We start from the raw sequence: 144,179 nt of genomic DNA, 5'->3' as shown, positions 1-144,179 counted from the left end.
TGTGGGCCAGACCAGACGGCTGATTTCCTTCCCTAAACACAATGGGTTTTTCTGACAATTGATAAAGGTTTCATGATGATCAATATTTTAAATCCCAGGTTTTTATTGAGTTTGTCTTCCATCCTATGCCATGGTGGGATTTGACCCCAGGTCACCAGAGCATTGTTCTGGGTCTCTGGATTACTTGTCCAGTGACAATACCACTGTGCCACCGCCTCCCCCAGATATTGATAGGTTTGGGTGTGTCACCCCCATTGCCGGGACACTCAACGAAGCTCATTCCCGGCATTAATCCCTCCAACTAACATTTTTAACTGCTGCAACAATGGAATGTGTAAATTGAAAAGGCGATTACAGATGTTGGTGTTCAACGACATTGGTGGAACTTTGATCTGGACATTAAACCTCCTCAGGGATTACAATGATCTCACACGTCCTGATTGGGAATGAACTGGTCATTGTGGTTGGATTTGAGAGAGGGATGATCATTGCACGAAGAAATGGCCTTTCCCCACTGGGGGCACAATTGCTGTGGATTAGAGTAAATTTAGTGAGGGATCAATATATTGGTGATATATATATTACACCCCCATCCTGGGGAGGAGGAAGCTGGTCTCGATTTTAGATTTTATTTTAATCGGATTTTGTGTGCTTGTTTAACATGACCATTGATTTTGAAAGTTTTTACAAATAGGGATTGTGTTACAAACTACCAAGGTCAAGTCACCATTTTGCACGAACATCTGATCAAAAAAGAAGTCATGTTGCTAATCCTTACAACAGACTCACTGAACAGTTCTGGAACTCTGCACATGCGCAGTGGTCCCGATCTGTCAGTCTCCCTGTTTGCTGGCCAGATCGATCGCTGGCCAGCCCGGGACCCTCATAATGCTGCCCCTCCAACCCACCCCCGCACGTCTCGATCGCGGCCCCCATGACAATTCCCGGGCCAGCCCCAACCCCCCCATCCCGGAGCGCCCCAATGTTCGGCCCACCCCCGCAGCAGTGGCGATCCCCCAACACCCACAACCACAGCAGAACCCCCTCGCTAACCCTTCCGGCAGACCAACTCAACCCCCCCCCCCCGGAGGCAGACCCCCCAATGGGAGGTAGACCCCCTACCCCAGCAGAACACCCCTAGCCTGCCCCGATCGCTGGCCTCCCTCCAGCCCAGGCTGATCCCCATGCAGAGTAGCAGCAGGACCTCCCCACCCCCCCCCGCAATAATCCCCTGGGCCCTGCCCACAATAGGCCCTATCCCCTTGGCATTGCCCGATGCACGGTGGGCAGTGCCAAGGTGCCCTTTGGCATGGGCATTTTGCTCCTTGGGTGGTGCTGGGGGTACAGGCTGGCACTGCCAGGGTGCCCATGCCAGGGGGCACCACACCCCGGCTGCCTGATCCCCGGCGGGGGGGCCCTGAGTGCCCCCCCTTCACTCCGGCAGGGTGTCCCGCTAGTTCCCCAAATGTGGGGAGCTACTCTAAACCCTGCTGGAGTGAAGTACTCCTGATGGGGTGAGAGATGCTATCGGGCCCGGCAAGTTCCATGCCGGGCCCGATAATAGCATTTAAATTACATTTAAAATATATTCAAAACAGATTAAAATCACTTCCCTCTCTTCCTGCCGGTTTCCAGCACAGTCCCGACTGCGCCTGTTCCCTGGCTCTGGGAGACGCGCATGCATCGGGAACAGATGCGCGAATCCCACAAAATGGCCGACACGCGATTCTCTGGACCGGACCTGCTGGAAAACTTGTGGGTCGCAATGGGAGAATCACCCCCACTGTCTTTGTCACTGCTCCTTGTTTTTCTAACTGTGTGATAGTACATCTAACAGCTTGAACGTCTCCCTGAATCTTTTCTGGTGGGACATTTAAACTTCCACAATCTTATTTATTTCTCACCCAAATTCGAAGGTCTTGTGCAGCCATTTTTTTTCCAGATTGATCTCTTTTCCCGATCTGTTTGAAATGCTGTTATCCTAGAAATGCTGCAACATTCCCTTTTTTCCTATTTATTCTGTTTGAATGTGTGGTGCCATTTGATGTTTCCTGCTCTGACATCAATTGTCGTCCCTAACTAGACAGTAACTCTATTCCCAGAATGCTTCCTTCTTTATTTTGACACATTCAGATTTGAACCTGTTTTTTAAAATTGTTGGTATACTGAGCAGTAACTCCATGTTATTCTGTTGTTTGATCAATGGTTGGTAAATTCAAATCTGTTAGTGATATAGTTGTCCTCGTATCAATTAACGTGATACAGTTCTGTCCTTCTAGCATTGTCTCTACATACATCCAGAAATGATGTGGAGATGCCGGTGTTGGACTGGGGTGAACACAGTAAGAAGTCTCACAACACCAGGTTAAAGTCCAACAGGTTTATTTGGTAGCAAACGCCACTCGCTTATGGAGCGCTGCTCCTTCGTCAGGTGAGTGGGAGATCTGCTAACAAACAGGGCATATAAAGACACAAACTCAACTTACAGAATAATGAATAATGATTGGAATGCAAGTCTTTACAGCTAATCAAGTCTTAAAGGTACAGACAATGTGAGTGGAGAGAGCAATTAGCGCAGGTTAAAGAGATGTGTATTGTCTCCAGACAGGACAGCCAGTGAGATTTTGCAAGTCCAGGCAAGTTGTGGGGGTTACAGATAGTGTGACATGAACCCAAGATCCCGGTTTAGGCCGTCCTCATGTGTGCGGAACCTGGCTATCAGTCTCTGCTCAGCGACTCTGCGCTGTCGTGTGTTGTGAAGGCCGCTTTGGAGAACACTTACCCGAGGATCAGAGGCCGAATGCCTGTGACCGCTGAAGTGTTCCCCAACAGGAAGAGAACAGTCTTGCCTGGTGATTGTCGAGCGGTGTTCATTCATCCATTTCTAGGGTAACAGCATTTCAAACAGATCGGGAAAAGAGATCAATCTGGATGCTATGACAACGGATGAATGAACACCGCTCGACAATCACCAGGCAAGACTGTTCTCTTCCTGTTGGGGAACACTTCAGCGGTCACGGGCATTCGGCCTCTGATATTCGGGTAAGCGTTCTCCAAGGCGGCCTTCACGACACATGACAGCGTAGAGTCGCTGAGCAGAAACTGATAGCCAGGTTCCGCATACATGAGGACGGCCTAAACCGGGATCTTGGGTTCATGTCACACTATCTGTAACTCCCACAACTTGCCTGGACTTGCAAAATCTCACTGGCTGTCCTGTCTGGAGACAATATGGGGCAGGCTCGAGGGGCTAGATGGCCTACTCCTGCTCCTATTTCTTATGTTCCCATTTCTTATGTTCTAATACACATCTCTTTAACCTGTGCTAAATGCTCTCTCCACTCACATTTTCTGTACCTTTAAGACTTGATTAGCTGTAAAGACTTGCATTCCAATCATCATTCATTATTCTGTAAATTGAGTTTGTGTCTTTATATGCCCTGTTTGCTGTTTGTTAGCAGATCTCCCACTCACCTGACGAAGGAGCAGCGCTCCGAAAGTTAGTGGCGTTTGCTACCAAATAAACCTGTTGGACTTGAACCTGGTCTTGTGAGACTTCTTACTGTGTACATCCAGAAATCCATACCACCATCAGACTCTAGGGGCGCCAAATGTCATTTTACAGTTAACAATTTACAAAGTTTCTCTGCTGTGAAACTGACCTTTATAACATAATAAAATCTTTGAAACAGAAATCAAACCTTTCAATTTGAATCCAAGTAATAACTTATTTTGATTATTCATTCTTCATCTCAAATAACATTGTTGTATTAAAGCAGCTTGTTTTAACACATTCATCCTATGTTAGTGATATGGGGGTTTTCTAATGTCAATTAATCACCCTGTTTACTTCCTTCAATGTTTATTTATTCTGCTGAATTAATTCTCTTTTGAGCCCACCTTATATCTGTTGCAATTTTCAACTTCCCCATATTTAAAATTTATATCTAAATGTACTCTGCGTTCTGGACTACTTATCTCATTCTCACAATTACTTTGCTGATTTTAAACTTCCACTCCTCACAATCTAATCAGAATGCTGTGAGGTCACTGCCATTGTTGACGAGCCCTAATTTAGTTGGTGCTGTTATCACTGTGGTGAACCACTGTAATACTGTCTGTATATGGGATATGCCTGGACACGCCCCTGCTGCCTCAATCCGGGGCTCCGCCCTCCTCGGGGTATAAAGGTGCTGCTCTCCGCCCCTTTTGCCTCAGTTCGGGTTAGCCATCGGTTTGGGAGTGCTTCAGTTCTTGTTAATAAAAGCCTGTTGTTCCGCAACGTCTAGTCTTTGCGTGAATCAATGGTGCATCAATCACGAAATATCCAATCGGGGCAAATGTAAACTTCACACTTCCCCACCCACTCTATTTTGTGTAATTTCCACTAAACATTTTCCCCCCTTCCTATTATAATTTGATTTGAATTAACAATTCCTCCTAGATGCTGCAATTTTTTAAAACACAAAGATTCATCCTGTTTCAGTCTGAATGGGTTTAACTTTCTGCTTGTTTCAAACTTGGCTTCTTTACAGCAATCTTTGGCAATTTGCCCTTTTTACACAGAAAACATTTTTTGACCTTGGAGCTGTTTCCCTTTAAACCCATTTTTAAAAAAAAATGACTTATTTTTAGTTGCAATCTTTTCTACAACTTCTGCATTGTTAAAGTACTGTTTAACTCTTGTATTCTCTTTTTCTTTAAGTTGTATCTTCAATATTTTACAACTTCTCCGTCCTTTGACTACTGTTTAAATCTGCAGCATTTTACTCGGTCTGTTTAACCAATAAATGCACGGCACTGTGGCACTGATGTCTCAGCGAAACTAACTCCCCTTACCTTAGTTTCCTGTTTTACGCGCACTTCACTACTTCTATGTAATCAGTGCGCCCGCCCTGGGACCTGCTGCATGTGGCTAAAGCCTCTTTCCCGACCCCCACTTTTGCACCGATATACTTCATAACATTTTTAAAATTGTTTTGCCTTTGTGATCCACAAGGACATCTGACAGATCCGGCGATTCAGACTGCCTCCCCCTCTACTAAAAAAGGTGAGCAATGTATAATTAAAAGTACATCCTCACCCCCCCATTCAAGAGGAAGTATTCACTCGATCGTCGGCTCCAAGATAATCCCGTATCGTTACCAAACTGTTGTGGGAAATTCTTCTCAGTGGCCTGATTAATTTAAAGACTAAATCTTTTCATTAAACATTTAATTTCACAAAGGCAAAAAAAAGTGTATTCAGTTCAATGAAATTCTTCAATTAAACTAGTTTTATTAAAATATTGAAATGTTAGAATCAAAAACATTACAAATTAACAATATCCAGACATACATACAATTAAGACAAGACAAATCTCATTTTGGTCAAAATGGGAGATCTTTGGTTCGACCTTCACAGCTAATGCGCTAGCAGCTTTCACAAAGATCTCAGATTTCATGCCAAAAAGTAGAATGGTTATACATTTTGTTATCAGATTAATCAGCCCAGCACTTAATTAACAGCAATTTCATTGATTCACTGTTCTGTCAATCTCTGGCATGTCCTTCAATCAATTATATTTTGACACCTTCAAATATAAATCTGTCATTTGTCTGTTTGTTTTATGGAAGTTCTCTCCCAAAAATGGCTTCTTATGATTCAGCATTTCTCTAACCAGTTTAAAGCGGCTCTCATACCAAATGAAAGCACCTTTATCTTTTGGTATTATCACCCGACCTGGGTAATTTACTTTGTTGCATTATTTGTGCCCGGCTTGTGCTGGTATCATTCATGAATACATTTTTCATTTTACTGGCATGTTACAACTTAATTTCTTAGAAAACATTATTAATATATTACTTAAATATTTTGTATATTCTCATACCACATATTAAAACATTAGCTGCTAATTACCCTCAAGTTAGAACATAGAACATAGAAAAAATACAGCACAAACAGGCCCTTCGGCCCACAAGTTGCGCCGGTCATGTCCCTACCTACCTAGGCTTATATATAGGCTTACCTATAACCCTCAATCCTATTAAGTCCCATGTACTCATCCAGAAGTCTCTTAAAAGACCCTATCGAGTTTGCCTCCACCACCACTGACGGCAGCCGATTCCACTCACCCACCATCCTCTGAGTGAAAAACTTACCCCTGACATCTCCTCTGTACCTACTCCCCAGCATCTTAAACCTGTGTCCTCTCGTAGCAGCCATTTCAGCCCTGGGAAAAAGCCTCCGAGAATCCACCCAATCTATATCTCTCAACATCTTGTACACCTCTATCAGGTCACCTCTCATCCTTTGTCTCTCCAAGGAGAAAAGACCGAGCTCCCTCAACCTATCCTCATAAGGCATGCCAACCAATCCAGGCAACATCCTTGTAAATCTTCTCTGCACCCTTTCAATCATTTCCACATCCCTCCTGTAATGAGGTGACCAGAACTGAGCACAGTACTCCAAGTGGGGTCTGACGAGGGCCTTATAAAGCTGCATAATTATCTCCCGACTCCTAAACTCCATCCCTCGATTGATGAAGGCCAGCACACCATACGCCTTCTTAACCACCTCCTCTACCTGCGAGGCCGATTTAAGAGTCCTATGGACCCAGACCCCAAGGTCCTTCTGATCCTCTACACTGCTAAGAATCTTACCCTTGATATTATACTCCTTCATCCCATTTGACCTGCCAAAATGGACCACTACACATTTATCCGGGTTGAAGTCCATCTGCCACTTCTCCGCCCAGTCTTGCATCCTATCTATGTCACGCTGCAGCTTCTGACATCCCTCCAAACTATCCACAACATCACCAACCTTCGTGTCGTCGGCAAACTTACCAACCCATCCCTCCACTTCCTCATCCAGGTCATCGATGAAAATGACAAACATCAAGGGTCCCAGAACAGATCCCTGGGGCACTCCACTGGTGACCGACCTCCATTCAGAAAAAGACCCATCTACAACCACTCTCTGCCTTCTGCAGGCAAGCACAGTAAGAAGTCTCACAACACCAGGTTAAAGTCCAACAGGTTTATTTGGTAGCAAATACCATAAGCTTTCGGAGCACAGCTCCTTCGTCAGATGGAGTGGATATCTGTTCTCCAACAGTGCACAGACACAGAAATCAAGTTACAGAATACTAATTAGAATACAAATCTCTACAGCCAGCCAGGTCTCAAAGGTACAGACAATGTGGGTGGAGGGAGCATTCAACACCGGTTAAAGAGATGTGTATTGTCTCCAGACAGAACAGCTAGTGAGATTCTGCAAGATCAGGGGGAAACCTGTGGGGGTTACTGATAATGTGACATAAATCCAACATCCCGGTTTAGGCCGTCCTCATGTGTGCGGAATTTGGCTATCAGTTTCTGCTCAGCGACTCTGCGCTGTCGTGTGTCGTGAAGGCCGCCAGCAAGGCAGGCAAGCCAGTTCTCAATCCACAAGGCAACAGCCCCTTGGATCCCATGCCCTCTCACTTTCTCGAGAAGTCTTGCATGGGGGACTTTATCGAATGCCTTGCTGAAGTCCATGTAAACCACATCTACCGCTTTTCCTTCATCAGTGTATTTAGTCACATTTTCAGAGAACTCCACCAGGCTCGTAAGGCACGATTTGCCTTTGACAAAGCCGTGCTGGCTACTTTTGAGCATACTAAACTTCTCTAAATGTTCATAAATCCTGTCCCTCAGGATCTCCTCCATCAACTTACCAACCACTGAGGTTAGACTCACCGGTCGGTAATTTCCTGGGCTATCCCTATTCCCTTTCTTGAATATAGGAACCACATCCGCAATCCTCCAATCTTCCGGAACCTCTCCCGTCTCCATCGATGACGCAAAGATCATCGCCAGAGGCTCTGCAATCTCTTCCCTTGCCTCCCACAGTACCCTGGGGTACATCCCATCTGGTCCCAGTGACTTATCCATCTTGATGCTATTCAAAATTTCCAGCACATCCTCTTTCTTAATGTCCACATACTCAATCTTTTCAGTCCGCCTCAATCCTGTAGTATAACCATCCAGGTCTTTTTCCATCGTGAATACCGAGGTAAAGTATTCATTAAGCACCTCTGCTATTTCTTCCGGTTCTGTACAGACTTTCTCACCTTCACATTTTATAGGTCCTGGTGGGTATTTGGAATGAATCAGAATTCTCAACCACAAATTATAACGTGTTAGCAATTTTCCTAACTGATTTTCTTACATCTGATATTGACTTGATGTCTGACTTTTGTCCCAGAATATTACATACTTTATGTTTCAGTTTCTTTGTCAAAAAGTCCATTGTGTTTCTTAGCCTGTTTACTAATTTGCCATCTCTTTCATTTAAGTTTGAATTTATCTTGCACATTGGCCTTGAATGAATATTCAACATTAATGTTTTCAAATAAAGAAACCCTTTTTCTATATCTTATAGCATATTAAAAATGTTAATATAATTCAGGTACTTATATAAAACAGCTGTTTATCTGATGTTAAGTTGATTCCTATAACTAATTCCTAATCTACCTAGTCCCTTCTACTATTAAATCCCATCTACAGGTGTCATTACCTCTTCCTTGATATCAGGTTTTAAACAAAAGAAATTAGCTTTTCAAATGTTTATTGAAATTGCACAATTAATAAATACCACAAGCTGCACTGATTAGCATGGATAGAGGATTAGTTAGCTAACAGGAACCAGAGAGTAGGAATAAATGGGTCTCTTTGGGTTGGTAAGTTTTAACTAGTGGAATGTCAGAGGGATCAGTGATGAGCCTCAACTATTTACAATCTCATCAATGATTTGGATGAAGGGACCAGATGTATACTGACTAAATTTACTGATGACAGCAAAATAGAGGAGTTAGACTCTGCAAAGCAATTATAGATAGGTTAAATACGTGGGCAAAAATTTGGCAGACGGAATATAGAAACATACAAAACATAGAAAATAGGTGCAGTATAGACCATTCGGCCCTTTGAGACTGCACCACCATTCAACATGATCATGGCTGATCATGTACTTCCAGAATCCCATTCCCACTTTCTCTCCATACCCCTTGATTCCCTTCAGCCACAAGGGCCACGTCCAGCTCCCTCTTGAACATATATAACAAATTGGCCCCAACAGCTTTCTGTGGTAGAGAATTCCACAGCTTCACAACTCTCTGAGTGAAGAGGTTCTTCCTCATCTCAGTCCTGAATGGCTTACCCCTTATTCTTAGACTATAGCCCCTAACATGGGGCTTCCCCAACATTGGGAACATTCCCGCATCTAGCCTGTCCAGTCCCATCAGGATTTGATATGTTTTTATGAGATCCCCTCTCATTATCCTAAATTCCAGTGAGTACAAGCCCAGTCGATCCAGTCTCTTTTCATGTGTCAGTCCTGCCATTCCAGGAATCGGTCTGTGGCAAAATGTGAACTTGTCCAATTTGGCAGGAAGAATAGTATACTATTTAAATGGAGAGAGATTGTAGGACTTAGTGTTACAGAGGGATCTGGGTGATCCAGTCCATGAAAAAAGTTAGTGTGTTGGTACAGGAAGCGATAAGAAGGAAAATGGCCTAAGGGGAGGTGAAGGCCTAGTGGTATTATCACTAGACTATTAATCCAGAAACTCAGCTAATGTTCTGAGGGCTCAAGTTCAAATCCCACCATGGCAGTTGGTGGAATTTAAATTAAAAAAAGCAATCTGGAATTAAGAATCTACGAATGACCATGAAATCTTTGTCAATTGTCGGAAAAACCAGTCTGGTTCACTAATGTTCTTTTGGGAAGGAAATCTGCTGTCCTTACCCGGTCTGGCCTACATATGACTTGAAAGCCACAGCAATGTGGTTGACTCTCAACTACCCTCGGGCAACTAGGGATGGGCAATAAATGCTAGCCAGCCAGCGATGCTCATATCCCATGAAATAGTGAAAAAAAAGGAATTTGTGTGTTTATTGAAAGGGGAATGGAATATTAAAGTAGGGAAATTTTACTGTTGCTGTACAAGGACTTGGTGAGACCATATCTGGAGCACTGTGCACAGTTCTGGTTTCAATTGAAAAAGGATTCTAGCTGCAATAGCAGTTCAGAGGATGTTCACTCCAATCATTCCTGGGATGAAGGGCTTATCATATGAAGAAAGGTTGAACAGGTTGGGTCTATACCCATTAGAGTTTAGAAGAATGAAAGGTGATCTTATTGAAATATATAAGATCCTGAGGGGACTGGACGGGGTGGATACCAGGAGAATATTTCCTCTTGTGGGGGAGGCCTAAATGAGGGGATACTGTTTAAGACTGAGATGAAGAGAAATGTTTTCTCTGAGGATCATTCAGAATTCTCTTCCCAGAAAACATCAGTGGAGGCTGGGTTATTAATTGAATTGAAGACTGACATAAACAGATTTTAGATGGAGAAGGGATATTCGAGGTTTATGGGATGCAGAGAGGAATGTGAAGGTTAGACCACAAACAAATCAGCCATCATCTTATTGAATGCCAGAACAATGAGGAAAGGTTGAGGGAACTTGGGCTTTTCTCTTTGGAGCGGAGGAGGTTGAGAGGAGACTTGATAGAGGTTTATAAGATGATGAGGGGGATAGATAGAGTGAACGTTCAAAGACTATTTCCTCGGGTGAATGGAGCGGTAACTAGGGGGCATAACTATAGGGTTCATGGTGGGAGATATAGGAAGGATGTCCGAGGTAGGTTTTTTACTCAGAGAGTGGTTGGGGTGTGGAATGGACTGCCTGCAGTGATAGTGGAGTCAGAAACTTTAGGAACATTTATGAAGCTATTGGATAGGCACATGGAGTACTTCGGGATGATAGGGAGGAAATAGCTTGATCTGGGTTTCAGACAAAGCTCGGCACAACATCGTGGGCCGAAGGGCCTGTTCTGTGCTGCACTGTTCTATGTTCTATGTTCTATTAACAAGCTCGAATGGTCTACGCCTGTTCCAATATTCCGATGTCACAATGACTACCCCCCCGACCGCCTGAGTAACCCCTGACAACCACTGATTTCCCCCCCAACAACCACTCGACTGCCCCCTCATTCCCTGACCACCCCCCAAGCCCCAATCCCTCATTAACCCCTGGCCACCCAATGCCCACTCTGACTATCTGTCCCCACCTGGCCTCCCACTCCCTGAGCACCCCCGAACCCACCCCACCCCTCACCCACTTACTTTCCACACAGACAGGGTGATTTTGCGCCTGCATTCGCTGTCAGCGAGAATGGCGATGCAAGTGAAAAATCTCACGAGAGTGGGAAAATGGGATTCTAGCCGGCAAGATCTCATTTCCCAATTTCTTTCCCCGCCTGTCACGGTGACATAGTGAGGACCCCACCCACAAAGGCACGTGATTCACCCCTTCCAGAATATTCAAAGCTCAGCAATGTTGGCCAGGTTACAACAGCAGTTGAGGGGTTCCCGCCGGGATGCCAACTTCATTATAGCCCTTTGGGTGAGAGGGGCATGCCTGGACACTGGCCTTGGGCCCCAGGCACTGACCCACCACAGGTTGGCATTGCCAGCTTGGTACTGCAGCACTGAGGACTCTGAAGAAAGGACTTGGAAGTGACGGGGGAGTGGGCATTGAATGAGGCAGTGGGCATGGAGGGAGGCTGTGGGCAAGGAGGGAGGCAGTGGGCATGGAGGGAAGCAGTGGGCAAGGAGGGAGGCAGTGGGCATGGAGGGAGGCCGTGGGCAAGGAGGGAGGCAGTGGGCATTGTAGGCGGGCATAAATTTTGTGGGTATTAGGATTAGAATATTTCTTAAACTATAACTCGATAAATGAAGCAAAACAGGACAGCATTCAGCCAGAAAGGTGTGAGTAAGGCAAGCAGGCATCTTTTAAACACAGAAACCAGGTTGACAAAGACTCAGGAACTCGCATCAATATGCTATTCAGAAAATATCTTGAGACCTGGAAAACTTCCTGACATCCCATCAAACACCCATTGTCCAAAGGAATTCAGAGACATAAAGCAATTATCACACTCTTAAACCAAACTTTACATATTAAAACTCTAGACCAGAAAACCCATTAACGGGATAACTATAAAAGAAAACCATTTACACATCAAACTCCACACCCACAAACCTATTGAAACAGGATGATTATATCAGGAAACCACTCACAAACCATTTACATATCAAAACAGATCGTTACTATAACTATACTCCGTTTTGGCAGGCAGGCAGAGTACTTTGCGGGACTGTCTTGTCTGTGTCCTGATTGTACCTCCGTCGACGTAAAAAACTATAATAAACTGTGCTGTTATCGATCTTGGCTCTGGGTGCGAGTGGTGTGGTATCTGTTCACTCGCGCTAACAGCATGGAGGGAGGCCGTGGGCATGGAGGGAGGCTGTGGGCTTGGAGGATCAGATCAGGCTGCACTTTAAAGCTAGCCCCCAATCTCTGTAGAGTCAGCCTTTCTGGCTCTATCAGGCCCCGTCTGCCAAACTGATACCGCCTAAACCATACCCCCCCCCCCATTATTTCCTGTCAGAGTGATTCAAGATCTGTTCAGAAATCTCAGCAGTGCATCTGGAGAGATAGACGTTTTCAGTCAGAGCCTGACTGATAAGTTATGGGAAAATTCCACCCTTAACTTCTCTTCTTCGCTGGTCAAAGTGTCTGCTTCATTTAAACCTCCTGCCATACGACAGCTAATGCCATCAAAGGAGGACCTGGCCTTCTTTCCCCCAGTGACCCTGCACTAGACTGAAGGTCTCCAGGAGCATTGTGTGCACATTTCACAGCAGGTCACGTTCAGAAGTCCGGGCGAGAAATATGGAACTCCAGGTTAATGCTCCATTAGCAATCCGACAGTGATAGCCGCTCCATGAAGATTCAGCCCCGTGTTACTGCTTCTTACAACCCACCCTCAGGTGAGAGTGCACCCAAAAACGGGCAACGTGCACTTATCCTGAAGTATCTTCAACCTTGTCTTCTGTGGTTGCATAATCCATGTTTACTGAGTCTCAGACTCAGTCACCTGACATTTTTTTGAGTAAACTGGAACAATTTTATCTGGAAAAGGTGATTGAAGTTTGGAACTCCCACAAAAGGCAATTGATGCTTGATCAATTGTAAATTTTAAACCCAGAATTGATAGATTTTTTGGTAAACAAAGGGTTATGGGTCAAAGGTGAGTGTGTGGAGTTCGGTCACAGGTCACATGATCTCATTGGATGGCAGTAGAGACTCGGGGTGTTAAATGGTCGACTCTGCTCCTAACATCTCCAATAGTATCACGTGCTTCATTCAGATCAACATTGTAGCTGCTGGCGGGAGGAAATTGGAGAGTTAGTAATAATCTGCAAGGAGAAGCTGACATGGAACCTTACCCTATGATAAAGAATACTCCCATTAATGGAGCAACTTATCATGAGTCTCAGAAACAGCAAAAGACATTAATGTGCTGTGTACATTCTTTTCAACTGAATGTGAAATGAAAAATGTCTCAGAGTCAAATAATTTTGATGTCCACCATCCTGTGTATTATCACAATGCAGAAACAGTATTGAGGTGGAGTTCCTTTCGCACTCTGAATGCCAATCTTCCCTGTTCCACCTGAAATATTGCAGCTGTTGGAGTGGGACAATTTACAGGTTACTTGGGGCAGAATCTTCTGGTCTCAGGAAATAACCGTGGGTTGGCAATATTTCTGTGCCCTGACCACGCTCGCTGGAGGGTCTTACCAGAGGTGACCAATTAAGATGCCACCCCCCCGTGCTGGCCGTCCAATCAAGGACAGTGGGTGGGACGGTGACGTGGCAGGGTCAGTGACAGGCCCCAGAGCTGTCTGCCCAACCGCCTCACTGGAAGCGGTGCATGCAATGGAGGCAGATTCAGTGAGGGTGAGAGGCTCTCAAAATGGCGGCACTCTCAAATGGCTGCAGCGCATTTTGTAAAATAGCGCAGCTCAGTTCAGGCAATCGGGAAGTGGGGGGGATGGGGGGGGGGGGCGGGGGAGGAGGGGGGGTTCCTTCGCAGGAATTATTGTGGCCTTGTCTATTGCTGTTTGAGCTTGTCAATGTTATTTGAGAGGAGGTTTCAAATACCCTCTGACCTGTCACTGGGAGATTGCCTTCAAGTAGTTTTTGCACTCTGGACCAATGGGTGAGTCTGCCTGGCACTGGAACATTCCATCAATGCAGGCTATTTGGAATTATTGATGGGGCTTTAATTAGATCAATTAGCTGCCCTCCTCTGCAGTCGGTTGCTCATTGCCATAGCAACCCATCTTCGGACAGTCTTCCTGACACAGGACAGAATCAGGAAGCTATCCCAACAGGTTCTCCCAATGGTTCCTCAGCATTACCCTCTCCTCCAAGGGATCTGGAATATTCTAGCCTCTGGGAATAACTCCCACATTTCAATGACATCAATTTAGTTCAATTGTCCTCAATCCCAATCAGTCTTCAGCAGAATGAATTTAGCTCCTGAGAAAGTGGAGTGCTGACCCTCCAGTGCAGAGCAGATGTTGTCAGAGGTGTCTTAGTTAGAACATTAAACTAAGGGCTCGTCTCTCTCATTCAAGTAAATGGAACATTTCCCATGGCATTAATTCAAAGCAGAGAAGAACGTTCCCCAATGTTCTGGCCGATATTTATCACTGAATCAACACCACTAAAACAGATCATTGAGTCATCGTTACATCCATGTTTGTGGGATCTTGCTGTGCGCAGATTAGCTGCCACGTTTCCAATATTAAAACAGTGGTGACACTGCAAAAGGATTTTGGGTGTGAAATGCTTTTGTTATCCAGCTTTAATTTAAACACCTTCCAAGCATTCCAGTTTAATGAGACAAACAAGGACAGTAATTCAATTATTTCTTTATTTAACACTTCGAGTACCAACTCAAACATAAACAGTTGCAACTCATTTACTCTTTACTGAGTTTAAACTCTTAAACTAAACTTTAACTTTAACAGAACATCAACTTTAACTATTCAACTGAAAATAGATACTATCGAGTTTAGGAAAACCTTGGCCAAGAAATATTCTCGATGTGGAATCTACCTTCCTGTTCTCTCTGAAGCCTCCTTCAGGGTACAAGGTCTTGTTGCAATGGTTGTTCTCTTGGAGTTATCGCTGCCAAGCAAAGAACTCACATGTCTTTTATCCATAATTCTCCACTTGCTTCCGGAAGATTCTCTGTCATCCAGCCAATTGTGTAACCAGAAACCGATCACATGGCTCGGACATCCAGTGAAACTACTTTTGAACGAAGCCATGATGCTTAGTTCATTTGACATGTCCCATACCTAGCAGCCATAAATTGGAGCCACGCTGTCTCAGTTAATGCAAACAACTTCCCTGATCTGACCAACACAGGAAGCTTCAGGTCACAGCTCCCAGACCAGAGCCTCTTTATGACCTGCATCTAGTTTTAATCTATAAATTGACCAAAATTCCCAGCAGTCACTATGCTGGGGGTATACTACAGGCCTCCCAACAGCCCACGGGAAGTTGAGGAATGGATGTGTAAGGAGATTCTGGACAGGTGCAGAAAAAATAGGGTTGTTGTAGTGGGAGACTTTAATTTCCCTTATATAGACTGGAAATCCCTTCGGACTGGGGGTCCGGACGGGGAGGAATTTGTAAAATGTGTCCAGGAAGGTTCTTTGGAACAATATGTTGATAGTTCAACTAGAGAGGGGGCTATACTGGACCTAGTACTGGGGAATGAGCCCGGTCAGGTCGTCAAAGTTTCAGTGGGGGAACATGTGGCGAACAGTGACCACAAGTCTGTAAACTTTTGGATAGTCATGGAAAAGGATGAGTGTTGTCCTATAGGTAAGGTACTGAATTGGGGGAAGGCTAACTACAGCCGGATTAGGCAGGATTTGGTGGCTGTTGATTGGGAGAGGCTGTTCGAGGGTAAATCCACATCTGGCATGTGGGAGTCTTTTAAGGAGCGGTTGATAGGAGTGCAGGACAGGCATGTGCCTGTAAAAAGGAAGGACAGGAAAGGTAGGATTCAAGAACCGTGGATAACCAGAGAAATTGTGGGTCTAATCAAAAAGAAAAAAGAGGCATACATAAGGTCCAGGCAGCTAAAAACAGATGGAGCACTGGAGGAATACAGAGAAAGTAGAGAAGAACTCAAACAGGGAGTTAGAAGGGCAAAAAGGTATCACGAAATGTCCTTGGCAGACAGGATTAAGAAGAATCCTAAGGCATTTTATACATACGTTAGGAACAAGAGGATTGTCAGAGAAAGAGTCGGACCTCTCAAGAACAAAGGAGGGGAATTATGCTTAGAACTCAAGGAAGTAGGTGAGATACTGAATGAATACTTTGCATCAGTATTCACAAAGGAGAGGGACACGTTGATTGGTAGTGTCTCAGAGGGATGTGTAGACTCGTTAGAACAAATCGCAATTACAAGGGAGGAAGTGTTGGGTGTTTTAGGAAACATTAAGGTAGACAAATCTCCAGGGCCAGATGGCATCTATCCTAGATTACTGAGAGAGACAAGAGATGAAATCGCTGGGCCTCGAACAGAAATCTTTGTCTCTTCACTGGACACAGGTGAGGTCCCAGAGGATTGGAGGATAGCAAATGTGGTCCCGTTATTTAAGAAGGGTAGCAAGGATAACCCGGGTAATTATAGGCCAGTGAGCTTGACGTCCGTTGTAGGGAAATTGTTGGAGAAGATTCTTAGAGATAGGATCTATACACATTTAGAACGGAATAATCTCATTAGCGATAGACAGCATGGTTTTGTACGAGGGAGGTCATGCCTTTCAAATTTGGTTGAGTTTTTTGAGGAGGTGACAAAAATGATTGATGAGGGAAGGGCTGTGGATGTCGTCTACATGGATTTTAGTAAAGCATTTGACAAGGTCCCTCATGGCAGGCTGGTGTAAAAGGTTAAATCTCACAGGATCAAAGGTGAACTAGCTAGATGGGTACTGAACTGGCTTGGCCATAAAAGACAGAGGGTAGCAATGGAGGGGTCTTTTTCTGATTGGAGGTCTGAGACTAGTGGTGTTCCACAGGGCTCTGTACTGGGACCTCTGCTGTTTGTGATATATATAAATGATTTGGAAGAAGATGTAGCTGGTTTGATTAGTAAGTTTGCGGACGACACAAAGATTGCTGGAGTTGCGGATACTGATGAACATTGTCAGAGAATACAGCAGGATATAGATAGGCTGGAACATTGGGCAGAGAAATGGCAGATGGAATTTAATCCAGATAAATGCGAAGTGATGCATTTTGGTAGATCTAATGCAGGGGGTGTGGTGAACCATAGATGGTTACCACTATGGGTACTGAACCATAGATGGTTATCACTATGGGTACTTGTACATATGTTACTCTTGTTACTGTTGGGGTTAGGGTTGGGGTGTTCCACCTGTTAGCATTTTTCTGTGGTACACTCCGTTTGGCTCCGCCTTCCTATAGGAGTATAAAGGTCACTGCACTTACTAGTGACCCTCAGTCTGGGATAGTATTGTTAAGCAGTGTGCTCTATTCTTGTTGTGAATAAAAGCCTTTATTTCCCGAGTACGATCTAGCCTCTCGAGTGAATTAATCGCGCATCAATTTTATTCGCAACAAATTTTGTTCTAAAAAAAAATGGAGCAGATGCTGAAACCCGATCGGCTAACTTTAGATCCGCGTGCCGCTGGAGCGTCGAACACTTTCGACCATTGGTTGAAGTGTTTCCAGGATTATATCGACCCCTCAACAGCAGTCCAAAGCGACGCCAACAGATTGCGGGTCCTCCACGCAAGGGTAAGCGACACTGTGTATGCAACAATCCGTGATTCCCAAGATTACAAAGAGGCCATCGAATTACTCAAGAAGTTGTATCATAAACCGCCAAACGAAATCCATGCTCGTCACCTACTAGCCACTCGACGGCGGCAGCGCGGTGAAACGACGGGACAGTACCTGCGCAAACTTCAGCAGCGAGCCAGAGCCTGCAATTGCAAGCCGGTGTCGGCTACTCAGTACACTAACGATCTGATCCGAGATGCGTTTGTGGCGGGAATCGGCTCATCCTATATTCGCCTGCGGCTGCTAGAGCAAGGTAACTTAGACCTAGCTAAGACGGTAGAATTGGCTGATGCGATGGAAACGGCCTCCAGAAGTCTTGAAACTTACCCCACCGACCACGTGGGAACATCGTGGCAAGTACAGCCACCGACTCAGCTCTACCCGGCGGCTCCTAGGAACTGCGCGATAATGCTTTCAACCTCGGACCTGACGGCAGCGGCAGCTCCAGGAGGCCCACAGTGATATTTCTGCGGATTGGCAAAGCACCCTCGCCAGAGATGTCCGGCCAGGACGGTATTTTGCTCCGCTTGTGGGAAGAAAGGGCACTATGCAAAAGTGTGCCGAGCGAAGCCCCCTTCGAAGCCAAGCAGTGCTGCGTGTGACTCCCCAGGATCCGTCTCCTCGTCTCCAGCTTCGTCGAGGTCTTCGACCACGTGCGATTCACGGGCGCCGCCATTCCTGATGACGACGACGCAAGACACATGTGACCTGCGGGTGCCGCCACTTTCAACGCCATCGACCACGTGCGATCCATGGGCGCAGCCATTTTGGCCGGCACCGGCCGCAGACGACCAGCAGGGGTCCTCGTTGTCGAACATCTCAGCTGCCTGCAGTTGCACTCGGGATCCAACAGTGGCGTCAATCATCCTGGACCAGGCCAAGCCTCACAGACTCGACAGGTCCATGGTGGACATAGAGGTAAATGGATGCCTGACACATTGTCTGTTTGACAGCGGGAGCACGGAGAGTTTCATCCATCCGGATACCGTGAAACGGTGCGCTCTCCGTGTGCAAACTGTCAGGCAGACAATTTCTATGGCGTCGAGGTCCCGATCTGTTACCATTCTTGGGAGCTGCGTGGTAACTCTAAAGGTGCGGGGCACAGTTTATGAGAACTTCAGGCTCCTCGTGTTACCGCACCTTTGCGCTCCGGTACTCCTGGGGCTAGACTTTATGGTCCACCTGAAGAGTGTGATCCTGCAGTACGATGGGCCACTCCCTCCACTTTCAGTGGGAGAACAGCAGCCTCCAAATTGCCCAGCCCGCTCCACATGTAGTCTCTTGACACTCAAAATTACCCCGCCTTCTTTATTTGAAAATCTCGTGCCAGGCTGCAAGCCCATCGCAACTAAGAGCAGGCGCTACAGCGCTGAGGATCGGATCTTTATTCAATCTGAGGTTCAGCGGCTCCTCAGGGAAGGTATCATCCAACCTAGCACTAGCCCATGGAGACCACAAGTCGTGGTGATCAAGACTGGAGACAAGCCCTGGATGGTCATAGACTATAGTCAGACCATTAATAGGAACACACAGCTGGACGCGTACCCTCTCCCATGCATATCTGACATGGTCAACCAGATTGCGCAGTACCGGGTGTTCTCCACCATCGACTTGAAGTCAGCCTACCACCAGCTCCCCATTCGCCCAGAGGACTGAAAATACACGGCATTTGAGGTGGATGGCCGTCTTTACCACTTCTTAAGGGTCCATTTTGGCGTCACTAATGGGGTCTCGGTCTTCCAGCGTGAGATGGACCGAATGGTGGACCAAAACGGGCTACGGGCTACCTTCCCGTACCTGGACAACGTCACTATCTGTGGCCATGACCAGCAGGACCACGACGCCAACCTCCTGAAGTTTTTACGCACTGCGTCTCGCCTGAATCTGACCTATAACAGGGAGAAGTGTGTATTCAGCAAGCACCGCCTAGCAATCCTCGGATACGTGGTGGAAAACGGGGTCATTGGCCCCGATCCAGACCATATGCATCCCCTCCTTGAACTTCCCCTACCCACTAGCATCAATGCACTGAGAAGATGCTTAGGCTTCTTCTCGTATTATGCACAGTGGGTTCCCAATTATGCGGACAAAGCCCGTCCGCTCATAAAGTCTACCTCTTTTCCCCTGGCAGCAGAGGCTCGCTTAGCCTTTGAAGGGATAAAAGCTGACGTCGCGAAAGCCACGATGCACGCTGTCGATGAGTCCATCCCCTTCCAGGTGGAGAGTGATGCATCGGATTTCACCCTGGCCGCCACACTTAACCAGGCGGGCAGGCCCGTCGCCTTTTTCTCTCGCACCCTCCAAGGCCCTGAAATTCGGCACTCCTCTGTGGAAAAAGAGGCTCAGGCCATTGTGGAGGCCTTATGGCATTGGCGCCATTATTTGGCAGCAAACCGATTTAACCTGCTCACGGACCAGCGGTCCGTGGCATTCATGTTCAACAACACGTTACGGGGAAAAATTAAGAATGATAAAATCTTGAGGTGGAGAATCGAACTCTCCACCTACAACTATGATATCATGTATCGTCCGGGAAGCTCAATGAGCCCTCAGATGCCCTGTCGCGTGGAACATGTGCCAGTGTGCAGGAGGACCGGCTACAGGCCCTCCACAATGACCTCTGCCATCCGGGGATCACTCGGCTCTTCCATTTTGTAAAGGCCCAGAATTTGCCCTGCGCCGTAGAGGATGTCAGGTCGATAACTCGAAGCTGCCAGGTATGTGCTGAATGCAAACCGCACTTCTACCGGCCTGACAGGGCACACCTCATTAAGGCCACTCGCCCTTTTGAACGACTGAGTGTTGATTTCAAGGGCCCCCTTCCTTCGACAGATCGGAATGTGTATTTCCTCAACGTGGTTGACGAGTACTCCCGATTCCCTTTTGCCATTCCCTGTTCTGATATGTCCGCTGCCACGGTCATCAAAGCCCTGCGGGATCGCTTTACCCTGTTCGGCTACCCCAGTTATATCCACAGTGATAGGGGTTCGTCGTTTATGAGCGACGACTTGAGGCAATACCTGCTCTCTAAAGGAATTGTCTCAAGTAGGACTACGAGTTACAACCCCAGGGGTAACGGGCAGGTCGAAAGAGAAAACGCTACAGTCTGGAAGGCTGTCTTACTGGCAAAGACAAAGACAAAGAAGACAAAGAACAGTACAGCACAGGAAACAGGCCCTTCGGCCCTCCAAGCCTGTGCCGCTCCTTGGTCCAACTAGACCAATCGTTTGTATCCCTCCATTCCCAGGCTGCTCATGTGACGATCCAGGTAAGTCTTAAACGATGTCAGCGTGCCTGCCTCCACCACCCTACTCGGCAGCGCATTCCAGGCCCCCACCACCCTCTGTGTAAAAAACATCCCTCTAATATCTGAGTTATACTTCGCCCCTCTCACCTTGAGCCCGTGACCCCTCGTGAACGTCACTTCTGATCTGGGAAAAAGCTTCCCACCGTTCACCCTATCTATCCCCTTCATAATCTTGTACACCTCTATTAGATCTCCCCTCATTCTCTGTCTTTCCAGGGAGAACAACCCCAGTTTACCCAATCTCTCCTCATAGCTAAGACCCTCCATACCAGGCAACATCCTGGTAAACCTTCTCTGCACTCTCTCTAACGCCTCCACGTCCTTCTGGTAGTGCGGCGACCAGAACTGGACGCAGTACTCCAAATGTGGCCTAACCAGCGTTCTATACAACTGCATCATCAGACTCCAGCTTTTATACTCTATACCCCGTCCTATAAAGGCAAGCATACCATATGCCTCTTCACCACCTTCTCCACCTGTGTTGCCACCTTCAAGGATTTGTGGACTTGCACACCTAGGTCCCTCTGTGTTTCTATACTCCTGATGACTCTGCCATTTATTGTATAACTCCTCCCTAAATTATTTCTTCCAAAATGCATCACTTCGCATTTATCCGGATTAAACTCCATCTGCCACCTCTCCGCCCAATTTTCCAGCCTATTTATATCCTGCTGTATTGCCCGACAATGCTCTTCGCTATCCGCAAGTCCAGCCATCTTCGTGTCATCCGCAAACTTGCTGATTACACCAGTTACACCTTCTTCCAAATCATTTATATATATCACAAATAGCAGAGGTCCCAGTACAGAGCCCTGCGGAACACCACTGGTCACAGACCTCCAGCCGGAAAAAGACCCTTTGACCACTACCCTCTGTCTCCTATGGCCAAGCCAGTTCTCCACCCATCTAGCCACTTCTCCTTGTATCCCATGAGCCTTAACCTTCTTAACCAACCTGCCATGTGGGACTTTGTCAAATGCCTTACTGAAATCCATATAGACGACATCCACGGCCCTTCCTTCATCAACCGTTTTTGTCACTTCCTCAAAAAACTCCACCAAATTTGTAATGCACGACCACCCTCTTACAAAACCATGCTGTCTGTCACTAATGAGATTGTTCCGTTCTAAATGCACATACATCCTGTCTCTAAGAATCCTCTCCAACAACTTCCCTACCACGGACGTCAAGCTCACCGGCCTATAATTTCCTTTAAGGTTAAGGTCTAGGGGTCTTCCAGTCTCCCATTGGCAAGAGGTACTTTCTGATGCGCTCCATTCAATCCGGTCCCTCCTGTGTACGGCAACCAATGCTGCCCCACATGAGCGGATGTTTACCTTCCCTAGGAAGTCTTCCTCTGGGACCTCACTGCCGTCTTGGTTGACGTACTCAGGACCTGTCCTCCTGCGGCGGCATGTTAGGGCCCGCAAGTCTGACCCTTTGGTTGAACAGGTCCATCTCCTCCACGCCAACCCTCAATATGCCTATGTGGCATATCCTGACGGGCGAGAGGACACGGTCTCTATCCAAGATCTGGCGCCTGCAGGGGACCTGGAAACCCCCGTCGCTCCCGCACCCCTTGTTAGGGTTCCTTTGCCCATTCTCTCCCCTCCTGACACGGCGCGGGCAGTATCGGGACCTCCACTTAATCCTCTTCCTCCCGTGTACAGCTTGCCTGAGTCCAGGAGACTGTCGCCACCTCGAGGTCCACCCGTGCGTGAGGAACTGGAGGAGTCACTGGACACCACCTTGGAGAGAGGGACACCACGGTCACCAGAACCGGCACTACCGCCAGTGCTGCGGAGGTTGCAGAGACGGTGCGGACCTCCGATATGACTGAACTTGTGAATATATGGACAGTTCGTACTGTTTTTTTGCCCCACCGGCCTTTGTTTTTAGAGGGGTGAATGTGGTGAACCATAGATGGTTACCACTATGGGTACTGAACCATAGATGGTTACCACTATGGGTACTTGTACATATGTTACTCTTGTTACTGTTGGGGTTAGGGTTGGGGTGTTCCACCTGTTAGCATTGTTCTGTGGTACACTCCGTTTGGCTCCGCCTTCCTATAGGTGTATAAAGGTCACTGCACTTCTTAGTGACCCTCAGTCTGGGATAGTATTGTTAAGCAGTGTGCTCTATCCTTGTTGCGAATAAAAGCCTTTATTTCCTGAGTACGATCTAGCCTCTCGAGTGAATTAATCGCGCATCAGGGGGAGCTATACAATAAATGGCAGAACCATCAGGAGTATAGACACATAGAGGGATCTGGGTGTGGAAGTCCACGGATCCTTAAAGGTGGCAGCACAGGTGGAAAAGGTGGTGAAGAAGGCATATGGCATGCTTGCCTTTATTGGATGGGGCAGAGAGTATAAAAGTTGGCATATGATGTTGCAGTTATATAAAACGTTGGTTAGGCCACATCTGGAATACTGTGTCCAGTTCTGGTCACCACACTACCAGAAGGATGTGGAGGCTTTGGAGAGAGTACAGAAAAGGTTTACCAGGATGTTGCCTAGCTATGAGGAGAGATTGAGTAAACTCGGCTTGGAAAGACGGAGGTTGAGGGGCGGCCTAATAGAAGTTTATAAAATTATGAAGGGCATAGATAGGGTGAACAGTTGGAAGCTTTTTTCCCAGGTCAGAAATGACAAACACAAGGGGTCACAAGTTCAAGGTTAAACAAAGATATGCGGGGGACGTATTTTACACAGAGGGTGGTGGGGGCCTGGAATGCACTGCCAAGCAAGGTGGTTGAGGCAGACACGCTAAGATCATTTAAGACTTATCTAGATAGCCACATGAACAGACTGGGAATGGAGGGATACACCACGGATGGTCTAGTCATGGACACATGATCGGTGCAGGCTTGGAGGGCCGAAGGGCCTGTTCCTGTGCTGTATTGTTCTTTGTTCTTTGCTTGGCTCTCAGTCAAATAGTTATTTTAAAGCCACTATTGTCATTATTGTTGTTAAATCATTGTTGCAGTCGTTCTTTCTCCATCCACACTTTGTCTCATCCTAATGTGTGAGATTCTATGAAAATGCAACTTCTTTCTCACTCCCAAACTCCATGGAATGTTCCAGAGATTAATGATTGAGATAAGGAAGTGTAATAAGTCAGGAGGCCCGAGTGGAATGGTATTTATTGTTAAACACAAAATTAAGCCACTGCTCCATGGTGTACATACTGGGACATAGCTTCGCAAACCCTTCCCGGTGTCCACCTTATAAAGGGCTCAGCTGATAAACTCCACCTGGGCAGGCCAGTGTCTGTTACCATGGGAACCTGTATTCAACCAGCCAGAAGTTTAACAACATCAGGTTAAAGTCCAACAGGTTTATTTGGTAGCAAAAGCCACACAAGCTTTCGGAGCTCTAAGCCCCTTCTTCAGGTGAGTGGGAATTCTGTTCACAAACAGAGCTTATAAAGACACAGACTCAATTTACATGAATAATGGTTGGAATGCGAATACTTACAACTAATCAAGTCTTTAAGAAACAAAACAATGTGAGTGGAGAGAGCATCAAGACAGGCTAAAAAGATGTGTATTGTCTCCAGACAAGACAGCCAGTGAAACTCTGCAGGTCCACGCAACTGTGGGGATTACAAATAGTGTGACATGAACCCAATATCCCGGTTGAGGCCGTCCTCGTGTGTGCGGAACTTGGCTATCAGTTTCTGCTCAGCGACTCTGCGCTGTCGTGTGTCGAACCAGCCCCACAGGGAGATCAAATAGAGATTCCCCATGGAACCCATAGGGGTTATCACAGGAATCCTGTAGTTATTGTCATTGCAGACTCGATGGGCCGAAGGATTGTTTCTGGACAGTGTCACTCTATGACTATGAGACCCATGTCCTCCTCAGAGCTGATGTGGAGATGCCGGCGTTGGACTGGGATAAACACAGTAAGAAGTTTAACAACACCAGGTTAAAGTCCAACAGGTTTATTTGGTAGCAAAATGCAACTTCTTTCTCACTCCCAAACTCCATGGAATGTTCCAGAGATTAATGATTGAGATAAGGAAGTGTAATAAGTCAGGAGGCCCGAGTGGAATGGTATTTATTGTTACCAAATAAACCTGTTGGACTTTAACCTGGTGTTGTTAAACTTCTTACTCCTCAGAACTGCCAGCTACCGGCCAGTGTGAGCCTGGACAGAGCAGGATGTTTAACCATGGAAACTCCTTCAATCCTTCTCCATGTTCAGCACACATTCACCATCACTGAAACACGGGTCATCAGCAGAAACCCCGTCTGATTTTGGGAATGAAGCCACCAGCGCTGGAGTTTGATCAGCAGCTTCTGAACAGGCTGGGGATGGAAGGTGAGAATCTCCCGCTGTGTGTGAAAATCTCAGTGTCTCACTGGGCAGAGCACTTATTTCAATTGATATGGGAGAGCTGGAGTGTCCCGGGGTTTAACTAAGATTAGACACACACAGTAACCTTTCCTTTTTGATGCTCGTTTATTAAACTGATAAAGCAGCAACGTTACAGTTTGATTACAGTCTCCTTCCAGGCAAATCACAGTGTGTCAGCGTTACAAATCATGTAATATCAGCAATCAGAGAGAGAGAAACTGAGATAGACAGAGGGAGAGAGAGACACACAGGAAAAACAGAGAGAAGGAGAAACAGAGAGAGAGAAAGAGAGAGCGAGACAGAGACCAGTGACAAATCACCCGATCAGAACCCAGGACAGAATCCACTTTGAACTGAATTTCTCGCAGTCTGACTGCCCCTCAATCTCACTCACATTCAATTATTTTATACTCTGTGTTTGAGAGACAGAAAGAAACAAACTCCCTCTGTCACCTCGCTTGTAGCTGCGATACAGAACTAATCGCATTGGGATTTTAAAATGGACACCAGTGGCATAACAGAGCATTTTGTGGATAACTAGGTGGACGTATCAGTTCTGAGCAGTGTGTGAGATTCTCTGGGATCTAATGGAGGTTCAGTATCTGAGCAGTGTGCGAGATTCTCTGGGGTTTAATGGGGGTTCAGTGTGTACTCCAACACCTTTGGGATTGACACTGAGCTGTGTCCCGTGTCCATCAATCTTATTCCCTGCTCTCTATCTTTCTGTTAGAGAATGACAGTGGCTCTTTGAATCTGAAGCCACTACGCAGATACCAAGGAAGGTGAGAAATTATAAGATCCCAGTGAATAATCTCTGATCCAATCATAATCAAATTCCCCTTTATTCTAGATTAAACTTCATTACTTTTGTTTCCGGATTCGATCATGGTGGAAAAGATTTCAATGGAAGGCAATAACCTATTGATGCAATTTCTGCGCTTCAGCGTGTTCCTGCTCATCCTTTAGCCCACTGTTCCCAAAGGTGAGCAGTCATTATTGTCTTTAACATGCACGTTGCCGATGGCAGTATATGATACTGTTGTCCAGTCGATGATGTTCCCCTCAGCACTCTGACAATCCTGACTTATAGCCTTGATCTCATTGGCAGATAAAACATGGTCCCACATATTAACATCTGTTATCTCTCCCACAAAACTCTGATTGATGTCAAACCCTCCCCCAACGCTGTCCTGTTCCTGTCCCAGGATAACTGAACCCCCAGCACGCACAATTCCCCCCCTGCTACCAACTTTGTACAAACTTCGTTCCCCATTCACCCAGAATGTTATCAGTCCGTTCTCAGATTCCCAGGTCACACAGATGTGTCTCAGCAACGCATTCATTTTTGGGAGGGAGAATCTAACTACCGTACTGCCGAGCTCCAGGGAAATTTCTTCATTATTTTCTTGCCAGATCAACAGTTCGTTGTGATGATTTGACGTCGCGTAGGAGAACAAGCTGTAACCGTGGGATGCTTCAGAAGCAGCTTTCAGGCAGAGAGTAAAGGCTGACAGAGGGGGCCACCTGCTCGGGTACAGTCTGACGTAGCTGTTGCCCGTTTTTGTTGAAAATATCAGCGACTTCCCTGCAAAACCTGTAAAATATCAAGAGTTTAGATTTTGTTAAGAGATGTTTGAAATGGCGATGGTCATGAGAAAGAGATAGAAAGGAGATTTATCATTGAAGGAAAGAAAGTCTTGTATTGCGGGAGTGCCCTTCACAACTTCACCAATTCGCAGCCAGGAAAGTTCTTCTAAAGTCTCGACATTGTGAATTGAGAAATGTGGGAACCAATCAGTGCACACACACAGTAATAATAACCCCACCATCTGCTTTTGTGATACTAGATAAATATTGTCCAGAACACTGAATTCCTGCTTTCCTTCACATTAGAATCTTTCCATCCCTCTGAGTGGGCAGTTTAATGTCTCATCTAAAAGAGGGCACCTTCGACAGCGCAGCACTCCAGCAGTACTGGACTGAAGGGTCAAACCTGGAATTTGCCTTTAAGTTTGGGGAGTGGGATCTGAATCCTCAATGTTCTGACTCGGGGGCGGGGGGAGGGAGGAATTGGTGGCCGTGTTACCCACTGAGCCACCACCGACAGAGAAAGGAGAGACTGACCCAAAACGCATCTGGAAAATAATGCAGCTCAAGTGGCCCAGAGCCGCCTGTTTGTTAGAGTCAGAGAGGTTTACAGCATGGAAACAGGCCCTTCGGCCCAACTTGTCCATGCCACCCTTTTTTTGAAAACCCCTAAGCTAATCCCAATTGCCCGCATTTGGCCCATATCCCTCTATACCCATCATACCCATGTAACTGTCTAAATGCTTTTTAAAAGATAAAATTGTACCCGCCTCTACTACTACCTCTGGCAGCTTGTTCCAGACACTCACCACCTTCTGTGTGAAAAAATTGCCCCTCTGGACACTTTTGTATCTCTCCCCTCTCACCTTAAACCTATGCCCTCTAGTTTTAGACTCCCCTACCTTGGGAAAAGATATTGACTATCTACCTTGTCTATGCCCCTCATTATTTTATAGACCTCTATAAGGTTACCCCTCAGCCTCCTACGCTCCAGAGAAAAAAGTCCCAGTCTATTCAGCCTCTACTTATAACTCAATCCATCAAGTCCCGGTAGCATCCTAGTAAATCTTTTCTGCACTCTTTCTAGTTTAATAATATCCTTTCTATAATAGGGTGACCAGAATTGCACACAGTATTCCAAGTGTGGCCTTGCCAATGTCTTGTACAACTTTAATAAGACGTCCCAACTCCTGTATTCAATGTTCTGACCGATGAAACCAAGCATGCCGAATGCCTTCTTCACCACTCTGTCCACCTGTGACTCCACTTTCAAGGAGCTATGAACATGTACCCCTAGATCTATTTGTTCTGTCACTCTCCCCAATGCCATACCATTAACTGAGTAAGTCCTGCCCTGGTTCAATCTACCAAAATGCATCACCTTGCATTTGTCTAAATTAAACTCCATCTGCCATTCGTCAGCCCAGTGGCCCAATTGATCAAGATCCCGTTGCAATTGGGAGATAATTCTCTTCACTGTCCACTATGCCACCAATCTTGGTGTCATCTGCAAACTTACTAACCATGCCCCCTATATTCTCATCCAAATCATTAATATGACAAATAACAGTGGCCCAGCACTGATCCCTGAGGCACACCGCTGGTCACAGGCCTCCAGTTTGAAAAACAACTCTCTACAACCACCCTCTGGCTTCTGTCAAGAAGTCAATTTTGTATCCATTTAGATACCTCACCCTGGATCCCGTGAGATTTAACTTTGTGCAACAACCTACCATGCGGTACCTTGTCAAAGGCCTTGCAAAAGTCCATGTAGACAACATCAACTGCACTGCCCATGCTGTTGAAACATTTTGGCATTGTGAGTCAAATGGACAAAGGCTGGACATGGGTATCGCTGGAAAAGGGAAAATTCATTGCCCATTACTAATTACCCTTGAGCAGGTGATGCTGAGCTATCTTCTTGTCAATGGAATAGCTAATTAAGCCATTTCTGAAGATAGTTAAAAGTCAATCACTTCGCTACAGGTCTGGAGTCACATGTGGGCCAGTTCAGGTGGGACATGTTCATAAACACTGTTCTCCCTTAATAAACTTCACTCTCTCCACTGCTATTTATAAAATCATAGATTCAGACAGTGCACAAAGACTGTCATTCACATTAGTTCTGACTCTTTCAAGGAACAGTCTAATTTGTCCAACTCCTCTATTTCCTCACACTAAATCACTGCAATTTTCTCCTTCAGATATTTATTCATTTTTCTTTGAAAAGTTACTGTCTACTCCCACCTCACTATCAGGCAATGTATTCCAAATCCTAGTCACTCATTGCCTCTCCTTCTATTTCCAGTTACATTAAATGTCTTTCCTCACTGTTGACCCTTCAGCCATGAGGAATAGTTTCTCTTTATCTAAATGATTCATGATTTGAAAACAACTCTATCAAATCACCTCATCTCCTTCTTTGCAGGTGAACAAATTTGGATCTCTGGCCTATAGCTGTAACTGTAAACCTTCATTCTTCATTGAGTGAATCTCCTCTGAACCCTTTCCAAATACTTCCAGAAATGTGTTGCCCAGAGGTTGGACACAATGGGGGTGATCTTCCCAGAATTCGGCAATGTGTCAGTTCTGGCGAAAAAAATGGAGTGAATCCCACCAACAGCCCCAACGTTATTTCTGACTGAATCTTGAGCCTGATTAACCAAAGTTTTTATGGCCACGAGAATCACACTGTACTCACGATGACCTCCCCCTGATTCGCCTGCCCCAGCTCAACTTCATTGCTACAATCACTGAGGAGCTCCATATAAATGGCTCCCCTGCACTCCCCAGTACTTGTTCCACAACGACTGCAGGGGATGGCAGCCAGCAAACCCACACCTCATTTCTCGGAGGGAGCACTGACCAGATTTGCTGGATGGATTGCAACAGATGCAGGATGCACTCTATCCCTGGTCCAAAAGGTGTCTTTCCAGCAGGGTCACTAACCCTGCCTAGGATCTAGTGGCAGCTTTGTGACTGCCAACTCACTGCAATAGAGGATTGGACAGCGGTGCTGCAAGAAGATGAATGATCTTCTTCGCTCAGTCAAGTGACTCCAGACCCATGGCAAATTGATTGACTCTTAACTACCTTCAGAAATGGCCTGACAAGCCATGCCATTGACAGGAAAGTAGCTGAGAATCACCCCCTCAAGGGCAATTAGTGATGGGCAATGAATTTTGCCTTCTGCAGTTTTTTTCTGGACCCCCTCACCCACCCTTCCCACTTCATCTCTGACGCAGCCACTTGGGGCTTTGGAGGACAAACTCAACCACAAGTCAGCGTCAGCAAGCACACGCAGCTGGGTAACGCCCGAGCTCAGAAACCTCACCTCATTTAAGAAGAACGCTCTCGAGCTGGTCGGGGAGGATAAGAGGGTGCCTGCGCTGATGGAAAATGGGGCAGCAGACAAACGTGAGAATCCTCAAGACATGCTGTCTTGTGAGTAATCAATGTCCCCTCATCATTCCCACTCCCACTCCTTACCCCAGATACTGAAGCCAATTTTAACATCTCATCCCTATCGACATGTAGTCCAGTCTGGTCATTATCATGTGGCTGTTTGTTGTGAGTTTACTGTGAACAAATTGACTATCACATTTCCTACATTACAACAATGACAACATTTCTAAAATACCCCACTGGCTTTAAAGTGCTTTGGAAAGTGTTTTGTTTCAGAAAGGTCCTATAGAAATGCAATACTCTCTCTTTAACCACACTGGGGTGGCATGGTGGCACAGTGGTTAGCACTGCTGCCTCTCAGCTCCAGGGACCTAGACCCAGCTTGGGTCACTGTCTGTGTGGCGTTTGCATGTTCTCCCCGTGTCTGCGTGGGTTTCCTCCGGGTGCATATAGTTTCCTCCCACAGTCTGAAAGACATGCTGGTTAGTTGCATTGACCCAAACAGGTGCCGGAGTGTGGCGACTGGGAGAATTTCACAGTAACTTCACTGCAGTGTTAATTACTTACTTGCAGTCTTACTTACGACAAATAAATTAACTTTACTTTACTTTTTACTGGGTTAGATTAGCTGAATCAGTTAGACCAGGACTGGAATGTGGGATCTTGCTGCCCTCTGTGGGGCTCAGTGCCATGACACTACAGTATATTCTGAGTGCTGTTTGCACTCTGTAACCTGTGTATTACAGTACTATTACAGACATACCGTAACCTGCAGACACTGGCTGGTAAACACACATCACAAGCGCAAAGAAAATGAAGGTTTTCATCCTGTGTCCAAGCTGTAAAAAATGAAGAAAGTAAATTCATTTCATTTGGCACTGTTATAGATCCATTGAAAATTACAACCAGTGCCCAGTTTGAGGTGTCTTCCCCACACACAAATAGCCCCTCCCGGTACTCACTGCAATTCCTCAGTAAGCCAGTCTTGTCCTGAGCTGAAGCAATAACCTGTGTTCACAACCTGCTCCACTTTATACTCTGCTCAGCTCACTCAGCCCATTGGATTGAAGGACATAAGGAGGCGGAGCAAACACTGCTGTCTATCCAAACACTATCTGACATCACCACATTTTTACACAGATCACAAGATCATTAGGATGAGGGTGTCCATTCGACCCATCTTAATCCACCTGTCCAGAAAGGTGATAAGATTCACTCTCCCCACCCGATTGTTCCTGTAATGATTGGAGTTATTTCTCCACATTTACTCTCTCTCTGAGTCTGTCCCATGTCTTGGTGTCTTTTTCCCGATCTTAGTTGGAAATTTCCCTCTTCCTAGTTTGTTACTGCCTTCACATCAATACAATCTTGGAAGTTCGGAACTCTCGGTAACTGTTGTGGGGACAGACATTGATGGGTTGGATTGTGTGCAAGAAATTTGGAGTTTTAAACTAAATATTTCATTTGCAATTAGTCTGCAACGTTTAACTCCATGTTAATGAGGAGAGCGTTAATAATTCTGCACTAAAACAGAGATTCACAAAGAAAGACGTGCACTTATCCAGTGTATCCTGACCTCATGATGTCCCTACGTGCTTCTAAACTAACAAAGTATTTTTGCAATATGGGGAAGCTGCAATTGTATAGGGTGTTGGTGAGGCCACACCTGGAGTATTGTGTGCAGTTTTGGTGTCCTTGTCTGAGGAAGGATGTCCTTGCTATAGAGGGAGTAGAGTGAAGGTTTACCAGGCTGATTCCTGGGACGCCAGGTCTGTCATATGAGGAGAGATTAAATCGGTTAGGATTATATTCAGTGGAGTTTAGAAGAATGAGAAGGGATCTCATAGAAACTTATAAAATTCTAACAGGGTTAGACAGGGTAGATTCAGAAAGAATGTTCCTAATGGTGGGAGATTCCAGGACTAGGGGTCATAGTTTGAGGATAAGGGGAACCTTTTAGAACTGAGGTGAGGAGAGGGTGGTGAATGTGTAGAATTCACTACCACAGAATGCAGTTGAGGCCAAAACATTGTTGGATTTTCAGAAGAAATTAGATATAGCTCTCGGGGGAAGAGATCAAGAGATATGGGAGGAAGGGGGGGATCAGGGTATTGAATTCGATGGTCAGCCATGATCAGAATGAATGGTGGAGAAGGCTCGAAGGGCCGAATGGCCTACTCCTGCTTCTAGTCTCTATGTTTCTATGAAACTCAGCAAGCCAATTAGTGCACAGCAGGATCCCACAAACTGCAATTGTCTAATGACCAGATCGTCCATTTCATTGATGTTGTTTGTGGGGAAACTATTGCCCTCTTGAGCATCCTGGGAATGAGTCACTCAGCAGGTACAGTATAGCCCACATTACAAAATACTCTGCATACGGGACACAGTCCAGTACGGGGACACTGTCCAGTACGGGGACACTGTCCAGTACGGGGACACTGTCCAGTGCGGGGACACTGTCCAGTGCGGGGACACTGTCCAGTACGGGGACACTGTCCAGTACGGGGACACTGTCCGGTACGGGGACACTGTCCGGTACGGGGACACTGTCCGGTACGGGGACACTGTCCAGTACGGGGACACTGTCCAGTATGGGGACACTGTCCAGTGCGGGGACACTGTCCAGTGCGGGGACACTGTCCAGTACGGGGACACTGTCCAGTGCGGGGACACTGTCCAGTGCGGGGACACTGTCCAGTACGGGGACACTGTCCAGTATGGGGACACTGTCCAGTATGGGGTCACTGTCCAGTACGGGGACACTGTCCAGTATGGGGTCACTGTCCAGTACGGGGACACTGTCCAGTATGGGGACACTGTCCAGTATGGGGTCACTGTCCAGTATGGGGACACTGTCCAGTACGGGGACACTGTCCAGTACGGGGACACTGTCCAGTACGGGGACACTGTCCAGTATGGGACACTTGCAGAATGGGCACACTGTCCAGTATGGGGACACTGTCCGGTATGGGGACACTGTCCGGTACAGGGCACTGTCCGGTACGGGACACTATCCGGTACGGGACATTGTCCAGTATGGGGGACACTGTCCAGTACAGGGATGCTGTCCAGTACAGGGATACTGTCCAGTACAGGGATACTGTCCAGTATGGGGACACTGTCCAGTGTGGGGACACTGTCCAGTATGGGGGACACTGTCCAGTGTGGGGACACTGTCCAGTACGGGGGACACTGTCCAGTGTGGGGACACTGTCCAGTATGGGGGACACTGTCCAGTGTGGGGACACTGTCCAGTATGGGGGACACTGTCCAGTACGGGACAATTCCTGGTACAGGACTTGAGGACATGCAAGATTTGATCAGTCAACATTGATAGCACGTTGACAGAGAGGGAGTGGAAATGTATCTCTGATACCCTTAGCCATCTATGCAAATGAGATGATGAACTGATGTCACTTGTTCTTTGATCCAGGCAGTGATGCTGCTTCTTGATTTAGGAGGAATATGAGCCGAGAGTCTGGGAGAACTTGCTTCCTCTGAATAGTGTCAACAGTGGAAAACACCGGAATATGCAAATGAGACTGTGAAGGTTGGCATGTTGGTCAATGCACCGATGGAAAATGATATGTGTGGAATGTGGCCATGAAATAAAAGCAAAACCTCTCAGTGTTCAGGCTGTTCTGTAAAGAATGAATTCTAACCCAGCAACCACCTGGAGGGTATTTTGCATAGTAGTTGCAGTATTGCAGTGGGGGAGGTGGGGCGGGGGGGGGGGGGTGGTGGGGGGAGTGGGTGGTGGAGGACAGATCAGTAGTTGCGGTATTGCACTGGGGTGTGGGGGGGGGGGGGGGCAGATCAGTAGTTGCAGTATTCCGGGGGGAGCTTCTTTCTTGAGAATCCATATACTGGCACTGGAGGGGGTGCAGAGGAGATTCACTAGGTTGATTCCAGAGTTGAGAGGTTGGCTTATGAGGAGAGACTGAGTAGACTGGGGCTATACTCATTGGAATTCAGAAGAATGAGGGGAGCTCTTATAGAGACATATAAGATTATGAAGGGAATAGATAAGATAGAAGCAGGGAAGTTGTTTCCCCTGGCGGGTGAAACTAGAACTAGGGGACATAGCCTCAATCTAAGGGGAAGCAGATTTAGGACTGAGTTGAGGAGGAACTTCTTCACACAAATGTTTGTGAATCTGTGGAATTCCCTGTCTAGTGAAGCAGTTGAGGCTACCTCATTGAATGTTTTTAAGGCAAGGATAGATACATTTTTGAACAGTAAAGGAAAGGTGAGCGGGTGGGTAAGTGAAGCTGAGTCCACAAAAAGATCAGCCATGATCTTATTGAATGGCGGGGCAGGCTCGAGGGGTCAGATGGCCTACTCCTGCTCCTAGTTCTTATGTTCTTCCCCATCTCACTTTCTGATTGGCTGGGCCCTTGACTGTGAGTATCTAATTGGCTGCTCGCAATGTGATTGTGATTGGGCAGCCAACCCACCTTCGAGAGGCGGTCCCACACAATCTGTCCCTGTTATTGGGACTCTTGATGTGAGTGCACAATACCAGGCTGTCCTTTCTTGGGACGATGAAGCAGGAGGCGGGTGTGGGGGCGACGGGAGGGTCGGGGTAACAGAGTCCCTGCTCATGTGACCCTGTAAACCCTGAGTGAGAGGTGCTCGAGCTGCTGTGTGACCTATTTCTAGTCTGATGTGTGATTGGCTGCTTTGTGATGTCACCTGGAGACAGGTTCTTCCCCTAGTTACGCCTTGCGACCTTACTGGGGAAGGGTTAAAGTTGGCATTTCATATTATCAGCAAATTTAGTTATTTTACGTGGGAATAAGGAAGTAAAATAATCTTCTTTTATTCAGAGTTTGCTGGCTTGACCAACATTTATTGCACATCCCTAGTTGTTCTTGAGCCGCCCTCTTGAACCCCTGCAGTCTCTGAAGTGTTGCTTCGCTCACAGTGCTGTTAGAGAGGGAGTTCCAGGATTTTTACCCAGTGACAGTGAAGGAATGGCGACATATTTTTGAGTCAGGATGGTGAGTGACTTGGAGGGAAATCTGCAGGCGGTAGCGGTAAGAATTTCTAAAGATATTTAAGAAGGAAAAGTGGGTGTTGGTCCTGAAGGAAGTGAATCAAGGGAATTAATCATGGAAAATAAGGAGATGGCAGATGAATTGAACAGGTATTTTGCATGTATCTTCACTAAAGAGGATACAGTAACATCCCAGATATTAAACCAGGGATTTGAAGGGAGGGAGGATCTCAGGAAAATTGCAGGCACCAGGGATGTGATATGAGCAAATTGTCGGGGCTCACAAATCTCTGGGTCTTCATGGAATTTATCCCAGCATTATAAGCGAAGCAACTAGTGAGATCGTTGATCCATTGTTTTTAATTTTCCATAATTCCCAAGATTTGGAGAAGGTTCCATTCGATTGGAAGGTAACAAATGTAACTTTGTTCAAAAAAGGAGGAAGACAGAAGGCAGGAAACATCAGGCCAGTGAGCTCAAAATCTGTTACAGGGAAAGGATAGCGCCAGAACTCTACCACCTCACCCTCCACAAAATCAGAGCGGGCGAGGGTCCGACAGTGGAAATCTGCTTTGACCTCGGGCGTGAATTTCCAGTCTCGCTCGGAGCTATTAATGAAGAAATATTAGAAAAGTTCAAAGTAATTAGGCAGAGTCAAATGAGTTTGTGAAAGCAAAACCAATTTACTGGAGTCCTTTGAAGAATTAATCTGTGCTCTGGTTCAGGGCTATTGATGCCGACCACATCAAAAGTTATTGAGGGAAGTACCGGCTCCTATGTTGGGGGTAACATATTGGCATGGATAGAAAATTGGCTGGTAAACAGAAAACAGAGTTTGCATAAATAGTTTTTTGGTTGGCAAGATATAATGAGTGGTGTGTCACTGGGATCAGTGCTGGGGCCTGAACCTTTAATCATTTATATAAATGACTTGCAGGAAGGGACAGAAGTTACGGTTGCCAAACTTGTTGATGACACAAAGATAGGTAGAAAAGTAAGTTGTAAAGAGGGCATGAGATTGCAATGGGATTGAGTGAGTAGACAAAGATCTGGCAAATGGAGTATCATGGGGGAAAATGTGAAATCGGACATTTTGCTGGGAGTATAAATGGTGAAAGATTGCAGAACTCTGAGGAGCAGAGGGATCTGGGTGTCCTCGTGCATGAATCACAAAAGGGTAGTAAACAGGTACAGCATGTAATTAGGAAAGGTTATAGGATGTTATCATTTATTGTGAGGGGAATTGAATACTAGAGTAGAGAGGTTAAGCTTTAGTTACACAGGGAATTGATGAGACCAGGAATGGGATTTTACCACCTCACTGTACTCGGTGATCAGTGTGGCGAATTGGGAAAACAACGTGCAATGCAAAAAATCCAATTTTGTGGCGTCTGTACACCAGGTTTTGTTTCATGTGATAGGCTGCATTCCCTTTTTAGTTTTCTAAAAAAACCTTTTATTGATGGTCTGTTTGCACTTCAGTCCCATACTGCTGATCTACGGGCGCCCAGTGTAGAGGGGGGAGCAGGGAAGGCGGAGGCCCTCCTCGTGAACCTGCTTCTGGGGCTGGCCAAACTCACCATAAACAGGTCCTGGCAGCAGGTGACCGAGGGGGTCGCCTGACCCGACTGTCTGCCCCTCTCCCAGGGCTACATTCATGGCCGGGTGTCCCTGGGGCGTGAGCATGTGGAGTCCACAGGCAGCACCATAACCTTCCATGCCCTTTGGGCACCCTAAGGGCCAAGGTGTACTATTGACCCCTTAAATCACATTTTGATTTGACGTTTTAAATTTCCTTTACACTTTTGCCTTTTGATTTGGGCAGTTCCCTTGGAAGTACTTGATAAAACAGGCCTGAGTCAGCACGGCTTCGTCAAGGGGAGGTCATGTCTGACAAATCTGCTAGAGTTCTTTGAGGAGGTAACAAGGAAGTTAGGTAAAAGAGAACCAGTGGACATGATTTATTTAGACTTCCAGAAGGCCTTTGACAAGGTGCCGCATATTAAATGCCGCATGTTAAATAAGTTGAGAGCCCATGGTGTTAATGGTAAGATTCTGGCATGGATTGGTTGACTGGCAGAAGGCAGAGAGTAGGGATATAGGGATCTTTTTCAGGATGGCATCCGGTGATTAGAGGTGTGCCTCAGGGGTCAGTGCTGGGACCACAACTTTTCACAATACGCATCAACGATTTGGAAGAATGAACTGAAGGCACTGTTGCTAAGTTTGCAGATGGTACAAAGCTATGTAGAGGGACAGGTAGTATTGAGGAAGCAGGGGGAGTGCAGAAGGACTTGGACAGGTTAGGAGAGTGGGCAAAGAAGTGGCAGATGGAATATAATGTGGAAAAATGTGAGGTTCTGCACTTTGGAAGAAGGAATGGAGACATAGATTATTTTCTAAATGGGGAAATGTTTAGGAAATCAGAAGCACAAAGGGACTTGGGAGTCATTGTTCAAGATTCTCTTAAGGTTAACATGCAGGTTCAGTCGGCAGTTAGGAAGGCAAATGCAATGTTAGCATTCATGTCAAGAGGGCTAGAATACAAGAGCAGGGATGTACTTCTGAGGCTGTATAAGGCTTTGGTCAGACCCCATTTGGAGTATTGTGAACAGTGTTAGGCCCTGTATCTAAGGAAGGATATGCTGGCCTTGGAAAGGGTCCAGAGGAGATTCACAAGAATGATCCCTGGAATGAAGAGATTGTCGTCTGAGGAACAGTTGTGGACTCTGGTCTGTACTCGTTGGAGTTTAGAAGGATGAAGGGGGGATCTTATTGAAACTTACAGGATACTGCGTGGCCTGGATAGAGTGGAGGTGGAGAGGATGTTTCTGCTAATAGGGAAAACTAGAACCAGAGGGCACAACCTCAGGCTAAAGGGATGATCCTTTGAAACAGAAATGAGGAGGAATTTCTTCAGCCAGAGAGTGGTGAATCTGTGGAACTCTTTGCTGCAGAAGGCTGTGGAGGCCAGGTCATTGAGTATCTTTAAGACAGAGATAGATAGGTTCTTTAATAAAGGGGATCAGAGGTTATGAAGAAAAGGCAGGACCTTTTTACTTGCCTTCTGCCTTTCTCCCTTTTTGAACAAGGGCATCACATTGGCTGTTTTCCAATCTTCTGATACCCTCCTGGAATTTAGTGAGTTATGAAACATTTCCACCAATGGGTCCACTATCTCTGCAGCCGCTTCCATGAAAATCCTAGTGTGCAGTTTATCAGGTCCTGGCGACTTGTCCACCTTTAGTCCCTTGCGTTTCTCTAATACTTTATCCCTTGATTGGGATTTTTGTAAGTTCTACCGTGTTATTTGAAATTACTCCATCTGATGCCTTAGGGATATTTGCAATGTCTTCCACGGTGAAGACTGATAGAAGAACTTTATTTAGCATATCCGCCATTTCTTTGTTGCTGTTATCAATTTATCCGCCTCATTCAGTAGAGGCTCACTTCCTGTTTATATATCCATAGAAACTCTTACTGCTTGTTTTTATGCTACATGCAAGTTTTCTCTCAAAATTCATTTTCTCCCTTCTTATAAGCTTTTTAGTCTTTTGCTGCTGGATTCTAAAAACTTCCCAGTCCTCTGGTCTACCGCTGTCCCTTGCCATTTTGTATATCCTGCTTTTCAATTTAATATTATCCTTGACCTCCTTTGTTAACCATGGATTTTGCCTCTTTCTCGTGGAATCCCTCTTTTTGATCGGGATAAACTCCTGCTGAACATTTAGGACCAGCTGTTTGAACATCTGCCACTGCTCATCGACTGACCTGTATCTCAGCTTGTTTACCCAGTTCACCTGAGACAATTCCTCCCTCATACCATTATAATTACCTTTATTAGTTCAAAGACATTGGTTATGGACCAATGGTGTTCACTCTCAAACAGTATCTGGAATTCCATTATATGGTACAGTGGCACAGTGTTTAGAATTGCGCCAGGGACCGGGTTCAAATCCGGCCTCAGGTCACTGTCTGTGTGGAGTTTGCACATTCTCCCCATGTCTGTGTGGGTTTCCTGCAGGTGCTCTGGTTTCTTCCCACACGATGTGGAGATGCCGGCGTTGGACTGGGGTGAACACAGTAAGAAGTCTCACATCACCAGGTTAAAGTCCAACAGGTTTATTTGTAGCAAACGCCACTAGCTTTCGGAGCACTTGCTGCTCCTTCGTCAGGTGGGTGGGAGTTCTCCTTAGTCACCTGATCCCTTATTAATCCTTCTTCATTACACAAAACCAAATCTAAAGTAGCCCCTTCCCGCGTAGGTTCCACAATGTACTGCTCTAAAGAGCAATCCCTGATACACGTCACAAACTCTTCTTCTATGCTACCCTTGCTGGCTTGGTTTGTCCAAGCAATATGCAAATTAAAATCTCCCATGACAATTGCTATCCCCTTCAAACATGCCCTGATATTTCCCTATTTATGCTCTGGCTTCTTGAGAGGTCACATTTTGGTAGTCTACGGACTCTTACCCTTGTCTCCCTTCCCCTGCTATTCATAATTCCAACCCAAACCGATTCTACATCACTATCCACTGCCTGTATATCACGACTCAGCACTGCTCTGAAACCTTCCTTGATTAACAACACTACCCCACCTCCTTTCCCCTTTGTCCTGTTCTTTTGCAACATTGTGTACCCTGGAATATTGAACAGCCAATCCTGGTCAACCTGCAACCACGTTTCTGTTAGAGCGAATATATCATTCTCACATGTCGCAATCTGTGCTATCAACTCATCAATCTGGTCCCAAATGCTTTGTGCATTCAGATAAAGTACATTTAGCTTTGATTTTTTACAATTGTTTACTACTCTGGATTTACTCTGTGTTGCATATTTTTGCTCAGGTTTCCTGCCCTGGCCTGTCACACTATGGCAGGCAGGCTCCCTCTCACTATCCTGTGACACCACACCCTCATGTTCCCCTGGTTTTTAACCCCCCCCCCCCCCCCCCCCCCGCCAGTCAGGGCTCTTGTACGAGTTCTTGCTGTAATATAATGTTCATATGATCTGTCTGTACCTGTAGTTTTCTGTTGACACCCTGACTGATCATTAACCTGCACTCCCACCTTTAATTTTGACTTCCCAATTTTCTAAGCAACTGAACCCTCACTCCCTCACTTTAGTTTAAAGCCCTCAGCCCTGAAAATGCCTAATGCCCCAGCCTCTACAGCCCTCTGCGGTCAAGAATTCCACAGATTCACTCCCCTCTGGGAGAAGACGTTCCTCCTCATCTCTGTCTTAAATGGACACCCCCTTACTCTGAGATTAGGCCTCTGGCCCTAGACTCTCCCACAAGGGGAAACATCCTCTCAGCTTCTACCCTGTCAATCCCTCTGAGCATCCTTTATGTCTCAATAATGTATCATTCTTCTAATCTCCAATGAGTACAGGCCCAATCTACTCAATCTCTCCTCATAAGAAAATCCTTCCATACCCGGGATCAACCTAGTGAACCTTCCCTGGACTGTCTCCAATGCCAATATGGATAAGGGGACCAAAACTGTTCACAGTATTCCAGATGTGGTCCAACTGGTGCCTTGTATAGTTTTAGCAAGTATTTCCTATTTTTATACTCCATTCCCTTTGAAATAAAGGCCAACATTCCATGTGCCTTCCCTATTACCTGCTGAACTTGCTGCTAGCTTTTTGTGATTTATGCACGAGGACCCCCAATCCCTCTGTGCTGCAGCTTTCTGCAGTCCTTCTCCATTTAAATAATGTTCAGCTCCTTTATTCTTCCCACCAAAGTGCATAGCTTCACATTTTCCTACATTATATTCCATCTGCCAAGTTTTTGCCTGTTCACTTAACCTGTCTATATCCCTCTATAGTCTGTGTCATCCTCACCACTTGCCTTCCCACCTATTTTTGTGTCATCCACAAACTTGGCAATAGTATATTCACTTCCCTCATCCAAGTCATTAATATATATTGTCAATAATTGTGGCCCAGCACTGATCCCAGTGATACTCCACTAGTTACAGGTTAACTGAAAATGCTCCTCTTATCCTAACTCTCGGTCTTCTATCAGTTAGCCAACCCTCAATCCATGTGAATGTACTCCCCCCAACACCATGGGCTCTAATCCTCTTAAGTAGCCTTTTGTGCAGAACCTTATTGAATGCTTTTTTGGAAATCCAAAGATATTACATCTAAGGTTCCCATTTACCGTTCCTGTTTGTAACCATCTCAAAGAATTATAATAAATCTGTCAGACATAATTTACCCTTCATGAAGGCATGCTAACTCGTTTGATTATATTATTTATTTCTAAATGCTCTCTATTACGCCCTTTTAAATGGACTCTAAAAATTTCCCAATGACAGATCTTGGTGGAAGCCTTCTCCTGGAGCGAGGGTATAGAGAATCCCGCTCTGCTCCACTCCATCGGGGAGTTTGGTCAGGGCTCCCTCTGAAAATCATGATGCAGCCTTCCTGGCTGCCATTCCCTGCAGTGGCTGTGAGACAAGTGCTGGGGGGGCATTTACACATAGCTCCACAGTGATTGGCGCGATTAAGTGGAGCCGTGATGGCGAATAACTGGCCTGTTTTTCATTTCCCTCCCTTGTTGAATAAGGGTGTAACAATGGCACTTTTCCAACCCTCTGGTACTTTTCCAGAAGTTAAGGGTATTTGGAAGATTACTATGAATGCGTCCACTATCTCTGTAGCTACTTTCTTTAATATCCAGGATGCAACCCATTAGGTCCAGGAGTTTTATTGGCCTTTAGCCCCAATAGTTTCCCTATCACTTTTCTCAAGCAATTGTTATTTAATTTATTTCCTCCCCGGTCCTTGGCCTCTCGATTATTTAGTATTTTTGGAATGCTGTTAGCGTCTTCTAACACAGAAATGATCTTACCAGAATTTGGCAAAGTGTTCGTTCTGGCAAGGAAAAATGGATCCCACCGATTGCTCCAGGATAATTTCTGACCGGATCTTGAGCACCACTGGCAAAAGTATTTTTTGCCACGAGAATCACGCCACATCTGGAGCGGCCTCCCTCTAATTCGCCATCACGGCTCCACTTAATCGCGCCAATCACTGTGGAGCTATGTGTAAATGCCCCCCCAGCACTTGTCTCACAGCCACTGCAGGGAATGGCAGCCAGGAAGGCTGCATCATGATTTTCAGAGGGAGCCCTGACCAAACTCCCCGATGGAGTGGAGCAGAGCGGGATTCTCTATACCCTCGCTCCAGGAGAAGGCTTCCACCAAGATCACCACCCCCACCTGGGATGCAGTGGCTGTCCTGGTGAGTGCCAGCTCCCTGCAGAAGAGGACAGGGCAGCAGTGCCGCACGAAGATGAACAACCTTTGCTCAGCCAGGGCAAGGGTGCCTCTTTGCCCCCTCACACCTACCTCCCACTTCCACCTCCACCTCTCATCCAGCCGCATGGGGCTTTGCCTGTACGGAGGCCCTCCTCCCCCCTCTCCCAATCACCATATTCACTCCTACTCGCTGCCATGCTACTCACATTCCAGCTCCCATTCAGATCCCAAGCCTGCCACACTCATCACCATCTTAAATGTCAAACTCCCGTCTGCACACTCCCCACCTGTGTCATTGCAGGACAAAATCAACCACAACAAACATGAACAAGCACACCCAGCTGGCATAATACCAAAGTTCAGAACCCTCAAGCCATTTGAGGAGAGAGCACTCGAGCAGCCGAGGAGGAGGAAGAGTTGATGGTGAAGTGGGGACAGCAGACAGGGAGAATCCTCAAGATACGCAAGTTTCAAGTGAGTAATTACTATCCCCTCATTTATCCACTGTGATGCACTAATGCCATCTCCCTTCTCTTGCAGGCAAATCAGCCAAGCAGCCCGGACCATTCTCAAGCTCCTTGGATCCAACAGACTCAAGCAACTCTGAGGGAGACTTCTTGGACCCACCATTGAAGAGGTGTCACAGCTGTTACCCGGCACCAGCCCAGATACTCACACCTCGGTGGGGTCACTAAGCAGACAGGATTCTGGGTCACTCACTGGTGAGCACCTCCCAGCTGAAGATCCACAGCAGGTGGAGGCAGGGTCGTCCCAGGGAACCGGCACTCGGAGGGATGCTGGAACCCAGGACTCTGCTGAACCCCAGGCCAATGATGTGCCCCTGGGCCTGGTCATCCCACAGCTGCTGGAGCTGCAATGGCAGAGGGATGAGAGCAGCCCTCCTCGAGTGCAAGGCTGATTGGAGGAGTCCCATTGCCTTCTATCCGAGGAGATGCTGCTCTCACTGCAGCGCAATGAGGCTAACACTGCGAGGGTGGAGAGCTTAGTGTAGGATGTGCACTCCATGGCAGAGGATGTCCACACCATGGTTCAGCTCATGACCTTCATGTCTGAGGACATGTCCATGGTGCAGGGCTTCAACTGCATGGTGCAGGCACTGGTGTGAATCCATGAATATCAGCAGCAGAGCACAGTGGGCTTCTGGATCTCACTCCAGCTACCTCTCTATCATGTGGAAGACCACTGGGCCCATCGGACACCCAAAGGGATGAAGACAATCTGGGTCACAGCCTTCCACCCAGGAGACCCTGGGGAGTGTCCAGCCCATCTGAGTCACCCCTTCCTGAGAACAAAACTTCTCCAGCCCAACACACTGATGAGGGCAGCACTACAATACCCATTGCTGCCCGAAAGCAGACCAGGCCCTACGTGGTCATCTCAGGCAACAGGGCGTGGAAGTCAGCAGACCTCCTCAACCTTAGCTGTGGATCCTAAGGAAGCATATAGACATAATGAGAGGGTGAGGAAGAGTAAGAAATGATGGGCACCTAGTTGGCACGGGTGAAAGTAGGCACCAGTGTGGAGAGGTCACCATTATATCTAGCGAGAAATAATAAATCACTCTGTTCGCTCACAGAACCCCCCGCCCTGTCATTTTATGCCACCAAGCTTGATGAACACACGTGCACACCTGGCATTTTATTTCTGTGGAATGTAAGAGTGGCTGTGCTATGTCTCTCACGCTGAGGACAGATAAAGAAACCCTGCTGCAGGCGATCCCTCCCCCCGTAACCCCTGGCAATCCTTCCCGATGCCCCGTTTGGGAAGGAATAAACCCCCCACCATCCATTCATCAGGACAAGAGCATTTAAATCTTGCACCTCTTCAGCTGAGCGAGAGGGTCCAGGGTGCTGTTGAAGTGCTGATTGCCTGCCCACCTCCGGTGTACGATGAAAGTTCAAACCTGGAGTCTTGGAGCGGCCTGCAGCATCCGAGACTATTGTTCCAGCTTTGATGAACCTCATGATGTGCCCGTTGATTGGCAGGGCACCGGCAGGAGTCGGACATATTGCTGAGAAGCACGGCTTTGTCCCCGCTGCGAGTCATCATCATTCCCCTGCAGACTCAGGCCAATGGTTACAGCCCCCTGCCATTGAAAGCGTAATGGTTTGATAATGCGGGCAAAGCAGCATTGGTTTGACCTTACAGCCACTGTGGGAGACCTCACCATCTGCTACTCCCACTCGTCCCCAAAACAAGAAGCGATCAGGGCATCCCCTTGCTCGTTGACTAGTTCTGGCTCTGTCCGCTGCCCAACGTTCTTCCTCCTTCTGGGCATGATCAGACTCACTGCCCTCTTCAATATGCTCACCCGAGGAGATCTGGCGCTCGCCTATCTCCTCCAGGTCTATGTTGTCACCCCTCTGCAGTACTAAGTTGTGGAGAACGCAGCAGACCACAATACTCCAGGAGACCTTCTGGGAGCTATATTGTAGGACACCCCCGACCAGCCCAAGCACCAGAACTTCAACTTCAATTTCAACAGTCCTATCATCTGCTCCACCTACACATGGGTTGAAGTGTGAGCCTCATTGTATCGAGTCTCCGCTGGTGTTTGTGGCCGCCCTACTGGAATCATCAGCCATACCCTGAGCGGGTACCCTTGTCCCTGAGAAGCAATCCCTCCACTGCCACTCTCCCTCAAAGACAGCTGGGATTTGCGAGCGGCCCTAGATGTAACTGCCATGGGCGCTCCCTGGGAAACGGGGACACACCTGCATGAGGTGCATCGTATGGTCGCAGACGAATTGGACATTGAGGGAGTGGAATCCCTTGTGGTTCCTGAATGATGCCGCTTGCTGCCATGGTGACTTAAGGGTCACGTGGATGCAGTCTATCAGAACTTGCACCTGAGGCAGGCCTGCTGGGTGGGCAAAGCCCATAGCCCTGGCATCCTGGCTTGTCTGGAATTGGTCAGAATTGATAAACATATCAGCCCTGGCATAAAGGGCATCCGGCACCTCCCCAATACATTTATGAGTGGCAGACTCTGAGATGCCACAGATGTTCCCTGTGCTGCCCTGGAATGAACCACTAGTGTAAAAGTTCAGAGCGGTTGTAAGTTTAAAGGCCACAGGCATTGGGTGTCCCCAGTTCCAAGGGGTGTCAGCTTGTGCAGTATGTGGCAGAGGTGGTTCACTGTCCCACATGACACAGTCTTCTCCGGCACTGCAGCTCAGACATCTGAAGGTAAGAACATTCTTGGCTGGCACTGCCGCCGACATTGCTGCTCCATGTGTGGTCCTGCTCCCTGAGCAGCTGCAGGCAGCTGGTCCTGGCCATGAGTAGCAGCACGCCATTGTCTCTGCTGCTGGTATTTGCTACCAAATAAACCTGTTGGACTTTAACCTGGTGTTGTGAGACTTCTTACTGTGCTGGCCAACCTCACAGGCTCCATAATTCCCCAGAATCAAGTACTGAAAGAACGGGACCATCACAGTGAGCGCTAAGGAGGCGTCACGGAGCCCTGACCCTCATCACTCCCTGTGTCTGTGCTTTACACCCCAGAGCTTCCCTTTGCCTGTGTGAATTTCTGCCCACCCTCTGACACTACAGCCCCATTCCCACATAGCTTCCTCTGTACTCCAGCAGGGTGAATAGTGTTGAATCTCTATTGTCTCATGGTATCTGACCCGCACATTCCACCTCCCCACCTCATTAAAAGGACATAAATCCCAATTCTTCATAGTGCGACAGTGAATCAGAGAGGATGCACGACAGCAAGGTCTGCATCCTGGGGCTCCTCCAAAATGGTGCTAGTCTTGATATTGAACAGGGGGCACGGTGCCAGCTACCTTGCCTGGGCTTCTCCACAGTGCGAGCTGTACACTGCTAAGACTTCAATTGAAAGACGTGTCTACATTCTTGGGGCTTGGTGTTCCAAAGGGTTAACCTTTGTCCCCAGACTCTGCAACTAGATCTAGCTCCGGATATGAAACTGGCAGGCTGGACTCCTCAAAGAATCGTCAGTTAGTCGCTCTGGCAACAACAATCATCTTGACGAGACACTGCTGAATGTTGAGAGGTATGCAATTAGCTTTTGACACAACTCCCCAGAGGGCAGCCTCACTCTTTGGGGTCTTCAATGCTGCACGGTTAAGCAGCCTTGCATGAGAACATGCACTCTTACTGTTGGACCTGAGTGTCAGAGTTCGCAGAGAAGTGGGAGTTAAGCTTCCCGTCCAGTAATCCCCTCTGGCCTCACACCATTGACAGAGGGTGGGCTGTAGGTTTCACTGCATTCACCCTCTACCAACTAAGAGTGTCTTTATGTCTCATGAGGCTGCCCTCACTGATACCCCCAATCATGCGGTTTCATCCTGGCCTCTCCCAAAGCAGGAGCCCAGGATCTGATACTCACCCCTTGTACTCTGTTGTTGCCGCCTCCCACCCAGTTTGCAGCTCCAACAAGGAAGGGCACCTCCCAGCTACTGTTTGAGCGCAAACCCAGCATGGAGGAACCGGGAAGCGATGCCTGCTTGGCAGCCAGCACATCTCGTTGGAGCAAGAGGTGACCCGATATTTAGGGAAGGTAAGGCCTTTGAGCAACCCATCCACACACCCAACACCCCCTCCCACCCCAATGGCAACAGTGACCTTCAGCCTTGGCCCCGAGTTGCACTTGTGTGTGTCCCCAGTATTCCCCTGGTGCTCCCTGAGTGCTGGACTGCCCGACAAGTGATGGCTGCCTGAGCGCTAACCATTGATCTCCCCTCCGGGGGTGATGGTGCCAGGTTCACGTTTATGGACACCTGTTAGAAATGGCGCTGAGATGACAACACGCCAGTGCCTGATGAATAATCGGTACGGGCTCAATATCTGGAGTGAGTGCTCGCTAACAAAATGCTGTGCATTCAAATTGGGCTCCCACCTTTCCCCAGTGTGCTCAACATCACTCCACCGGTGAAGTTTGTTCCAAATCAGAAAACACCATCTCGCCAGTGAGAACTATATTGAGCTGCCATTCCCATAGATGGATAAAGTGGGCTCAAGATCCCACCCTTAACACCTCTGCTATTTCCTGCTTCCCCAATATAATTTCCCCATTCTCATTCTCTCAGGGGTCATAGAATCATAGATGTTTACAGCATGGAAACAGGCCCTTTAGCCCAACTTGTCCATGCCACCCTTTTTTGTTAAAACCCCTAAGCTAATCCCAATTGCCCGCATTTGGCCCATATCCCTCTATACCCATCTTACTCATGTATCTATCTAAATGCTTTTTAAAAGACAAAATTGTACCCGCCTCTACTACTACCTCTGACAGCTTGTCCTAGACACTCACCACCCTCTGTGTGAAAAAATTGCCCCTCTGGACACATTTGTATCTCTCCCCTCTCACCTTAAACCTATGCCCTCTAGTTTTAGACTCCCCTACCTTTGGGTCTCGGCTCACTTTGGCCTCTCTCTTTCTATTTATATATTAAAGAAGTTCTTACTGTCAGTTTTTATATTATTTGCAAATTTATTCTCATTGTTTATCTTCTCCCACTTGATTATTTTCTGGCCATCTTTTGTTGGGTTTTAAAACTTTCCAATCCTCTGGTTTACCATTTATCTTTGCCACATAGTATTAAACTGAATGAAAACATACAATCTTTAACTTCCTGGTTAACCATGATTAATTTATCCCCTTCCTAGAATCCTTTTTCTCACTGGGATAAATCTTCATTGAGAGTTCTGAAGTATTTTCATAAAGATTGCTGATCAGCCATCTTTTCTGCTAAACTCCTTTCCCCGTCGACTCCAGCCAACTCTGCCCTCACTCCTTTATAATTATCCTTATTTAAGTTTGGCACAGTTGTTTCTAACCCCAGTTTCTCACTCAAACCGAATGTGAAATTCTACCATGTTGTGGTCACTGTTTCCGAGGGGATCTTTTATTCTGAGATTGTTTATTAAACCTGCCTCATTACACATTGCCAGGTCCAAAATAACCTGATCCCTGGTTGGATCCACAATTCCAGGAAACTATTCCAAATACACCCGATGAATTCTTTCCCATGGCTGCCTTTGCCAATTTGATTTTCCCAATCCATGAGTCCTCCATGATTAAAGCATTGCCTTTTTTACACATCCTCATTATTTCCTGATTGATTCTCCATCCTCCAGTATAGTTATTGTTCCGTAACATGTAGACTACTCCCACCGGTGTCTTCTTCACTTCCCTACTTCTCACCTCCATCAATATGGATTCTACATCTTTCGATCCAAGATCATTTCTTGCTATCGTACTTATTCCAACTCCTCCTAACACAGTTACCCAACCTCCCTTTCCTTCCCGCCTGCCCTTAACCAAAACTCACAGACCCCTGAATATTTAGTTCCTACTTTGATCTCCTTGTAACCACGTCTCTGGCTATAAGATCAGAGTAAGAAGTCTCACAACACCAGGTTAAAGTCCAGCAGGTTTATTTGGTAGCAAAAGCCACAAGCTTTCGGAGCGCTGCCCCTTCATCAGGTGAGTGGGAGTTCTGTTCACAAACAGGGCATATAAAGACACAAACTCAATTTACAAAATAATGGTTGGAATGCGAGTCTTTACAAGGAATCAAGTCTTAAAGGTCCAGACAATGTGAGTGAAGAGAGGGTTAAGCACAGGTTAAAGAGATGTGTATTGTCTCCAGCCAGGACAGTTAGTGAGATTTTGCAAGCCCAGGCAAGTCGTGGGGGTTACAGATAGTGTGACATGAACCCAAGATCCCGGTTGAGGGCGTCTTCATGTGTGCGGCCTCAACCGAGATCTTTGGTTCATGTCACACTATCTGTAACCCCCACGACTTGCCTGGGCTTGCAAAATCTCACTAACTGTCCTGTCTGGAGACAATACACATCTCTTTAACCTGTGCTTAACCCTCTCTCCACTCACATTGTCTGTACCTTTAAGACTTGATTCCTTGTAAAGACTCGCATTCCAACCATTATTTTGTAAATTGAGTTTGTGTCTTTATATGCCCTGTTTGTGAACAGAACTCCCACTCACCTGATGAAGGAGCAGCGCTCCAAAAGCTTGTGGCTTGTGCTACCAAATAAACCTGTTGGACTTTAACCTGGTGTTGTGAGACTTCTTACTGTGCTTACCCCAGTCCAACGCCGGCATCTCCAAATTCTAAGATCAGGCCCACTAACCTCAAGTTGTGCTGTAAGTTCATGTATTTTGTGCTGAATATTACACACATTTAAGTTTAAGTAAAGAGCCACTGGTTTTGCTTTTCTTACCATTTTGTTTCCCTATTGGACCCTATTTATTGCTTTCTTTGGCCCATAACTTCTAATTTCCCCAATATTGCATCTGGGGAACACTCCAGTGCCGCGCTGGTGAATCCCTCCAGGAAGATTCCACGTAAGGGTTTACCTGGCAATCCAGAAGTGCTAAATTCCTCTGGCCGATTGCGTTGGGCTGGGAACCATCCGACAGAAGCGATTTAAATTGCGAGATTGTTCGGCCAGTTTTACCTGATAGTTACTCTGAAAGAGTTAGAAGGGAAAAAACACTTGTAACTCCAGACTAACAGTTTAAACACACACATCGTGACTGGCAGGGGGCACCCTGCACATACACACACAACCCCCCCCCCCCCCCTTGCAGGTAACCCACCCCATCACCCCACTCCTGGTCTGACCCCTCTCCCAGTCCGAGGAACCCACATCCACTGGTCTGCGCTGACCACCCTCCCAATCTGCCCTTCCTCCTCCCTGGAGTTAACCCCCAGCTGGTCTGACCCCCCCCCCCTCCCGACAAAGCTCTGACCCCTCCTCCCCCATACCTCCCCACTTCAGTTCAGAACACCTGTGCCCCCTCTCCGGTCCAGGACACAGCCCCACCCACACCTCCCCCCCCACCCCGAGTAAATCACTCACCAGTGAAACTCACTTCCCTTCTCCGTTTAAACATTCCCTTTACGGCAGCTACTGCTGTGAAAAGGGGGAGTGTCTTACCTCACTGCGCCCCGGTTACTCGGCACTGACGCTGCCAGGGGTGAGCTGCACAGCTCTTATCTCCCCCAGCCTGAGTGAGGAAGGTCGGGCGACACAGGATCTGTGCAATTACAGTGAGGGTCGGTTGTCGAGAGTGGCAATCGATGGAGATTACCACTCTGTGGGAATTACAGGCCAATATATCTGTACACACTGCCCCTTCCTGTCACACTCTGGGTATCATTACCTGAATAGCTGCCTTGTGATGCTGCCATATCCTTGTGCTTTGTAAGCCCATGTTTCCTCTTTACAGAACCATCCGTCCCTCTATTAATTTAAAAGCCCTCTCCCCTTCTCTGGTTATATGGTTTGTAAGGACACTGCTGCCAATACAGTTCAGATGTAGGTCATCTCAAAGGTACAGCTCCCACTTTTCCCGGTACTGATGCCAGTGCCCCATGAACTGAAACCCACTTCTCCCACTCCAGTCTTTGAGCCACACATTCATCTCTCTAATTTTATCTACCCTATGCCAAACTGCACACGGCTCAGGTAATAATCCAGAGATTATAACCTTGGAGATTCTGTGGTTTGACTTTGTGTTGAGCTCCTCAAGCTCTCAATGCAGAATCTCTTTCCTCATTCTATCTATGTCATTGGTCTATATGGGCTATGAGAGCAGGATCCTCCCGCTCCCACTGCAAGCTCCTCTCCAGCCCAGAGCAGGTGTCCCGAATCCTGGCACCAGGCAGGCAACACAGCCATCTAGAATCTGGCTCCTTGCTGCACAGAAAAGTTAAAGTTTATTTATTAGTCACAAGTAGCCTTACATTCACAAGTTGCAGACACTTATTGCAGACGTTGCCCTGGATCACAGTGTTACTCAGTATGTCCCACATGATGCAGCGTTGACACATCACCTGTCCTGCCACCATAATGTGTTTTAAATAATTACTTCATTAAGTGATTTACTCATTACGGTGTTTTTTTGTATTTTATTAAATAACCACCAAGTTGTGCACTGTTTTAAACCCTAGGTTGTTCTTCTATGTTCACTCTATTTTATTTTGCACTAGCTGTATCACCTGACTATATTAGACCCGAACATTCCCTTATTCCAGACGGCCGTTTTTCACACACTGCCTCTGACACTGAGCACTTCCCGGCCAATCGGTTGACCAGTTTCTTGTGATCTTATGGTTGTCTGTTTGTTCCCCCAATGCTGCTTCCCAGCAGCTGAAATACTCACCAAATACCACTTTCCGAAGCTGAAGAAGTTGCAACGATAAAACGAAAAGGTCACCAAGCCAGAAAGAGGTGCTGGTTGGAAGCATTGGCCATGCTAAATTTTCCCTCAGTGTAACCGAACAGGCACTGGAGTGTGGTGACTAGGGGATTTTCACAGTAACCTCATTGCGGTGTTAATGAAGTGTTGGGGATGGCACAGTGGTTAGTACTGCTGCTTCACAACGCCAGGGACCCCGGTTCAATTCCGGCCTCGGGTCACTGTCTGTTAGGAGTTTGCACATTCTCCTTGTGTTTGCATGGGTTTCCTCCAGGTGCTCTGGTTTTCTCCCCACAGTCCAAATGATGTGCAGACTCGATGGGCTGAATGGCCTCCTTCTGCACGGTAGGGATTCTATGATTTGGAGACATGGAAACTGGAGAATGAGTGGCAGGAGCACCCTGACCAACACCCCCATCACTGAGAGTGGATTTGTAATTAGGGACTGGAATAATTGAAATGAGGATGTAACTGATTAATTTTCAGCTGCATGTTCTGACTATAGTGATGCCGATTATACAGTGAGAATGTACATAAGGCAAGAAGGGAGTCGTCACCATCACTTAATCTGTGTAAGCAAGCACTTCAACAGAAATTTAACTGCAGGATATAAGCTATAAAATAAACAGGAGCCTTTAATTACTCAATCAGCTATGGGTTTTTATTGCAGACATTTCAATGGAAACTATTAAGATATTGATAGGTAGTTCAACAGCATTTACTTATTGCACCTCCACCCAAGTCTTTATAAAATGTATTTATTCATTACTCCTTGTATTTACACCATTACCACTGCCCTATCTCTCATCTCAATTCTCCGAGGTCATATATTGAGGCTGGCCTGGAGGCATGTTAAAAATCCTGTACCATGTTCTCTGCACTATGGGCCTGATTTTACCAAAACTTCGCAGTAAAGTTGGGCGTTGGGCCTTTAACGCGATCCGCACCCGAATCTGAGCAGATCGCGGCTTTACCGACACCCGATTCGGGCGTGGGTCCGGCCCGCGCCCAAATCGGGCGGCCCGATGAATTAAATGTATTTGCATGCATTTAAATCGACTTAATGAACCGCGCGCCCAACTCTACCGCCAAATCCCACTTTACCGTCTTCTGGCCCGATCCGTGTCTGCGCTGTTACCGACCTGCAGAATAAAAGTCTGAAGTCGCCGCTGCAGCCTCCGAAGAGCGGGGTCAGAGACTGCAACGGCTCTCTGACCCAGGTCATCCTCTGGTCGGGGCGGGAGGGGGGTGGGAGGAGGAGAGGGGGGTGGGAGGAGGAGAGGAGGTGTGACCAATCATCCCCTGGGAGGGGAGGGGAGGGGGGAGGGGGGGGGTGACGTCTCATCCCCGGGGCGGGGGGGGGGGGGGGGGGGGGGTGGTTCCGCTGCCTGTCTGCGGCCGATCCCTCCTGGCGCCATCACTGGTTCACTACCAGCCACAGATTACTCTTCCCTGCAGGTGCGAGAGAGTGGGAGAGATGGCTGTGGCTGGTAGTGTACCAGTGATGGTGCCAGGAGGGATCGGCCGCAGACAGGCAGCGGAACTCCCCTGACCAGAGGATGAGACGTCACACCCCCTCCCCTCCCACCACCCCCCTCCCCAGGGGATGAGACGTCACACCCCCTCCCCCCCCACCCAAAGAGGATGAGACGTCACATCCCCTCCCCCCCCACCCCCCTCCCCCCCGCAACCAGAGGATGACCGTCAGAGAGCCGCTCTCTCCGCTTTTTTTTTCCCTGCCCGGGTGCACTGTCAGATTTTTTTCAAACTACGCATGCGTAGTTCAGAGCTCCGATCGGTCCGCCAGCGCTAAGCACCAGACACAGCGCGGATCGGGCCGGAGCCGGCAAAACGCGTATGGGCGCGCTGGAAAGAGGATTCCAGGCATGGATCTATTTGACGCCCAGATTCGGCACTTAGACTCAAAATGGTAAAATTTCCCCCTATGGGTGCAGTGGTCTGCTCTGTTGCTGCACTTCAACTTTGTTGTTCTGACATCTAGGGGTCTTGATATCTCTCCACTGCACTGTGGGAGTGGGAGATCCAGGAATGAGGGGAAAACTTCTTCTGTTTCACCTGACCGGATCCTCTAGGGTGTCAAGCAGGTAGAACCGAGGTTGGTCATCACCTTTCCGGATGGTAGTGCCCTCTCTCTCACAAGAGCTTTGATCAAGACCATGTTGTCCTTCTGTTTTTGTGGCAAGTGTCTGGTGTGCTGCTTTTCCTTGGAGCTGGAAGATTGTTTCTGCCTCTAGGGCTCGCTCTGTCTTAGATATCTTGGTAATCCTTGGCTACCAACCCTGGTATTAGCTTCTTCAGCAGGGTTGGGAGTTGTGTACAGAACTTTGTGCCATCAGGAGTTTGGATAGAGCGAGGCCACTTTAATAACTCCAAGAGGCGAAAGTCCTGTCACCAAGTTACTTTATTTACACCATACATCTGTACACAACCAGCTCTCCAGTTGCTCCCTGCTGAATGCAGGCTGGAGTCTGACACACCTGCTTTAAATTGGGAACATAGAACATAGAAACAATACAGCACAAACAGGCCCTTCGGCCCACAAGTTATGCCGGTCATGTCCCTACCTACCTAGGCTTATATTTAGGCCTACCTATAACCCTCAATCCTATTAAGTTCCATGTACTCATCCAGAAGTCTCTTAAAAGACCCTATCGAGTTTGCCTCCACCACCACTGACGGCAGCCGATTCCACTCACCCACCACCCTCTGTGTCAAAAACTTACCCCTGACATCTCCTCTGTACCTACTCCCCAGCACCTGTGTCCTCTCGTAGCAGCCATTTCAGCCCTGGGAAAAAGCCTCCGAGAATCCACCTGATCTATACCTCTCAACATCTTGTACACCTCTATCAGGTCACCTCTCATCCTTCGTCTCTCCAAGGAGAAAAGACCGAGCTCCCTCAGCCTATCCTCATAAGGCATGCCAACCAATCCAGGCAACATCCTTGTAAATCTTCTCTGCACCCTTTCAATCATTTCCACATCCCTCCTGTAATGAGGCGACCAGAACTGAGCACAGTACTCCAAGTGGGGTCTGACGAGGGCCTTATAAAGCTGCATCATTATCTCCCGACTCCTAAACTCAATCCCTCGATTGATGAAGGCCAGCACACCATACGCCTTCTTAACCACCTCCTCTACCTGCGAGGCTGATTTAAGAGTCCTATGGACCCAGACCCCAAGGTCCTTCTGATCCTCTACACTGCTAAGAGTCTTACCCTTGATATTATACTCCTTCATCCCATTTGACCTGCCAAAATGGGCCACTACGCATTTATCCGGGTTGAAGTCCATCTGCCACTTCTCTGCCCAGTCTTACATCCTATCTATGTCCCTCTGTAACTTCTGACATCCCTCCAACCTATCCACAACACCACCAACCTTCGTGTCGTCGGCACACTTACCAACCCATCCCTCCACTTCCTCATCCAGATCATTTATGAAAATGGCAAACTGCAAGGGTCTCAGAACAGATCCCTGGGGCACCCCACTGGTGACCGACCTCCATTTAGAAAAAGACCCGTCTACAACCACTCTCTGCCTTCTGCAGGCAAGCCAGTTCTGGATCCACAAGGCAATAGCCCCTTGGATCCCATGCCCTCTCACTTTCTCGAGAAGACTTGCATGGGGGACCTTATCGAACATGAGACTCCCTGATTTAACCATCAATTAGGACTCATCAGGCATTTCTTTTGATACCAACCAAATAAACTAACTCAAATTAACTTGGGGACAAATTAAAATGGGCAGCTCCCCAAAAGGAAGGGGGAACAGCCCGAACCAAAAACAAAGTCGAAAGGAAACTTAAAACATCAAACCAAAAGGTGATTATCGGGGTCGATAATACACCCCAGCCCCTGCGGTGCCCAGCGGTCGCGGAAGGCGTCAACCGCGCCCGTGGACACCGCATGCTCCCTCTCCAGAGACACCTGGCCACGAATGTAGCCGCGATAGAGGGGCAGACAGTCAGGATGGACGGCCCCGTCGATCGCCCGCTGCCTGGACCTATTGATGGCGCGTCTCGCCAGGCCCAGGAGCAGGTTCACGAGGAGGTCGGCATCCCGACCTGCCCCTCTCTGCACCAGGTGCCCGTAGATTAGGAGCGTGGGACTGAAGTGCAAACAAAACATCAATAAAAGGTGTTTGAGGAAACCAAAGAGGGTGTGCAGCCGAAAACACAGAACGTAGACATGGTCCACGGACTCCACGAGGCCACAGAAAGGGCAGTCTCGGGAGCCCGTGTACCGGAAAAACCTACGGTTGTACGGCACTGCTGCGTGCAGCACCCTCCACCCCAGGTCCCCGAGATAATTGGGGGAGATCCCTCCGTAGAGGGACCTCCACTGGGGACCTCCGTCGCCCGGCGGCAACAAGGCCCGCCAAGGTGTATCCGGGCGACAGGCGAGGACGCGGTAATGGAAGGTGTACAGCAGCAGCCCGCACAGGAAACGCCTCCGTGCGGTGGAAAAGGGCACGGAGGACATTTCCGCGAGGCGGCACACGCAGTGGGGCACCTGACCCGGGGGGGGGTAGGTCTCGGCTTTGGGCCAATGTGAAATTCCGTCCGAGCAGGGGAATGCTCGGGTGGGGTCCCACCGCACGCCTGCGCCGCCTCCAGACCGCGTGCGCACTCGGGGCCGAGCACGACTGTCCTAAGGGCTTGGATGGCTTTGGCCACGCGCCAGACGGCCACCCCCGCGCGCTCAGCCAGCACGTCGGGGCTCATCCAGCCCACTCCTCCGCCATCCAGCACGTCCCCAACCCTGGTCACCCCGGCGTCCATGGCCCTCCTCTCTGCCAGCCACCTGAAGTCGTACGGCTGGAGGAGCGGATTCCTGAGCAGCGGCTCTCGCACGAGAGCCGCTACTCCTGACGGGGGGAGCTGCGTCGCGAGGCGACCGCGTTCCAGACCGTAAGGAGGTCCTGGTAAAAGACGGGCAACTCCCGCAGGGAGGTGGGAATACGCTCCAGGTTGATGTGCAGGAGCTGCACGTCGTAATTGAGGCCGTGCAAGTGGCGGAAGAAATACGTCGCCATCGCACGCCATCGTGGAGGAGGCTCGACGTAAAGGTATCGCTGCAGGGTCTGGAGGCGGAAGGTCGCTACCTTCATGCGGAGGCACACCAGACCTTGTCCACCCTCCTCAATCGGGAGATGCAGCACCTCGGCAGCGACCCAGTGCAGTCGGTTGTCCCAGAAAAACCGCACGAGGGCTTTCTGCATATCGGTGACAAAGCCAGGGGGAGGGGTCAAAGTGACCAGCCGGTACCACAGCATGGAGGCGACCAGCTGGTTTATGACGCGAACTCGCGCCCTGTAGGACAGCACTCGGAGCAGTCCTGTCCAGTGACCCAGGCGGGCGGAGACTTTGGCCTCCAGCTCCCGCCAGTTCGCCGGCCAGGATTCCTCGGCTGGGCAGAGATGGGCCCCCAAGTAGAGGAGATTGGTCCTGCTCCAGGTGAAAGGCCTGAGCTCCTCCGGAAGGGGGTCTGTCTCCCACGGACCGACCAGGAGTCCGGAGCACTTGGCCCAGTTGATCCTGGCGGAGGACGCGGCGGAGTACACCACCTGGCATTCTCGCATCCTCCGCAGGTCAGCCGGGTCTGTGAACACGAGGAGCACGTCATCGGCGTAAGCTGACAGGACCACCCCTACGTCCGGGCCGCGCAGAGTCAAACCCGACAACCTCCTCCGCAAGAGGCGCAGGAATGGCTCCACGCATACGGCATAAAGTTGGCCGGACAAGGGGCAGCCCTGCCGTACTCCTCTCCCAAAGCGAAGAGGCGCCGTCAGGGACCCGTTAACCTTAATCAGACACTCTGCGGCAGAGTACAGTAATCGGATCCAGGCGACAAACTGCGTCCCGAACCCGAATGCCCGCAGAGTCCCGAGCAAATACTCGTGCTCCACCCCGTCGAACGCCTTCTCCTGATCTAAAGACAAGAAGGCGCTCGACAGACCAGCCCTCTGGGAATGGTGGATCAGGTCCCGGACCAGATGGAGGTTATCGTGAATCGATCGGCCCGGGACCGTGTAGGACTGGTCAGGGTGGATCATGTGGTCCAGCACGGACCCAAGGCGTGAAGCCAATGCCCTGGCAAAGATTTTATAATCCGTGCTGAGGAGGGAGACGGGGCGCCAGTTTTTAAGGCACCGGAGATCCCCCTTCTTTGGCAGCAGGGCAATGACGGCCCTGCGCCACGAAAGGGACATCTCCCCGGTGGCGTTGCTCTACTCCAGGACCCCCGCGTAGTCACCCCCCAGGACGTCCCAGAACGCCCTGAAGAACTCTACCGTCAGCCCGTCCAGCCCCGGGGCCTTGCGCCGACCGAGGCCATTGAGGGCGCCGGTCAGCTCGGCCACGGTGATGGGGGCCTCGAGCCTGCCGACGCCCTCCGGGCTGACTTGCGGAAGGTCCTCCCACAGAAGTCTGCGGGCATCCTCGCTGGACGGATCCGGAGAGAAGAGGGAGGTGTAATAATCCCGGGCGATGGCCCGGATGCCCTCCGGATCCGAGACGGGGGAACCGTCGTCGGCCAGCAGCGTAAGGAGCTGCTGACGGTTAGCCCGCCCTTTTTCCAGCGAGTAGAAGAAGGGGGAGCCGCGGTCCAGGTCCACCCGGAACTGGAGCCGCGACCTCACGTACGTGCCGCGGGACCTGACCAATTGCAGGTCCCGCAGCGCGCCCTTCTTCTCCCTGTACTCTAGCCGCAGGGCCGGGTCCGCGTCGGGCTGACTGAGACGTGCCTCCAGGTCGAAAAGCTCCTTCTCCAGCTCCTCGAGCCTGGATTTCCGCCTCCTCGTCGACCCCCTCGCGTACTCCTGACAGAAGGTCCGGACGTGAGTCTTGCCCACGTCCCACCATAGCCTCAAGGAGGGGAAGCCTCCCCGCTTCCTTCTCCAGCCGGCCCAGAATCGACGGAACGAGTCCAGGAAGCGCTCGTCCTCCAGCAGCGTGTTGTTGAAGTGCCAGTACGCGGACCCCCGCCGGACGCGAGACGGAGCAAACTCCGCCCACACCAGGTGGTGGTCCGTGCACGGCACCTGCCGTATGGAGGCCGACGGCACGCCGGACACGTGCGCCCTCGAAATGTAAAGGCGGTCGATTCTGGACGCTCCGCCTCCAGGCTTCACGAAACTGAAAGCTCTGGAGCCAGGATGGAGATGTCTCCAGGCGTCCACCAAGTCACGGGTCCCAAGCAGGTCCCGCAACTTCATCATCGCCGGGGTGCGCTGCCAGGGGCCGGTGCGGTCCCGTGCCTCGAGGGTGCAGTTGAAATCCCCCCCCGAGGATGATGCATTCGCCCCCAGCGATGGTGTCGAGGTGAGCGGACACTTTCTCGTAGAAAGTCGTTTGCTGCGGTCCGGCGGCGGGGCGTAGACATTCAGCAAGTGAATGACCACGCCCCCCACACGGACCGTCAAGTGCAGCAACCGGCCTGGCACCGGCTCCTTGACCCCCAAGATCTCTGGCTGAAAACTCGGGGCCAACAAGATAGCCACCCTGCTAGAAGCGAGCGTGAGGTGGCTCATGTAGACCCCCCCTCGCCACTCCAGGAGCCATCGGGCTTCGTCTCCCAGAAAGGTACGGGTTTCTTGCAGGAAACACACCGCATACTTTCCGTCACGGAGGACCGAGAAGTTCTGGAACCTGCGGAGTGGCTCGCTGCTGCCGTTGACGTTGAGGCTGGCTATAGTCACCTTCATGCCACCGTCACCACTTATCTAAGTGCGTGGGAGAGCGCTGGCGCAAGACGCGCCAGTCCGCTCCCCCGTGAGCCCATCGAGGAACTCCTGAACCCGACACCGCTCTCTTTCAGTCAGGTCCGACGCGGCCTGGGAGCAGGCCCGCATGGACCGGACGAGCAGCGCCAGGTCCGACCAACGGTTGAGGGCTAGTGACCGCGGTCACGGGCATTCAGCCTCTGATCTTCGGGTAAGCGTTCTCCAAGGCGGCCTTCACGACACACGACAGCACAGAGTCGCTGAGCAGAAACTGATAGCCAAGTTCTTCACACATGAGGACAGCCTAAACCGGGATGTTGGCTTTATGTCACATTATCAGTAACCCCCACAGCTTGCCTCCTGGGCTTGCAGAATCTCACTGGCTGTCCTGTCTGGAGACAATCACATCTCTTTAACCTGTGCTTAATGCTCCCTCCACTCACATTGTCTGTATCTTTAAGACCTGGTTGGCTGTAGAGATTCGCATTCTAATCAGTAAATACTGAGGCTGGGGTCGAGCTGGGGGCCAGGGCAAGGCCAGCTAAGAAGAGGAGCACTCTGGAGGAGGAGGACCTGACTGGGCCTGGAGGTCTGGAGTGCATCTGCTTCAATGCGAGGAGTGTAACGGGTAAAACAGACGAACTTAGGGCCTTAATGCTTATGCGGAATTTGGATGTGGTTGCGGTGACGGAAACTTGGTTAAAAGAAGGACAGGACTGGCAGCTGAATATTCCGGGGTATAAGTGTTTTAGGCGAGACAGAGGAGGGGCTAAAAAAGGTGGGGGTGTAGCGATATTAGTTAAGGAGCATATTACCGCGGTGCAGAGGGTAGACAACTTAGAGGGGTCATGCACTGAGTCGCTGTGGGTGGAACTCAGAAACAGGAAGGGTGCAGTCACTATGCTGGGGGTGTACTACAGACCACCCAACAGCCCACGGGAAGTGGAGGAAAGGATATGTCAGGAGATTCTGGATAGGTGCAGAAAACATAGGGTTGTTGTAGTGGGGGACTTTAATTTCCCTGGCACAGACTGGAAAGTGCTTAGAGCTGGGGGTCCGGACGGGGAGGAATTTGTAAAATGCGTACTGGAAGGTTCTTTGGAACAGTATGTAGATAGCCCGACTAGAGAGGGGGCTATACTGGATCTAGTTCTGGGAAATGAGCCCGGTCAGGTCGTCAAAGTTTCGGTAGGGGAACATGTGGCAAATAGTGACCACAACTCTGTTAACTTTAGGATAGTAATGGACAAGGATGAATGCTGTCCTACGGGCAGGGTGCTAAATTGGGGGAAGGCTGACTATAGCCGGATTAGGCAGGAATTGGTGGATGTTGATTGGGAGAGGATGTTCGAGGGTAAGTCCGCGTCTGGCATGTGGGAGTCTTTTAAGGAACTATTGATAAGGCTGCAGGATAGGCATGTGCCTGTAAAAAGGAAAGATAGGAAAGGTAGGATTCGAGAGCCGTGGATAACCAGGGAAATTGAGGATCTGATTAAAATGAAAAGGGAGGCGTACGTTAAGTCCAGGCAACTGAAAACAGATGGAGCTCTGGAGGAATACAGAGAGAGTAGGAAAGATCTCAAATGGGGAGTTAGAAGGGCAAAAAGAGGTCACGAGATGTTCTTGGCAGGCAGGATTAAGGAGAATCCTAAGGCCTTCTATTCATACGTTAGGAACAAAAGAGTTGTCAGGGAGAAAATCGGACCTCTCAGGGACAAAGGAGGGAAATTATGCTTAGAACCCAAGGGAATGGGGGAGATCCTGAATGAATACTTTGCATTGGTATTCACGAAGGAGAGGGGCGTGTTAACCGGGAGTGTCTCGGAGGGAGGTGTTGACCCGTTAGAGAAAATCTCCATTACAAGAGAGGAAGTGTTAGGTTTTTTTAGGGAACATTAAAACTGACAAAGCCCCAGGGCCTGATGGCGTCTATCCTCGACTGCTCAGGGAGACGAGAGATGAAATTGCTGGGCCTCTGACGGAAATCTTTGTCGCTTCTTTGGACGCGGGTGAGGTCCCTGAGGATTGGAGGATGGCGAATGTGGTCCCGTTGTTTAAGAAGGATAGCAGGGATAACCCAGGAAATTATAGGCCGGTGAGCTTGACGTCCGTGCTAGGGAAGTTGTTGGAGAGGATTCTTAGAGACAGGATGTATGTGCATTTAGAACGGAACAATCTCATTAGTGACAGACAGCATGGTTTTGTAAGAGGGAGGTCGTGCCTTACAAATTTGGTGGAGTTTTTTGAGGAAGTGACAAAAACGGTTGACGAAGGAAGGGCCGTGGATGTCGTCTATATGGATTTCAGTAAGGCATTTGACAAAGTCCCACATGGCAGGTTGGTTAAGAAGGTTAAGGCTCATGGGATACAAGGAGAAGTGGCTAGATGGGTGGAGAACTGGCTTGGCCATAGGAGACAGAGGGTAGTGGTCGAAGGGTCTTTTTCCGGCTGGAGGTCTGTGACCAGTGGTGTTCCGCAGGGCTCTGTACTGGGACCTCTGCTATTTGTGATATATATAAATGATTTGGAAGAAGGTGTAACTGGTGTAATCAGCAAGTTTGCGGATGACACGAAGATGGCTGGAATTGCGGATAGCGAAGAGCATTGTCGGGCAATACAGCAGGATATAGATAGGCTGGAAAATTGGGCGGAGAGGTGGCAGATGGAGTTTAATCCGGATAAATGCGAAGTGATGCATTTTGGAAGAAATAATGTAGGGAGGAGTTATACAATAAATGGCAGAGTCATCAGGAGTATAGAAACACAGAGGGACCTAGGTGTGCAAGTCCACAAATCCTTGAAGGTGGCAACACAGGTGGAGAAGGTGGTGAAGAAGGCATATGGTATGCTTGCCTTTATAGGACGGGGTATAGAGTATAAAAGCTGGAGTCTGATGATGCAGCTGTACAGAACGCTGGTTAGGCCACATTTGGAATACTGCGTCCAGTTCTGGTCGCCGCACTACCAGAAGGACGTGGAGGCGTTGGAGAGAGTGCAGAGAAGGTTTACCAGGATGTTGCCTGGTATGGAGGGTCTTAGCTATGAGGAGAGATTGGGTAGACTGGGGTTGTTCTCCTTGGAAAGACGGAGAATGAGGGGAGATCTAATAGAGGTATACAAGATTATGAAGGGTATAGATAGGGTGAACAGTGGGAAGCTTTTTCCCAGGTCGGAGGTGACGATCACGAGGGGTCACGGGCTCAAGCTGAGAGGGGCGAAGTATAACTCAGACATCAGAGGGACGTTTTTTCCACAGAGGGTGGTGGGGGCCTGGAATGCGCTGCCAAGTAGGGTGGTGGAGGCAGGCACGCTGACATCGTTTAAGACTTACCTGGATAGTCACATGAGCAGCCTGGGAATGGAGGGATACAAACGATTGGTCTAGTTGGACCAAGGAGCGGCACAGGCTTGGAGGCCCGAAGGGCCTGTTTCCTGTGCTGTACTGTTCTTTGTTCTTTGTTCTTTGTTCTGTAACTTGATTTTGTGTCTCTGTGCCCTGTTTGAGAGCAGGTTCCCACTCCATCTGATGAAGGAGCAGCGCTCCAAAAGCTAATGGCATTTGCTACCAAATAAACCTGTTGGACTTTAACCTGGTGTTGTTAAAACTCTTACTGTGTTTACCCCAGTCCAACGCCGGCATCTCCACATCATGTCCACCAGTAGAGGACATAGATTGTAGATTCAATGTGTCAGCCTCTGTGGCAGTTGTCAGAGCTCGTTCAGGTACCTGCATCAGATGACACCAGTTCCTGACATGGAGGGCACTATCTGAGGTGACCACATAACTGTTTGGTTGTGGATGTGGTGGGGGGGCGGAGGGGGGTGGGGCACATGGCTGTAGACCACTGCCAGTTTGTCATAGCCGCGGGTGGTTTGAATTCTGACTGTCTGGCCCCAGCCCCAGAGTGTCGAGTCTGCGGGCGTTACGGTCATAGTATCTTTGTCGCTGTTTCATGAGGGTTCCCCTCACGATCGTTTCCATTTGGCATTTCAACAGAGCCTTGGCAACAGGGATCAAGGTTCTGGTGGAATAGGGAACATTTTCTGTGCTGGCGTTGGGCAGACGCTCTCTTGGCAAATTACACAGACTATGTAGTGAGGTGGAGAAGTCACGGAGGCATTTTTTGAGGGGGTATTTTTCTGAACATACTGTGCCAAACCATTCGATTGTGGGTATAGGGGGCTGCTTGTAACATGTTCAAAGTCCCATGTGTGTGCCAAGTCCTTGAACTCCCTGGAGACAAACTGCCATTAAAGTCGGGAGGCGTAGAGTATAGTCGTATCCTTCATCGGTCCTGTAAACAGTTGCTTTCTATAATAAATCCCTTTATTTAGTTATAGCTGCTGAACTGTCCTTTACACCTCGCAGTGATTACATTGGGCGATATGAACCTTCAGTTGCCATCTGCTGCAATTTGGGAAGGTGGTCCTCATGGCTGTGAACCACTGTCCTCACGTCAAACTTCTTTGGAAAAGTCGGCTGCAACAGATTGGAATGCAAAACTAGAACTTTATTTATTATTGTCACAAACAGGCTGACATTAACACTGCAATGAAGTTACTGTGAAAATCCCCTAGTCGCCACACTCCGGCACCTGTTCGGGTACACCGAGGGAGAATTTAGCATGGCCAATGCACCCTAACCAGCACGTCTTTCGGACTGTGGGAGGAAACCAAAGCACCCAAAGGAAACCCATGCAGACACTGGGAGATCATGCAGACTCCGCACAGTGACCCGAGCCGGGAATCGAACCCGGGTCCCTGGCGCTGTGATGAAGCAGTGCTAACTGCTGTGCCACCTTGCCTCCCCAGTTGGGAAATTAGTGGCTTTTGACCCAGAAGTTGAAGAGTGGGTCCAGTATATAGAGAGACGCTGATACTTCTTCAAGGCAAATGAAATCATGGGGGAGGATAGCATAAAGTCATTCTGCTCACGGCATGTTGGGTTCAGACCGATAGGGTGGAATTTTACAACCTCATCCTTCCTATTTTGTGGAAAATATTGGAAAATCGGGCATAAAGTGGCTAGCGGGAATGGCGCTGTTTTCACACCCATTCCCATTTTACCATGGAAAAAAATCGGCATGACCAGGAGCAAAATGGACGAGATGTCAATTTAGATGTATTTGCATTCATCACAATGTCAGGAGTGAGCTTCACTCCCAATCTTCCCAGCTCACCAGCTTTAATCACCTCATTCACCGCAGCCGATCGGTCTGGAAAACACCTCCTCTATAAAAGTCGAATTCAGGCGCTGGAGCAGCGAGGGTGAGTGAAGAGGGAAGTCTCTGCTTTCAAACGGCTCCGTGCTGCTCAGTGGGGGTTGTTTCATGGTGGCCATGTTGCGTTAGGTCAGGGGGGGGACCTGCGAGTGTGTGTGGGGCCGGGGGTCGGGGGGGGGATGGTGAGGGGCTGCTGTTGGTCACTGAGTCCAACCATGGACTCTGAGCACAGACCCAGATCTGGACGCTGACCTTGGGCCTTAGGCATGACTCAGGCAGCAGGAAGCACTGTTGCTGGTGGGGGGTGGGCTGGAAACTCTCTGTAGTGGCAGTGCTGCAGCCTCAGGACCTGTCAGGCTGCACTGTCTGGGGCCGCTACTGCATGGGCTCTGGGTGTGTGTTAGTCGGGGGAGGGATTGGGGAGGCTGTGTTGCTGGGGTCTGTGGGGCAGGAATGGGGGGGTGCTGGGGGTTGTGAGGGGTATGCGGAGTGTATGTTGCTGGGGTTGTGAGAGATATGGGGAGTGTGTGTTGCTGCGGTTGCAAGGGATATGGGGAGTGTGTGTTGCTGGGGACGCATGGGGGGGTATGGGGAGTGTGTGTTGCTGGGGGTGCGTGGGGGGGTATGGGGAGTGTGTGTTGCTGGGGATGCATGGGGGGGTATGGGGAGTGTGTGTTGCTGCGGTTGCGAGGGGTATGGGGAGTGTGTGTTGCTGGGGATGCATGGGGGGGTATGGGGAGTGTGTGTTGCTGCGGTTGCGAGGGGTATGGGGAGTGTGTGTTGCTGGGGATGCATGGGGGGGTATGGGGAGTGTGTGTTGCTGGGGGTGGGGGGGTATGGGGAGTGTGTGTTGCTGGGGATGCATGGGGGGGTATGGGGAGTGTGTGTTGCTGGGGATGCATGGGGGGGTATGGGGAGTGTGTGTTGCTGGGGATGCATGGGGGGGTATGGGGAGTGTGTGTTGCTGGGGGTGGGGGGGTATGGGGAGTGTGTGTGGCTGGGGATGCATGGGGGGGTATGGGGAGTGTGTGTTGCTGGGGATGCATGGGGGGGTATGGGGAGTGTATGTTGCTGGAGGTGTGTGGGGAGCGTATGGGGAGTGTGTGTTGCTGGGGGTGTGCGGGGGGTGATACGGGGAGTGTGTGTGTGTGTGTGTGGGGGTGGTATGGGGAGTGTGTGTTGCTGGGGGTGGGGGGGTATGGGGAGTGTATGTTGCTGGAGCTGTGTGGGGGGCGTATGGGGAGTGTGTGTTGCTGGGGGTGTGCGTGGGGTGATACGGGGAGTGTGTGTGTGTGTGTGGGGGTGGTATGGGGAGTGTGTGTTGCTGGAGGTGTGTGGGAGGGTGGTACAGGGAGTGTGTGTGTGTGTGTGGGGTGGTATGGGGAGTGTGTGTTGCTGGGGGTGTGCGGGGGGTGATACGGGGAGTGTGTGTGTGTGTGTGTCTGGGGGTGGTATGGGGAGTGTGTGTTGCTGGGGGTGTGTGGGGGGGCATGGAATCATAGAATCCTACAGTGCAGAAAAAGGCCATTCGGCCCATCGAATCTGCACCGACCACAATCCCACCCAGGCCCTACCCCCATATCCCTCCACATTTACCTGCTAATCCCTCTAACCTACGCATCTGACGACACTAAGGGGCAATTTTAGCATGGCAAATCAAACTAACCCGCACATCTTTAGACTGTGGGAGGAAACCGGAGCACCCGGAGGAAACCCATGCAGACACGAAGAGAATGTGCAAACTCCACACAGACAGTGACCCAAGCCGGGAATCGAACCCAGGTCCCAAGCAGCAGTGCTAACCACTGTGCTACCGTGCTCCACCTGCTCTACAGTGGAGCAGTGCATAGGGCTCCTCAAAATGCAGTTCAGGTGCCTGGTTCGCTCTGGTGGAGCCCTCCAATACAGCCCCCTGATATCATGGGGAGTGTGTGTTGCTGGGGGTGTGTGGGGGGTTATGGGATTATGGGGAGTGTGTGTTGCGGGGAGGATGTGGGGGGTTATGGGGAGTGTGTATTGCTGGGAGTGTGGGGGATTATGGGGAGTGTGTGTTGCTGGGGGGGTGTGGGGGGTTATGGGAAGTGAGTGTTGCTGGGGGGGGTGTGGGGGGTTATGGGGAGTGTGTGTTGCTGGGGTTGTGTGGGGGGGTTATGGAGGCTGTGTGTTGCTGGGGGGCTGTGGGGGGTTATGGGGGGGTGTGTGTTGCTGGAGGGATGTGGGGGGTTATGGGGAGTGTGCATTGCTGGGAGAGTGTGTGAGGTTATGGGGGGTGTGTGTTGCTGGGGGGGGCGTGGGGGGTTATGGGGAGTGTGTGTTGCTGGGATTGTGTGGGGGGTCATGGGGAGTGTGTGTTGCTGGGGTTGTGTGGGGGGGTTATGGGGAGTGTGTGTTGCTGGGGGGCTGTGGGGGGGTTATGGGGAGTGTGTTGCTGGGGTTGTGTGGGGGGGTTATGGGGAGTGTGTGTTGCTGGGGTTGTGTGGGGGGGTTATGGGGAGTGTGTGTTGCTGGGGTTGTGTGGGGGGGTTATGGGGAGTGTTTGTTGCTGGGGGGCTGTGGGGGGGTTATGGGGAGTGTGTGTTGCTGGGGTTGTGTGGGGTGGTTATGGGGAGTGTTTGTTGCTGGGGGAGTGTGGGGGGCTATGGACAGTGTGTGTTGCTGGGGGGGTGTGGGAGATTATGGGGAGTGTGTGTTGCTGGGGGAGGGTGTGGGAGATTATGGGGAGTGTGTGTTGCTGGGGGGGGTGTGGGAGATTATGGGGAGTGTGTGTTGCTGGGGGGGGGGGGTGTGGGAGATTATGGGGAGTGTGTGTTGCTGGGGGGGGGGGGTGTGGGAGATTATGGGGAGTGTGTGTTGCTGGGGGCGGGTGTGGGAGATTATGGGGAGTGTGTGTTGCTGTAGCTGTGGCCGCCTTAAACTTTTACACCACTGGGTCCTTCCAGACCCCCAGTGGTGACCTTTGTGGCTTCTCCCGACCACAAGTGTGTGAAGGAGGTCTTGGATGCCCTGTATGCCCAGGCTGACCAGTATATTAAATTTGACCTGGACCAGACCCAGCAGGAAGCCCGGGCTGCAGGATTCGCAGCATTCGTGGGGATTCTAGCCTTGGGTGACTGTGTGGAGTTTGCACGTTCTCCCCGAGTCTGTTTGGGTTTCCTCCCACATTCCAAAGATGTGCAGGTTAGATTGATTGGCCATGCTAAATTGCCCTCAGTGTCAGGGAGATTAACATAGAACATAGAACAGTACAGCACAGAACAGGCCCTTCGGCCGACAATGTTGTGCCGAGTATTATCTGAAACCAAGATCAAGCTATCCCACTCCCTATCATCCTGGTGTGCTCCATGTGCCTATTCAATAACCGCTTAAATGTTCCTAAAGTGTCTGACTCCACTATCACTGCAGGCAGTCCATTCCACACCCCAACCACTCTCTGCGTAAAGAACCTACCTCTGATATCCTTCCTATATCTCCCACCACGAACCCTATAGTTATGCCCCCTTGTAACAGCTCCATCCACCCGAGGAAATAGTCTTTGAACGTTCACTCTATCTATCCCCTTCATCATTTTATAAACCTCTATTAAGTCTCCCCTCAGCCTCCTCCGCTCCAGAGAGAACAGCCCTAGCTCCCTCAACCTTTCCTCACAAGACCTACCCTCCAAACCAGGCAGCATCCTGGTAAATCTCCTCTGCACTCTTTCCAGCGCTTCCACATCCTTCTTATAGTGAGGTGACCAGAACTGCACACAATATTCAAAATGTGGTCTCACCAAGGTCCTGTACAGTTGCAGCATAACCCCACGGCTCTTAAGCTCCAACCCCCTGTTAATAAAAGCCTACACACTATAGGCCTTATTCACAGCTCTATCCACTTGACTGGCAACCTTTAGAGATCTGTGGATATGGACCCCAAGATCTCTCTGTTCCTCCACAGTCTTCAGAACCCTGCCTTTGACCCTGTAATCCACATTTAAATTAGTCCTACCAAAATGAATCACCTCACATTTATCAGGGTTAAACTCCATTTGCCATTTTTCAGCCCAGCTTTGCATCCTATCTATGTCTCTTTGCAGCCTACAACAGCCCTCCACCTCATCCACTACTCCACCAATCTTGGTGTCATCAGCAAATTTACTGATCCACCCTTCAGCCCCCTCCTCTAAGTCATTAATAAAAATCACAAAGAGCAGAGGACCAAGCACTAATCCCTGTGGCACTCCGCTAGCAACCTGCCTCCAGTCCGAAAATTTTCCATCCACCACCACCCTCCGTCTTCGATCAGATAGCCAGTTACCTATCCAATCGGCCAACTTTCCCTCTATCCCACACCTCCTTACTTTCATCATAAGCCAACCATGGGGGACCTTATCAAAGGCCTGACTAAAATCCATGTATTTGACATCAACTGCCCTACCTTCATCAACACACTTAGTTACCTCCTCAAAAAATTCAATCAAATTTGTGAGGCACGACTTGCCCTTCACAAATCCGTGCTGACTCTCCCGGATTAATCCACATCTTTCTAAATGGTCGTAAATCCCATCCCTAAGGACCTTTTCCATCAATTTACCAACCACCGAAGTAAGACTAATTGGTCTATAATTACCAGGGTCATTTCTATTCCCTTTCTTAAACAGAGGAACAACATTCGCCATTCTCCAGTCCTCTGGCACCATCCCTGTGGACAGTGAGGACCCAAAGATCAAAGCCAAAGGCTCTGCAATCTCATCCCTTGCCTCCCAAAGAATCCTAGGATACATTTCATCAGGCCCAGGGGATTTATCGACCTTCAGTTTATTCAAAACTGCCAGTACATCCTCCCTCCGAACATCTATTTCCTCCAGCCCATTAGCCTGTAACACCTTCTCTTCTTCAAAAACATGGCCCCTCTCCTTGGTGAACACTGAAGAAAAGTATTCATTTGATTCATCACCCGACGATATGCTGCGAGACGGATTGGTTTGTGGCGGAAGTAACCTAAATATTCAACATAAATTGCTAGCAGACGCAGAGATATCCTTGGCTAAAGCAACGGAGGTTGACGAGGCAACTGAGAGTGCTGAGAGATGTTTGAATTACAGTGCATGCAGGCAGGCAAAGTAAACCAGCCATGGCGGGAATCTGTTACTAAACATAGTGCCAGGCATGAAGGTGCCAGGCATGAGGGTGCCAGGCATGAGGGTGCCAGGCATGAGGGTGCCAGGCATGAGGGTGCAGAAAGCAGAGAGCAGAAAGCAAATGAGCAAGACAGGGGCAAAGAAGCAAGAAATCAGGTCAGCAAACCAAACATTTGGATGATTGCTCCAGGTGTGGGGGGGGGGGGGGGCAAGGTGGGGTGGGGGAGCGCGAGCACCCACATGGAATATTATTTGTTTTCGCTGCAACCGAAGGGGCAATCTCCCAACCAGACGCAGAGCCAAGCAGGATTGAACAAAAAAAAACCCTACTCCATTGTTTAACCCCAGAAAATAACTCGAAAGAGGATTCTGAAGTGTACAAGTTGAATAACGTTAAGCCAAATAAATCAGCTTTAATTGTGATAGCACAAATGGTAAATGGTCCATCACTGAGCTTGGAAGTTGATGCGGGAGCCTCTGCCACAGTCATGGCTGAGCAGACGTATAGATATCTTCAAGGCGGATATAAAATTGAAGAATACAATGACCAAGTTGGTCACATACACCAGAGAAACCCTGAAAATACTGGGAACAGCAGCAGCACCAGTAACATACCCCAAAACATTGTGTGTTCTCAAGAAGCAATTAGATATAGCTCTTGGGGTTAAAGGGCTTAAGGGATATGGAGGGGGAGGTAGGATCAGGATATTGAATTTGATGATCAGCCATGATCATAATGAATGGCGGAGCAGGCTGGAGGGGCCGAGTGGCCTCCTCCTGCTTCTAGTTTCTATGATTCTATGTTTCTGTACCAGTCTGCTCAGTTGCCAATTATTGCAGTGAAGAGATGAGACTGGCTTCATAAATAAAACTGAACTGGCTCGAAATGAGGCAACTTCCAGGACACCTTGAGGAAACACCAGGAGAATTTCCAGAATGAATTGGACAAAAGATACAGGACGTCAAAGCAACCCTTCCTGTAGATTCAGAATCAACATCCAAATTCTACAGGGCTCAGCCAGTACCTCACACCTTGCGTGAAAGAATTTAAACGATTGGAAGGTTTAGGAATAATAAAGTCAGTCCAGTTTTCGGAATGGGCTGCCCCCATTGTACCTGTGCTTAAGCCAGACAGAACGATCAGAATTTGTGGCGACTATAAGCTGACTACCAACCAAGCTGCCAAACTAGATAAGTAGCCAATACCAAAGATCGAGGACCTATAGCCAAGTTAGCTGAAGGGTTAACTTAGACAAAGCCTGACATGAGTCCTGCTTATCAGCAATTGGATCTGGACAAAGCTTCAATGAAATTTGTGGCGATTAATACCCACAAAAGGTTGTGTCAATATAACCGGCGGCCTTTCGGAGTGTTCTTCAACGTGTTCCAGAATTGTGGTGAACCATCGTTGGTTCCCACTGGATAGTACTGAGCCAGGGTCTGGCCAGTACTACAAGTATGTACGTATGTTGCTGTTGGGTTAGGGATGGGTTGTGCTACTTGTTGCTGTTGGGGTTAGGGTGGGGTTGTTACACCTTTGTACTGTAGTGTTGTGGGCTCCGCCTCCTGGGAGAGGTATAAAGGTCCCTGCTCTGGCTGGGACCCCTCAGTCTGGGATCGTGTATATAATTGTTGGCTGCTTCGTTACAGCAAATAAAAGCCTTTATTTCCTGAGCATCAAGCCTCGTGTATGATAACGCGCATCAATTTTATTTGCTGTTGTTAAACTCTCGTCGGAGAAAAAAAAAGAAGAGAGTATGGAACAGATACTGAAGCCGGAACGCCTTACACTAGATCCACGTGCGGTGGGCGCCTCTAACACCTTCGACCACTGGCTGAAGTGTTTCAAAGACTACCTGGCAGCCTCCGCAGCGGTCACCACAGATGATGACAGACTCCGGGTCCTCCATGCGAGGGTAAGCGACACTGTCTACCTCGCGATCCATGCGGCCACCGATTACACAAAGGCCCTCGAGCTTCTGAAGAAGCATTATATCAAACCGCCCAATGAAATACACGCTCGTTACCTATTAGCCACTCGACGACGGCAGTCTGGCGAAACGATGGAGGAATATGCGAACGAGCTCCTACAGCTAGCCAGGGGCTGTAACTGCAAAGCTGTATCGGCTGAGCAGAGTATGAACGACCTCGCCCGAGATGCGTTTGTGGCGGGAGTCGGATCGTCGTATATTCGACTTAAACTACTGGAGAAAGGTAACCTTGACCTTACCCAGGCAATCGAGCTAGCGGAGATGCTGGAGACGGCCTCCAAAAGCCTAGTATTGTATCCTGAAGACCACGTGGAGACAACGTGGCAGGAGCAGTCGCCAATCCCTCCTCGTCCCTCGGGTTTGAAATGCTGCGTAATGGCGTGCTCACACTCAGGCCAGACGACGGCAGCAGCTCTGGGCGGCCCGGGGTGTTACTTCTGTGGGGGAGCGAAGCATACTCGGCAACGGTGTCCCGCTAAGGCTGTGTTGTGCTCCGCCTGCGGTAAGAAGGGGCACAATTCGAAAGTGTGCCGATCTAAATCTAGGAACGGCAGTGCAGCCTGCGATTCTTCAGAGCTCGGGTCTTCGTCGTCGAAGTCATCGAGGGGTTCGTCCACGTGCGAGGCCAGGACGACGCCATTACGGTCGACAGAGTCGGAGGCGTGTGACCACCAGGGGTCGCTGAGTTTGGCGCCATCACCCACGTGCGACCTATGGGAGCGGCCATGTTGGTCGGCACCGACCGCGAACGACCAGCAGGGGTCCTCCTCGTCGATTTCAGCTGCCTGCAGTGGCACTCATGAACCAACGGTGGTGTCGATCATCCTGGACCAGGCCAAGCCTCATAGACTTGACAAATCTATGATGAACATCCAAGTAAATGACCACGTGATTTATTGTCTGTTTGACAGCGGGAGCACTGAGAGCTTTATCCACCCAGACACTGTGAAGCGGTGTGGACTCCGGATTCAACCTGCCAAACAGACAATTTCTATGGCATCGAGGTCCCGGTCTGTCACCGTGCTAGGGAGTTGCGTGGTAGCTTTGACGGTGCAAGGCACAGTTTACGAGCATTTCAAGCTCCTAGTGTTGCCGTACCTTTGCGTGCCAATACTTCTCGGACTAAACTTCATGGTCCACTTGAGGAGTGTAACCCTACAGTACGGTGGGCCACTCCCTTCACTGTCAGTGGGAGAACAGCAGCCTCCAAATTGCCCAACGCGCCCCGCCTGTAGCCTCTCGACGCTGAAGATCACCACACCATCCCTGTTCCAGAATCTTGTGCCAGGCTGCAAGCCCATTGCGACTAAAAGTAGGCATTACAGCGCTGAGGATCGGATCTTCATTCGATCTGAGGTTCAGCGGCTCCTCAAAGAAAGGATCATACAACCCAGCGCTAGTCCGTGGAGGGCGCAGGTCGTGGTGGTCAAGAGCGGGAACAAACCCCGGATGGTCATTGACTATAGTCAGACCATTAATCGATACACGCAGCTGGATGCGTATCCCCTCCCGTGCATATCTGATATGGTCAATCAGATTGCGCAGTACCGGGTGTTCTCCACCATAGACCTCAAGTCTGCCTACCACCAACTCCCCATTCGCCCAGAGGACCGATAATACACGGCTTTTGAGGCGGATGGTCGCTTGTATCACTTTCTCAGGGTTCCCTTTGGTGTCACCAATGGGGTCTCGGTCTTCCAGCGTGCTATGGACCGAATGGTGGACCAGAACGGGCTGCGGGCTACCTTCCCGTACCTGGATAATGTCACCATCTGCGGCCTTAACCAGCAGGACCACGACACGAATCTCCTGAATTTCCTACGCACTGCATCTCGCCTGAACCTGACCTACAACAGGGAGAAGTGTGTGTTTCGTACGCGCCGTTTAGCCATCCTAGGATACGTGGTGGAAAACGGGGTCATTGGCCCTGATCCAGACCGTATGCACCCCCTTTCTGAACTTCCCTTGCCCACTCGTGCAAAAGCACTGAGAAGATGCTTAGGCTTCTTCTCTTATTATGCACAGTGGGTTCCCAATTACGCGAACAAAGCCTGTCCGCTCATTAAGTCCACTACTTTTCCCCTAACGCCAGAGGCCCGATTGGCCTTCGATAAATTAAAAGCCAACATCGCGAAAGCTATGATGCACGCTGTTGATGAGTCCATCCCCTTTTAGGTGGAGAGCGATGCATCTGATTTCGCCTTGGCCGCCACACTTAACCAGGCGGGCAGGCCCGTCGCATTTTTTCCCGCACCCTCCAAGGCCCCGAAATACGGCATTCAGCAGTGGAAAAGGAGGCCCAGGCCATTGTGGAGGCCGTCAGGCACTGGCGCCATTACTTGGCGGGAAAACGGTTCACCCTGATCACGGACCAGCGGTCCGTGGCGTTCATGTTTAATAACACGCAGAGGGGCAAGATCAAGAATGACAAGATCTTGCGGTGGAGAATTGAACTCTCCACCTATAACTATGACATCATGTATCGTCCAGGGAAACTCAATGAGCCCTCGGATGCCCTCTCGCGTGGAACATGCGCCAGTATACAGGAGGACCGTTTGCGGGCTCTCCATATGCCATCCTGGGGTCACTCGGCTCTACCACTTTATAAAAGCCCGCAACCTGCCCTACTCGGTGGAGGACGTCAGGTCCGTAACAAGAAGCTGTCGGGTTTGCGCGAAATGCAAACCGCACTTTTACTGACCTGACCGGGCACGTTTAGTCAAGGGCACTCGTCCCTTCGAGAGACTGAGTGTCGATTTTAAGGGCCCCCTTCCCTCAACAGATCGGAATGTGTACTTCCTCAACATCATTGACGAGTACTGTAGGTTCCCTTTTGTTGTTCCCTGCTCTGATACATCCGCTGCCATGGTTATCAAGGCATTCCGTGATCTCTTTACCCTGTTCAGGTACCCCGGCTACATTCACAGCGACAGGGGCTCGTCGTTCATGAGCGATGACTTGAGGCAATTCCTGCTGTCATACGGGATTGCCTCTAGTAGGACCACGAGCTACAACCCTAGGGGTAACGGACAGGTGGAACGTGAGAATGCTACAGTCTGGAAGGCTGTCTTACTGGCGTTGAAGTCAAAAAGCCTTCCAGTCTCCCGTTGGCAAGAGGTGCTCCCTGATGCGCTCCATTCTATTCGCTCCCTCCTGTGTACGGCAACCAATGCTACTCCCCATGAGAGGATGTTTTCATTCCCTCGGAAGTCTTCCTCGGGGACCTCATTACCGTCTTGGTTGACGTACTCAGGACCCGTCCTCCTGCGGCGACATGTAAGGGCCCGCAAGTCCGACCCGTTGGTCGAACAGGTCCATCTCCTCCACGCCAACCCTCAGTATGCCTATGTGGCATACCCTGACGGGCGAGAGGACACTGTCTCGATCCGAGACCTGGCACCAGCAGGGGATGTAGCAACCCCTGTCGCTCCCATACCCCCTGTTACAAACCCCTTAACTCTTGTTGCTCCCCCGGACACGGCGCGGGCAGCATCGGGACCATTGCTTAACCCTTTTACTCCCGTGTACAGCTTGCCTGAGTCCAGAGGATGGTCGCCACTTCAGGGCGTGTCGGGACTCCATGGACTACCGTCACCTCAGGGTCAACCGGCCTGTGAGTCCGTGGAAGAACAGCTGGACGTCGCCTTGGGGAGAACGCCACCGCAAGTGCCTACTCCGTTGTCACCGCCGGTATTGAGGAGGTCACAACGACGGTGCGGTCCCCCTGACCGTCTGAACTTATAGACTGATGACATTTTATTCTGTTTTTTTGTACCCCGCCGGCCTTTGTTCTCAAAGGAGGGGTGAATGTGGTGAACCATCGTTGGTTCCCACTGGATAGTACTGAGCCAGGGTCTGGCCAGTACTACAAGTATGTACATATGTTGCTGTTGGGTTAGGGATGGGTTGTTCTACTTGTTGCTGTTGGGGTTAGGGTGGGGTTGTTACACCTTTGTATTGTAGTGTTGTGGTACATCCCAGTCGGGCTCCGCCTCCTGGGAGAGGTATAAAGGTCCCTGCTCTGGCTGGGACCCCTCAGTCTGGGATCGTGTATATAATTGTTGGCTGCTTCGTTACAGCAAATAAAAGCCTTTATTTCCTGAGCATCAAGCCTCATGTATGATAACGCGCATCAAGAATTCCATGGAAAGTTTGTTGCAAGATATACCCAAGGTGGTAGTCTACTTAGATTTTTTTTTATTCATTCATGGGACATGGACATCACTGGCTGGCCAGCATTTGTTGGTAGCCATGATGTGGAGATGCCGGCGTTGGACTGGGGTGAACACAGTAAGAAGTCTCACAACACCAGGTTAAAGTCCAACAGGTTTATTTGGTAGCAAATACCATAAGCTTTCGGAGCGCTGCTCCTTCGTCAGATGGAGTGGAAATGTGCTCTCAAACAGTGCACAGAGACACAAAATCAAGTTACAGAATACTGATTAGAATGCAAATCTCTACAGCCAACCAAGTCTTAAAGATACAGACAATGTGGGTGGAGGGAGCATTAAGCTCCCTCCACCCACTGCAATGATGTTACTGTGAAAATCCCCTGTATCCACTGTAGGTTAAAGAGATGTGTATTGTCTCCAGACAGGACAGCCTGCAAGTCCAGGAGGCAAGCTGTGGGGGTTACTGATAATGTGACATAAATCCAACATCCCGGTTTAGGCCGTCCTCATGTGTGCGGATCTTGGCTATCAGTTTCTGCTCAGCGACTCTGCGCTGTCGTGTGTCGTGAAGGCCGCCTTGGAGAACGCTTACCTGAAGATCCGAGGCTGAATGCCCGTGACTGCTGAAGTGCTCCCCAACAGGAAGAGAACAGTCTTGCCTGGTGATTGTCGAGCGGTGTTCATTCATCCGTTGTCGTAGTGTCTGCATGGTCTCCCCAATGTACCATGCCTCGGGACATCCTTTCCTACAGCGTATCAGGTGGACAACGTTGGCCGAGTTGCAAGAGTAGGTACCGTGCAGGTAGGTACCTGTAGGTACCCACAGCTTGCCTCCTGGACTTGCGGGCTATCCTGTCTGGAGACAATACACATCTCTTTAACCTGTGCTTAATGCTCCCTCCACCCACATTGTCTGTATCTTTAAGATCTGGCTGGCTGTAGGGATTCGCATTCTAATCAGTATTCTTTAACTTGATTTTTGTGTCTCTGTGCCCTGTTTGAGAGCACATTTCCACTCCATCTGACGAAGGAGCAGCGCTCCGAAAGCTAATGGTATTTGCTACCAAATAAACCTGTTGGACTTTAACCTGGTGTTGTGAGACTTCTTACAGCATTTATTGCCCATCCCTAGTTGCCCTTGAGAGTCAATCACATTGCTGTGGCTCTGGAGTCACATGTAGGCCAGACCAGGTAAGGACGGCAGATTTCCTTCCCTAAAGGACAGTAGTGAACCTAGATGACTTGTTAATCACAGGAGCTTCCCAGGAAGATCATTTGATGAACCTTGACAAGGTAATTAAAAGATTCAAAGGCGCAGGAGTGAGGTTTAAGAGGTTGAAGTGCACTTTCCAGTCTCACAAGGTCACTTATCTTGGATACAAAGTTAACGCCCAGAGGCCACACCCTCTAGAGGAAATAGTCAATGCAATCAAAGAAGCAGCAGCACCCCGGAATGTGTCAGAACCGAAGTCCTTCTTGGTGAGCGGTTCATTACCATCGCCAGTTCAGACCTAACCTCCCCATGTTTCTTTTTTATTTATTACTGTCACAAGTAGGCTTGCATTAACACTGCAATGATGTTACTGTGAAAATCCCCTGGCACCTTTACATCTACTACTAAGGGTGGCACAGTGGTTAGCATTGCTGCCTTAAAGTGCCAGGGACCGGGTTCAAGTCTGGCCTTGGTGATTGGTGCAGAAAGTGAAGTCGCGTGGGATCAGAGGTGAGTTGGCAAGGTGGATACAGAACCTTGTCATAGAAGACAGAGGGTAGCAGTTTCTGAATGGAGGGCTGTGGTGTTGTGAGGTAATGCATTTTGGATGGTCTAATACAGATAGGAAATATACAGTAGGTGACAGAACCCTAAAGAGTATTGATAGGCAGAGGGATCTGGGTGTACAGCTACACAGGTCACTGAAAGTGGCAATGCAGGTGGAGAAGGTAGTCAAGAAGGCATATGGCATGCTTGCCTTCATCGGCTGGGGCATTGAGTTTAAAAATGAGCAAGTCATGTTGCAGCTTTATAGAACGTTAGTTAGGCCGCACTTGGAATATAATGTTCAATTCTGGTCGCCACACTACCAGAAGGATGTGGAGGCTTTGGAGAGGGTACAGAAGAGATTTACCAGGATGTTGCCTGGTATGGAGGGCATGAGCTATGAGGAGAGGTTGGAGAAACTTTGTTTGTTCTCACTGGAACGACGGAGGTTGAGGGGAGACCTGATAGAAGTCTACAAGATTATGAGGGGCATGGACAGAGTGGATAGTCAGAAGCTTTTCCCCAGGGTGGAAGAGCCAATTACCAGGGGGCACAGGTTTAAGGTGCGAGGGCAAGGTTTAAAGGAGATGTACGAGGCAGGTTTTTTTACACAGAGGGTGGTGGGTGCCTGGAACTCACTGCCAGGGGAGGTAGTGGAAGCGGATAAGATAGAGACTTTTAAGGGGCATCTGGACAAATACATGAATAGGATGGGAATAGAGGGGTCTGGTCCCCAGAAGGATAGGGGGTTTTAGTTCAGTTGGGCAGCATGGTCGGTGCAGGCTTGGAGGGCCGAAGGGCCTGTTCCTGTGCTGTAATGTTCTTTGTTCTTTGTTCTATTGTACTGACCATGAGAGTGATGCATTTGTAACTAATATTCCCACCAAACCTAGTGAAGAGATTATTGTTTAACTTGATCTTTCACTACTGTTTATTTCTCACAATTCTAGCGTTTGAATTTTTTAATAACATGCCATGAGTAGATTGTTATGGTTTACACAAGAAGACAGACAATGGCAGCACCAAATCATTGCAATAATGGAAACCTGGCTAAAGAAGGGGCAAAATTGTTAGCTGAACATCCCTGGATTTTGAGCTTTCAGGCAGGATAGAGTGGGTGATAAAAATAGATTATTGGTTAATGAATCAATTACAGTTGTAAGAAGGGATGATATACTAAATGAGTCAACGAATGAGGCTTTTTGGGTTGAGATTAGAAATAAAAAAGGGGCAGTCACACTATTAGGAGTATGCTACACACCCCCAAATAGTGGAAGGGTGATATAAAAACATATATGTGGACAAATTTCTGCCTTTAGGAGTAAGAGGCAATAATAGTAGGAGATTTTAACTATCCCAATATCAACTGCGTTTCAAATAATATAAGGCATTGAGGGTGAAATGTTCATGTACTATGTCCAGGAATATTTAAAAAATAATACATGATAAGCTCAAAGAGAGGAGAGGCAATTCTAGATTTAGTCTTGGGCAAGTGGGTGAAGTGACAGTGGTCGACCATATTGGGAATAGAAACATAGAAACATAGAAAAACTACAGCACAAACAGGCCCTTCGGCCCACAAGTTGTGCCGAACACATCCCTACCTTCTAGACCTACCTATAACCCTCCACCCTATTAAGCTCCATGTACTCATCCAGGAGTTTCTTAAAAGACCCTATTGGTTCGCCTCCACCACCACTGACGGCAGCCGATTCCACTCGCCCACCACCCTCTGTGTGAAAAACTTCCCCTAACATCTCCCCTGTACCTACCCCCCAGCACCTTAAACCTGTGTCCTCTCGTAGCAGACATTTCCACCCTGGGAAAAAGCCTCTGAGAGTTCACCCGATCTATGCCTCTCAACATCTTATGCACCTCTATTAGGTCTCCTCTCATCCTTCGTCTCTCCAAGGAGAAAAGACCGAGCTCCCTCAGCCTATCCTCATAAGGCGTGCCACTCAATCCAGGCAACATCCTTGTAAATCTCCTCTGCACCCTTTCAATCTTTTCCACATCCTTCCTATAGTGAGGCGACCAGAACTGAGCACAGTACTCCAAGTGGGGTCTGACGAGGGTCTTATATAGCTGCATCATTATCCCCGGACTCCTAAACTCAATCCCTCGATTGATAAAGGCCAGCACACCATACGCCTTCTTAACCACCTCCTCCACCTGCAGGGCCGATTTCAGAGTCCTATGGACCCAGACCCCAAGGCCCTTCTGATCCTCTACAGTACTAAGAGTCTTTCCCTTTATATTGTACTCCTCATCCCATTTGACCTACCAAAATGGACCACGACGCATTTATCTGGGTTGAAGTCCATCTGCCACTTGTCCGCCCAGTCTTGCATCCTATCTATGTCCCTCTGTAACTTCTGACACCCCTCCAGACTATCCACAACCCCACCAACCTTCGTGTCGTCGGCAAACTTACCAACCCATCCCTCCGCTTCCTCATCCAGGTTATTTATGAAAATGACAAACAGCAAGGGTCCCAGAACAGATCCCTGGGGCACACCATTGGTGACCGACCTCCATTTAGAAAAAGACCCATCTATACCCACTCTCTGCCTCCTTTGGGCAAGCCAGTTCTGGATCCACCGGGCAGCAGCCCCCTGTATCCCATGCCCTCTCACTTTTTCTAGAAGCCTTGCATGGGGGACCTTATCGAACGCCTTGCTAAAATCCATATAAACCACATCTACCGCCTTCCCTTCGTCAATGTGTTTAGTCACATTTTCGAAGAACTCCACCAGGCTCGTAAGGCACGATCTGCCTTTGACAAAGCCATGCTGAGTATTCTTGAGCATACTAAACCTCTCTAAATGCTCATATGTCCTGTCCCTCAGGATCTTCTCCATCAGTTTACCAACCACTGAGGTTAGACTCACCAGTCGGTAATTACCTGGGCTATCCCTATTCCCCTTCTTGAAAATAGGAACCACATCCGCAATCCTCCAATCCTCCGGCACCTCTCCCGTCTCCATCGATGACGCAAAGATCATCGCCAGAGGCACTGCAATTGCCGTGGTTCCCCGTGGACGGCAAGAAGAATTCATCAATCAGAATAGAGAGTCTGAGTCTTGATCTTCCAGGCAGCAAGGCTTTATTAGCTAGTACATTTCAATAAAGCCGGGATTCCCAAATGAATCCAAAAAACCAGTGCTCTGACAGTCCTTTTTATCCACATTTAGCTTCATATTTCATCATTCTTATCTTACAGTCAAGGTTTTTTTGTTGCAGACCCCAAGGCCACTTTTCGTTAGCCACCATGATTTACTAGACCTACGTTATCTGCCTTCTTTCTGTTTTTTCACTAATGAATGTGCTATGATATCACTGTGGTTACATCCTGCCTTCTTATCTGAAGTTTATTGTCCAATCAGCCAAGGTTGTTGCTTGTTCAACCATTGTAGGGCATCCTGCTATGCCAAGTCTTTTTTCCCGTTGTCTGACTTTCTCACGTTTATTTAAGAAATTACTTTCAGCTTCTATGTTCATTTATGTGAGTATCCATGTGTATGCTTAATAAGATATGTGATGATATATGAGAGCTTCTCAAGTAGTGATTATCTCTTCTATGTTAATTATTATCTCCTACTTGTCCTAATAATTATTCCTTCCAATATATGTTGTCTTAATGATTATTCCTTACATATCCCCTCTTTGAGACATCATTGTCTCACTAAACTATTTCTTGATATATTTTCCCAATATATGTCTTAGTTATGTTTGGTTTCACGAAATGTGGAGGAGCTTAAGTGTAGGATCAATATCCCTTTTTGTTTATTAATAGCCTAATTGCGAACTGCTCCTCCAGATTTCCTTTACCTGATAGTTCATTAAAATACATTTTTGCATTAATACATTTCATACACTTTGTACTAACACATCTCTGCCTCCTTGATTTTGCGTGATCATTTAAGTATTTCCCTCTATGCGTATGGTATCTAGGGTCATATTATCTCCTCTTATTTTCAAACTATTGATAATGGTACATGCTGTCCATTGCCCTGTTAATTACACATCGACATAAGCATCCTGCTAACGCTATCCCTACTATTATAAGCAGCAGTAACATAAATGATTTAAAAATCCAATCAAACATCCCATTTCCTACCCATCCTAACCATCCAGGTGGGTTATAATCATGGAATTCGTGACCTATCTTTTGGAGTTGGTCTGCTTGTGCCTCGATATGCTTTGCAAGGTTAGTTATATTCTCAGATTTATCTGGTATGTAAGTACAGCATTCTTGTTAAATTATGGCACATGTTCCTCCCTGCGAGGCCAATAGATAGTCCAAAGCCAGTCTATTTTGCAGGGCTACTGTGCAGACTGCCATCAGTTCTGCTGATACTTCTGTCAAGGCTTGCCCTGTTTATCGAGCTTCAGCTGCAGTGATATTAGCCAGTTGTTCCAGGGCTGTGGCCATCAGAATTAACTCGTTTGCCGTTCTTCCTGTCCCATGTAATGGAAAGGCCATCATAAAGAACCAGTCAGTCTTACTGATTGTTCGTTTTGCTCGCGAAGGGTAGCTTCGTAGGGAAGGCATGTGGTGCATATAGGGCACTACATATCCCAGATAACAGGAGCCTGTCCAGTTCGCAGGAAGCCAGGGATATGCCTTTGTACCGCATATAAAGTAAGTTCCATTGTAGGCCGTAAAGTTATCAGCCAACGTCATCCAAGGTTGTACAGCTTTTCCTTCCCACACGTTGCTTGATGTGATGTTGCATATTTCAGTCCAGTCTATTTTGAACATACCAGCTGTACTTAAATCTTTCACAGGTGGTTGCCATTCTACAGTTTGCTGACATTTACTTTCTCCAACTCTTGCTCCATCCACATTTTTCTTTAAACAGAAGGATCCTGGTCCATTTGATTTTAGGACCGTCGGTACAGGTGGGAACTGGGAATGGTCGTAGGTTGGTTGGTACCATGTAGCAAACCTGGTCATTCTATACCCAGCTGACTCCCACATTGTCATGTTTCCTCCTTCCCCTGTCTTATTTTGTCTCAATATCCATTCTATAGTTTCTGAACTCTGAAAAGTGGTCGGTAGGAGTGGTAGGCCTTCTTGGGAATGGCTTGGGACATGAGTGCAGACCCAACATTTGCTTATGTTCAATCTTTCTGCATACATATATGACATATATAGGTCAGTATTTATATGCGATCTGTCTTCTTCCTGTTCATTTTTACTCTTGCCACCCCCCATACTAAGTACTAGTATTATCCCCATCCATCCTACCCCTACTTTTCCCATGCTATCACAAGGAGGGAGAGTACAATTTATCACAGTTTACACAATTCTTTTCCCGCGCTTAGTCGCCGCTACTACTATTTAGTTTATACAGTCTTTCAGCTTCAATTTCAGTGATTTCTCTTGTTTTGTCAGTTCAGTTGATAGCTCAGTTTCCTGGGTCGAATTCGATGAACCATGAACTTGAGCAGTAGAGTTGGTGTCAACAGTCCTTGTTCCTGAGGAAGGAAAATACTGATCACTGGTATACAAATCAAATTTCCATCTTCTTTTAACGCATTGAAACAGATCTTCCCCTCTTTTGCAGTCTTTAGTGCTACATTGCAAAACAAGGAGCGTCAGTCTCAATCAAAGTTATCATGAGTCTATTCGGTGGGGGTAATTCAACTTGACCCCATTCCTGGACTTCTTGTTCGGGGATTTGTTCATTCTCCATTCGCACTACCATTTGTCGCATCATTAGTCTGGTAATAAAAGATCTCAAAGCAGGCAGTAAACAACAAAAGATTAGTCCAATTATGATTATTACTACTACTATTATAACCCCTGCCTTTGCAAACCATGCTCCCCATTGTCCGAATACATTATCAAGCCAATTCCAAATATTATGGCCAATTCTTTTGGGCCCATCATAGCTTGTATTAAGGCTTTTATTTGACTTTCATGCTGTATTGGTCCCCCACTACTTTTCATAAAGCCTCTCTGTTTCCAGATTGATCCAAACAGATGACACACTCCATGTGCATAAGCCGAATCTGTATACACTTCTACTGCCTCCCCTTTTGCTAATTCACATGCTCTGGTTAGTGCCTAAGTTCTGCTAGTTGGACCGAACAGGGCTGTTCACATTTTTCTGCTTCTATAACTTCAAGTCCTCCTGGTCTTTGTTCAACTATGGCATAGCCTGCGTGGTTTCCCAAGTGATCCCTGTAACATGAGCCATCTACATACAGTGTCCTCTTCTCTTCTGTCACTAGTCCCTCTGCTCTTAAGTCTTCTCTCAGTTTCATAAATGTTTTTGCTTCTCTTAAGCATTCATGTTCTTCTCCTTCATGAGGTAATGGCATGTAATCAGCTGGATTTACTCTGTTGCACTTTATTATCGTGATATCTGGAAATGTGGTTAGCATTCGATAATGATGGATCCGAGCAGGTGTCAGCACAAATTTTCCTTGCTCAATCAATTCAGCTACTTTGTGGTGTACATGTATGTTTATTAAATATCCCATTGTGATGGTAGCTGCTTTTTCGTAAGCCCACCAAGCAGCTGCCAAACCCTGATAACATGGAGGGTACCCCAGGGCCACATCATCTAACTTGGTGCTATAATAAGCTATTGCTTGTTTCTTTCTTCCTTTACAGCTGTCCTGCATTAACACAGCAGTTGCGAATCCTGTTTCCCTGTTGCTAACAAAAAGGTCAAAGGGTTTATCATACGAAGGCAGCATCAGTGCTGGTGCTTGCACCATCTCTTGTTTCACGTTATCAAATGCTTCTGAGGCCTCCCTGTCCCATATCAAGATCGCTTTTAACTCCTCACATCCGGCCTCTTTCATTATTTTCCTTAACGCTTGTGTTTTTTCTGCATAGTTTTCTATCCATTCTGAACTAAATCCTGTCATTCCTAAGAATGTCATCATCTGTCTCACTGTCTGTGGTTTTGGGATTTTCAATACTGCTTCTATCTGCTGGTGAGCTATTCTTTTTTGTCCAACAGTTATTTCCCTTCCAAGGTATTCTACTTTTCTTTGACAGAACTGTAATTTCTTTCTTGACACTTTATGTCCTCCTTTCGCCAGTTTTTCTAGCAGTTTTAAACTTTCTTCCCTACATTGTTCCTTTGTTTCTGTACACAACAACAAGTCATCCACATATTGTATCAGTGTTCCTTCTAGTTGTATCCCTGCCAAATCTGCTCTCAACACTTGGTTGAATACATGTGGGGAGTGTTTGAATCCTTGTGGCATTCTATTGTATGTGTACTGTTTTCCCTCGTACTTGAAAGCAAATAAGTACTGACTCGCTTGTGCCAAGGGCACACTGAAAAGCGCTGAGCATAAGTCTATTACTGTAAACCATCTGTTTTCAGACGGTATGTTAGTCAATAAGGTGTAGGGGTTAGGGACTTCTACTGGCATATTTTCAACTACTTCATTAACTGCTCTCAGGTCGTGTACTAACCTCCACTTTTCCCCATCTGCCTTTTTAACTGGTAATAAGGGTGTGTTACATTTACTTCGGGTTTCTTTTAACACCCCTGCGTCTACTAATCCTCTGATTGTTTCTCTTATGCCTTTTACTGCTTCTGCCTTGATTGGATATTGTGGTTTATAAGGTCCTTGACATCCTGGCTTCAATTTTACTTCGACTGGGGTAGCTGTTTTAACTTTGCCTACATCTGTGTCGTTCTTTGACCACAATTCCTCAGGGAGAGAATCTAAATCTTTTTCTAACTTTGCTCTCCATTCTTGCTCTACTTCTTTATTTTTTAACTCTATTTTTACCTCTTTTGGTCTTCCAGTCATCCTTGCATTAACAGATATTTTCATCATTTGTCTGTCAGTCGACATCCAAATATTCTCATTGTTTGCTTTAATAAATTCCAGCTCCTGTGCCCTAAACGTCATAAGTCCCAAATCCTTTGGTCTGTAATCAGGATTCACCTTTAGCGTAACATGTGGTTCTGTCTCAGGCACTGAGAACCATTTTCTGACACATTCATTCTTTCTAATTGTGAGGGCTGCTCCCTCTGGTCCGATTAAAATGCTGTCTGAATTTATTTCCTGTTCTTGTCCTGCCTCTTTATTCCACTTCTCCTGTATCTCTGACTGTTGCATTTTATCAAAAATCATTGTGCTATGTAGTTCAGTTTTTGGCCATTCGGCGTCTGGAATCTGTGCCTCTACAAATGTCCCCCAAATTTCCCATACCTGCTTTTTAATTTGTTCTTCTATGTCCCCTAGCCAATATACATTGGCCCACTCTTCTCCCCTTACCCTAATTACGTACATGCCCGTCAGATTAATTCCTTGAGTTGTACACTCTAATTTTAACCCTAACCCTAAGATTGCATCCCGGCCTAACAAATTCAGTGGTGTTTTATTGCATACTAACACAGGCACATGAGTGGTTTTGTTTCCAATGGTGATAGGCACCGGCATCGTCATTTGAGTCAATACTGCTTTCCCCGAGAACCCCATAGTTTTTACAAACTGACCTGACAATGGTAGGTGTCCTGCATATTTTTCTTGTATGCACGTACAAGTAGCTCCTGTATCTATCATCATGGGGATCTCAACCCCCCCTATTCTAACATTGATTACAGGTTCTTGATTTGCTGTGTCCGTTATTTGTACATACTGGCCTACCATTTCGGGGTTCTCTGGGCCTCCCTATAGGAAACTCTGGTGATTTACTGGCCCCTGACTCATTGGGCAGTCACTGGTTGGCACTTGCATCATTTGCTGACTCATTTGTTGTTGACCTCCTTGTCTATAGCTGTTTTGGGGACAATTCCTTTTTATGTGTCCTGTTTCCCCACATCCCCAGCATACCCCTGGAGGGCCAGGTGGTCCTCCCTGCCTGGGGCCTTGATTATATCCTTGGTTTTGTCCCCTCTGGTTCTGATAGGGTGCTTTTCCCTGTCCCTGTCCTTTTCCTCCTGCACTTCCCTTGCTATATTTACATTTTTCATCCCATTCTTCCTTACCCTCCTCCTCTTCACACCTTGCCTCACTGTCCACTGCCTCCTCACCTTTTTTACTCTGTTCTTCCTCCATTTTTCTATTTGCCCATTTTAACACCCTTACCCGAATCAACTCTTCCTCTAACTCTTGCCTCATACGGCGTATGTTATCCAGTTCTCCTTCCACTTTAGCACCTTCTTCTTCCCTTTTTACCTTTCTTTCCACCTCCTGCTTTGCCCATTGTTCGCGGGTCATGTCCCTTTCTTCATATTCCCCCTCAAAATTCACCGTCCCCTTTATTACTGGATACAGCCCAGCAAAATCTTGGTTTTCCTTATAAGGGGGCGGGGCTATATTTGGGTCTTTCAATTTTTCCTTTTCCTGAATCTGAACTGGCATTTGCATTTTCCATATGCGCTTTTTCTCTTTTCCTTCCTTTTCAAATAATGTTAGTATCTCCAATTCTTTTCTTCTTTTCTGATTTCTCTTTTGTGATTTACCCCTTAGTTTATAGTTCTTTACCAGTCCTTTCTGATCCTCACATCTTTCTGTACACCAGGTGCCTCCCTCTGGCCACTGTGTGTTTAATTTACTTGTTCTTTTGGTCCATTTTTGGGAGATATGGGCTATGTCTCCTTTCAGGGCTGGGTACTTTTCTCCCAGAATTTCCACCGGTGTCTTAGTTTGATATGGCATGTTCTGTTTCTTTGCACTGCCTTGCGGCTTAATGTTTTCTGATATGTTGGTATTTGGCACTATTGTTATTTTTATGCGATATACTGTTTTCCCTTTTTCTGTCCTTGGACTATCTTCCCACTGCACTTCCCTGACTGACACCTGTATTTCCAACCGAGGTCTCAGTATTTGCTTCCCTGTTCTTCCCTCTCCTGGTGATAATCCTTTTTCTTCTGCTAGTGGATAATATGCCTCCACTTGCTCACTGATTTCCAACAGAGCCTTACTTGGTCTGATTTCTTCTATTAATTCTGTCAATGTTTCTTCTACTGCTTCACTCGTCCAATTTTTGTATATTATTTCGTCCCAATTTACGTATGGCCACTCCTTATTCACTTCCTCCAAATTAACTACTTCAGTTATTCTTCTTAGCAGGGCATTTCTCTCACCCTCATACCACTCCCTAAAACCTCCTCCAACTATTTTTACTAGATCTTCTCTAAAAAAATGTGTGTTAACACCTCTACTTAAGAAATCTATTACTGCAATATTCCTACGTGATTCATCACTGTCGTGATCCTGCTTTGCACTCCACATTTACCAACAGCTGCTTACACCGCTATTCCAGATCAACCTTTTCAGGCTTCTCCTTGTAGCCCCTTTACTTTATTTCACTACCTATCCCCTCTCTTCTTCCGGCGAGCAACGTAGGTCCTTAATTACTATATCAGGTAGGAGACCAATCTCTCCTAGATCTCTCCTTCCTCTCGGCTGACGTCTCTCTCTCCGAGGTCCTGGGTAGGTTTGGACTGGCAGGCTTACCTACACTTACTCTCCTTGGGCAAGTCGTAACCTGGAAGCCCGCTCCAAACCGCTCGACTAACCTAATTGCATCAATTAGCGTTCGGTTTTTGTAGCGTCTCACTTTTTACCCATTCGTGGACAATACAGTACATAAAACTAAAGCGTGCTTTTTACATGCAAAATTTGCCCTTCCGATCAGACTCAGTCTCTCAATATTTTACACAATTTTAACTTTACCAATGCAGGTTATCTTTTGGGCAGGTGAGATCCAGGACCAGTGGAGAACCGGGTGCGCCAGGCCTCGAAAACCCCTTTCTGACAACAAGGATTTACATGCATGCAAGTCTGCTTACCTTGTTGACAGAAGGCCGGCTGGGGACTTCTCGGTTCCGGTCGGACCACCGTCTCCCTCGATCCCTCCGGGGTTGAGTCACCGGACGACCTCAACTCTGCCCTGCTCGCAAGCGCCAAATTTGCCGTGGTTCCCCGTGGACGGCAAGAAGAATTCATCAATCAGAATAGAGAGTCTGAGTCTTGATCTTCCAGGCAGCAAGGCTTTATTAGCTAGTACATTTCAATAAAGCTGGGATTCCCAAATGAATCCAAAAAACCAGTGCTCTGACAGTCCTTTTTATCCACATTTAGCTTCATATTTCATCATTCTTATCTTACAGTCAAGGTTTTTTTGTTGCAGACCCCAAGGCCACTTTTCGTTAGCCACCATGATTTACTAGACCTACGTTATCTGCCTTCTTTCTGTTTTTTCACTAATGAATGTGCTATGATATCACTGTGGTTACATCCTGCCTTCTTATCTGAAGTTTATTGTCCAATCAGCCAAGGTTGTTGCTTGTTCAACCATTGTAGGGCATCCTGCTATGCCAAGTCTTTTTTCCCGTTGTCTGACTTTCTCACGTTTATTTAAGAAATTACTTTCAGCTTCTATGTTCATTTATGTGAGTATCCATGTGTATGCTTAATAAGATATGTGATGATATATGAGAGCTTCTCAAGTAGTGATTATCTCTTCTATGTTAATTATTATCTCCTACTTGTCCTAATAATTATTCCTTCCAATATATGTTGTCTTAATGATTATTCCTTACACAATCTCTTCCCTCGTCTCCCACAGTAACCTGGGGTACATCCCATCCGGACCCGGCGACTTATCTATCTTGATGCCATTCAAAGATTCCAGCACAACCTCTTTCTTAAAGTCCACATACTCAATCTTTTCAGTGTATGGATAGTGATCACAATTTGGTTAGATTCATTTTATTATGGAAAAGGACAGAGAAAAATCGGCAGTAAAGGTTTTAAACTGGGGGAATGCAAATTTTACAAAACTGAGAAGTGATTTAGTTGAGGTGGACTAGACAGGGATAAATCAGTCGTAAACCAGTGAGAAGCACTAATAACTGAGATCCTTGGGGTACAAGGTAGACATGTCCCCTCCAAAAATAAGAATGGTACTGTTAAATCACGGTTGTCTAGAAAAACAGAGGGAAGATTAAACAGAAAAATAAAGCTTCTGACAGTCACAGAAAACTCAACTCTGCAGATAGCCCAGAGGAGTATAGAAAGTACAGGGATCACTTAAAAAAAGAAACAAGGAAATTAGAGGCATGAAAAAATATTAGCAAACAAGATTAAGGAAAATCCAAAGATGTTTTAGCAGTATATAGAGTAAAAGGATAGTTAAAGAAAAAGTAGGACCTATCAGAGATGAAGAAGGAAAGCTGCGTGAAGATGCAGAGGAGACAGGAAGAGTTTTAAATGGATGTTTTGTCTTTATATTCACACAGGAAAAGGATGATGTGGAAATAGTAGTCCAACAGGAGCAGTATGAAATATTGGATAAAGTAATCATGAACTTATGTGACAGGAGTGATTTCTGAGGTTGACCTGCCTGGTGATGACTGACTAATTCCATGGATTGTTACTGCATCTGGAATTAGTGAAAATCGATGCTGAAAATTTCAGCGTAATAGGTTTCACTCATGGCTTTTGATTTACGTGGACAAATGCCTTTTAGAATTCACGGGGTAGTATGTTGCAAATGTTCATGTCAATAGGACATGGAACAGTACAGCACAGGAACAGGCTCTTTGGTCCACGATGTTCTACTGAACATGACGCCAAATTAAACTAATCCCTTCTGCCTACCCGTGGTCCGTATCCCTCCATTCCTTGCATATTTATATGCTTATCTAAAAGCCCCTCAAACGCCCCTATCATATCTGCCTGCACCACCACCCCTGACAGCATGTTCCAGACCCCTACCACTCTCTGTGTAAAAAACACTTATCCCTCACATCTCCTTTGAACTTTCCACCTTTCACCATAAGTGCATGCCTCCTAGTGTTCGACATTTCAACTCTGGGAAAAAGATTCTGACTGTCAACCCCATCTATGCCTCTCATAATTTTATAGACTTCTAACCAAGCCAATCTTGGCCAATAACAAAGTAGTTGCTAACTTTCTTGTGGCAGATCATTTGAATCTCAGCAAACACTTCAGACAGTGTGACAGCATGGACATTTTCCACCTGGTTGACGGGTGAAATATGTGTTCACTGCTCTTCATTTCATTCTGCACATTGTCATCATTTTCGGGTTTGCAATCACCTCTTGTGTGTTTCTGATGAGATACTGGGTGGCCATTCTTATTGCTCGAAGGTATGCATTGTGTATGGTCTGTTTGGGATCAGTGTGCGGCTCCTTGGACTGGACCAGCCTTTGCTCGAGTACACTGTCCACGCCAATGGTCTTTTCTGCCACATGCTTGGAAGAATTGCTGTAAAGCTGGGCATTTCCTTGCTGCATACCTTCCACATCAACGCTGGTGTGGCTGTTGTAATGAGTGAGTCAACAACTGGGGTAGTGGATAGGATCTGTAAACTTTGCCAACCTGTGGGGATCATTTCGTACTTACGTCTATCTTTGACCAGCTCTTCGATGTTGTAGGTTTTGGGCTTGTCTAGCAGATCTTTATCAAATTCTTCAATAGGAGTCAATGTGATCACCGACTCAACAATTCTGTCGGCCAGATCCGGTTTGAAAAAAATCACAGTCCAACCCTTTCACTGCAAATGCTGTTGAAGTGGTCTGTGGATTCAGGGGTCTGTTATTGAAATGACATGAACTCTACTCAAAGAATATGGGTGGCACGGTGGCACAGCCGTTAGCACTGCTGCCTCACAGCACCAGGGACCCAGGTTTGATTCCCGGCTTGGGTCACTGTCTGTGTAGAGTCTGCACATTCTCCCCATGTCTGCGTGGGTTTCTTCCGAGTGCTCCAGTTTCCTCCCACAATCTAAAGATGCGCTAGTTCGGTGGATTGGCCATGCTAAATTCTCCCTTGAACAGGCGCCCGAGTGTGGCGAATAGGGGATTTTCACAGTAACTTCATTGCAGTGTTAATGTAAGCTGACTTGTGACACTAATAAATAAACTTTTACTTTACTGGACATTTAGTCTGATTCTAAACCAGACTTTCAATGTTATCCATAACCTTTGGGGATCCTTTAGCTCTTCAGCATTTAACCCTGACATGTACAGACTGTGTACATCTTCATCCTGATTGCGAGGTGAATTTTTATGGCTTGCTTATCTGAATCTAAATCAAGAAACCATAGCTTAATGTGCTGTTTGAATATTTCAAATTCAGACAGTAGGTCAGCTACATCCCACTTCAGTTTAGGTGAAGATCAGGCATAAAGATTGGCCACTTGGTAAAGGTCAGTTAGAATCTGTAGAAATGCATATTATCAAAAGGAGAGGGTCAAGGGATAATGAAAGGGGAGACGATTAAGGGACAATGATAGAACAAAGAACAATACAGCACAGGAACAGGCCCTTCGGCTCTCCAAGCCCGCGCCGCTCCCTGGTCCAAACTAGACCATTCTTTTGTATCCCTCCATTCCCACTCCGTTCATGTGGCTATCTAGATAAGTCTTAAACGTTCCCAGTGTGTCCGCCTCCACCACCTTGCCCGGCAGCGCATTCCAGGCCCCCACCACCCTCTGTAAAATACGTCCTTCTGATATCCGTGTTAAACCTCCCCCCCCTCACCTTGAACCTATGACCCCTCGTGAACGTCACCACCGTTCTGGGAAAAAGCTTCCCACCGTTCACCCTATCCATGCCTTTCATAATTTTATACATCTCTATTAGGTCACCCCTCATCCTCTGTCCTTCATTACATCATGTGATGTAATGTTCCTGGGTTCACACTAAACACGAATTGAAATCTCCAATGCCTCATGTCTCTTCTGATTGACTTTGCTATCAGTGCAGACAATGAGGTCTGTCAGCACACCCCCACCCCCACCCCGCCGCCCCAGCTGTGGGGAGTGATTACAGCTGTTTCCAGTGGTTGTCCAGAGATGATTGGTTTCCCCCATGAGGTCCCAAGGGTCGTCCAGGTTTGCTGCTGATCTCATCATTTCATTCATCGCTATGTGTCATTGGCTAGTGAAGACTCCGTTCTATGGAAAGTTCCAGAATGTCACTCCTATGTGATATCAGGCTCCAAACAGCTGGGTCTCAATCCCAACTTCTCAGATTGATCATTTGATTGGAGAGGTTTGGTTAAACTTTTTTTAAATTCATTCGTATGACATGGGCATCGCTGGCTGGCCAGCATTTATTGCCCATCCCTAGTTGTCTGAGGGCAGTTGAGAGTCAACCACATTGCTGTGGTTCTGGAGTCACATGTAGGCCAGACCAGGCAAGGACGGCAGATTTCCTTCCCTAAAGGACATTAGTGAACCAGATGGGTTTTTCCGACAATCGACAATGGTTTCATGATCATCAGTAGATTCTGAATTCCAGATATTTTTTATTGAATTCAAATTCCACCAGCTGCCATGGGGGATTCGAAACTGGGTTCCCAGATCATTAGCTGAGTTTCTGTATTAATAGTCTAGCGATAACACCACGAGGCCATCACCTTCCCTTACCTGCAGATGTGTCAGTAAAATCCTCACATTCTTATATCCAGCAGCGTGAGGCTTTGAACTACTCAGAATGACACTGAATTTACAGCACAGAAACAGGCCATTCGGCCCATCTGGTGTTCAAACCCCATGCAAGCTTTTCTCCAATCTAATTACTAGTAATGGGCAGGTGTAACTCTGCATCTATGGCTCCCTGTCTTTCCATCCCCTGTCTGCACAATCCAAAAACCCCCCTTTCCACGTTTCACTGCATCTCCGACTTCAGCTGCTCTCGCGCTCCCTGACACACACTCTTCACTTTCCATTCTTCATCTCATTCACTCGGTCTTGTTCCAGCACAGGCTGAGGAAATGGGGATAAGGTAGCAGATCCAGAGGAGGTCTCCCCAGCATTAAGGAGCTGACGCCCTCCAAGGAGCAGACAATGAAGCTGATGGCAAAGGAATGTTTCTTGTCGTGGACATGGGGGTCTTGGGGGCTTAGAGTCTGTGCCAATTTAGTTAATATTACACAGTTACTGTAGAATCCAGTGAAGTAACAAACAGCCACAAACTTCCAAACCCCTTCTTCACCGCCGTACTCTCAAAGGGTTAATGCTGACTAATCTTACCTTCCACTCTCCGTTCCTATAGATCCATCACAGCAACAGGGAACTGAGGATTAGGAAGAAGGAGAAGATGATGAGGATGATGAGAAAGTGAAGAGGAGAACAGGAGCTTCATTCTCCTTGGGGATTATAACGATGACAAAACAAGGATGATGCTGATGAAGAGAGAGAGAGAGGAAACTAAAAGAGAAAATGCTGGAAAATCTCAGCAGGTCTGACAGCATCTGTAAGGAGAGAAAAGAGTTGATTTTTCTGTAATAACTCCACGGAGGCAAAAGTCCCGTCACCAAATTACTTTATTTGCACCATACATCTGTACATAGCCGGCTCTCCAGTTGCTCCCTGCTGAATGCAGGCCGGGAGTCTGACAGACCTGCTTTAAATAGGGAGCACGAGGCTCCCTGATTTAACTGTCAATTAGGACTCATCAGGTATCTCTTTCGGGTACCAACATAATAAACTAACTCAAACTAACGTAGGGCCAAGTTAAAAGGGGCAGCTCCCCAAAAGGAAGGGGGAACAGCCCGAACCAAAAACAAAGTCTAAAGGAAACTTAAAGCATCAAACCAAAAGGTGATTATCAAGATCGATAATACACCCCAGCCCCTGCGGTGCCCAGCGGTCACGGAAGACGTCAACTGCGCCGGTGGACACCGCATGCTCCCTCTCCAGGGACACCTGGCCACGAATGTAGCCGCGATAGAGGGGCAGACAGTCAGGATGGACGACCCTGTCGATCGCCCGCTGCCTGGACCTATTGATGGCACATCTCGCCAGGCCCAGGAGCAGGTTCACGAGGAGGTCGTCCATCTGACCCGCCCCTCTCCGCACCAGGAAAAAGGACTCATCAGGCAGCTCATATTCGGGCAAACCAACCTCATTAGCCTGGCTGAAGACATCACAGAGAGCCTTTGTCAAAGCCGGAAATGGGCGAGAGGCTGACCGTGCCAGAAATCTGGTGCCGGTAAGGTCACGAGAGCTGAGAAATCGGGCACGATCCTGATATCTCGGCTCTCTCACGCCGTGAATGGGGCGAGCTGGTAAAGTCACGGCGGCTATTTACTCACAGGGAGTGGGGGCTAGCGTTGCAATGTGGTGAGATTGTAATACTGTTCACTGGGAGCTGCCATACAGATTTGTACCAGGAGAGGGAACTGGTACCCAGAAGCAGAGAGTATGGAGGAGCTGTTTTCGGGAAAGGGCCAGGCTTTCTCATGCACTTGGAGTTCTGAGCTGTCTCTGGCTGTTTGAAGTCACAAGAACCTCACAAACTTGCTGTTGCAGCCAAGGGTGAAAAAGACATGGAGAGGGGTTTGAGAGGTTGGTTCGTCATGAAGATGGCAAGCTGGGTGTTATCTCTACATTCCAGCAATGAAATTACAGCTGCTCTTAATCCTATCCTTAACTAGTAGCCACTTTCCTGATGCCATGACATAGCTTCCAGCTGGAGTCCCTCGGATGGAAACCAGGGTCAGAACCCTTTGGCAATTCATTGTTCCTTCAGTAAAGTTCATATTTTATCTCCTTGGACTTTTCCTAAGCCATGATTTAATGAAAAGGGATTACTCACTTTGGATTTTAAATACATTTGATGTTGCAGTCATTGGGACTCCACCCTCAGTTCTGGCAGCAGTAAGCTGCCTCAAGCCAGTTGTCCAAGTCATTTAAGTAATGTGTACAGACTCAATGGACGCAATCTGACGAAAAAAATTCTAAATCCTGAACAAACAAGAAAATGGGAAAGGATGGTGCCGGTTTTATTTAGCGAGCCACGATCGCACAGCACTTAGTGCAAAAAAAACTCAGATGCGATTCTCGCCAGTAAGGGGGAGGAGGTGGTCAGAGCCTAGGCTGGCCAGTGAAGCTGGCTGCCAAGTGTCATTACACAGGTGTTCATGTCTCTAGTGCACTGGGAGATCTCTTGCCACCCACCCCAAAGAACTCGCCCCCTCCGCCGATCGCTCCCTTGTGCTGGTGTACAACCCGCCCACTGCTGATCATTCCCTGTCTGCAGATCTCCCGCCAATCACCACCCCTGCAGAGACCACCCCCCGCCCCCCTCCCGATCACCATCTTTGACAATGCCCCCTGGTACTGCCTCTTGGTCCAGGATGGCACTGCCATGTTGGCACAATGCCCACACCAACCTGGCCATGTCAACCTGTGCCGGTGGGCAGGCCCCAATGGGAGCCTCTCGGGGGTGGGAGGGGGGATGATTAATTTAGATGTGGTAGTGGCCGGGAACAGTCAGAGGAACAGTGGATGCTGATGATGGCCATCAGCAGTAGGCACAGGTGGTATGGAAGTGGGTGCCGGCTCAGACTGTTGAAGAAGGCGAGGGGAAGGTGCGAAGGTGCTGATGGTCGATTGGGGGTCAATGATTGGGGGGAGATGGGTAGAGGTCTTACTCAATCTTGGAATACCTCTGCTCAGTGTCCAAGAGGGTCCTAGATGCATACAATATCGGCTTCTCTGTTCCGTCTCTCCAGTGATGTGCCAGTCCCACCCCAACACCATAAGGGGAGGCATCGCATGTCAACATAAGTGTTTTTAGGAGTCAAAATACACCAATGAATTTGAGGACAAAAGTTGCTGTTTAGCCACGTTGAAAGGCTCCAGCTATGGCGCCCTCCCCAAGACCACTTTTGATATTTCTACAGTAGGACATACAAGAGGGCCAGAAAAAAAGCTAACTTCGGAATAAACTTCCTGTAATAATTCATTAACCCCGGGAAGCATTTCAATTCTGTGGGGTCCCAAATAGGTCACAGCACTTGTTTGGAAGACACATTTTTCCCTTTCCAAGCATACCCCGATCTCTCAAAATCACCGTAAGACCTTTTCCAGGTTCGCTAGGTGTTCTCGCTGTGAAGTTCCTGTGACCAAAACATCACCCAGGTACATCACTACCTGAGGTAACCCTTGGAGTATTTTCTCCATGATCCGTTGAAAACAGGCACATGCAGTCGAGATCCTGGAGGGCAGGTGAGTATACTCGTATAGGCCTTTGTGTGTATTAACTGTTACTTCCACCCAATTCAAGTTGGAGTTATGCATGGCTCATGTCCAAATTTGAAAATGCTTAGCCTCCAGTCAACCTCGTGTACAGGTCTTCAATCCAGGGCATGGGATATCTGTCAAGTTTAGAAACCCTATTGACAGTCTCCACAAAGTCAGACTGGCTTATCTGGCTTAAGGACAGGAACAACAGGTGCAGGTCACTCTACAAATTATATGGGTCTATGCCCAGCTTTTCCAGGCATTATAGTTCTGTCTACATTTTCTAATGGGGGTACGGAACTGGTCTTGCTCTAAAATACTTAGGCATAGCATCAGGCTCGATGACATCTTAGCTTTGGCTCCCTTTATCTTTCCACGCCCTTACTGGAAAATTTCAGGGTACTTATTGAGGATTTCATACATTCCCCTGCATCCAGCCTGAAGATCAGTCTGTTGTATTGGAGCTAATCTCACCCCATAAGGCTAGGTCTTTGTGCCCATACAATGATGAGTGGAAATCGAACTGACTGCTGCCGTAAGTTACCAAGGTCGCTGTGGTGCCCTGTAACTGCAATGGTTCCCCAGTGTAGATGGCCTGCCTGGCCTTTGTGTTTTCTAAATTCAGGAGCTGAACAACAGCCCAGACATGATCATAATTCTCCTCTCCAATAGCAGAGAATGCAGCCCCCATAACCACTTACATTTTTAATGGGTGACCATTTACTAAGAACTCCACCATTATGGGGGCAATCTTTGTTGTGAAGATATGATTTAGTTGCATTGTCGCTGCTTTTGTTATGGGCATACTACAAGGTACGGTCCAGTACTGACCTTGGCCTTTTTTCAAAATAACATGCGTTTGGGGACTATCGCTATATCTCAGCCCCAATTGTGGTCTTCTGCAGCACATGCAATAGTCTACCGTCTGGCATGTACAACCTTCTGGAGTATGTTCCCTTGGTGTCTGAAGGCTGTCCCTGACCTTCCTGACTGTCTGGTGATGCAACTTGGGCTTTATCGCTGTCTGGAATGCTAGGATAGTTTCCTGATACCATCATTCTCAGTTGAGAGAGGGATGTTGCTTGATTCCCCTTCCCCAATCAGGGGACACTACTGTCTGGCGTCCCCTGTAGTTGCTGAGCTCCTTTCTCTGCACTCTCCAATGATAGAGCTATCTCACTGGCCTTCTTTAGATACAAATTTGGTTCTGCCGATAATCTTTTTTTGGACTGTCACATTGTTAGTTCCACAGATCAATCTACCTCGCAACATGTCATTCAGGGGATGGCCCGAATTCACAGTGCTCTGCCTATTGTTGAAACCTGGTCAGAAATTTGGTGACAGACACCCCAGGGGTTCTCCTGGCCATGTTAAAGCTGGAGTATTATGGAGGGTTTTGAGTCATAATAGCCTTTAACCAATTTCACCAATTCATTAAAGTCTTTTGGTCAAGAGCGTGTGGGTAGTTCAGGCTTTTTATTACACTGAAGGTCAGGACCCCACATGCCATCAACAGGACCACTTTCTGCTTCTCGTTCCCCTCGATATTGTTGGCCCGAAAAAAGTAATGCACGTGCTCTGCATATTGGGACCAGTCTTCTATGTTTACATTGTAAGTTTCCCAAGAAGAGGCAATTTTTTTACCAGAGGATTACTTGTCTTGACAGTAAAGATGGTCCAGAGGGAAGGAAAATACTCCCTTTACTCCTCATTGTCAATCCAATAATCTTAGAAATCATAGAAACCCTAAAGTGCAGAAAGAGGCCATTCGGCCCATCAAGTCTGCACCGACCACAATCCCACTCAGGCCCTACCCCCATATCCCTACATATTTTACCCGCTAATCCCTCTAATCTACGCATCCCAGGACACTAAGGGGCAATTTAACCTGGCCAATCAACCTAACCCGCACATCTTTGGACTGTGGGAGGAAACCGGAACACCCGAAGGAAACCCACGCAGACACGAGGAGAATGTGCAAACTCCACACAGACAGTGACCCGAGCCGGGAATCGAACCCAGGTCCCTGGAGCTGTGAGGCAGCAGTGCTAACCACTGTGCCACCGTGCCGCCCTCTTACCGAGGCTGGTCTTCCATCACCAATCACCCTTTATTTACAGTGTGCTGGGACTGCCGTTCAGTGGCTACAGAGTGCAGCTCAACCCCGAGTCTATCGACTGCCGGCCTGAGTGGAGCCTGCTGGATTCAAAACCCCCGCTGCTCCTTCTCTATTGGGCGAGCCTCCACTCGTCTAATAGGGGAAATCTATTGACCATCCCCCAAAACAGACACATTTTTAGTTCCACTATTCCATCACCAGCAGAGCTCATGTTTGGCAGAGCAGTGCGTACTCCAACTCATTCTACTCCCTCAAACTAGAGAGCAACTTTTACAACTGCCAGAGAAGATGACCCAACGTGCTTGATAAAAATGCGGGTTCAGAGTTGCCAAGTTTGTAGTTGGAACAACAAGTTCACACACAGGGTCTCACAGAAGGCACATGGCAGCCAGCCGAGGTGGCAAGGGTTTGTTCAGAACCTTGGTCCTATTAAGTCATTACACATAAATGTGCAATAGCGAAATGTAGCTGACAACAAATCAGATCCATTCTAGCTCCTTAAGCACCGTGCAGTTCGATTGCATCGAGAACACAATCTTAAAAACAATCAGGAGCAACATTCAAGAATAGAATGAGAATCCCGCAGATCACTGTGAACAATTCCAGACAAAGTTATCACGGCAAGATCTACCTGTTTACCTCTATGCTTTACAGAATAAATAGTTATACTTTGGAAGGGGGAATATTTCTTTAAAAAGAAAGGGGGATGTTGTCACACGGCTTTAAGGGATTGCAGCATAACATCACCAGAAGAAAGTGTCGTGTGATCCAGTTTTAGTTTCACTTTTTCTTTGAAGCAGAGCCCAGTGTGTACAGCTCTGTTGTTGATGTTTACCAGCTCCCTATCCACGTATATCTGTACCCATGGGCCTAGTTTAAATAAATTAACCCATAATGTGTTTTTCCAATCCCTAATGAATGATTGGTGCCTCTATATCATGATAAAAACATGAGAATAATGAACAAATCACCCTATCTTTGTGATGTTGGTTGAGGGAGGGAAGTTGCCCCTGCAGCACTGGGGAGAACTTCAGCCTTGTCTTTGACATAGTTCTTGGAATATTCCTCATCCATTTGAGAAAGCGGATGGGGCTTTGGTGTAACACCTCATCTGAAAGATAGCTCTCCCAAAAATGCCTCACTCCCTCATGCAACACTGGTGTGTCAGCCTCAATTCTGTACTCAAATCTCTGGAATAGATCGTGAACTCATGGGTTTCTCACACAGAAATGAGAGTATTGCAAACAGAACCAAGCCATGTCTTTAACCTTCAAACCATGATGATGCCTTTGTGTTGTGTGAGGAAGTTGTAATCAGCGCTGACATTCACCCCCATTCCTGAGAGTATGGGGAGGAGCAATCTATTTCTCTTAACATTTTCAATAAACACTTTTGCGAATGTGGATTGCTAGTGGTTGAAGTTGATAGATAGCAATGATGCACAAAATGTTTCCTCCTCGACAGACAACGCATGACCTCATAGATGCTTTCAGCATTTCTCTTTTCAGATTTGTCGTGTGTTTTGGATTCAGTTCTGGAACCAGAAACAAGCTGCAGTTCCAGTCTAAGATTGGAGGGCAGAGGTTGAAGTTATGGTGGATGGAAGTCACAACAGATTCGATTCAAAATGTCAGCCTCACAGACTCGGAGCGGAGATACCATCGCTGTTCAGCATTAATATGAAACTAAGGACAGGAAGTTCCAGACATTAACTGGGAAACTGAACTTGGCACAGCTGTCAGTTATCTGTGCTGGAGAAGAACATTGCTGGTGTGGAGCGAGTTACCAACCTCTCTTAGTATGAATTTGGCCATGGAAACTGCCTCCTTCAATAAACCAAACAGTGGGACCTAACTTTAATATCGCAGAACCAATTTTATGAACTTAAAACAGGTAAAACTGCAACTAATTTCGCTGAACCTGGCTTCCAGCCACATAAAACTCATTCTCTTTCAGTTTGTGAGTATCCGAATACTGATGGTCTGAATTGAAAGATTCCTATGATTTTTGTCCCATGTGTCCACCAGATTGCTGTAACACCAGCTGCTAGATCGGCTGTGATGTTAGTCCAGGATACAAGCAGCACGGGGTTCCGTGCAAATCTGTCTTTCTGCACACTGTCCAATGGTTTACTTTAACCCAATGCTGCCTATTGCTAGGGTGAAAATGTCACCACAGTCCCAGAGGACCATCAGCTGCTCTCCCCTTTTTCAGAGAGAGCTGACTGGTAGTGATTTAACCTGAGAGTCACCCCACCTCAGGCGAGGGGCAAGGTTGAGAAGTTGAGGCAGTCTAAAGGAGATTCACCAGGCTAATTCCTGGGATGAGAGGTGTGGTAATATAATCAGGGCCTAGTTTTAAGGCTGATTAAATTGGATATTCTAAATTAAAGAATTGGGCATATTAAAATCAAACACAGTCAAACATCAGGCAGGCCAGACTTGATAAAAGTCAAATATACAAAGACACAGGAACATGTCTGGGCCTGGTGCATCAAAGATCATTGCACTCCACTGAGACCCAGCAGGAGATCATCGCACCCCATTGAAATGCACCGGCCTATTGTTAGAAGCCCAGATCGGGCCAGACCTTCTGTCACCGAGAGTTCCTGCAGTTACCTTGTCTGACAACAGGTTACATGTAAGCAACAGCATGGAGATGGACACTGATGCGCATTATCACACACGAGGCTTGAGATGCTCAAGGAAATAAAGGCTTTTATTTACTATTACAACAAAGCTACCATGTATAGTACACGATCCCAGACTGAGGGGTCCCAGACAGAGCAGTGACCTTTATACCTCTCCCAGGAGGCGGAGCCCGACTGGGATGTACCATAATAACTATAATACAAGGTGTAACAGCCCAACCCTAACCCCAACAGCAACAAGTAGAACAACCCAACCCTAACCCCAACAGCAACATATATACATACTCGTAGTACTGGCCAGACCCTGGCTCAGTACTACCTAGTGGGAACCAACGATGGTTCACCACATTCACCCCTCCTTTGAAGACAAAGGCCGGCGGGGTACAAAAAAAACAGAATAATTTGTCATCAGTCTATAAGTTCAGACGGTCAGGGGGACCGCACCGTCGTTGTGACCTCCTCAACACCGGTGATGACACCGGAGTAGGCACTCGCGGTGGCGTTCTCCCCAAGGCGATGTCCAACGGTTCCTCCACAGTCTCACGGGCCGGATGACCCCGAGGTGATGATAATCCGTTGAGTTCCGACACGCCCTGAAGTGGTGACCATCTCCTGGACTCAGGCAAGCTGTACACGGGAGTAAAAGGGTTAAGTAATGGTCCCGATGCTGCCCGCGCCGTGTCAGGAGGGGAAACAATAGTTGGGGGGTCTCTAAAAGGAGGTATGGGAGCGACAGGGGTTTCTACGTCCCCTGCTGGCGCCAGGTCTCGAATCGAGACCGTGTCCTCTCGCCCGTCAGGGTATGCCACATAGGCATACTGAGGGTTGGCGTGGAGGAGATGGACCTGTTCGACCAACGGGTCGGACTTGCGGGCCCTTACATGTCACCGCAGGAGGACAGGTCCTGAGTACATCAACCAAGACGGTAATGAGGTCCCAGAGGAAGACTTCCGAGGGAATGAAAACAGCCTCTCATGAGGAGTAGCGTTGGTTGCCGTACACAGGAGTGAGCGTATGGAATGGAGCGCATCAGGGAGCACCTCTTGCCAACGGGAGACTGGAAGGCTTTTTGACTTCAACGCCAGTAAGACAGCCTTCCAGACTGTAGCATTCTCACGTTCCACCTGTCCGTTACCCCTAGGGTTGTAGCTCGTGGTTCTACTAGAGGCAATCCTGTATGAGAGCAGGTATTGCCTCAAGTCATCACTCATGAACGACGAGCCCCTATCGCTGTGAATGTAGCAGGGGTACCCGAACAGAGTAAAAAGATCACGGAATGCCTTGATAACCGTGGCAGCGGATGTATCAGAGCAGGGAATAACAAAAGGGAATCTCGAGTACTCATCAATGATGTTGAGGAAGTACACATTCCGATCTGTTGAGGGAAGGGGGCCCTTAAAGTCGACACTCAGTCTTTCGAAGGGACGAGTGGCCTTGACTAGTTGTGCCCGGTCAGGTCGGTAAAAGTGCGGTTTGCATTCCTCGCATACCCGACAACTTCTCGTTATGGACCTGACATCCTCCACCGAGTAGGGCAGATTGCGGGCTTTTACGAAGTGGTAGAGCCGAGTGACCCCAGGATGGCAGAGGTCATTATGGAGAGCCTGCAAACGGTCCTCCTGTATACTGGCGCATGTTCCACGCGACAGGGCATCCGATGGCTCATTGAGTTTCCCTGGACGATACATGATGTCATAATTATAGGTGGAGAGTTCGATTCTCCACCTCAAGATCTTGTCGTTCTTGATCTTGACCCGCAGCGTGTTATTGAACATGAACGCCACGGACCGCTGGTCCGTGATCAGGGTGAACCGTTTTCCCGCCAAGTAATGGCGCCAATGCCTGACGGCCTCCACAATGGCCTGGGCCTCCTTTTCCACCGCTGAATGTCGGATTTCGGGGCCTTGGAGGGTGCGGGAAAAAAAGGCGACGGGCCTGCCCGCCTGGTTAAGTGTGGCGGCCAGGGCGAAATCAGATGCATCGCTCTCCACCTGAAAGGGGATGGACTCATCAACAGCGTGCATCGTGGCTTTCGCGATGCCGGCTTTTAGTTTATCAAAGGCCAATCAAGCCTCTGGTGTTAGGGGAAAAGAGGTGGACTTGATGAGTGGACGGGATTTGTCCGCGTAATTGGGAACCCACTGTGCGTAGTAAGAGAAGAAGCCTAAGCATCCTCTCAGTGCTTTTGCGCTAGTGGGCAGGGGAAGTTCGAGGAGGGGACGCATACGGTCTGGATCAGGGCCAATGACCCCGTTTTCCACCACGTATCCGAGGATGGCTAAACGGCGCGTACGAAATACACTCTTCTCCCTGTTGTAGGTCAGGTTCAGGCGAGATGCAGTGCGTAGGAACTTAAGGAGATTTGTGTCGTGGTCCTGCTGGTCACGGCCGCAGATGGTGATGTTATCCAGGTACGGGAAGGTAGCCCGTAGTCCGTTATGGTCCACCATTCGGTCCATAGCACGCTGGAAGACCGAGACCCCATTGGTGACACCAAAAGGAACCCTGAGAAAGTGATACAAGCGACCATCTGCCTCAAAAGCCGTGTATTGTCGGTCCCCTGGGCGAATGGGGAGTTGGTGGTAGGCAGACTTGAGGTCTATGGTGGAGAACACCCGGTACTGCGCAATCTGGTTGACCATGTCAGATATGCGTGGGAGGGGATACACATCCAGCTGCGTGTATCTATTAATGGTCTGACTATAGTCAATGGCCATCCGGGATTTGTTCCCACTCTTGACCACCACGACCTGCGCTCTCCATGGACTAGCGCTAGGTTGTATGATCCCTTCCTTGAGGAGCCGCTGAACTTCAGATCGAATGAAGATCCGATCCTCAGCGCTGTAACGCCTACTCTTAGTCGTGATGGGCTTGCAGCCTGGCACAAGATTCTGGAACAGGGAGGGTGTGGTAATCTTCAGCGTCGAGAGGCTACAGGCAGGGTGCGTTGGGCAATTTGGAAGCTGCTGTTCTCCCACTGAAAGCGGAGGGAGTGGCCCACCCTACTGTAGGGTTATACTCTTCAAGTAGACCATGAAATTTAGCCCGAGGAGTATTGGCACGCAAAGGTGCGGTAACACCAGGAGCTTGAAGCGCTCGTAAACCGTGCCCTGCACCGTTAAATTTACCACGCAACTCCCTAGCACGGTGACAGACCGGGACCTTGAAGCCATCGAAATCGTCTGTTTGACAGGTTGGATCTGGAGGCCACACTGCTTCACAGCGTCTGGGTGAATAAAACTCTCAGTGCTCCCGCTGTCAAACAGACAATAAATCAAGTGTTTGTTTACCTGAATGTCCATCATAGACTTGTCGAGTCTGTGAGGCTTGGCCTGGTCCAGGATGATCGACGCCACCGTTGGTTCATGAGCGCCACTGCAGGCAGCTGAGATAGATGAAGATGACCCCTGCTGGTCGTTCGCGGTCGGTGCCGACCAACATGGCTGCTCCCATAGGTCGCACGTGGGTGATGGCGCCAAAATCAGCGACCCCTGGTGGTCGCGCATCTCTTGCGACTCCGTCGACTGTCATGGCGGCGTCCTGGCCTCGCACGTGGACGAAACCCTCGACAATGCCGACGACGAAGAACCGGGCTCCGGGGAGTCGCAGGCCGCACTGCTGTTCCTGGAAGTAAGTTTGGATCGGCATACCTTCGAATAGTGCCCCTTCTTACCGCAGGCGGAGCACAACACAGCTTTAGCGGGACATCGCTGCCGAGTGTGCTTCACTCCCCCACAGAAGTAACACCGCGGGCCGCCCGGAGCTGCTCCCGTCGTCAGGCCCGAGTGTGGGCACGCCATCACGCAGCTTTTCGAACCCGAGGGACGAGGAGGGATCAGCGATTGCTCCTGCCACGTTGTCTCCACGTGGTCTTCGGGATACAATACTAGGCTTTTGGAGGCCGTCTCCAACGTATCCGCTAGTTCTATCGACTTAGTGAGATCAAGATTACCTTGCTCCAACAGTCTGAGTCGGATATAAGATGATCCGATTCCCGCCACAAACGCATCTCGAGCGAGGTCGTTCATGTTCTGGTCTGCCGACACTGCTTTGCAGTTACAGCCCCTGGCTAGCTGTAGGAACTTGTTCGCGTACTCTTCCGTTGTTTCGCCGGGCTGCCGTCGTCGAGTGGCTAAGAGGTACCGAGCATGCATCTCGTTTAGCGGTTTAATGTAACGCTTCTTAAGAAGCTCGAGGGCCCTTGTGTAGTCGGTGGCCGCACAGATCGCGAGATATACGGTGTCGCTTACCCTCGCGTGGAGGACCTGGAGTTTGTCGTCGTCTGTGGTGACCGCTGCGGAGGCTGCAAGGTAGTCCTCAAAACATTTCAACCAGTGGTCGAAGGTGTTAGAGGTGCCCGCCGCACGTGGATCCAGTGTAAGATGTTCGGGTTTTAACATTTGCTCCATACTCTCTGTATCATTTTCTTTGTTTTTAACGACGAGAGTTTAATTAATAGTAAATAAAATTGATGCGCGTTATCACACACGAGGCTTGAGATGCTCAAGGAAATAAAGGCTTTTATTTACTATTACAACGAAGCTACCATGTATAGTACACGATCCCAGACTGAGGGGTCCCAGACAGAGCAGAGACCTTTATACCTCTCCCAGGAGGCGGAGCCCGACTGGGATGTACCATAATAACTATAATACAGGTGTAACAGCCCAACCCTAACCCCAACAGCAACAAGTAGAACAACCCAACCCTAACCCCAACAGCAACATATATACATACTCGTAGTACTGGCCAGACCCTGGCTCAGTACTACCTAGTGGGAACCAATGATGGTTCACCACAGACACCTGGGGGAGGGTCCCGGTGTCGTGTCAGGCAGACATCAAGAAACCCACTCGGTATTGGGCCCCTCTCCTGAGGCCTCATTGGCCAGAAACCAGAGAAGTTTCTGGAAAGGCAAGCAAGCAGGGGGATAAAAGTACACATCTCAGACACACCAGCAGCGAAGACCCGACGAGGGAGGTGACCTTGACCATCCGGAAGACTGACCAGAGAAGATAGGAAGGAAGAAGCTGCCATCGAGACTCACCTTTGTGACGACGGACCAGAGGGACTCAGAGAATCGAGCCTGCAGTTTAACCAAACCACCTTTGCGGGTCGTATACTTGAATCTGGGGCATCCTCTTGTTTTATGTGGGTAATTTAAGGGTTAATAGTGTTATTATTAATAAACTTATTGAACCTTTACTTGTGTTTGTCCTTTGTCCATCTTGTAAGTAAGGGCACCAGGGTAAAACCTTGGAGTAAGGTCAAAATTATCTGAGAATTAACAGGTACAACAGAGGGTTGTCTTATCAAGAGAGAATGAATAGTCGGGGTCTGTATTCCTTGGCGTTTAGAAGAGTGAGGGGTGACCTTATTCAAACATATGTTCTCTTACATCACATTACCCGAGAGGGCTTGACAGGGTAGATGGTGAGATGGTGTCACGAGTGGGAGAGTCTCGAACAAGGGGGCATAGCTACAAGATCACGGTCATTTAAAACTGAGGTGTGTAGAAATTTTTCTCGCAGAGGGTGGTGAATCTCTGGAATTCTCTGCCCCAAAGGGTGCTGGAGGCTGGATCATTAGAAGTATTTAAAATGGAGGTGGACAAATATTTGATAGATCGAGGATTGGAGGGCGATGGGAAATGACACAGAAAAGGAGTTGAGGCCGGCATAGATCAGCCATGATCGTATTGATTGGCAGGACAGGCTTGAAGGGCCTGGTGGCCTATTCCTGTTTCTGTTGTGTTGACAAGGCAGGGCCTTCAAAGATAATCTTAGCCGGTATGGGAATGGAACCCATGATGTTGGCGTTGCTCTACATCACGAACCAGCCATCCAACTAAATGAGCTAACCATTCCCACCACTCCCACCCCCTCCCCCCTCCCCCCCCCCCCCCCCCCCGCCAGCCCCCCACACCCCAACCCCCCCATCTCTGCTGACACTTGGGTACATGAAATTACATCCCTTGTAGGACAGTGGCATTGTAGAGAGCCAATCCTAACAGAGTGGGGAATGGTCACAGGACTGGCTGTTCAATACCCAAGTACAATTGCCCGTATTTGACCTGATATTGAGGTGTTTCACACTGGCCACACGCTGGTATAAGAGTCTGGTACATGTAGGGTTAATGAGTGACTGAGGACAGTACAGCCCACACAGTGATGTAAGAGAACATGTGAACCACACCTCGGGGTCAGTGTAGTGTTGGACAGAGACATGTCTACAAGCAAGTATGGAGATAGCTCCTAGCTTGAACTCTTTCCTGTACATATGTACATAGTTCTTGCTAATAAATACATGCAGTTAACCTACTTAAGACTACAAAGGTCCATTAAGCCTGAACGGTATCCAACACAATACGACACACACGTGTTGTGTTAGCATTGGCCTCCTTCTGCACCATAAGGATTCTATGATTCAGCCGGTAGCCACGATGTGAACCAGAAATTTCCACCCAAAGGCAATGAACATTTAGCTGTACATTTCCTGTGTGATCCATGATGTTTCCTGCTATGAGTAGGACCCAGAAAATCCTACCCAAGAAATACCAATGGAAATTATTTCAATTACAAATGGGAAGGCGTGCGGCAATGTCACTAGACTCGAAATCCAGAGGCTCCGGCTAATGCTCTGGGGACTCGGGTTCAGATCCCACCGTGGCAGCTGGTGAAATTTGAATTCAATGAAGAAACCTGGAATTGAAAGCTCAGCCATAGTGACTGTGAAACTGTCATTGATTGTTGTAAAAACCTATTGGGTTCACGAATGTCCTTTAGGGAAGGAAATCTGCCACCCTTTCCCAGTCTGGCCTACATGTGACTCCAGAGCCACAGCAATGTGGTTGACTCTTAAATGCCCCGAGCGAGCCACTCAGTTCAAGGGCAATTAGGAATGGGCAATGAATGTTGGCCCAGCCAGTGATGCCCACATCCCATGAAACAATAAACAAAAGTGAAATAAATTTAAGCCCTTGACAATATAGTAAAACTCTCCTTCAAAGGTCTGTCTTTGATATTGTAATAAAAATTTCGCTCTGGGCAATGAAGAGTTAACGAGGTTAAGGAGTTTAGCTGGAACTGAGTCTGGTTTCTGTAGATGGTGCTGAGTGTCTCTCCCTGTCACCATCTGCTGGAACCCTGCCCACAGTTCAATTTAGGCTCTTCGTGTCCTGTGACCAATTGAAGCAATTTGACCAACTCCAAACCCACAGCTGCAGGGTGGCCTGCCAGGGAGGAGCTGGCACTGGGAGACACATACTCAGGAATTGACAGCACATGATGCTGATATTTAATAAGAGGACTTGGAATGCAGGGAGTAACTTCCTGATGAATTGCCGTCACAATCAGACCGAGGATTAGAACCAGCCCCAGTGTAGCTTCTCAGAGAAAGAGATCCAGGCCAAGATTCCAGATGTGTGGTGGCAGCTGGTCCACATCCCAGCCAGTGGCACAACATCAGAAGCAGAGATTCACAGCTGGTCCATGGGATCTCTCCCCCTCGCTTGCCAACTCTCCCTGCCAGAATCTAAATGGCAGGATATTAATTATCATCGGGACCAGTTTTGCTGGGAATCTGTTGATGGGAATGGCCCAGTTCACAGGGACTGTGATTGGACAGGGAGAGATAGGCCCGAGAGCATGGAACAAGAGGGGACCATTCAGGCCTCAAGCCTGTTCTCGGTTTCTGCCATTCAGTCGTGGCTGACCTGCACCTGAACTCAATCGACCTGACATTGTTCCCTGATATTGTAAACCAAACAAAATCTGAAAGAATTGAAGGCAAATTATTGACCAGGTGAGAAAAGTGGCTGAACACAAGGTGACATAGAGAATAGGTAATGTGAAGATATTCCAATGGCGAGAATGTGAACAGTGAGTCTCACAAGGATCCTATATTGGGACACCAATGCTGTTAGGGAGGGAGTTCCAGGATTTTAACCCAATGACAGTGAAGGAACGGCCGATATATTTCCAAGTCAGGATGGTGAGTGACGTGGAGGGGAACTTGCAGGTGATGATGTCCCCATGCATCTTCCCGCTACACTGTCCCCATCAAACACTCCCAGGACAGGTACAGCACAGGGTTAGATACAGAGTAAAGCTCCCTCTACACTGTCCCCATCAAACACTCCCAGGACAGGTACAGCACGGGGTTAGATACAGAGTAAAGCTCCCTCTACACTGTCCCCCATCAAACACTCCCAGGACAGGTACAGCACGGGGTTAGATACAGAATAAAGCTCCCTCTACACTGTCCCCATCAAACACTCCCAGGACAGGTACAGCACAGGGTTAGATACAGAGTAAAGCTCCCTCTACACTGTCCCCATCAAACACTCCCAGGACAGGTACAGCACGGGGTTAGATACAGAGTAAAGCTCCCTCTACACCGTCCCCATCAAACACTTCCAGGACAGGTACAGCACGGGGTTAGATGCAGAGTAAAGCTCCCTCTATACTGTCCCCATCAAACACTCCCAGGACAGGTACAGCACGGGGTTAGATACAGAGTAAAGCTCCCTCTACACCGTCCCCATCAAACACTCCCAGGACAGGTACAGCACGGGGTTAGATACCGAGTAAAGGTCCCTCTACACTGTCCCCATCAAGTACTCCCAGGACAGGTACAGCACGGGGTTAGATACAGAGTAAAGCTCCCTGTACACTGTCCCCATCAAGTACTCCCAGGACAGGTACAGCACGGGGTTAGATACAGAGTAAAGCTCCCTCTACACCGTCCCCATCAAACACTTCCAGGACAGGTACAGCACGGGGTTAGATGCAGAGTAAAGCTCCCTCTACACTGTCCCCATCAAACACTCCCAGGACAGATACAGCACGGGATTAGATAAAGAGTAAAGCTCCCTCCACACTGTCCCCATCAAACACTCCCAGGACAGGTACAGCACGGGGTTAGATGCAGAGTAAAACTCCCTCTACACTGTCCCCATCAAACACTCCCAGGACAGATACAGCACGGGATTAGATAAAGAGTAAAGCTCCCTCCACACTGTCCCCATCAAACACTCCCAGGACAGGTACAGCACGGGGTTAGATACAGAGTAAAGCTCCCTCTACACCGTTCCCATCAAACATTTCCAGGACAGGTACAGCACGGGGTTAGGTGCAGAGTAAAGCTCCCTCTACACTGTCCCCATCAAACACTCCCTGGACAGATGCAGCACGGCTAGATAAAGAGTAAAGCTCCCTCTACACTGTCCCCATCAAACACTCCCAGGACAGGTACAGCACGGGGTTAGATACAGAGTAAAGCTCCCTCTACACTGTCCCCATCAAACACTCCCTGGACAGATACAGCACGGTTAGATAAAGAGTAAAGCTCCCTCTACACTGTCCCCATCAAACACTCCCAGGACAGGTACAGCACGGGGTTAGATACAGAGTAAAGCTCCCTCCACACTGTCCCCATCAAACACTCCCAGGACAGGTACAGCACGGCGTTAGATACAGAGTAAAACTTCTTAAATACCCTACTGCTGACATACAGCAATCTGACAAGGAAAAACACAGTGAACTGTCCGTAGTGGATGTAGAGTAAAGGGTTAACTCTTCTGATAGCTATTGAGCATGTGGATAAGGAGCTGTGTCACATTGATGTCATTCACTGGGAAGCATCTTAGAGAGTAGCTCCATGTCTTATATATTGTGTAAATAAATGTTTTCAACAAAAGACCATTGTCTCCAGCAAGATTCCTTCTCCAGTGAGGAGCTAACCTCCCGAATATAAAACCACAGTGGGGACTGGAGAAAGCATTGACATAATTTGAACTTAATTAAAAGCAGATGATCTCGTTATTTGTTATACTTCTGCCTGTGGGATCCTGTGACAAATAATCTGCCACGTTTCCTACTTTAGCAGATTGACAACATTTCATTCCATTCTCTCGAGTACATACACGTGGCGCTCACCGGGTCTGGAGCTTTTTCAATCACAAGGGTTTCCACTCGCCCAACGTTCACCTTTGTTCCCACAAAGTTACTGTGTTTGTCTGCTCAAGGTATCCAGGAAGCTGCCCTTATTCACTCATTCTGCAACACTCTACCCCCCCCCAGGGGTTTTAGCTCCTTCACCTTGTGCCTGTGTGTAGCTCATTGGAGATACGGGCTGTGGGACTGTCTGATGGAGAAACTCCGCGAGTCACACAGGGGAAAGGTACAAGGAGAACCACATGAGCACAAGGTTGATAATAGAGCAAGCCACAGGGTCACTGAGATTGCAGTTCAAGGGCTTCAGCAGATTTGGAGCCTCCCTTCAAGATGCGCATGAAGGCTCACCAGATTGCTTGTGCTTGCTTGGTCCCTCATAACATTGCACTGCCAATAGGAGTGAAGTTGTAAGGAGAGGAAGATACAGAATAACCTGCATTCTGCAGAGAGGAAGAGCTGCCTGATGTGGCTCCTGCAGCTGCTGCCATGCCGGAGATGGCCTCATCTGGACAGGCTCCCAGCACTTTCCACAGTGCCATTCGAAACCCTGTGATCCCCACCACAGCAGAACACAAATCATTCCCAACTATGGTGATATCTTTCCCTCCCCTTCCAACGCACTCACCCTGAGGACACTGCCCAAGTGCAACTGGGGATAAAACACAGCAGAGGCCAGGAGTTGAAAATAAAGCCTTTCATTCATTAAAATAAACATGAATGTAAAACTGCTCCATAAACACAGGTCAGTCCAATCCGACAGCCACAGAGTCCTTTTCATCCACTTCCTCTTATTCCCAAGGCTACAGCAGAGCTAAGGGGAAGCTGCTTGTTCTCCTGCTCGGACAGGTGAGGTGCCTGTGCTGAACAACCTCTGGATTTTGGAGCCTTTGAAGGGTCAAGCCAGAGACGGCCTCACCTGCCCCTGTGCTGTAACACACTCAGCCACTGGGGCAGGAGGAAGATATGGAGCTCTGACTGAGGGATGGACAAGAGGGTAGGAGTAGGAGTGTGCTCATTGCCACATGTTCTTCCTCCATTTTCCCTATCATATCCCATCTACACTTCCCTGTTGGAGGAGAGCTGGAGACACATGGCTGCATTTGAGTGAGATGTTGAGCCTCCTAAGCTCTGTCCTATCCTGTGTGAAAAGACAATGAGATGTTGCAGGCTGGTGATGTGGGCTTGAATGTAATTGCTGGCCAGTCTCGGGATTCTGAGTCTCCATGTAGTTAGCACCATCCTTTCCCTGGGCCTGAACATGGCGGCACTTGTATGAGAGGTGTACTACAGGCCCCCCAACAGCCCAAGGGAAGTGGAAGAATGGATATGTCAGGAGATACTGGATAGGTGCAGGAAAAATAGGGTTGTTGTAGTGGGAGACTTCAATTTCCCTGGTATAGACTGTGTGGTGGACCTCAGTTGTGCCTTTGTCCTATATGGACCACCGTTGTGTGTGTTTGTCATACCTGGACACATCCCCTTCCAGTTTGGTTCCTCCCCTCAGCACCTAGTATAAAGGTGGCTGTCTCCTCCCCCTTGTTCAGTCCAGGTCGGTTATTTGTTGGGATCTGCTCCTGATTCTGTTGTGAATAAAAGCCTACACTTATATTGGCATATCGGTAGTCTTTCGCCTTATTGATAGCGCATCAATTTTATTCACAACAGTTACTAGTATGGAGCAGTTTCTAAAACCCGACAAGTTAGCATTAGACCCTCAAGAGGTTGGAGCCTCTGATAAATTTGATCATTGGTTGGACTGCTTCGAAGCATTCGTCGACACCGCTACGGCCATCGACACCGACGCTGCTAAACTCCACGTGCTCCGCGCCCGGGTAAGCGAAACTGTCTATGGAATCTTCCGGGACGCTGCTACTTACGCGGACGCTATCGAACTCCTAAAAGGGCAGTTCCGAAAGAGCCCTAACGTGGTTTACGCCAGACACCTCCTAACTACCCGCAAACAGCAGCCAGGAGAATCGTGCGCCCAATTTCTGCGCGCCCTGCGAGTCCTCGCCCGAGCATGCGACTGTAAGGCTGTTTCAGCAGCTCAGAACACGGAGGATCTGATCCGCGACGCCTACGTTGCGGGCATTGAGTCTACATACATCCAGCAGCGTCTGCTGGAACAAGATGACCTAGACCTCCGGAAAACGGCCACGATGGTTGAAACGTTAGAAGCAGCCTCCCATAATCTCGGGTCTTACCTTGGATCCCGTTCCACCGACGGCTCCACTGCGACGGCTGCTCCAGCAGGGCCCAAATGTTACTTTTGTGGCCTCCCTAAGCACCCTCGGCGTCACTGCCCGGCAAAGGACGCGATTTGCTCCGGATGCGGTAAGCTAGGCCACTTTGTTAAAGTCTGCCGAGCAAAGCCGCTTCTGAAGACTCGTGGAGCCATGTGTGCTCCGAGGGCGCGGCCATCTTTGATGCAGGCGGCGGCTGCGCGCGAATCGCCATCTTTGATGCGGTCACCGGAAGTGCGGGAATCGCCATCTTTGATGCGGTCACCGGAAGTGCGGGAGTCGCCATCTTTGAGACTGGCATCAAGGCAAGCTGAGCAGGAAGCTTCATCCGTGACGTCATCAGACGGCGACGAAGATGGATTCTTCTTTAATTCAACAGTGGCATCGATTTGCCTGGACCAGTCGCAGCCACATCAACTCTCCAAGTCCATAATGGAGATCAAGGTAAATGGTTATGCAGAAAACTGCCTGTTTGACTGTGAGAGCACGGAAAGTTTTATACACCCTCACACAGTGCGTCAATATGCCCTTCCCATGCGACCCTGGAGCCAGACCATCTCCATGGCCTCGAATTCCCACTCAGTGGAGGTCCTCGGGTGCTGCTTGGTGACGCTGACGGTACAGGGCACAGTCTACGAGCGTTTTCGGCTCCTCGTGCTGCCGCAACTCTGCGCAGCTGTACTGCTGGGGTTAGATTTCCTCAGCCATCATAGAAGCGTCATCCTGCAGTACGATGGCCCTTATCCCCCGCTCTCCGTCTGCAAGGCGCCGTCACGGCAGCGCCCCTCGCGCACCACCTGCAGTCTCTCGACCCTCAAGATCACCCCCCCCCCCCGTTATTTGATAACCTCACCCCGGATTGTAGGCCTATAGCCACCAAGAGTAGGCGCTATAGTGCGGATGACCGGGCCTTCATTCGGTCCGAGGTACAACGTTTGCTCCAGGAAGGGATTATCCAGGCCAGCACCAGCCCCTGGAGGGCGCAAGTGGTCGTAGTTAAATCGGGGGAGAAACACCGCATGGTGATTGACTACAGCCAGACCATAAACAGGTATACCCAACTAGATGCATATCCTCTTCCCCGTATCGCGGACATAGTCAACCGCATCGCGCACTATAGGGTTTTTTCAACGATCGATTTGAAATCGGCTTACCACCAGCTCCCTATCCGCTCGGAGGATCGCCCATACACTGCCTTTGAGGCGGATGGCCGTCTCTACCAGTTCCTCCGAGTCCCCTTTGGTGTCACCAATGGGGTCTCAGTCTTCCAACGGGCCATGGATCAAATGGTGGACCAGCACGGACTACGGGCCACTTTCCCGTATCTGGATAACGTCACCATCTGCGGCCATGACCTGCAGGACCATGATGCCAACCTACAAAAATTCCTTCGTACGGCCACTCTCCTGAACCTCACATACAATGAGGCGAAGTGTGTTTTCCGGACACGCCGCCTCGCCATCCTTGGGTACGTGATAGAAAATGGTGTCCTTGGCCCCGACCCAGCCCGTATGCGTCCCCTAATGCAGCTTCCCCTCCCTACTACCCTCAAAGCACTGAGGAGATGCCTGGGCTTCTTCTCCTATTATGCCCAGTGGGTTCCCTGTTACGCAGATAAAGCCCGTCCGCTCCTAAAATCGACCTCTTTTCCCCTGGCGGAGGAGGCCTGTCGGGCCTTCGATGACATCAAAGCGGACATCGCGAAGGCCGCAATGCACGCTGTGGACGAATCCATCCCATTCCAAGTGGAAAGTGATGCGTCTGACTTTGCCCTAGCTGCCACCCTTAACCAGAGGGGCCGTCCGGTGGCCTTCTTTTCCCGGACCTTACAAGGCCCTGAGATTCGACACTCCTCGGTCGAGAAGGAGGCCCAGGCCATCGTGGAAGCCGTCCGGCACTGGCGCCATTATCTCGCGGGCCAACGATTCACCTTAATTACGGACCAGCGGTCAGTTGCCTTCCTGTTTAACACCAGGCAAAAGGGCAAGATTAAGAATGACAAGATCTTGCGGTGGAGGATTGAGCTCTCCACCTACAGATATGACATCATGTACCGGCCCGGGAAGCTCAATGAGCCCCCAGACGCCCTGTCCCGTGGATCATGTGCCAGTGCCCAACTAGACCAGCTACAGTCCCTCCATAACGACCTCTGTCACCCGGGTGTCACCAGATTTTTCCATTTTGTCAAGTCCCGTAACCTGCCCTTCTCCCTTGAGGAAGTCCGGACGATTACCAGGCAATGCAGGGTCTGCGCTGAGTGCAAACCGCAGTTCTACCGGCCAGGTAGGGCGCACCTTGTAAAGGCCACTCGCGCGTTCGAGCGCCTTAGCGTTGATTTTAAAGGCCCCCTCCCCTCCTCTAACCGCAATGTTTATTTCCTGAATATCATTGACGAATACTCACGTTTCCCTTTTGCCTTCCCCTGCTCGGACATGTCCACGGCTACAGTGATTCGGACCCTGAACAAGCTCTTCACCCTGTTCGGCTTCCCAGCCTATATTCATAGCGACCGTGGGTCCTCTTTCATGAGTGACGAGCTGAGGCAGTACCTGCTCGCCAAAGGCGTTGCCTCCAGCCGCACCACTAGCTATAACCCCAGGGGCAATGGTCAAGTAGAGCGGGAGAACGCAACCGTCTGGAAGGCCGTTCTATTAGCGTTACGGTCTAGGGGCCTTCCAGTCAGCCGTTGGCAAGACGTCCTTCCGGACGCATTACATTCCATTAGGTCACTCTTGTGCACAGCGACCAATACGACCCCTCACGAGCGGATTTTTTCATTTCCCAGGAAGTCCTCCTCGGGTACTTCGCTCCCGGATTGGCTGATGTCCCCGGGACCCGTCCTGCTTCGGAAGCATGTCCGGACCTATAAGGCAGATCCCTTGGTCGAGGAGGTCCAACTGCTCCATGCTAATCCCCAATATGCTTATGTAGCGTACCCTGATGGGCGGGAGGACACGGTTTCTGTCCGTGACTTGGCACCCGCGGGTGCCCCGGAGGTCACCACGTCCTTCCGCCCCACGGTCCCTGGTGTCGTCCATTTGGAGACTGCCATGCCTCTTCCTCCCTCAGTCCCTGTCCCCAATGTAGTGCGCCCAGAGCCTGTTGCAGCCCCCCACCCCCCAGCTCCGGTTCCCACTGTTCCCCATACGCCACCAGGGCCACTGCTCATTCCTCTCGCCCCTATGTACAGCTCGCTTGAGTCGCCGGAGCCGTCGCCACGCAGTCCCCGACGACTGGACAGGACGACGGATCGGTCCGCTTCACACCACCCAGCGCCTTCTCTCGACGCTCACTGTACGGAGCCTGGGCCGACATCGCTCCCTGCTCGGACGACTCTGCGACCTGCACTATGACGATCGCGACGACGGATCAAGCCACCGGTTCGTCTGGACTTGTGATATTGTTTCCGCTTCACCCCCGTGTTGTTTTTTTAAAAGGAAGGGGTGAATGTGGTGGACCTCAGTTGTGCCTTTGTCCTATATGGACCACCGTTGTGTGTGTTTGTCATACCTGGACACATCCCCTTCCAGTTTGGTTCCTCCCCTCAGCACCTAGTATAAAGGTGGCTGTCTCCTCCCCCTTGTTCAGTCCAGGTCGGTTATTTGTTGGGATCTGCTCCTGATTCTGTTGTGAATAAAAGCCTACACTTATATTGGCATATCGGTAGTCTTTCGCCTTATTGATAGCGCATCAGACTGGAAATCGCTGAGGACAGGGACTCTGGATGGGGAGGAATTTGTAAAATGTGTACAGGAGGGTTCGTTGGAACAATATGTAGACAGCCCGACTAGAGAGGGGGCTATACTGGACCTGGTACTGGGGAATGAGCCCGGTCAGGTCTTCAAAGTTTTGGTAGGGGAACATGTGGCAAATAGTGACCACAATTCTGTTAGCTTTAGGATAGTGATGGAAAAGGATGAGTGGTGTCCCAAGGGTAAGGTGTTGGATTGGGGGAAGGCTAACTTTAGTGGGATCAGGCAGAAATTGGCAGCTCTTGATTGGGAGAGGCTGTTTGAGGGTAAATCCACATCTGGTATGTGGCAGTCTTTTAAGGAACAGTTGTTAGGGCTACAGGACAAGCATGTGCCTGTAAAAAAGAAGGATAGGAAGGGTAGGATTAGAGAACCGTGGATAACCAGGGAAATTGAGGGACTGGTCAAAAAGAAAAGAGAGGCGTATGTTAGGTCCAAGCAGCTAAAAACGGAGGGAGCTCTGGAGGAGTACAAAGAAAGTAGGAAAGTACTCAAACGGGGAATTAGAAGAGCAAAAAGGGGTCACGAAATGTTCTTGGCAGACAGGATTAAGGAGAATCCCAAGGCATTTTATTCATAAGTTAGGAACAAAAGGGTTGTTAGGGAAAAAATCGGACCTCTCAGGGACAAAAGTGGGGACTTATGCTTGGAGCCCAAAGAAGTAGGGGAGATCCTAACTGAATACTTTGCGTCGGTATTCACAAAGGAGAGGGATGTGTTGACTGGGAGTGTCTCGGAGGGGAGTGTTGAACCGTTGGAGAAAATCTCCATTACAAGGGAGGAAGTGTTAGGTTTGTTAGAGAATATAAAGACTGACAAATCCCCAGGGCCTGATGGAATCTATCCAAGGTTGCTCAGGGAGACGAGAGGTGAAATCGTTGGGCCTCTGACGCAAATCTTTGTCTCGTCACTGGACGCAGGTGAGGTCCCAGAGGATTGGAGGATAGCTAATGTGGTCCCGTTATTTAAGAAGGGTAGGAAGGATAACCCGGGTAATTATAGGCCGGTGAGCTTGACGTCCGTGGTGGGGAAGTTGTTGGAGAAGATTCTTAGAGATAGGATGTATGCGCATTTAGAAAGGAATAAACTCATTAACGATAGTCAGCATGGTTTTGTGAGAGGGAGGTCATGCCTCACTAACCTGGTGGTGTTTTTTGAAGAAGTGACCAGAATGGTTGACGAAGGAAGGGCCGTGGATGTTGTCTATATGGACTTTAGTAAAGCGTTTGACAAAGTCCCTCATGGTAGGCTAGTGAAAAAGGTTGGATCTCATGGGATAAAGGGGGAGGTGGCTAGATGGGTGGAGAACTGGCTTGGTCATAGAAGACAGAGGGTGGTAGTGGAAGGGTCTTTTTCCGGCTGGAGGCCTGTGACTAGTGGTGTTCCGCAGGGCTCTGTATTGGGACCTCTGCTGTTTGTGATTTATATAAATGATCTGGAAGAAGGAGTAACTGGGGTGATCAGTAAGTTTGCGGACGACACAAAACTGGCAGGACTTGCAGATAGTGAGGAACATTGTCAGAGGCTACAGAAGGATATAGATAGGCTGGAAATTTGGGCAAAGAAATGGCAGATGGAGTTCAATCCTGACAAATGCGAAGTGATGCATTTTGGTGGGAATAATGTAGGGAGGAGCTACACGATAAATGGAAGAACCATAAAGGGTGTAGAGACGCAGAGGGACCTGGGTGTGCAAGTCCACAGATCTTTGAAGGTGATGTCACAGGTGGAGAAGGTGGTGAAGAAGGCATATGGCATGCTTGCCTTTATAGGACGGGGCATAGAGTATAAAAGTTGGGGTCTGATGTTGCAGATGTATAGAACGTTGGTTCGGCCGCATTTGGAATACTGCGTCCAGTTCTGGTCGCCACACTACCAGATGGACGTGGAGGCTTTGGAGAGAGTACAGAGGAGGTTTACCACGATGTTGCCTGGTATGGAGGGGCTTGGTTATGAGGAGAGATTGGGGAAACTGGGGTTGTTCTCCTTGGAAAGACGGAGGATGAGGGTAGACTTAATAGAGGTGTATAAAATTATGAAAGGCATAGATAGGGTGAACGGTGGGAAGCTTTTCCCCAGGTCGGTGGTGACGTTCACGAGGGGTCATAGGTTCAAGGTGAAGCGGGGGAGGTTTAACACAGATATCAGAAGGACATATTTTACACAGAGGGTCGTGGGGGCCTGGAATGTGTTGCCGGGCAAGGTGGTGGAGGCGGACAAACTGGGAACGTTTAAGACTTATCTAGACAGCTATATGAACGGAGTGGGAATGGAGGGACACAAAAGAGTGGTCTAGTTTGGACCAGGGAGCGGCGCGGGCTAATTGTTCTTTGTTTCTCGTTTCAAGGCTTCATTCTATGATTATCTTGCTGGTGCCAGTACAGAGCGAGACTGCGGATAGTTGGGAACCTGTCTCGGGGGCAGGGAATTCAGATGGTGTTCGTAAAGCAGAAGTGGAAATGAATAGGGTTGGGAAGCATTTTCTGATCAGGGCCAGTGTGATCTCCTGGACTCGTTTCGATCGCCACAGGGGGTCGGAGAGGAATTTCCCAGATTTTTTTTTTTCCCCATATTGGCCCTGGGGTTTTCACTCTGGGTTTTCGCCTCTCCCTGGAGATCACATGGTCTGGAATGGGGGGTGGGGGTGAGTTAATAGGTTGTGATGAACAAAGCATCGTAGCTGTGAGGGACAGCTCGGTGGATAGGATATTAGGATGTAGGTAGGCTGGAAAATTGGGCGGGGATCCTGGATTCAGGATTCAATCCTGGACCGGGGAGCGGCGCGGGCTTGGACGGCCGAAGGGCCTGTTCCTGTGCTGTATTGTTCTTTGTTCTTTGAGAGATGGACTCCTTCAGTCTCTCTCCAAGTGTGTACACTGTCGCTGCAAGCGCTGACAGAAGCACACACTGTTCCTCCACAAGTCCCAGTTTTGTGGATAATTCCTGAGGTTCAGCCTTTGCTGAGCAGAGCGTTGGCAACTTCTGCTCCCCCAGGAGAAACTCCCCACTGCTGTCATAGAACATAGAACAGTACAGCACAGAACAGGCCCTTCGGCCCACGATGTTGTGCCAAGCTTTATCTGAAACCAAGATCAAGCTATCCCACTCCCTATCAACCTGGTGTGCTCCATGTGCCTATCCAATAACCGCTTAAATGTTCCTAAAGTGTCTGACTCCACTATCACTGCAGGCAGTCCATTCCACACCCCAACCACTCTCTGCGTAAAGAACCTACCTCTGATATCCTTCCTGTATCTCCCACCACGAACCCTATAGTTATGCCCCCTTGTAATAACTCCATCCACCCGAGGAAATAGTCTTTGAACGTTCACTCTATCTATCCCCTTCATCATTTTATAAACCTCTATTAGGTCTCCCCTCAGCCTCCTCCACTCCAGAGAGAACAGCCCTAGCTCCCTCAACCTTTCCTCATTAGACCTACCCTCCAAACCAGGCAGCATCCTGGTAAATCTCCTCTGCACTCTTTCCAGCGCTTCCACATCCTTCTTATAGTGAGGTGACCAGAACTACACACAATATTCCAAATGTGGTCTCACCAAGGTCCTGTACAGTTGCAGCATAACTCCACGGCTCTTAAACTCCAACCCCCTGTTAATAAAAGCTAACACACTATATGCCTTCTTCACAGCTCTATCCACTTGAGTGGCAACCTTTAGAGATCTGTGGATATGAACCCCAAGATCTCTCTGTTCCTCCACAGTCTTCAGAACCCTACCTTTGACCCTGTAATCCACATTTAAATTAGTCCTACCAAAATGAATCACCTCACATTTATCAGGGTTAAACTCCATTTGCCATTTTTCAGCCCAGCTTTGCATCCTATCTATATCTCTTTGCAGCCTACAACAGCCCTCCACCTCATCCACTACTCCACCAAGCTTGGTGTCATCAGCAAATTTACTGATCCACCCTTCAGCCCCCTCCTCTAAGTCATTAATTAAAATCACAAAGAGCAGAGGACCAAGCACTGATTCCTGCGGCACTCCGCGAGCAACCTGCCTCCAATCCGAACATTTTCCATCGACCACCACCCTCTGTCTTCGATCAGACAGCCAGTTACTTATCCAATCGGCCAACTTTCCCTCTATCCCACACCTCCTCACTTTCATCATAAGCCGACCATGGGGGACCTTATCAAACGCCTTACTAAAATCCATGTATATGACATCAACTGCCCTACCTTCATCAACACACTTAGTTACCTCCTCAAAAAATTCTATCAAATTTGTGAGGCACGACTTGCCCTTCACGAATCCGTGCTGACTATCCCGGATTAATCCGCATCTTTCTAAATGGTCGTAATCCCATCTCTAAGGACCTTTTCCATCAATTTACCAACCACCGAAGTAAGACTAACCGGTCTATAATTACCAGGGTCATTTCTATTCCCTTTCTTAAACAGAGGAACAACATTCGCCATTCTCCAGCCCTCTGGCACCATCCCCGTGGACAGCGAGGACCCAAAGATCAAAGCCAAAGGCTCTGCAATCTCATCCCTTGCCTCCCAAAGAATCCTAGGATACATTTCATCAGGCCCAGGGGACTTATCAACCTTCAGTTTATTCAAAACTGCCTCCAAACCTGTCCCTCCAAACCTGTTCACATACAATCCGCTGCTCACCATCTGATCACCTGTCTATCTATATGGAGGTCCCTGCTGAGGTATGTGTATCTTAACCGGGGGGGGAGTCAGGAAGGCACAAGGCTTTCCATCCTGAGCCCCCTCCTGCCACCGCCCCCCCCCCCCCCCCCCCCCCCCCCCACCATAGTATGGTTCTCCCATGCTGCTTCTGGTGAGGGGAGGGAGGGCATGAAATCCCATCCCAAGTCTGTGGGTTATTCCCATCTCTCTATCACCATGCCCATGGACTCTGTCTGGCTGGTGGTCAGGATTGCTTTGTTTCAGATCTGCCGCGGGATACCTGCCCCTCCCCTTCTCCTGTATGCAGCAGCAGAAGTGTAAAATGCGGAGGGGAAAGAAGGAAGAGTATTTGCAGAGGGTGGCAGGGAGGGATTGGTGTGAGATGGCAACGAGATGGGGCTGAATGGGAGCGTTGGCAGGTGGAGTATTGAGGAGGGATCTGGGGAGAACGGGACATGTGGGTGTCCTGTACAAAGGAGCACCATGCAGGAGAATGTCGGGGTGTCAGAAAAGGCTCACACCTGAAAGTGCCACGCCACTTACCATTCTAACCTAATGGGGGTACCGCTTTGACACAGGGTTCAGGTCCTGGGCACCACACTCCAGCCATGCCTGTTTAATCTGTCAACTGGCCCTTTCATCGCTTGCCGAGGAAACAGCACATTCCTCCTCACCATCTCCAGTGTGTCTTCCAGAGAAAAGTCAGAAGAAGATTGTGGGGTGGGGGGTGATTGAGGTGGGTGGGGGGTGTTGGGGTGGGCGGGGGGTGTTGAGGTGGGCGGGGGGTGTTGAGGTGGGCGGGGGGTGTTGAGGTGGGCGGGGGGTGATTGAGGTGGGGCGGGGGGTGTTGAGGTGGGCGGGGGGTGTTGAGGTGGGCGGGGGGTGATTGAGGTGGGGCGGGGGGTGCTGAGGTGGGCGGGGGGTGTTGAGGTGGGTGGGGGGTGTTGAGGTGGGCGGGGGGTGATTGAGGTGGGTGGGGGGTGTTGGGGTGGGTGGGGGGTGTTGAGGTGGGCGGGGGGTGATTGAGGTGGGTGGGGGGTGTTGGGGTGGGTGGGGGTGATTGAGGTGGGCGGGGGGGTGTTGGGGTGGGTGGGGGGTGTTGAGGTGGGCGGGGGGGTGTTGAGGTGGGCGGGGGGGTGTTGAGGTGGGAGGGGGTGTTGAGGTGGGCGGGGGGTGTTGAGGTGGGTGGGGGGTGTTGAGGTGGGCGGGGGGTGTTGAGGTGGGCGGGGGGTGTTGAGGTGGGAGGGGGTGTTGAGGTGGGCGGGGGGGTGTTGAGGTGGGTGAGGGGTGTTGAGGTGGGCGGGGGGTGTTGAGGTGGGCGGGGGGTGTTGAGGTGGGCGGGGGGTGATTGAGGTGGGGCGGGGGGTGTTGAGGTGGGCGGGGGGTGTTGAGGTGGGTGGGGGGTGTTGAGGTGGGCGGGGGGTGATTGAGGTGGGTGGGGGGTGTTGGGGTGGGTGGGGGTGTTGAGGTGGGCGGGGGGTGATTAAGGTGGGTGGGGGGTGTTGGGGTGGGTGGGGGTGATTGAGGTGGGCAGGGGGGTGTTGGGGTGGGTGGGGGGTGTTGAGGTGGGCGGGGGGTGTTGAGGTGGGCGGGGGGGTGTTGAGGTGGGAGGGGGTGTTGAGGTGGGCGGGGGGTGTTGAGGTGGGCGGGGGGTGTTGAGGTGGGAGGGGGTGTTGAGGTGGGCGGGGGGGTGTTGAGGTGGGTGAGGGGTGTTGAGGTGGGCGGGGGGTGTTGAGGTGGGCGGGGGGTGTTGAGGTGGGCGGGGGGTGTTGAGGTGGGCGGGGGGTGATTGAGGTGGGGCGGGGGGTGTTGAGGTGGGCGGGGGGTGTTGAGGTGGGTGGGGGGTGTTGAGGTGGGCGGGGGGTGATTGAGGTGGGTGGGGGGTGTTGGGGTGGGTGGGGGTGTTGAGGTGGGCGGGGGGTGATTAAGGTGGGTGGGGGGTGTTGGGGTGGGTGGGGGTGATTGAGGTGGGCAGGGAGGTGTTGGGGTGGGTGGGGGGTGTTGAGGTGGGTGGGGGGTGTTGAGGTGGGCGGGGGGGTGTTGAGGTGGGAGGGGGTGTTGAGGTGGGCGGGGGGTGTTGAGGTGGGTGGGTGGTGTTGAGGTGGGCGGGGGGTGTTGAGGTGGGCGGGGGGTGTTGAGGTGGGAGGGGGTGTTGAGGTGGGCGGGGGGGTGTTGAGGTGGGTGGGGGGTGTTGAGGTGGGCGGGGGGGTGTTGAGGTGGGCGGGGGGTGTTGAGGTGGGGGGGGGTGTTGAGGTGGGCGGGGGGGGGTGTTGAGGTGGGGGGGGGGTGTTGAGGTGGGGGGGGGGTGTTGAGGTGGGCGGGGGGCAGAGGTAGGGATGGGTGGACAGCTTTCTCACATCCTCCTTTCATCTCTTCACGTGTCCAAGCCCACAGCAGCTATTCTGAAGATTCCTGAGCTTCCTTTACAAAGAAACCCTTCCCTTTCTCAGAGCACAAGTTGTCATCACATCCGCAATCTGTGATTGGCGAGGAGACAGGGAACTGCAATCCAAATTCCTTGGCTAAGTTTCAAAATTCAACAGAAAATCTTGCTGACATATCAAACAGGTTTCTGCCGCACTCTCAGCAATGCTCCCAGCCACTCTGCACGGGTCAGTTTAGAAAGTATTCTGCCCTTGGGCTCTCGTACCCAGACTCTACCACCCTCTCGCCTCACCTTTGACCTTTCAGCACTGTGGTATGGCAGCTTTCACTCAGACACTGACACACAGCAGCAAGAGCATGAGCGCTTGTCTGACCTCAGGAGAAGACGTGATAGAACAAAGAACAAAGAACAATACAGCACAGGATCAGGCCCTTCGGCCCTCCAAGCCCGTGCCGCTCCCTGGTCCAAACTAGACCATTCTTTGTATCCCTCCATTCCCACTCCGTTCATGTGGCTATCGAGATAAGTCTTAAACGTTCCCAGTGTGTCCGCCTCCACCACCTTGCTTGGCAGTGCATTCCAGGCCCCCACCACCCTCTGTGTAAAATATGTCTTTCTGATATCCGTGTTAAACCTCCCCCCCCCTTCACCTTGAACCTATGACCCCTCGTGAACGTCACCACCGACCTGGGGAAAAGCTTCCCACCATTCACCCTATCTATGCCTTTCATAATTTTATACACCTCTATTAAGTCTCCCCTCATCCTCCGTCTTTCCAGGGAGAACAAGCCCAGTTTACCCAATCTCTCCTCATAGCTAAGACCCTCCATACCAGGCAACATCCTCGTAAACCTTCTCTGCACTCACTCCAAAGCCTCCACGTCCTTTTGGTAGTGTGGCGACCAGAACTGGACGCAGTATTCCAAATGCGGGCGAACCAACGTTCTATACATCTGCAACATCAGACCCCAACTTTTATACTCTATACCCCGACCTACCTGTAGTAGGGAAAATGCTGGAATCCATTATTAAAGAGGAGATAGCAGGGCATCTGGATAGAAATGGTTCGATCAATCAGACGCAGCATGGATTCATGAGGGGAAAGTCGTGCTTGACGAACATGTTGGATTTTTATGAAGATGTGACGAGGGCGGTTGATGGAGGAGAACCGGTGGATGCGGTGTTTTTGGATTTCCAAAAGGCGTTTGATAAGGTGCCCCATAAAAGGCTGCTGAAGAAGATTAGGGCACACGGAGTTGGGGGTAGTGTGTTAAAGTGGATTGGGGACTGGCTATCCGACAGGAAGCAAAGAGTCGGAATAAATGGGTGTTTTTCCGGTTGGAGGAAGGTAACTAGTGGCGTGCCGCAGGGATCGATACTCGGGCCGCAACTGTTTACCATTTATATAGATGATCTGGAGGAGGGGACGGAGTGTAGGGTAACGAAGTTTGCAGACGACACAAAGATAAGTGGAAAAGTGAATCGTGTGGAGGACGGAGAAGGTCTGCAGAGACATTTGGACAGGCTGAGTGAGTGGGCGAGGATATGACAAATGGAGTATAACGTTGAGAAATGCGAGGTTATACACTTTGGAGGAAATAATAACAAATGGGATTACTATCTCAATGGAAACAAATTAAAACATGCTACCGTGCAAAGGGACCTGGGGGTCCTTGTGCATGAGACGCAAAAGCCCAGTCTGCAGGTACAACAGGTGATCAAGAAGGCAAATGGGATGTTGGCCTATATCGCGAGGGGGATAGAATATAAAAGCAGGGATGTCTTGATGCACCTGTACAGGGCATTGGTGAGGCCGCAGCTGGAATACTGTGTGCAGTATTGGTCCCCTTATATGAGGAAGGATATATTGGCATTGGAGGGAGTGCAGAGAAGGTTCACCAGGTTGATACCGGAGATGAGGGGTTTGGATTATGAGGAGAGGCTGAGGAGATTGGGTTTGTACTCGTTGGAGTTTAGAAGGATGAGGGGGGATCTTATGGAGACTTATAAGATAATGCGGGGGCTGGATAGGGTGGAGGCGGAGAGATTCTTTCCACTTAGTAAGGAAGTTAAAACTAGAGGACACAGCCTCAAAATAAAGGGGGGTCGGTTTAAGACAGAGTTGAGGAGGAACTTCTTCTCCCAGAGGGTGGTGAATCTCTGGAATTCTCTGCCCACTGGGGTGGTGGAGGCTACCTCGCTGAATATGTTTAAAGCGCGGATGGATGGATTCCTGATCGGTAAGGGAATTAAGGGTTATGGGGATCAGGCGGGTAAGTGGTACTGATCCACGTCAGATCAGCCATGATCTTATTGAATGGCGGGGCAGGCTCGAGGGGCTAGATGGCCTACTCCTGCTCCTATTTCTTATGTTCTTATGTTCTTATGCCATATGCCTTCTTCACCACCTTCTCCACCTGTGATCACGAGAAAGTTTTAATTCTTAAAAATCATGGCCAGGATTTTGCACTTACGTTTGCTGTGAGTGCAAATGGTGACGTGGGCGCCAAAACCTGTCAGAGGCCAAGAGTGAGATTCTCACCAGCGAGATCATCCACGCTCCCCGCCATTGACGCACTGAGGTTCCTGGCCAGAAAGATTGGGGTGAGACTCTTTACTACTGGAATGTATCCCCAGGAACTCACTCCACAGCCAGGCGTCAGGGAAGCCAGGTATTGTGGCAGTCTTACTCGCTCCACACTCCGAACTACAACTGCCCACCGAGGGCGGTCCCAGGTGAAGGAAACCCACTTGGGTAAGTGTGGCCCCCAGTGGAGGAAAGACATGTCCATGCACTGCCCCCTGACACCCTCACATTGCCCCATGGCATTGTGTCCAGCCCGCCCCCCAACACACTGACACTGACCCCCGGCACTGCCCAGACACACTGACCCCCGGCACTGCCCAGACACACTGACACTGACCCCCGGCACTGCCACGACACACTGACCCCCGGCACTGCCCCGACACACTGACACTGACCCCCGGCACTGCCCCGACACACTGACACTGACCCGGCACTGCCCCGACACACTGACCCCCCGGCACTGCCCCGACACACTGACCCCCGGCACTGCCCCGACACACTGACCCCCCCGGCACTGCCCCGACACACTGACCCCCGGCACTGCCCCGACACACTGACACTGACCCCCGGCACTGCCCCGACACACTGACCCCCGGCACTGCCCCGACACACTGAGCCCCGGCACTGCCCCGACACACTGACCCCCGGCACTGCCCCGACACACTGACCCCCGGCACTGCCCCGACACACTGACACTGACCCCCGGCACTGCCCGGACACACTGACCCCCGGCACTGCCCCGACACACTGACACTGACCCCCGGCACTGCCCCGACACACTGACCCCCGGCACTGCCCGGACACACTGACCCCCGGCACTGCCCCGACACACTGACCCCCGGCACTGCCCCGACACACTGACACTGACCCCCGGCACTGCCCGGACACACTGACCTCCGGCACTGCCCAGACACACTGACACTGACCCCTGGCACTGCCCGGACACACTGACCCCCGGCACTGCCCGGACACACTGACACTGACCCCCGGCACTGCCCCGACACACTGACACTGACCCCCGGCACTGCCCCGACACACTGACACTGACCCCCGGCACTGCCCAGACACACTGACACTGACCCCCGGCACTGCCCCGACACACTGACACTGACCCCCGGCACTGCCCAGACACACTGACACTGACCCCCGGCACTGCCCCGACACACTGACACTGACCACCGGCACTGCCCAGACACACTGACACTGACCCCCGGCACTGCCCCGACACACTGACCCCCGGCACTGCCCCGACACACTGACACTGACCCCTGGCACTGCCCCGACACACTGACCCCCGGCACTGCCCCGACACACTGACACTGACCCCCGGCACTGCCCCGACACACTGACCCCCGGCACTGCCCCGACACACTGACCCCCGGCACTGCCCCGACACACTGACACTGACCCGGCACTGCCCCGACACACTGACCCCCGGCACTGCCCCGACACACTGACCCCCGGCACTGCCCCGACACACTGACACTGACCCCCGGCACTGCCCGGACACACTGACCCCCGGCACTGCCCGGACACACTGACCCCCGGCACTGCCCGGACACACTGACCCCCGGCACTGCCCGGACACACTGACACTGACCCCCGGCACTGCCCCGACACACTGACACTGACCCGGCACTGCCCCGACACACTGACCCCCGGCACTGCCCCGACACACTGACCCCCGGCACTGCCCCGACACACTGACACTGACCCCCGGCACTGCCCGGACACACTGACCCCCGGCACTGCCCTGACACACTGACCCCCGGCACTGCCCCGACACACTGACACTGACCCCCGGCACTGCCCCGACACACTGACACTGACCCCCGGCACTGCCCCGACACACTGACACTGACCCGGCACTGCCCCGACACACTGACCCCCGGCACTGCCCCGACACACTGACCCCCGGCACTGCCCCGACACACTGACACTGACCCCCGGCACTGCCCGGACACACTGATCCCCGGCACTGCCCTGACACACTGACCCCCGGCACTGCCCCGACACACTGACACTGACCCCCGGCACTGCCCCGACACACTGACACTGACCCCCGGCACTGCCCCGACACACTGACCCCCGGCACTGCCCCGACACACTGACACTGACCCCCGGCACTGCCCGGACACACTGACCCCCGGCACTGCCCTGACACACTGACCCCCGGCACTGCCCCGACACACTGACACTGACCCCCGGCACTGCCCAGACACACTGACACTGACCCCCGGCACTGCCCGGACACACTGACCCCCCGGCACTGCCCCGACACACTGACACTGACCCCCGGCACTGCCCCGACACACTGACCCCCGGCACTGCCCCGACACACTGACCCCCGGCACTGCCCCGACACACTGACACTGACCCCCGGCACTGCCCCGACACACTGACCCCCGGCACTGCCCGGACACACTGACACTGACCCCCGGCACTGCCCCGACACACTGACCCCCGGCACTGCCCCGACACACTGACACTGACCCCCGGCACTGCCCCGACACACTGACCCCCGGCACTGCCCGGACACACTGACACTGACCCCCGGCACTGCCCCGACACACTGACACTGACCCGGCACTGCCCCGACACACAGACCCCCGGCACTGCCCCGACACACTGACACTGACCCCCAGCACTGCCCGGACACACTTATCCCCGGCACTGCCCCGACACACTGACACTAACTCCCAGCACTGCCCGGACACTCTGACCCCCGGCACTGCCCCGACACACTGACCCCCGGCACTGCCCCGACACACTGACCCCCGACACTGCCCCGACACACAGACACTGACCCCCCGGCACTGCCGCGACACACTGACCCCCGGCACTGCCCCGACACACAGACACTGACCCCCGGCACTGCCCCGACACACTGACCCCCGGCACTGCCCCGACACACTGACACTGACCCCCCGGCACTGCCGCGACACACTGACCCCCGGCACTGCCCCGACACACTGACACTGACCCCCGGCACTGCCACGACACACTGACACTGACCCCCGGCACTGCCCCGACACACTGACACTGACCCCCGGCACTGCCCCGACACACTGACACTGACCCCCGGCACTGCCCCGACACACTGACCCCCGGCACTGCCCGGACACACTGACCCCCGGCACTGCCCCGACACACAGACACTGACCCCCGGCACTGCCCCGACACACTGACACTGACCCCCGGCACTGCCCCGACACACTGACCCCCGGCACTGCCCCGACACACTGACACTGACCCCCGGCACTGCCCCGACACACTGACCCCCGGCACTGCCCCGACACACTGACACTGACCCCCGGCACTGCCCCGACACACTGACACTGACCCCCGGCACTGCCCCGACACACTGACACTGACCCCCGGCACTGCCCCGACACACTGACCCCCGGCACTGCCCCGACACACTGACACTGACCCCCGGCACTGCCCCGACACACTGACACTGACCCGGCACTGCCCTGACACACTGACCCCCGGCACTGCCCCGACACACTGACACTGACCCCCGGCACTGCCCCGACACACTGACCCCCGGCACTGCCCCGACACACTGACACTGACCCCCAGCACTGCCCGGACACACTTATCCCCGGCACTGCCCCGACACACTGACACTAACCCCCAGCACTGCCCGGACACTCTGACCCCCGGCACTGCCCCGACACACTGACCCCCGGCACTGCCCCGACACACTGACCCCCGGCACTGCCCCGACACACTGACACTGACCCCCGGCACTGCCCGGACACACTGACCCCCGGCACTGCCCCGACACACTGACACTGACCCCCGGCACTGCCCCGACACACTGACCCCCGGCACTGCCCGGACACACTGACCCCCGGCACTGCCCCGACACACTGACCCCCGGCACTGCCCCGACACACTGACACTGACCCCCGGCACTGCCCGGACACACTGACCTCCGGCACTGCCCAGACACACTGACACTGACCCCTGGCACTGCCCGGACACACTGACCCCCGGCACTGCCCGGACACACTGACACTGACCCCCGGCACTGCCCCGACACACTGACACTGACCCCCGGCACTGCCCCGACACACTGACACTGACCCCCGGCACTGCCCAGACACACTGACACTGACCCCCGGCACTGCCCCGACACACTGACACTGACCCCCGGCACTGCCCAGACACACTGACACTGACCCCCGGCACTGCCCCGACACACTGACACTGACCACCGGCACTGCCCAGACACACTGACACTGACCCCCGGCACTGCCCCGACACACTGACCCCCGGCACTGCCCCGACACACTGACACTGACCCCTGGCACTGCCCCGACACACTGACCCCCGGCACTGCCCCGACACACTGACACTGACCCCCGGCACTGCCCCGACACACTGACCCCCGGCACTGCCCCGACACACTGACCCCCGGCACTGCCCCGACACACTGACACTGACCCGGCACTGCCCCGACACACTGACCCCCGGCACTGCCCCGACACACTGACCCCCGGCACTGCCCCGACACACTGACACTGACCCCCGGCACTGCCCGGACACACTGACCCCCGGCACTGCCCGGACACACTGACCCCCGGCACTGCCCGGACACACTGACCCCCGGCACTGCCCGGACACACTGACACTGACCCCCGGCACTGCCCCGACACACTGACACTGACCCGGCACTGCCCCGACACACTGACCCCCGGCACTGCCCCGACACACTGACCCCCGGCACTGCCCCGACACACTGACACTGACCCCCGGCACTGCCCGGACACACTGACCCCCGGCACTGCCCTGACACACTGACCCCCGGCACTGCCCCGACACACTGACACTGACCCCCGGCACTGCCCCGACACACTGACACTGACCCCCGGCACTGCCCCGACACACTGACACTGACCCGGCACTGCCCCGACACACTGACCCCCGGCACTGCCCCGACACACTGACCCCCGGCACTGCCCCGACACACTGACACTGACCCCCGGCACTGCCCGGACACACTGATCCCCGGCACTGCCCTGACACACTGACCCCCGGCACTGCCCCGACACACTGACACTGACCCCCGGCACTGCCCCGACACACTGACACTGACCCCCGGCACTGCCCCGACACACTGACCCCCGGCACTGCCCCGACACACTGACACTGACCCCCGGCACTGCCCGGACACACTGACCCCCGGCACTGCCCTGACACACTGACCCCCGGCACTGCCCCGACACACTGACACTGACCCCCGGCACTGCCCAGACACACTGACACTGACCCCCGGCACTGCCCGGACACACTGACCCCCCGGCACTGCCCCGACACACTGACCCCCGGCACTGCCCCGACACACTGACCCCCGGCACTGCCCCGACACACTGACCCCCGGCACTGCCCCGACACACTGACACTGACCCCCGGCACTGCCCCGACACACTGACCCCCGGCACTGCCCGGACACACTGACACTGACCCCCGGCACTGCCCCGACACACTGACCCCCGGCACTGCCCCGACACACTGACACTGACCCCCGGCACTGCCCCGACACACTGACCCCCGGCACTGCCCGGACACACTGACACTGACCCCCGGCACTGCCCCGACACACTGACACTGACCCGGCACTGCCCCGACACACAGACCCCCGGCACTGCCCCGACACACTGACACTGACCCCCAGCACTGCCCGGACACACTTATCCCCGGCACTGCCCCGACACACTGACACTAACCCCCAGCACTGCCCGGACACTCTGACCCCCGGCACTGCCCCGACACACTGACCCCCGGCACTGCCCCGACACACTGACCCCCGACACTGCCCCGACACACAGACACTGACCCCCCGGCACTGCCGCGACACACTGACCCCCGGCACTGCCCCGACACACAGACACTGACCCCCGGCACTGCCCCGACACACTGACCCCCGGCACTGCCCCGACACACTGACACTGACCCCCCGGCACTGCCGCGACACACTGACCCCCGGCACTGCCCCGACACACTGACACTGACCCCCGGCACTGCCACGACACACTGACACTGACCCCCGGCACTGCCCCGACACACTGACACTGACCCCCGGCACTGCCCCGACACACTGACACTGACCCCCGGCACTGCCCCGACACACTGACCCCCGGCACTGCCCGGACACACTGACCCCCGGCACTGCCCCGACACACAGACACTGACCCCCGGCACTGCCCCGACACACTGACACTGACCCCCGGCACTGCCCCGACACACTGACCCCCGGCACTGCCCCGACACACTGACACTGACCCCCGGCACTGCCCCGACACACTGACCCCCGGCACTGCCCCGACACACTGACACTGACCCCCGGCACTGCCCCGACACACTGACACTGACCCCCGGCACTGCCCCGACACACTGACACTGACCCCCGGCACTGCCCCGACACACTGACCCCCGGCACTGCCCCGACACACTGACACTGACCCCCGGCACTGCCCCGACACACTGACACTGACCCGGCACTGCCCTGACACACTGACCCCCGGCACTGCCCCGACACACTGACACTGACCCCCGGCACTGCCCCGACACACTGACCCCCGGCACTGCCCCGACACACTGACACTGACCCCCAGCACTGCCCGGACACACTTATCCCCGGCACTGCCCCGACACACTGACACTAACCCCCAGCACTGCCCGGACACTCTGACCCCCGGCACTGCCCCGACACACTGACCCCCGGCACTGCCCCGACACACTGACCCCCGACACTGCCCCGACACACAGACACTGACCCCCCGGCACTGCCGCGACACACTGACCCCCGGCACTGCCCCGACACACAGACACTGACCCCCGGCACTGCCCCGACACACTGACCCCCGGCACTGCCCCGACACACTGACACTGACCCCCCGGCACTGCCGCGACACACTGACCCCCGGCACTGCCCCGACACACTGACCCCCGGCACTGCCCCGACACACTGACACTGACCCCCGGCACTGCCACGACACACTGACACTGACCCCCGGCACTGCCCCGACACACTGACACTGACCCCCGCACTGCCCCGACACACTGACACTGACCCCCCGGCACTGCCGCGACACACTGACCCCCGGCACTGCCCCGACACACTGACACTGACCCCCCGGCACTGCCGCGACACACTGACCCCCGGCACTGCCCCGACACACTGACCCCCGGCACTGCCCCGACACACTGACACTGACCCCCGGCACTGCCCGGACACACTGACCCCCGGCACTGCCCTGACACACTGACCCCCGGCACTGCCCCGACACACTGACACTGACCCCCGGCACTGCCCCGACACACTGACACTGACCCCCGGCACTGCCCCGACACACTGACACTGACCCGGCACTGCCCCGACACACTGACCCCCGGCACTGCCCCGACACACTGACCCCCGGCACTGCCCCGACACACTGACACTGACCCCCGGCACTGCCCGGACACACTGATCCCCGGCACTGCCCTGACACACTGACCCCCGGCACTGCCCCGACACACTGACACTGACCCCCGGCACTGCCCCGACACACTGACACTGACCCCCGGCACTGCCCCGACACACTGACCCCCGGCACTGCCCCGACACACTGACACTGACCCCCGGCACTGCCCGGACACACTGACCCCCGGCACTGCCCTGACACACTGACCCCCGGCACTGCCCCGACACACTGACACTGACCCCCGGCACTGCCCAGACACACTGACACTGACCCCCGGCACTGCCCGGACACACTGACCCCCCGGCACTGCCCCGACACACTGACACTGACCCCCGGCACTGCCCCGACACACTGACCCCCGGCACTGCCCCGACACACTGACCCCCGGCACTGCCCCGACACACTGACACTGACCCCCGGCACTGCCCCGACACACTGACCCCCGGCACTGCCCGGACACACTGACACTGACCCCCGGCACTGCCCCGACACACTGACCCCCGGCACTGCCCCGACACACTGACACTGACCCCCGGCACTGCCCCGACACACTGACCCCCGGCACTGCCCGGACACACTGACACTGACCCCCGGCACTGCCCCGACACACTGACACTGACCCGGCACTGCCCCGACACACAGACCCCCGGCACTGCCCCGACACACTGACACTGACCCCCAGCACTGCCCGGACACACTTATCCCCGGCACTGCCCCGACACACTGACACTAACCCCCAGCACTGCCCGGACACTCTGACCCCCGGCACTGCCCCGACACACTGACCCCCGGCACTGCCCCGACACACTGACCCCCGACACTGCCCCGACACACAGACACTGACCCCCCGGCACTGCCGCGACACACTGACCCCCGGCACTGCCCCGACACACAGACACTGACCCCCGGCACTGCCCCGACACACTGACCCCCGGCACTGCCCCGACACACTGACACTGACCCCCCGGCACTGCCGCGACACACTGACCCCCGGCACTGCCCCGACACACTGACACTGACCCCCGGCACTGCCACGACACACTGACACTGACCCCCGGCACTGCCCCGACACACTGACACTGACCCCCGGCACTGCCCCGACACACTGACACTGACCCCCGGCACTGCCCCGACACACTGACCCCCGGCACTGCCCGGACACACTGACCCCCGGCACTGCCCCGACACACAGACACTGACCCCCGGCACTGCCCCGACACACTGACACTGACCCCCGGCACTGCCCCGACACACTGACCCCCGGCACTGCCCCGACACACTGACACTGACCCCCGGCACTGCCCCGACACACTGACCCCCGGCACTGCCCCGACACACTGACACTGACCCCCGGCACTGCCCCGACACACTGACACTGACCCCCGGCACTGCCCCGACACACTGACACTGACCCCCGGCACTGCCCCGACACACTGACCCCCGGCACTGCCCCGACACACTGACACTGACCCCCGGCACTGCCCCGACACACTGACACTGACCCGGCACTGCCCTGACACACTGACCCCCGGCACTGCCCCGACACACTGACACTGACCCCCGGCACTGCCCCGACACACTGACCCCCGGCACTGCCCCGACACACTGACACTGACCCCCAGCACTGCCCGGACACACTTATCCCCGGCACTGCCCCGACACACTGACACTAACCCCCAGCACTGCCCGGACACTCTGACCCCCGGCACTGCCCCGACACACTGACCCCCGGCACTGCCCCGACACACTGACCCCCGACACTGCCCCGACACACAGACACTGACCCCCCGGCACTGCCGCGACACACTGACCCCCGGCACTGCCCCGACACACAGACACTGACCCCCGGCACTGCCCCGACACACTGACCCCCGGCACTGCCCCGACACACTGACACTGACCCCCCGGCACTGCCGCGACACACTGACCCCCGGCACTGCCCCGACACACTGACCCCCGGCACTGCCCCGACACACTGACACTGACCCCCGGCACTGCCACGACACACTGACACTGACCCCCGGCACTGCCCCGACACACTGACACTGACCCCCGCACTGCCCCGACACACTGACACTGACCCCCCGGCACTGCCGCGACACACTGACCCCCGGCACTGCCCCGACACACTGACACTGACCCCCCGGCACTGCCGCGACACACTGACCCCCGGCACTGCCCCGACACACTGACCCCCGGCACTGCCCCGACACACTGACACTGACCCCCGGCACTGCCACGACACACTGACACTGACCCCCGGCACTGCCCCGACACACTGACACTGACCCCCGGCACTGCCCCGACACACTGACCCCCGGCACTGCCCCGACACACTGACACTGACCCGCGGCACTGCCCGGACACACTGACCCCCGGCACTGCCCCGACACACTGAGCCCCGGCACTGCCCCGACACACTGACACTGACCCCCGGCACTGCCCCGACACACAGACACTGACCCCCGGCACTGCCCCGACACACTGACACTGACCCCCGGCACTGCCCCGACACACAGACACTGACCCCCGGCACTGCCACGACACACTGACACTGACCCCCGGCACTGCCCGGACACACTGACACTGACCCCCGGCACTGCCCCGACACACTGACCCCCGGCACTGCCCCGACACACTGACACTGACCCCCGGCACTGCCCCGACACACTGACCCCCGGCACTGCCCGGACACACTGACCCCCGGCACTGCCCGGACACACTGACCCCCGGCACTGCCCCGACACACTGACACTGACCCCCGGCACTGCCCCGACACACTGACCCCCGGCACTGCCCGGACACACTGACCCCCGGCACTGCCCCGACACACAGACACTGACCCCCGGCACTGCCCCGACACACTGACACTGACCCCCGGCACTGCCCCGACACACTGACACTGACCCCCGGCACTGCCCGGACACACTGACCCCCGGCACTGCCCCGACACACTGACCCCCGGCACTGCCCCGACACACTGACACTGACCCCCGGCACTGCCCGGACACACTGACCTCCGGCACTGCCCAGACACACTGACACTGACCCCCGGCACTGCCCCGACACACTGACCCCCGGCACTGCCCGGACACACTGACCCCCGGCACTGCCCGGACACACTGACCCCCGGCACTGCCCGGACACACTGACACTGACCCCCCGGCACTGCCCCGACACACTGACCCCCGGCACTGCCCGGACACACTGACCCCCGGCACTGCCCGGACACACTGACACTGACCCCCGGCACTGCCCCGACACACTGACACTGACCCCCGGCACTGCCCAGACACGCTGACACTGACCCCCGGCACTGCCCCGACACACTGACACTGACCCCCGGCACTGCCCAGACACACTGACCCCCGGCACTGCCCCGACACACTGACACTGACCCCCGGCACTGCCCAGACACACTGACCCCCGGCACTGCCCCGACACACTGACACTGACCCCCGGCACTGCCCCGACACACTGACACTGACCCCCGGCACTGCCCCGACACACTGACCCCCGGCACTGCCCCGACACACTGACCCCCGGCACTGCCCCGACACACTGACACTGACCCCCGGCACTGCCCCGACACACTGACCCCCGGCACTGCCCCGACACACTGACACTGACCCCCGGCACTGCCCCGACACACTGACCCCCGGCACTGCCCCGACACACTGACACTGACCCCCGGCACTGCCCCGACACACTGACACTGACCCCCGGCACTGCCCGGACACACTGACACTGACCCCCGGCACTGCCCGACACACTGACACTGACCCCCGGCACTGCCCCGACACACTGACCCCCGGCACTGCCCCGACACACTGACACTGACCCCCGGCACTGCCCAGACACACTGACACTGACCCCCGGCACTGCCCAGACACACTGACACTGACCCCCGGCACTGCCCGGACACACTGACCCCCGGCACTGCCCGGACACACTGACACTGACCCCCGGCACTGCCCCGACACACTGACCCCCGGCACTGCCCCGACACACTGACACTGACCCCCGGCACTGCCCGGACACACTGACCCCCGGCACTGCCCCGACACACTGACACTGACCCCCGGCACTGCCCGGACACACTGACCCCCGGCACTGCCCCGACACACTGAGCCCCGGCACTGCCCCGACACACTGACCCCCGGCACTGCCCCGACACACAGACACTGACCCCCCGGCACTGCCGCGACACACTGACCCCCGGCACTGCCCCGACACACAGACACTGACCCCCGGCACTGCCCCGACACACTGACCCCCGGCACTGCCCCGACACACTGACCCCCGGCACTGCCCCGACACACTGACACTGACCCCCCGGCACTGCCGCGACACACTGACCCCCGGCACTGCCCCGACACACTGACACTGACCCCCCGGCACTGCCGCGACACACTGACCCCCGGCACTGCCCCGACACACTGACACTGACCCCCGGCACTGCCACGACACACTGACACTGACCCCCGGCACTGCACGGACACACTGACCCCCGGCACTGCCCCGACACACTGACACTGACACTGACCCCCGGCACTGCCCGGACACACTGACACCCGGCACTGCCCCGACACACTGACCCCCGGCACTGCCCCGACACACTGACACTGACCCCCGGCACTGCCCCGACACACTGACCCCCGGCACTGCCCGGACACACTGACCCCCGGCATTGACCCGACACACTGACACTGACCCCCGGCACTGCCCCGACACACTGACCCCCGGCACTGCCCCGACACACTGACACTGACCCCCGGCACTGCCCCGACACACTGACACTGACCCCCGGCACTGCCCGGACACACTGACCCCCGGCATTGCCCCGACACACTGACACTGACCCCCGGCACTGCCCCGACACACTGACCCCCGGCACTGCCCCGACACACTGACACTGACCCCCGGCACTGCCCCGACACACTGACACTGACCCCCGGCACTGCCCGGACACACTGACACTGACCCCCGGCACTGCCCCGACACACTGACACTGACCCCCGGCACTGCCCCGACAAACTGACACTGACCCCCGGCACTGCCCCGACACACTGACACCGACCCCCGGCACTGCCCCGACACACTGACCCCCGGCACTGCCCCGACACACTGACACCGACCCCCGGCACTGCCCCGACACACTGACACTGACCCCCGCACTGCCCCGACACACTGACCCCCGGCACTGCCCCGACACACTGACCCCCGGCACTGCCCCGACACACTGACACTGAACCCCGGCACTGCCCCGGCACACTGACACTGACCCCCGGCATTGCCCCGACACACTGACACTGACCCGGAACTGCCCCGACACACTGACCCCCGGCACTTCCCCGACACACTGACCCCCGGCACTGCCCCGACACACTGACCCCCGGCACTGCCCCGACACACTGACCCCCGGCACTGCCCCGACACACTGACCCCCGGCACTGCCCCGGCACACTGACACTGACCCCCGGCACTGCCCGGACACACTGACCCCCGGCACTGCCCCGGCACACTGACACTGACCTCCGCCACTGCCCCGACACACTGACCCCCGGCACTGCCCCGACACACTGACACTGACCCCCGGCACTGCCCCGACACACTGACCCCCGGCACTGCCCCGACACACTGACCCCCGGCACTGCCCCGACACACTGACACTGACCCGGCACTGCCCCGACACACTGACACTGACCCCCGGCACTGCCCCGACACACTGACACTGACCCCCAGCACTGCCCGGACACACTGACCCCCGGCACTGCCCCGACACACTGACACTGACCCCGCACTGCCCCGACACACTGACACTGACCCCCGGCACTGCCCCGACACACTGACACTGACCCCCAGCACTGCCCCGACACACTGACCCCCGGCACTGCCCCGACACACTGACCCCCGGCACTGCCCCGACACACTGACCCCCGGCACTGCCCCGACACACTGACACTGACCCGGCACTGCCCCGACACACTGACACTGACCCCCGGCACTGCCCCGACACACTGACACTGACCCCCAGCACTGCCCGGACACACTGACACTGACCCCCGGCACTGCCCAGACACACTGACACTGACCCGGCACTGCCCCGGCACACTGACCCTCATCCCCGGCACTGCCCCGACACACTGACCCCCGGCACTGCCCCGACACACTGACACTGACCCCCAGCACTGCCCCGACACACTGACACTGACCCCCCGGCACTGCCCCCTGGCATTTCCCCTTGCACTTCCCCCGACACTGGCAGTGAGCAGTGCCGGGGTCCAGTGCTGGAAGCAATGCCTGGTGAGGGGTTCCTTTGGGGATCTAAACGGGGATGTTCCCTATATCAGTGGGAGGGAGGGGGAATTCCCCTGTCTTCCCCATGTGCTGTGGGGGGGGGATTTCCCATGGAGGGGGGAGGAGGAGTTGCCTGTGTGCATGTGGTGCGTGTGGGGGTGGTCTGTGTGTGTGTGTGTGTGTGGCGGGGGGGTGGGGCGGGGGTTCCTCTCTCTTTGACCGGAAATCTATTAGAACATGACTTTGCTGGATTTTGCGTGCCCCGTATCCCAGAGTGATAGCGTGGGACACGCCTCTGGGAAATGTTTCTTTTCAGTGCTGGGCAATCGGAGAAAAGTTGGCCGTGTAGCTGGACAGCTGTAAACTGCAATAAATCCCTGAGACTCAGCATGGCCACTCACTCTGCACACGGCAGGGCCATGCTCATGAACATCAATTACTCTGAGGCGATTAACACATTAAATACACACAGTGCAGAGTAAGAGAAATGGTGAATTATAATATGTCCATTACATTGTGAGCCCTGAGTTCAAACCACTGACAGCAAAGGCAGGAAAGTCATTGTGACATCAGGCCTGCGGCCTGTCTGAATTGGAAGAATTTGATTGTTCCAGACGTACAGAGAGACCACAATCTCCCTCAATGAGTTACTTACGTTATTAAACCACATTCCTTCAGAAATGTTCAATGGCGCAGTTTGTGACAAGGAGCAGCTGGTTTTCGTTATGTTTGGGCAGGGGTTCTGCTCTGTTCCAGTTTGTGTTGAACATGCTGACTGTGCTCTCAGCCGTGCAGACTTGAGTTCATTTCCAGACACTCAGAAGCTATTTTGGGTAATTGGAAGGTGAATCATTGACCATTTCATCTCCTGCTGAGAATTCCTAACTCGACTCTCTGCACTGTGTGTCGAGATTCACGGGGCAGCTGGAGCAGCGGCGGTTAACAAAACTCCTTCCAAATCCACCCCTTTCAATTGGCCAATAAATCAGCTTGGGCCTCACTTCTGCTGTTGGTCTCAGAGCTTTTAACGGTCCTGTGGCAGGATCCTCAAGAAATTCCTTGTGGAATCTTGGCTCCAGGTTCTGACTGAAACACATCCTGAGTAAAGGACCGGCACAAATCCCTACTTGTCCCATCAATGTGCTTTATCAATCTTACCATTCCCACTGCCTCATTGCATTGACTGCTTTCCTCATCAGAGTTGTGAACACAGTTCTGAACTTTCTTCCCTTTCCGATGTCGTCAGTGTGTTGGGAGAAAAGAGAGAATGGGAGGAATTTTCCTGTCCCGCCCGCCACAAGAATCGGAGCGGGCGAGAGGGGCGGACCATAGACAGGTCCATTGACCTTGGGCAGGGTTTTCAGTTTCGGCTGCAAAATCCCACCCCCAATGTGTGTTACCTCAAGATATCTCGCCATGCTTTACAGCCAATGAATTATTCTTGATGGCCTCACCAGATGTGATCGGAGGCCATTGAAGTTTCTGGCTGGTCAGGGGCAGGGTCGGGCAGTGCCCATGGGGCAGTGTCAGCCTGGCAGTGCCTGCCTGGCACCCTGACACTGCCCACCGGACACCATTAAAGTGCCAGGAGCATTGCCAAGGGGGCAGAGTCAGAGTGGGGGTGGAGCCAGAGGACAGAACTATGACGCGGGGAGACAAGCAGAGTGCTCTCCATGGGTGGGAGGGAAATTCTGGCAGGATGGGAGGGAAAGGAACTCTGCCAGTGGAGTGTGGCGGGGGGGGGGGGGGGGGGGGGGCTGGGGGGGGGGGGGGGGGGGGGGCGTTGGGGGGGGGGGTGGTGATCGACAGGAGGGGAGAAGGGGAACTCTGCTCTGCAAGGGGAAGGGGGGCGATCGTCAAGGAAATAAGGAGGTAAGTCTGTCGGGCGGGTAGATCAGTGTGTTGGGGGGGAATGGGGAACTCTGCCGGTGGGGGGGCAATCGCCGATTGGAGAGAGAGCAGGGTCTGCACGGGGATCGTCGAGGAAGAAGGGAGGGAACTCTGCATGGGGGGATTGATTGGTGGGGAGCGGCGCAGGCTTTGAGGGCCAAAGGGCCTGTTCCTGTGCTGTATTGTTCTTTGTTCTTTGTTCCTCCCACAGTCGAAAAGACGTGCTGGTTAGGTGCAATGGTCATGCTAAATTCTCCCTCGGTGTACCTGAACAGGCGCTGGAGTGTGGTGACTCGGGGATTTTCACAGTAACTTCATTGCAATGTTAATGTAAGCCGACTTGTGACAATAATAAATAAACTTTAAACTTTAACACAAATGTTAGGGCAGAGGGATAGACATTTCCTCAGTGCTGAGAAATCATGAAGATTTTGGGGGTGATTTTTATCTTGAGGATGTGTGAGAGTTGGGCACTTTCTGGTAAATAGCTGCAGAGTGGGGGGTGCAGACATTATTGCCCAATATTCAGACTATCTATTAAAAGCGATTCCAGCAATAATTATAAAGGACCTCTGACAAGTCAAGTTTATCGCTGGTTCGCAGTGAGATATAGAGTTAACGTCCTTCATAGAATCATAGAACCTCAAATGTGCAGAAGGAGGCCATTTGGCCCATCGAGTCTGCGCCAACCACAATCCCACCCAGGTCCTATCCCCATAACCCCATTTACCCCTGCTAGTCCCCCTGACACTAAGGGACAATTTAGCATGGCCAATCAACCTAACTCACACATCTTTGGACTATCATTATCACGTCACCAATAGGTCATACACACACACGTGCAGACATACACACAAACACACACACACACACACACTTGAACAGATTAATTGCCTGTGACCACACAGGTTGTTGATCAGAGATAGACTGCCCAGGGATTACTGAAATATAAATTTAAATGATGATTTGACAGTGACGATAGTTAAATGTACAGATGAGGAAATTTAGTCATTAACTTGGGCATGTGCCTATTGTTAGTAGATAAATGTTAACACATTTTTAATACATTTCCCTGAATTTAACCTCCTGCTGGAAGATTATTTACTGATTAAAGAAACTATGTTAAATGAATGTGAATCAGATTTAGCCAAGTGATGAGGGGTCAGTCCCATTCCTCTTTAACTATTATACATATCTGATCATCTATCTAA

The 144,179-nt window shown here is 50.8% G+C and overlaps 1 protein-coding gene across 3 annotated transcripts; it reads right to left on the bottom strand.

Annotated features, from left to right (window-relative positions):
* Positions 1 to 25,545: 25,545 nt before the first annotated feature.
* LOC144509213 (C-reactive protein-like) lies at positions 25,546 to 141,998 on the bottom strand. Of its 3 annotated transcripts, none has more exons than XM_078237711.1 (4): positions 141,734 to 141,998; positions 50,095 to 50,207; positions 31,205 to 31,280; positions 25,546 to 27,043 (listed from the first exon to the last, which is right to left on the bottom strand). In XM_078237711.1, the coding sequence occupies exons 3-4, from the start codon at positions 31,266 to 31,268 to the stop codon at positions 26,412 to 26,414; spliced, it is 696 nt and encodes a 231-aa protein (XP_078093837.1). In that variant the 5' UTR covers positions 31,269 to 31,280; positions 50,095 to 50,207; positions 141,734 to 141,998; the 3' UTR covers positions 25,546 to 26,411. The 3 variants fall into 3 exon arrangements, with proteins under 3 accessions (XP_078093837.1, XP_078093838.1, XP_078093836.1); XM_078237712.1 differs by having other exon boundaries at positions 26,000 to 27,043; positions 49,959 to 50,207; positions 141,734 to 141,883; XM_078237710.1 differs by lacking the exons at positions 50,095 to 50,207; positions 141,734 to 141,998 and adding an exon at positions 39,279 to 39,603 and having other exon boundaries at positions 26,000 to 27,043.
* Positions 141,999 to 144,179: the final 2,181 nt, after the last annotated feature.

The sequence above is a fragment of the Mustelus asterias genome, chromosome 21, assembly GCF_964213995.1.
Source record: "Mustelus asterias chromosome 21, sMusAst1.hap1.1, whole genome shotgun sequence".
Taxonomy (NCBI): Eukaryota; Metazoa; Chordata; class Chondrichthyes; order Carcharhiniformes; family Triakidae; genus Mustelus; species Mustelus asterias.
This window is presented reverse-complemented; position numbering and strand designations above follow the sequence as displayed.

Excerpts from the sequence above, each read along its gene's own strand:
- LOC144509213 (XM_078237710.1), bottom strand. The coding sequence starts at position 39,446 with ATGGGGAGAATGTGCAAACTCCACACAGACAGTGACCTGAGGCCGGAT. Across the intron at positions 31,281-39,278 it reads ATGTCTTTGAACTAATAAAG|CTTGGACACAGGATGAAAAC; the intron begins GTAATTATAATG and ends CATTTTTTACAG. Across the intron at positions 27,044-31,204 it reads GCCAGTGTCTGCAGGTTACG|GTTTTGCAGGGAAGTCGCTG; the intron begins GTATGTCTGTAA and ends GATATTTTACAG.